The sequence below is a fragment of the Aptenodytes patagonicus genome, chromosome 1 (assembly GCF_965638725.1).
Source record: "Aptenodytes patagonicus chromosome 1, bAptPat1.pri.cur, whole genome shotgun sequence".
Classification (NCBI taxonomy): domain Eukaryota; kingdom Metazoa; phylum Chordata; class Aves; order Sphenisciformes; family Spheniscidae; genus Aptenodytes; species Aptenodytes patagonicus.
Window position 1 is genome coordinate 128,967,232 of NC_134949.1, and position 144,179 is coordinate 129,111,410.

The 144,179-nt window shown below is 43.3% G+C and overlaps 2 protein-coding genes across 2 annotated transcripts; one reads left to right on the forward strand and one right to left on the reverse strand.

The window, feature by feature from the left end:
- The first annotated feature begins 1,192 nt into the window (after window positions 1-1,192).
- Window positions 1,193-56,685, forward strand: MAOB (monoamine oxidase B). Its single transcript, XM_076355143.1, has 16 exons — window positions 1,193-1,295; window positions 19,823-19,917; window positions 20,892-21,029; window positions 32,642-32,746; window positions 33,508-33,599; window positions 36,487-36,628; window positions 37,950-38,099; window positions 38,762-38,921; window positions 40,344-40,440; window positions 41,196-41,249; window positions 46,060-46,117; window positions 47,109-47,206; window positions 48,339-48,450; window positions 50,094-50,156; window positions 50,573-50,733; window positions 55,191-56,685. Exons 1-15 carry the CDS (start codon window positions 1,250-1,252, stop codon window positions 50,726-50,728), a joined length of 1,566 nt encoding a protein of 521 aa, XP_076211258.1. The 5' UTR covers window positions 1,193-1,249; the 3' UTR covers window positions 50,729-50,733; window positions 55,191-56,685.
- A 7,373-nt stretch (window positions 56,686-64,058) lies between these two features.
- Window positions 64,059-103,493, reverse strand: LOC143168586 (amine oxidase [flavin-containing] A-like). Its single transcript, XM_076355158.1, has 15 exons — window positions 103,390-103,493; window positions 91,791-91,885; window positions 89,117-89,254; window positions 81,528-81,632; window positions 80,175-80,266; window positions 76,999-77,140; window positions 74,995-75,144; window positions 73,523-73,682; window positions 72,131-72,227; window positions 70,516-70,569; window positions 69,550-69,607; window positions 69,021-69,118; window positions 67,460-67,571; window positions 65,925-65,987; window positions 64,059-65,424 (listed from the first exon to the last, which is right to left on the reverse strand). The coding sequence occupies exons 1-15, from the start codon at window positions 103,466-103,468 to the stop codon at window positions 65,269-65,271; spliced, it is 1,599 nt and encodes a 532-aa protein (XP_076211273.1). The 5' UTR covers window positions 103,469-103,493; the 3' UTR covers window positions 64,059-65,268.
- Between the last annotated feature and the right edge of the window lie 40,686 nt (window positions 103,494-144,179).

Consider the following 144,179-nt stretch of genomic DNA (forward strand, 5'->3'; position numbering starts at 1 on the left):
TTCCTGACCCCTACATTTTCTTCCCTCCCATTCTCCCTAAAAAGGCAGGGCTGCACCTGCTGTAGTCAATACCTGCGATTCCCGTCACAGGTGCCCCTGTCTCTGTACGCCACAAACTATCACTTGAGCTATTATGGAAGAGGGAGAGGGAATCCTGTCCAGACTCCTGTCATGGCCTGTTTCTTCCGATGTACGGCTCCGGGAAATGGAGAATGACACAGACTGAACAAGTGCCTTTGGCTCAGAGGAGTCTTGGAGCTGGGTACCTTCTGCCACGAGCCCACTGAGTGTGGAAGGTCAGGTATGACTGACATGACTGCTGGATGTAATCTGTACAGATATGCCTGACGAAACATGTTTGCACGCTTGGACCATCCCCAAACCCAGTTCTCCTGGAGCCTCATTCATGCTAGAGTAGAAACCTGAGTGATGGAAAACCTTATTGGGTCTGTAGGGGACCAGCCTAAAGGCTCCAGGTGAATTTGATGACACTTGTTTCTGGATGAGCCAGTCCTTTTCTCTGTGGGCAAGTCTCCTGGGGGTCTCGGCTGACCACTCTCACTGTGGAGGCCGATCCGGAGGAGCAGCGACTCACGTGGCTCTCTGTCGCACAGCACAAACTGGCGGGCACAAGGTGCTGCTCATTTTGAGGCGCTCTCAAGGAAAGCCCTGACTCGGCTTCCAGAGTTGATACCGCCAGCCTTGGCAGCCACAGGTCCCCTCTGGCAGCCCCGCGGCAGCCGCAGACGGGGCAGAAGCAGACTCCAACACTTCAGTGGCCTTCAGAGAGTGGGGGGCAGCGAGCCCGTGGCTGGTACTCCTTGGGGACTGCGCTCCTCAACCAGGGCACGCTCTCTCCCCAAACCCTCCGACAGGTAGGAGAGAGAAAGGTTATTTTTTCTTAACGGCGTGGCTCTCGCTGTGGGTGAGTGGGGCCGACGCGAGGGGTCAGCCATCATCTGGAGGGTCAGCGGCCCCTCAGCAGAAGCCCTGCTCGCCCGCCCCGGGGCGGGCCTACCACCCGGCGGGGCGGTCACCCTCACCCGGCGGGCCCCTCCCGAGCCCTCGCAGCCCCGGGAGCGCGGCGGAGCGCGGCGCCGCCAGCCCTCGGCCTCGCTCGGGGCGGCGGGAGGCGGCGCCCATCGGCGGGGCGGGGCGAGGCGGGGTGAGGCCGGGACCGCCGGGGGACGCCAGAGCCGGGCCGGAGCCGCCGCGGGAGGTAGCGAGCGGTCGGTGTGGGGACAGCGCCATGGCCGAGAGATACGACGTGGTCGTGGTCGGGGGCGGCATCTCAGGTGGGTCCGGCGGCCCGGGGCGCGGGGTCCTGTCAGCCCCTGAGGCGCCGAGCCTGGGCGGCCGGTCGCCGGGCAGAGTGGCGGCCGCCGGGGCGCAGCCGGCTTGGGCACCGTCGCCCGCCACCCCGCACAGCCGCTGGCCCGGCCGGCCGGGGAGAGGCGGCGGTACGGGCGTGGCGGAGCATCGCGGCGGCGGGGGAGAAGCTGCGCTGGTGCTCGCCACCTCCTCGGCCTGCGCGGGTCTCCTCCGGGAAGCCCGAGGTGCGAGCACATCCCGACCAGCTCGGTAACGGTGGCTGAGTACAGTCCCCGTAATTCAGGCTGAATGCCGCCTGGTGCAGGCAGTATTTTATTAATTATTTTTTATTTTTTTATTTTATTATTTTATTTTCTCGTTCTTCCATTGTCCAGCCACAGCATCCCCTGAACCTGTGTAATTCTTACTGGAGCCCCTGAAGTTTTGGGCAGGCGAGGCTATACATGCTCTGCATCCTCTGCACTGAGTCCAGGTGTGTAATGCAGAGGCCCTCGGTCACACGTGACTAATTTAAATCTTGGGGTGCCTTCTGTTTAAAGCAGGTAGAAGCATAAAGGAAAAATGCCTGAAATCAGCTGGACCGTTCAGTAAGTTTCTAGTTCCTCTTTCAGCACAGTTATGAATTTGAGAGCGTGAGCGGTCTGGCAGAAATGGGCGGCAGGCCTGGAAGCCTTGTTGCACTGGGTAGCAATCTGCTATTTTTAACCTAATCCTGGCTAGAAGACCACTGTGCCTGCCCACAGTGAAAAGCACTCTCTCTCTCTCTCTCTCTTTCTCTCTCGTACGTTTTGTTCCAAGATGTACGTGCCCAAATAAATTGTGTAGGTGCAGTAGATTTTTTTTTCTGTGCCTTTGACATACCAAACAGTTGCTTTTTGGCCTGTTAGCGTTGGGAGGTATGCAGTGTGATAGCTCCTGTGCTGTATGTTCATCTCCTCAGTGCATAATGAGTATGCATACGTCCACAGATCCAAGAAGTATCTCTTGCCAAACTGCAAACACATTACTCAAGATGTGTTACAAAACATGATTTTATTCATCCTTTTTTTACACGGCTTTTAATTTCCACTATTTATTGATATTCCAGATGTCTATTTAACCATTATGTTAAGGTGTGCAGTGTGCAATTTGAATGATGCACAAAATGCAGTGAACAAAATCATTGGCCTTATTTCCTAAGTGTGATTCTCTGATAACAAATTGCTGAATAATTACTGAATGTTTCAAGTATGTCTATGTGATTAGCAAAAATTAACCATCGCTTTTCTATAAAGCACAGTTGATTCTGAACACAGTGTTATGTCTAATTTTTAACTTACACCATGTTTCACAGTGTAATTTGATGACACTTGTCATCAAAGTCAGTTACAGAAAATTAAACAGTGGTAACGATACAATCATGCCTTTTAAACGAAAACATTTCCAGCGCCGTGTTCATGTACAGGAGTAGTGCTACAGGTTCCCTCTGTTCAGTGAGTTGGAGTGAAGGAGTTAGTATAACAGCTTTTAATATACCCTTGTTTTTATGGTTGCCATGGGAATATTTTCATGGCAGGCCTGCACAACCCACGTATGTTCTTCTGAAAGAGCACTCGGAACAGAGAAGCAGTGCTATGCTGTATTAAATTGTGTGCTTTGCTCTTTGCTACCTGCAGCCAGCAGCAAGTGGCCGGGGGGTGTGTATGTGTGTGTAAGGAACCAGTTTTCTGTTTACTTCCTTTTACACCAAACCTTCACCAAAGCACAATGGTTTCATGCTGTAGCAACTTTTCTCCCGTCCTCACGCAGAGGCTGGAAAAAAAAAAAATTACTAATGACTAAGCACTTCTCTTCAGTCACTTTCCTTTAGCTACTATGTACCACTCCTGCTTCACCTCTGTCTTCTGCCCACACACTTCTCTCTAAATCATTGACCTTGCAGCCAGGTAATGGAACTATGGTTTTGTATCTCCCTGCTCTGATTGAAAACTCCTGCTGACGTGCCAAACTGCTGCAGAGATCTCTTCTTCTGTCCACTGGAGAATGAAGTATATGATTTTTAAAATGGGCCGCTCCTTCGAGGCCAGGTTTGTTATTGCTCCAGATTTGACATGCATTCCTTCAGAAAGTCACTGTTTTTGAGCTGCCTGAGGCGCAGCCGACTGAGATTTTACTGTTACTGCCTTCAGGTGAGGAAGGCATCAGTCGGTGCACGGCTGTAGAACAGCGGAAAGCTCTCATACCTTCAGAGTAGGTGTGCTTGAGTTAGCCGCTACGGCCATAGGCAAAGCAGGTAATCACAGAAGAAACAAAGAGTTGCTGTGCTGATGTGAGGATGCAGACAAACATGTTGTAGAGGTGCCATTCAGCTCTCTCTTTTCTATTTATTTATTTAGGTTAATAAAAGCTGTCCATTTGCAGTGCTCTGACCCTCTTTGGCAGCAGTTCTGCCTATCTTTTATCCAGATTTAATTAGTAGCGTTTAAAATTTAAAGAGTAAAAAACCTGATAATGTAACGGCAGTGCAGAAGCCTTCACAACCCTGACAGTCACTGTTGTCCTCCGAAGGGGCTGATGTTTTATCTGAAGATACCACTTCCTTTGCTGCATCATTTTCAGTGTCCTTTACTGCAGGTTTGTTGAAAAGCAAAGAATAAAACTAAAGAATTGGCTAATCTAAGTGTTATGTAATGAAAATCTATTAAAAATTAGTCTTCACTAATTTCTTTCAAGTCTGAAAAAAATGGTCTGTGGCTTCTCTGACGATTGCAGATCATCTTAATGCAGTTATTACGACAACGAAGACATTTGAGGAACAGGAGTATTTACTATGGAGTAGATCCTGTTTTATGAGTAAAACTTCTGCTGAAATCCTTGAAATTTTAGGGAGTGGTGAGGATTAAAAAGGAATATTTTAGAAGAAAATTTCCCAACTTAAAAATGCCTATATGAAAACGCTTTGCCACACACTGTATGTTTTATGCCTGGTATTAAAGAATATTTAGATTGGAAGCGTAAAAGGTCCTCATAGAGCTGGAACTTGGGTCGTGACAGGTACTTCTGTTTGCTCAGAGCTCTCTCTTTTTCCTGAAAGGACTGCTTAAGCATGAGGATGGAAACAACTATGAGAAAACTATGAGGTTGTGTCATCAAACTTGCTTATCTTCTTAATTAATTGAGACACTGATGACAGGAATTTTCTTAAAATCAAAACTTGGAATCTGTTCAGAGGTTTCATTTAAAAACTTCCTCCACATGTTTTCAGAACTGCCTTCCTGCCCCGGCTTTTGCCATGGGGACCTCTTTCTTTTTTTGTTTTAAAAGAAGTTAGCAGATTTTAACGTAATGTTATGCCAGTCCTGTTTAAGAAAATGCTTCTCTTAAATCATCGGTGCACAGATTTTACAATTAAAGTAAGGTTAATTGATCCCCCCCTGCCCCTGAAAGGTGAAGCCTTTTTTAATTATGGTGAATGTTGTTTGAGGTATGCTTACTGTTTTCCTGTTCACAAGCAACTTGTCATGTTTCTGTAAGTTTAGAACCAAAACCTACTGTAAGATAAAATATTTCTATTGAAATGGTAGGGTTTTAAAATACTTACATAGTTATTCTTGTGTTATTGAGATACTACTGGGCTCTATACTCTTCTTCTGAAGTCTTGCTTTGTATTTGTATGAAGATCTCATAGGCTGTACAATTACAGTAACTCTCACTGCCATCTGTGAGCCAGTTTCAAATTAGTTTAAAAAAAAAACAGGTCAGGTGTTTTGGGGGCTATCATCCGAAGATGTTCAATCTGTTTTAAAATAGACTGAAGCAGAGGGCAGAATTGTTTTTCAAAACAAATCTGGGACATGTTATAAGATGCATAACCTCCACTACTTACTTATCAATGTTTTCTTTTTTGCTCCCTGGTAGTAATTTACAGTGTCATAATACTCCTCCTTTGAAAAGGTAGTTTGCCAAATGAGACACTATTTTTTGGAGAACATTACCAATCTAGCAGTCCTATACTAGATGCCCATTTGGAGAGGAAAAACCCCCAAACCAAAACAAAATGTGGTCATGGATGAAATAGCTGTGCACGATGAAATGGAATGGACCCATCCGTGGGAGGATTGTGACCCTCTCCGAGGGATACCACCCTCTCCGGCATGTGCTCAGGCAAAGGGAATCCAGGGCATTTCCCTGTCAGTTGATGTGATGAAGGTCTTCATTCATATTTTCAATCGTCCGTCTCTGTATCTGCCATCAGGAGGTTCTTCCTTTTGTATTCAACTACTCTCATAGCTACTGCAAAGGAGTATGAGGCAATTAGATGGAGCCTGCCATTCTACTAGATTTTTCACAAAAACCTTGGCAATACACAGTAAACAGGACAGAAAGCAGCTGTATTATGTTGTGAGATAGTTTGGTAGCCTAGGCAGCAGGGACGGTATTGTAAGTCACTGGCTGATACGTCCTAATTAGTCTGAAAGTTGATTTGATAAGAAGCTTTCCCTTCTACCTGCAGGAGCCTTCTCATCTCCTAAGGCTCAAAGCAATGCATCATTAAGGAAAGCTTTTCCATTAGCTTATTTAACCATTATGAAAGGGTGGTATTAGGGAAAGTTCATTCTGTCTCTTCAGCAAAATGTGATAACCACCCTGGAAGGGGCAAAAAAGGTAAGTTAGGATGGCAAAACTTTGTGCAAGTGATTCCTGCGTAGCTATTATGGAAATAACTAGTGGAGAACCTAAGTTTATATGTAGCAGTTGATGTTAGGGTTACAAACTGCAAAGTCCACAGGATTTTCTTATCTGTACCGCTGAATTGCATAATTTTGACAAATAAGATTAGACACAGGAGAAGCTTCAAGTTCTTTGTAAGAAAGTTCCGTCCATTGTTTACTTGAGCAACCGCCTGCAGTGGTGCTTTTAGTTTGTTAGATTTGTCAGAGTCTAGTTTAGCACTCGACTAGAACCTAATCACACTACAGGTGGTGGTAGGTATTTATCTGCATTAGTGTATTCGTTCGGATCAAGCGTGTACCTTGAGCAAATCTCCTGATTGAGCCTACTTACTGCTGTACAGCCTGCACCGCAGAGCAGGCTCAGAGCATATGCATCGGATTCCTTTTGGCATGAGACCAAACGGGAAGACATGCTCTAGGAGCTCACCTTTTGAGCTCCAACCCCTAATGGGATGGATGTTCAGCCTGTAAGACCGTATGAGCTAGTCTGAAATAAAGCCCCTTTCATGCATATAGCATGGATACTGGGTATTCAGGATACAACTGTTTTACTCTGCAGATCTTCTGCTGTTCTGCACTATTTGCTAACAGACACTGCAAACTTGCTGTCTTGGGATACTTTCACTTTTGCAGATCAAAGGTAGTAACATGGAAAGAGTAAGCATTTCAATTTTGTGCTCTTCTTCCATGAAGACACAGTTAAAAATAATTTACTTGGTCACCTCGACCACAGATGTGCACCTGCATCCTCTGTCTTCATCCTCTATGTCTTCTCCTTGCCTACTTTTTTTCTTTCTTTAATTTTCTTGTAGCATCGAGAGGTTGCCAAAAGATCACGTTCTGTCTACTTGTGAATTTTGATTTGCTCATTTTATTCCTCGGCACCATCGAGGACAGGAGTAAAGACACACGACTTAGCATGCTTCCCCCCCTGTAGCGAGTGACCATAGTGTCAGTCTCCAGCAAATAGCAAGATGTTCATCACCACAGTGATACGAGTCCAGGTCAAACACTGTTGCCCACAGTCCCAGAGGCTGTGAGGAGCAGCCCACTGCTCTGGCACCATCCTGGGTGTGTTCAGGCTGTCTGACGTGCTCTCAGGAGTATGCAAGGACTGAAGGACAGCTAGTGAGTGAGTGGAGGTGGTCTTATCAAAAGGTGGAGAACTGTGGCAAAAGCTAAGTAGGCATGTTTGTACTGCCAAAGTAGGCAGCCTGAGCAGTTCAGGCTTATACAGCCCTGGTAGTCCCAGAGGTAAACTTCCAGCGCTGCTTGTAGCATCATAAACCAGCAGAGAATTTGCTCTATATTTACGTATCTTACACAGCAGCTAATGACAATGAATTAGGTCTCATGCATAATTTAGTCAATTGAGAAGGCTTTTCCTCTTCAGAAGTTACTATTCTGTATGTAAACAATCTGGGTGATTTTTGGCACACTTCCCACTGGCACAGTTTCCTTCTCCATAGCACAACGGACAGCTGTAGTTAAGTAGTTCTGTTACTTAAAGATAAAAAGCCATATTGTCTCACTGCCCCTTCCCAGAAAGGGAGCAGCTTGCCTTTGTGTTTTGTCTCGGTTCTGTAGCAGCTACTTCACAGAGTGCACTGATACAATGGTAAAGTTTACCATGTTATAAAAGTTTGCTGAGCAGTGCCATGGTGGATTGAAGACCTTCCTTTGGTTTTCCTTTACAGAGAATGTGTCTTGATTCACTTACAAAGCTCTCAGTTATGTTTCTGAAATCAGTCGTTAGTCAGCTGGGCTTCAATTTCTTGAGGAAATTGCATTCATCTCGTTACAGTTTCAATCGTTTAATTTTTTTATAGCCATTTTTGAACTTAACATGATTTTTGTTCTGGGCTGATAACCTATTTCATCCTTGTAAACTTATGTCAGATATTAAGGCTTTTGCTGCCTTGTGAGATGGTTTGTCAAAATGTGATTGTTCATCTAATTGACTACCTTTATTTCCTTACTGACTGATTGTGTCTAAGGTTTATAATTTTGTAATGTTGTATGATCCTTGTTTAAAGATATTTTTTGCTGATTTCAGTGGTCAATGAGAGTCCGCTGCAGTACATTGGTATTTAAACCATGAATGTCTAGCATTCTTTTAAATAACCCATCCATGCATTTGTATTTTGCTCAACCTTTTCTGTCCTGTCAGTTTTCTGTTCAAACAGCTTGCTTAAAAGTAACGTCAGTGTGAAGTCCCTTCAAAACTGTATTTGCTCCACAAACCGTTATTATGACCAGTATTTGGGGCAGGAGTGCTGTAAGGGAACAGAAAGAGGAATGGACATCAATATCTCAGTTGTGGAGATCCTGAGTTCTGGGTAAGTTAGCAAAAAAGGAGATGCTGGAAAGTGCCTGTCAAGCCACAGAGGAGTTGCGTTGACTTAGTCAAGAAACAACGATGATGTTATTCATGGGAAGAGCAAGCTTCCGAGGAGAAAGAGAGTGAAATATTTTCAGGGACAAAGCTGCCCACAGGAATTCAACCCATCTTTTTCTTCTCCCCCATCTCTCCTTCTCTCCCCTGTCCTTCTTTGTGCTGCCCCCACTACCAGAAAGATGTTCCCACATACCTAGCAAATATGTGGGGCTGCTGTCCCCACCCCACCCACAGCCCCACGGGACTCAGCCAAATGGACTTAGTGTTAGGAGGGAAGGGCTCTTGATGGCATCAGGAGCATTAGCAGCTATGGATGGAGAGCAGGGAACTGCTTAAGGAAATGATGGGCATCAGGAGTTTTGTAGGGGTCTGTGTGTGTTTGTGTAGAAGAAGGGAGGGCAGGGGACAGGGTGGGGGGAACACAAAGTGCAGACCATCCCCGGAAGAAAGGGTAGTCCTGTCTAGAAAGTTTGAGACCTCGTGAGCTACTACTGGTAACTGGTGTATATGGCAAAATACGTCATAGATGCGCTAATTTTTAACACTGGCTTAACACTGAAGAGTCTGGCTGTGGTTCACTAGAGCCTCTGGCATCTTGCAGTTACAAGGATTAGTTTATGGTGGTGACCACTGTTTGACACTTCATGTTTCAGGTGATTAAAGAGTTCCATGAAGTTTTTGTTAATTTAAAACCTGATCATCTTACAAATATTACTCTGTACTATTCAACTTCACGTTTTTCAGCTTCCACCATATAACTGAGCTGGGAGTGAGGGGGGTGGGGAGGGAGGGAAGATGCCTTTGTAGCCTCCTGCCTCCCGGCCAGCTGGTCTTTATCTTGATGGTATAATTCATATATAAAACATTGAATGCAGTCTATTTGGTTGACTGCACACGGCAACAGCCGATTAAACAGCCAGTTCATACTATGCATCATGATTACCTGGATAGCTTGTCTATAAACTTGCATCCTGTTTGCTTGAGTAATAGATCTGTGTTTGAAGGCATTAAATATTGGAGCAGGACACCTGTTCCAATATGTTCCAATATGAGTTAATTTTTTTATGAGGCTAGCTTGGCCAGAGGCTGGATCAGTGAGTTATGCTGAATAGTGAGCACAACTAAGGAAAGGAAAGAGTGTAAATTCTTCTGTTTTACACCTTAGACACTTCTCTCTTCCTCTATGCTTCCTTCACCTTTTTTTTTCCCCACAGATTATATCAGAATGGTACAAATCTAGTGGTAGCATTTTTTTCTTTCATAACACAGATGTTTTTATGAACTGTTTGGGTCATAAACTTTCTCCTGCCTGCACTTAGAGATGGAGGGAAGGCAGTCACTTGAAAATCTTCTTATTTAGTGGTTCCCTTTTGGGCTTCTCTGGATGACATCTATGTTCTCAGCCTTTGGTATCTCAGCTAGGGAATGGTTCATCCTGAGCTGGCCGTCAAGAAATGAAGTGGTCTTTTTGGGATATTAGCAAAGAGCTGGCTGGCACGTGAGGTGATTTATACAGGATGCTGGAAAGTGATGGGGTTCATCTTCATTTTTCACTTGTTCAAATAGATAAAATGTTCACAAATCCTTTTAAGCTTTACAAGCTAGCAGTATCTAGCCTGCACGTGCATGTGTGTGTACACTTGTATATGTGTGCTGTGATGATGATAGGAATTTCCATAGAGTCACTGGGGCAAGGCTTGGTGGATATTTGAAAGTGACACTGAGATATGCTCGATATAAATCCGTAATTATTAGGTGCAACTGGGTGAAAATAGTTAGCTGAAGATCAAGGAAAACATGAAACAAAATTGGTAGCCATGGAATGAGGGCATGGTGGCTCTGCTGGGGGCTTTGCTAGCTGCCAGGAGAAGTGGCCTTCTCTAGATGGGTGCCTGTGAGTCACCAGATACTGAGAAATCTGGGTAATTACATGTTACTTTTTAATGTCAAGATATGAGAATGGTAGTCTGTTTATTTTTTAAGTTCACATCTTCTATTTGATCATGTCTTTTGAGCATTTAACTTTATCAGGGGACTAAAAAAAAATCCTTTTCTTGAGAACATGCAAGACTTAGCAAAACAGATAAGCATTTCTCTTCTGAGGCAACTGCTGCATAATTTTGCAGAATTCCAGATGTAGCTTGGTCTTTTTTTTCCCACGCTGCTGTGTATGGAAGGCAAAACTCTTTTTCAGAGTAAATCTGGCTGGCATTTTATTTGCTTGTGTATCTCTTCATAACAGTAATGCCTAAAAGGATGCTTTTAGTAAACTACCCCTATAGTGCCTCAGCTAGTTCATTGTGCTAAGCTTTGTTTGTTCCAATGCTACGCTATGTTTGTTGTAGTGCTACCTTGTCTTTCAGTTGTCTTTATCTCCTTTGTTTCTTCCCTCTGTCTGTTGTGTTTTGAGGCAGCCTAGGTTGGTAAACTAGTGGAAACGGATGACCTAAGCCAAAGGAGGCCCTGGGATTGAAAGTGTGAGATAATATGGCAGTACAGATAATAATAGTAATAATGCAATTAACTTTAACTCATCAGTGTATCCTGGGGCCATAACAAAGGACATGCAGTATGTGTTTGGGTTTTTTTACCTGACTGGAGCCTAGAAGCAGACTTCTGACTCTTCCTTTCGAAGTGTGAGGTGGGCGTTGAATGGGTGTACAGCTCCATGTGTAAGACATGACAAGTCCATAAAATGAACAGAATACTGAGTAAATGATTGTTACGAGAAATACGCATCCTTTGAAATGCTGGAGTGCCCAGTTTCATCAATCTAAAGTTTCATTGGAAACTTCATATGTAAAAATACAGTGGACATTAAAGGGAAGCCCCGTGCAAGGGCAGAACAGCTGTGGCTTCAGCGCTCGAGCCTGGGCACCACCACACTGAAAGCGTTGGGTTTCGCAACGCAGCAAGCTGTCTTCATGCCATGCTTGGCGGGGCTTGAGCTTAAGGCACCACCGCTTTGCTCATCTCACTCATAACTGGCCAGGCTCTATGTCACTTAACAGGTGCGATGCCTGGGACAAATACAGACTGAATGTTCTTAATGTTGGTTTTAAGAACTCTGCTTAATAAATACTGCTCCCTGCACTGTGGATGAATCATCTAGGAGCACTGCCAGGGAGAAGTGATCACAGGAAGTTGGCACTAGAGTTTATGCTCACGTAAAGTTGCATTAACTCATGGGGACGCTCATACTGACCTCAGTGACAAGGTTACAGAACCAGTGCTCGGACAGAAAAACTCGTTGCCTCATCTAGACAATGAATTGCAAACACAAATAAATTGTATTTCCTCATAGAGTGCCGTATCCTAGGCAGAAATGTTATGTCCTTTGTACAGATATTTTAAGTAAATGTGCATTTTAAGCAGATAGGCAGATTGATAATGTCTTTTTTTTGCTCCTTGGGGTTTCTGAAACTGTAAATTTTTTTTTTTTTTTTGAGTGATACTCATTTTAATGGCATTCATTGCTGCACAGTGATACAGCTTAGGAAGGGAGAGTATCTCCCCCCACGGTCAAACACTTGTATCAAAAAAGAGTTACTTTGATACCTTTCACTGTACTGTTCAGCATGTGGAGGTAAGGCATTGAGAATAACCAAGAGTGACAATTTACAGAGACCCAGCTCTACCATGTTTTTAGGTTCTGAACTATAGTTTTTGTATGTATCTTGCATGAGATTGAGTCAAATATCTAAAGTACCTTTGTAAAGGTGGCCCAAATTAGAGAAGTTAAAAGGTTACCTTCACCCTGAAAGCATATGGAAGTAGGTGAGAGGCTAAGTTAATAAAAGGTATTGTCGGGTTGCCGTATCTTGTTGTCCTTGTAGCCCTTTGCTTTTCAGAAGTATTGTCACCTAGACAACTCTTGGAGCAATCTGGATGCTGTGTACCTTGTCTTGCAGAGGACTAAGAAAGCAATGAAGTGGGAAAACTGACTATTCTTCATGCTCACCACTTTTGATAGCGCTGTGCCAGCCTGATGTGAACTGAGTTTCAGGCAGTGTGCTCTTAGCTATGTCTGTTGTAGTGCTCCTGTTACAATTCTGAGCGTGTTCCTTGAATTTCTAAAGGGATAGTATTCTTCACAAGAGCAAAATCCCTTGACCTTTCCATAATGTGAGGAAAGTTACAAAAATGCCTGTATCCCCTTAACTCACGCAGACCCTGGCCCAATGTTGGTTTTGCTTTTTTGTTGTTGTTGTTTTGTTTTTTATTTTGCTTACAATCCTTACCTATAATGCCTTACAGGCATTATTGTCTCAAGCCATTATTTCAATTAAAACATCTTAGCTGGCTGATGATGAGTGACAGAGGTAAAGGTGACCAGCACCAGGTTCAATGTCTCGGTGGCAGAGCAGTAATCGGATTGTGTTCATTAGAGCAGTCAACACAAACGAAAACAATGCTATTAAATTGCAGTTTCTAACACGGTAATGCAATAAAGAAACTGTGGAAGATTTGAAGGAGAAAACCCACTGGTGCAAAACAGCTGCTTAGCTGCAGATAAGTACTTGCCTTTTCTCTGGTTCTGCCCTCCATCCCTTCAGTATTGCAGCGGTATGCGGACTGTATTGAGCTAACAGCACTGAACTTACAGGATGTTTTTGGGACATCTCTTAAAAGGAGGTCAGAGAACCCTGAGTATAAACAAGGAGGCTTTTTGTTTGAACTTTACAGTATTTAGGTCTAAGCAACAGCAAACAGGATTCTTCCATTAACTGATCTAATTTTTAGGTGCTAGGAACTTACCCAGAGGCTATTATGGGTCGAAGGAGTGTTCTTCTGCATCCCCCAAAATTTATGTCAACTGCTTGGGGCATATTCCTCTTTTTTTCTTCCTATCACCCTAGGTCAAACGCTGCAATTGTGTTGACCACTAACAAAGGGGTTCTCCTCAAAAGTTCTGTGGTGTTAAGACAGGTGGATTTTGTTTCACTGGGTACAGTGCAGCAGTTTTGGTCAAACTCATTTATTTACTGTGTGCGTTTTGCATCCATTTCTGAGAAATGGCGAGTCAGACATGGTAGGTAAGGGTTACTGTATGCAGACAACTAATAGCGAGGGAAGTTGTGTTGCCGATGTGATCCCGGCAGTGCCGGCTTCTATAACTTCGTGTAGGTTTTGACAGATTTGCTGGTTTTTCTTAACATTTCAGCGGTTTCAGGTTTTGTGATTTTTGTGAGACTCATCACTTTGTTAAGAAAAGAAATTAAATTCCTGGCCCCTCTGGTCAAAATGAGACTTAGACTCAAAATCAAGAAGACGAATACAAATCTTGAGACTTCTAAAATAACAGCTTCACGATGCTAAATGTCCAGGGACAAAGGTGGTCTGACTAATATTTTTGAATACTTATGTTAAGAAATACTTGAGTTCATTTACCTTAGTGGCCCTGAACTCAACTCTTATTTGTTTATATGTAATAAATTATGGTATGTTTCCTTTTCTTGCTGTCAGTCTTGTGAAACATTTTTACATCCCACAGTTTCTCCATTCACCCCAGGGCAGAAGCTTATGCTTGTTCAGCAGGCCGAGTCGTTATGCCATTTCCAAGGTGCATTTTGTGACAGATCCTCATGTCGAGCCTCGTGCTGTGTTTGTTTACTGCCCTGGACCTCATCAAGAGTGCTCAGGCTCAGACTCCGGTGCTGTGGGCTGCTCTGCCCGCTGGCTCTGGGTAAAGGAGCATCTGTTACCTGACGTCTCTGCAGACAGTGATTTAGATGTGGCCGAAGAGGTTGAAAGCAAGGCAAAAGTCCTCAAGAAACTCATCAGTTTTGGCTTTATTTACAAGGTACGTTGCGGCAGCTACTGCTCACGCAGACACGCTTGCGCGCTCAGCTGGCTGCCTGGAGGATGACCTGGCGTGCAGCTGCTGCACCTGCAAACACACTGGGAAAACCAGGTGCTAGCCCCTGCTCAGACACATGTTGTCAAGGGGGACCCTGTCAGCAATTAACCAAGCCAGTGTAGAGCTTGTTCACACATGTATATCCAAGTTGTGGGGGCCCAACAAAGGTAAAAAATCAGCTCCTTGCCTCTTTTAAAAGTGTTGGGTGTTTCTGACCTACATGTACAGCCAATGTTTGTATGCAAGTCTCGAGTGTCTGGCATCTGTTACAAATGTTAAAACTCCCCTGGGCAGTACTTTGTAAACATATCTTTGGTGTTAAATAAATAAAGAGGAGGAGAGAGAAATAGCAGTAAATTTCATGAATCTGAGGAAATCCAGGTGTGACACATGTAAGTTCTGCAGTAAGGCCTGCAAGTAAGTACAGTGCAAGTATGATGGCAGCCTTTCTGTCTGCTCAACTTACAGTTTTAGTTGGAGAGAGAAATTTTTAAGGTTATAAAGTAAACAAAATTTTGACAGCCATCTTAGAAGCTATTAAATGAATGCCAGTGGCTTAGAGGCTCTTTCTTTGCCCCCTACATGAATTTAAATTTATAATTTGTAGATGATTTTTATAATTGCATATATGAGAGAGTTTTTTTTTTTCTTCTTAGAAGGGAGATAATAAACATAGGGGAACATGATAAAGTAGTGAATAATACAGAGAAGGTACATCAGGAACTGTGGGAATGCCTTCAGAAAAAAACTTTATTTACAGCTGTATAATCTATCCCCCTCCAAGTTACCCGCCCTCTCCCTTGTACGCTGCAAGGGAATTGGGTGTAGCCCGAGGGAGAAAGAAAATCTTGCTGATGGGCTTGCTGATGTGTATTGGTTGTCTAGCTGTCCAGTGTATGACAGAGGTATCCTATGAAAAAAATGGAAAACGGCACAAGTATCATTTAGGGAAGTATCAGAGATGCAACTTCCAATCGTGTCCTTTCTAGTGAAATTTTTGTGGAAATGCTAAGGTAAAAGGGTATTTCAGTAAATTTGCTGATTCCAGGCAGAATCAGACTGGTGTTACAAAATTTCAATCAGTTTTTTAAAAATTTACTTTAAAATGTTTTTTTAAATAATCAGATGTGTTTGACTCATTGTAGCCCATAGTACATGGGGGTCAGATGAAAAATGTGACTCGTCACGTTTGTCAATCCAAATGCGAGATTGGATTCTGCCCTAGCACAGAAATTTAAGATTTTCACTTAAAAAAAAACCCAAAAAACCCCCCCCACACAAAACCCCCCAAACCAACAAAAAAAATCCAAATTAATTGTTCTCTTAGTATAAGAAAGCTGGTAATGCTAGGAAGTGAGGTTCTAATGAAGCTGTTTAATCGAATGGTTCAATTTAAGATGTTTAGCCAGTACAGAGATCTCAAACAGGAAAGAAGTAAGTTGGAACTGATGATGAGATAATTATTGTGATTATTACATTTGAGTAAGATCCTTGTGAATGCAGAGTGCTGCACGATGGAGAAACGATTTTCGTGGCTTGAACTTGCATTATAAATTTCTGGGGGAGGCAATCTCTCGCCAGTATCTCCAAGAGGCTGCGGTTGGGTACCGGGTTGCTATGGTAACGGATGAAGGCTTGCCTGGTTAAACATCATCTAAGCACAATGGTATTTTCAGTCTGGGGCTTCAAATAAGACCTATCATCTTGGCTTCTTTGTTGTCTGCATTAATTATCTGCCTATTGATTCTCTGAGCAGAACTGCAGGTGAGGCTGCTTAACCGTATGTTTTCCACCGTATATATGGCTCTCTGGTGCCCCTTGAAGAAAGCTGACCTGCAATGGAAACTGGACCCAATTAGCGTCCTCTGCTAAGCGGTGGCAAAAGTGGTTGAGCCCTTATGTTGCAATTCAGATCTGATTCTGTTGAAATGCTCCTGGGGAGGAGGAGGAGAAGGTGCCACTGGGTGACAAAACATTGTGCGTGAAATGGGAGTAGCAACAGCATCACTCACATTTTTGGATGAACTTTACATTTGAATGTGGTTGGCTGCCTCACTCGTGAGCAACAGGGACAGTATTAAAGATCTGCCTTTTGTTAGTGATGTGTGAGGGAGTGAGAGGTAAGCCAGAGGTAGTGCTGAAATGTGTGAAACTTGTGAAGGGTTAAACTTCTCAGGAGGAGATCTTATATCACGTATGACAGATTTTTCCAGGCTTTGCTTCACAGGCTTCATGCATGCTCTGCTTATGGCAATTGGTGTATTAAGCACGGAGAGGCCACTCTGACTCTTGCCCAGGAAACAGGTTGTGGTTTGTAGGAGTTTCCTGCAGCAATTCTTAGTTTCTGAAAGGCAAACCTCGACCTCGTGCCCCAATATTCATGTGCTAGTATTCATTTCCATTTTAATATGTTTTTATTGCTGTTCCTGGTGCCTTATCTGTCCTTGTATCACTTTGGCTCAGAGCTCTTCCTCTGCGGCATCCAGTCCTCTCACTGTTATTATAGTAACAGTCCAAGAGCCCATTTGGGATCTTGGGTCCAGCTCCAGGGAACAAGTACAGGTGATGTGGCAGTACTGTGATTCCAAATGTGTGAGATACCAAAAATAGCAGAATTCCTGCTTGTCAATATTGCACTGTAATGTGGTAACAGTGGCAGCAGTCTTGCCTTATCCTGTACTGTGCATGCTATGAGGCCCGATCTGGTCCTTCGCTGTGCCATCTGACCCTCCTGAGCCTCTGCCTTCACTTCTTCCGCCTTTTTCCCCCAGTTACATGTTTGGCATCTCTGTTAGTGATGAGGGAGAGGAGCTAGAGGTAGGCTGTGTTCCCTGCCTTTGTCAGCAATTACCTGCATAATTTCCCCAGCCAGACTTTGGGCCAGAAGAGAGCTGTCATGTAGGTGAGAGAAGGGGGTGGGCCACCAGCCCTTGAAAAGGGGTAAGTGGTCAGGTGGTGCTTAGTTTGGGAACCCTGTAGGCTGCAGCTTTCACTATAGAGTCAAACCCCAAGGACTCATCCCTGCCCCTATAGAGACCTGATCTGCTGGAGGGCGCGCATGGGGCAGTGAGGTATTAATAAGCCCGATCCTCCCCTCAACAGTGGTTTGTTTTTTTGTATTTGCATCAGGAAGGAGTAAACTGTTATCCATCTCTGACAGGTACATCTGTGGATGTATGGAGGAAGAAAGAAAAGGTGGCAACTGCCCCAAAATAAATAGTAGGGAGTAAATAGTAGGTAGGTGTAATAGGGAGGATGAAAGGTGCATAAGGAAACAAGGAGGTGGTATCTGGACTGACCACCGCAAATTGGCTGCGTTTCAGTTGAGTCTAGAGAGCTATCCTTTCACAAGCTTCTCTGTCTGTTCAGTTCTTGGGAATAAACTGCCTTTGTTCCCAGCTGTACTGAAATGTTTATTCATTAGATTTTAATAAAGAAAGTAAAATCTCATATTCCTTAATCAGTGTTGGTAACTGAATATCATTAATTGATTAGTCAATACCTGGTAGCATGATAAGCCAACAGAAACCTGCAGTGACAACAGCCTTCAGATTATGTATTTGTTCTGTAAATTAATAACTACTATTGATCCTCTCCCAACTGATGAAATATTTGTCTTTTTTGAAGAGCAACTTTTTTTTTTTCCTTTAACTGGTAAGCTATATTTATTTAGGAGGTTTTTTTGCCTTTTTTTCCTTCAGGAGTCAATCTTTTTTTGCAAGTTGTTTGAAGGGGTGGTCCGTGTTTGCATACCATGACTGTTTTCTGTATTTTGTTCTTCCTTGGTATCCTCAAATATTTCTGAGTGTAGTCAAGGCCACTGATCCAGCCAGATGTTTTTGCAATATCATTTCCTCAATAAGGAAGTATGGAAAGACCTTTATCAGTGTCATTACTGGTTTTCTCACTAACACTTACGTGAAAACCCAAGATAAATAAGCTCATGAAGCTAGAAATAAAAGCAGGACAGTATGATGTTTTAATGGAAACATCTGCTGCTTTTCTTCAGAAAATGTCAAATCCTTTAGATAGATAGGTCTACTCCATTGTCTTTTTTTTTACAGATGGGGAAACAAACAGCTTAAGTGATTTAACCAGCACAGTGCAGCAGGTTCACTGCAGTGCTGGGAACAGGATCTGGTTCTCCTACTCCCAAGCCACTAGCTGATGATCAGGATGTTCTGTAGCACCTTTAGTAGCTCTCATTAATATTCTTTCTCTGTCCAGGGCTGCTCTATTTTCTTCATTATTGTTTCATTCAGTCCTGCCATGCTAGCTCTGGCCGTCTCTTTTTCCTGCCAGCGCTTTTGCCATTTCTTCCGTGGCTGCCTTATGCTTGGAACAGTCTGCTTGGACAACTCCTTCTCAAAAACTACATGTACTAGGACACAGAGAGGAAACTGATTGCCTTCTGGTGGTGACAAGGCAGAGAGTCAGAAAGGGTAGCTAAATTATGATGTATGAGTGTGGCTTCTAGCCTGGTCTGTGCTGAACTTTACTCAACGCATCCTATCGGTTCAAGAGGATGACGCAACCCTCTAGAATGTAACTCTTGTCATCCCACTAGAAATTCACTCAGTAGTGGCCAAAGTAAGAACGTCAGTTTATACAAGTCTCAGTTTGTGTGCTGAAGTAAAAGGCAGAGATGATCTTAAGAAGTTGAGAGGTTGCAGGCTGTGTTTCCTCTGTGTTGTGCATTCTTTCTAGTTCCCTTCATTCCCATAGCGGCTTGACATACTTGCTGCAGGGCCTGGCGCTAATAATTTTCTCTGCAATTATGAGGATTTATGGCATCAGAACTAAAATTAGATGTTCCCTCCTGTATTCCCATTGTTCCCTCTCTTGGTGTCTCAGCTTCAAGAATTCGAAGATGGAAATACAAGTCTATGAAGAAAATGGATGAGGAATGAAACAATTTTTTTGGGTATACTTATCCATATTTTTTCTTCTTGATGCCACACACAAGCGCACGTTCTGTCTCTTCTGAGTCAGACCATGTGTTCTTCAGGAGAAGAAACCCGTGACCTGACTGTGTGGGAACTTTGCTAATGTACTTTAAAACATTCAGAGCTGGAAAGCAGACACTTACAACAAGCTTCAGGAAAACTTTTGAAATTTAGGACAGTCCTAATAAAACTTCACTTCTTCCTTTTTTTGTTGAGGTTATAAAAGATGACATGCTGATGTTAGAAAACAGAAAGCTGTCCTCCCCATGTTCTGTGCCTGGCTGGATGACTATCATGACAATTGCTGGCTTATGCATCAGAAGAGCTGAGCATGTGGTGCAAAAGGTGCTCAGCACATGTAAAATTTGGTCACAAACTGTTTTAATATGTGGCTTCAGTTCCATTTTATGATTACTGTGGTTTTTAATTCCACCTCACCCCCCTGGCGAAGTGTTTGAATGAAAAATTCAGGATTTGTATGGATAGCTATGTGAGCATTTACATGTCAAGTCACAAAACCCATGGGGTGCATATACAGAAGTATTCTTTAATTGTTTTTCTTTTTATGTTTTAGGTCTCTCAGCAGCGAAACTGCTGACTGAGTCAGGCTTGAATGTGGTGTTGCTGGAAGCCAATGACAGGGTTGGTGGAAGAACTTTCACCGTAAGGGTAATTATCTCCAAACCCATTTATACTCCATATACATACATATACTATACACTATACGTATGTATAATTATACACATGTATGTTGTATGTGTAGATATATGTATAGTATACATATGCTATATGAATAGTGTACATAAGTGTATTTATTTATCTTTCCTGCTAGAGGACCTACTTGAGCGAAAATTTCTAGAGCACTAGCAGGTGGGAAATTTCCTGATATTGTAGCAGCAACAGTAGGGAAAGACAGGCATGATGGTGGGGACAGAATATTTCTGTGTGATCTGCAGGCTCTGGATTCATCAGTCCTTTCCTCTGGGAAGGAGAACATGATTAGCTAAATTCCAAAATCATTTCCCGGGGAGAGACACTGGAGAAATCTCTCTGAAAAAACAGCTGTAAGGCCAACCATGCCGTGAAGAGCCTTGAGCTGAACCGTAATGAGCCCTGTGAGGGGTGACGTAGGCTAGAGGAATGGCAGGGGTGGCTGGGAACTAGAACCAGCATGTCTCCCTTCACTCCTTTACCTTCTGCCCTACCTTGACCTGGAAGACCCCCTCCCACTCTGCTCATTAGAAAATCTTACCTGTGCTCTTTCCTAGTACAGTCTGTTTTGAACTAGTCGTTGGTGAGATGCCTGACTGAGCAAGAACCGCACAGATGTCTCTGGCTCTGTCCTTCTCTCTCTCTGCCTGTCAGGCTCTTTCCTCTTGTGTTTGTTAAGGCTGTAATGTAACAACAGGTCAGCTAAGCTGGTTATGAACTCCTTATCTGAGATTCTCGGTAATCGCCACACCAGAACTCTACCAAAGAATTGAAGTTTTCCATGGCGAGAGGAATCTTGGCCACAATGCTCTGGGAGTGTTTCACTTAAAGAATTTCTCTGGATTGCTTTTTAACTTGTGTACTATTTACAAAGGGCTTATCTTTTTTTAATCTTTTTTTTCCCCTTTTGTGTGTTGTGTGTGATAAACTAGAATAAGCAAGTCAAGTATGTGGACCTTGGAGGAGCCTACGTGGGGCCAACACAAAATCGTCTCCTGCGGTTATCTAAAGAGTTAGGAATAGAGACGTATAAAGTGAATGAAGTTGAGCACCTGATACACCATGTCAAGGTAAGATGCTCTCAAACATGCTGCTGTAGACAGGCGAGTTGTAGTGATCTCCTTTCTTGTTGTCTTCCATCCATGCTACAGTGGAGTATACCTGTTTAAGTATGAATCATCTGAGTTTCTTGGAGAAAAATAAGTATGTTGGTAATGAAGAATTCATACAAATTACTATATGCATGCACAACTACATGTGTACCCTGTAGACGCATCCTGTTAGCTGGTGCCTTGGCTCAGGTCTGAGCTCTTAGTTAAAAGGTCTCAAAAAGCTTCATTGTTTATGAACAGTGCAACTGTGACTCTGTACGGGTAAGCTCTTGTATACACTGCCCAAGTCCCTTTCAGAACTCCTAGAAGTATCTTCAATCAGGCTGAAAGTTTCTCAGGATGGGCCTCGTAAACCAGTGACAATTATTATCCTGATGGGCCTCGTAAACCAGTGACATTTATTATCCTGACTGAAAGAAACGTGAGAGGCTAAGTCTGGTTTTGCTGATGGGGAAACTAACATGCAGAGTAGCAAAAGGCATTGTAATAGTAATTGCAAAAGGCTCTGGGAGTCAAACGTTCTTGTGGAGGCAGATCTAAATGATCTGTTCATGATCTGAAACAGGACAGCTATGGCAAAGCTGTTAAAAAGCCCATGTATTCTCAGTATTTGTACTATGCTTTCTCCAAGAGCATCCTTTCTCCTTTCCTGATATAGAGCAGTGTTGCATTCCCACAGAAGGGAAACTTTCTGCGTTAGTCCTGAAGAAATTAACATTGAGTTTCATTATATGCTTTTGCCAGTCATTGCACAATGGCTTTTCATAATATTTGTCAGATAGTAGTTGGTGTTTGATCAAAGGTTAAAGAAAACATTGACAGATTTAAAAACACCAATAGAGAAAAGGTGTTCTGACGTGTATTTTCCAATATTTTTTCCCACTCAATTGTTATAAAAAAAGAAGTGTGTTCTCAAAGTGATTTGCTATGGTGACTGTCCACAATTACTTCTGCTGTGGTAGAACTGATGGGTACATCCACACTGTTCTGTTTTGTGTGCCTGTGGCATCATCCTCAAAGCCAAATTTTCTGCTTGTTCACACTATTTAGCCTTCAGAGTCTCCTCAATAGCAATAGGAGGTCATGCCATGAGGGGAAACCTTAATGGTAGAATACAATTAACATGGCCAGTCAGGATGACCAGCTCTCAGGACAACCTTGCTGTCCTAGCATGGGGACATTCCAGAATGCTGCCAGAAGTCGCTGAAGCCAAAGCTGAAGCTGACATTTGGGCCTGATTTATTGTCAGCAGCCAGTCAAGCATGGCTGCTTGTTTGGTAAGCCAGACCCCATTTTCTTTTAGGATCTCTAGGAACCAGCTTGGGGGGGGATATTGGTATTACTATGCTGGTTGAAATAGCCTTTTGTTTTCAACAGGCTTTTAGAGTGAGGAAAACAGAGAATGGCAGAAAAGTAGAAGTTTGGGCTCTTGCCAAGGACAGTCTGTCTTTCCCCTGACCACAAGTGTTTTATTGCATGAGTTGCCAGAGGTTGCACATAGCCTTTTACCGTCATCTGTGGATACCTTTTAGCCCAGGGCGGTGAGTACTGGCTCTCAGCTTTCCTCCCTACCCAGCACTGACAGGACTGGCATTCAGGGACGTATCCCAGACTGGCAGAGAGGGGCATGCCTTGGCTCTGCCTGTATGTTGGGCTTAGAAAGGGCCTTGAAATGGGACACTAAGGCATTAGGACACAAGTCCAAGGAACCTATACAGTAGTATGACTTGTATCCAGAAATCCAGAGGTGGGGGAAGCCACTCTGCTCCTGGAGGCATTCAAGCCATCCAAGCCTGGAGATACGGGGTGCTTGCTACTTTGGTTAATGCCTGCATCTGTGGAAACAGATCCTGGGGGAGCTGTGAGGAAGGCTGAGGGCCTGGGCTTGCTCCAGCACTCATGTGCCTGTGCTAACACCTACTGAGAGATGCTCATAGATGACAGGTTATGCCCTTACATATGCCAGGGGGATGGAGCATCCATGGCAATTTGATGCAGGCAAGTGACTCAGTCTGAGTGCTGGCAGGCATGTGCGAGATTGCACTATGCCTTACGCAGAGCCATGGAAAAAGCTGCCCTGGAAGGGACCTTGGAGGTTCCTACTCCACCCTGGGCTTGGAGCAGTGTCTACCTCATAGTTACGTCAGGTTGCTTGGGGCCATTCCCAGTCAAGTGTTGAAAGTCTCCAAGGAGAGGGATCCCATCTGCTGACTGAGGTACTCCCAAGGCATGCTAAGAGCTTGCAGGTTGGATTCAGACAGATTTTGTAGGCCCAGGCTCCCAATGTGGCTGCCTGTAGGAGAGCTCCTGAAGAGAGAAGGGAGAAGTGTGTGCCAGGACTCCCTGGAAGCCAGGAGGAGGTAGAGAGAGGAGATATTCCACAGTCAGTAGCTCCTCCTTTGAATCTCCTAATTTCACTCATTTTAAGTCTTTTATTTCCTTTTTGCTTCTGTGTTTATACAACTGTGGAAAAGTATTATCATAGCGGAAGAATTACTTGCAGTTAAGGAATTGGAAGATGAACAGTATATAGTAGACATATGCATTGTTTTGTGGCCACATCAGTGTCATAATCTTCACCCTTTTGCATTTCATTTAACTGTAATACATTCCTTGGAGATCTCTTACTTTCAGCTGTGTGGCTTGCCCATGCATTCCCTGAAAATGGACAGTGTTCTTGTGTGCTCCCTGAAATTTAAGTAGTACTCTCAAGTCATAGCTTGTAAATAGGATTCCAAAATACGCAAACGTCTGTTGCCCCTGCATGAATTTGAATTCACATGCTGACCCAAGCTTTGTGACTGTGGCAAAATCTAATTAAATTCTGGACCACAAAATTCTCTCTGAACCCAGAGAGGCAATGAAACATAAAGGTTTTAATTCTTCTCTTGCTACACAATCAGGCATCACAGTGCATCTTGTAAAATCAGCTGCTGTTTTCACATATACCCAAAGGCAAAAATCCAGCCTTTCATAGTTAATTAAATTCATTTTAGAGGCTTTTTAGTACAAGTAATATATGCAGCTTCTTTGTACTACAAAATGAAAAGAATGCATTTTGTTGATCTCTGGGTGGGTCTCTGCTAATTAGGCTTTACCAACTTGATTGGGTTGTGTGGTTTTTTTCGCCTTTAATCTTTTTTAATGTCAGGTTCTATTGTGAGATTATTTTTTGGTCTCACTTATATTGTGTGTGATATCTTCACAGAAACTCAAAATTATATTTCTTGCCCTACATTTTTTTTTCTTTTCCTCCACTTGTTAAGCAGCCTTTTTTATGGTCTTTGAATGGAGATTAGTATGTTCTTTTCATTTGTGTAAATACTGGTTCATCAGCCTTAGTAAGAAAATTGGTATAGCTCTGCAAGTAGTATTTGGTAGGCAAATTGATGCCTGAAGACCATTGCTTTTCAATGGCGTAACTGAAGTTAGGTTCATAAATCCAGATTAAAGAAGAAAAAGCAGACCTATCTGAGAAGTCATCATCTCCTAACAGTGCTCCCATTGGACTGATAAGCAGATGTAAAACACTTCTTAAAATAAGGTAACTTCTCCTTAGCTGCCCAAGACAGGATTCAGGGCCCTACCTTAGATAGGTAGATTTGCAACTTTTGACTGGTGTTGTTTATTTTCCTCACCAAAATGACAGCTTTTGTCTTAGAAAAACAAACCAAAGTACATATAGTTCAGGTAATTTTTACCTTTGCCATGTAACAGTCCCTGGAAAGAAGTGTTGAAATAGGAAAACATGTCAATTATTGTGAGGGTTTAATTATCAACATATTTTCTTCGTTAATTCAAATTGTACTTCACTTTTGTGCAGCCCCAATAGCCATGCAAATTTCTTACATTTTAAAACGCAAATTTATCAAATGTTATGAAATACAACACAGGTTCTTGACAGGGAGTTGCTGATGACTTCATTACCTCAGTTAAGTTCCCTGTAGAAGAATGGGGTTTTCTCATACCCATTCATCTGCCAGCAGCACTGGCTAGAGGTGTCCAAATGCATGTCATGCCCTCTTCAAGTTTAGCACAACTTTCATATACAATCGGCCTCTCTGAGGAGAATGCTAATGTGAACCCAGTCTGCAGCACATACTGAAGGTGAATATTTAGTCTTATGCATGCAATCTGTTTAACTAGGACCACAAATCCACACTGATGTTAGCGGGTTACGTACTGATCTACAGTAGATCTGCAGAAAAAAATTTTACAGCCCTCTTGGGTGTCATTCATTTTTAGCTCTATTGTGCTTATTAAAATGCAGTTTGCTGTGGTCTTGTTCATGAATAAAAAATGTGATGGTCCTGTTGTATTGGGATTTAATTAGCAGCTGGATAAGTGACTGCTGTATCTAAAGTTATAGAATTTATTGGTGTTTCTTCTGTGATATCAGTGATATATGCACTGAAGCTAAGCAATATGATTTATTTAAGCTTTTGATCTCCTTCTCTGCAAATCTAAGGGCAGTATCTCCTGGCATAGTCTGTAGTATATAGTGTAACAGCATAAATGGTTTTTTTGAATGTCTAGATAAAAGTGCTTTCATTTTTCTTTGTATATCTTAGAGTGCAGTCAGAGAATGAAAAGTCTGTGAGACTCTCAGTTGCCATCAGTTTAAGTGAGGAGAAATGGCATCACATCTTTCCCCCCCCCCCTGCTTTTTGCTGACAATTTGTAAGCAAGAGCTTGGGGAACTGAGAAGAATACATCTGAATCTTTAAGAAGCTGGGCATCTGGTGTCTTGAAAAGGAAGCCAAGTAAATTCAAAGATGCTTAAATTACTACAGGGTCTTGGTAATTTCACATGTCATTACTGGAATGCAGATCTGTGTTATTTTAACTCTTCACTAGATACGAGGATGCAGGCATTTCTGTCACAAGACGCCATGTTATTAATCACACTCGCTGGTAGCCTCAAAAGTGAGTCTGAGGATTGAATAGGCTGAGGTTGGTGAAAGCATCTTCCAGACTCCCACGAGGGATATCCTCCGTGCTGTGAATGAAGAGCAGTCATTGGCAGGACTATAGGAAGGGCTGGTCTTGTTTCGGTCTCATTGGACCTGCCCTGTAAATAAAGGGGCATCTTCCCTTTTTTGTGCCAGCCACCTGGCAGTAATTGCCAGAAGGAAGCTCGTAATTAGGCCTTTTTAATTAAAAGATGGATAATATTTGTATTACAGCAGCCTAAAAGAAGCAAGATTATGTACAGCAAATCTGCAAAGTGATCTCTGTCAAAGGGGACTGTAAAGCAAGGTCTTGCAAGGGATGTTTATTGATCAAGATTGACTGGAAGACTGGCAGCTGTGACCTAATGGTAGCATAAGGATGAACATAGTAAGAAAAATGAACTGGAAATAAAGTATGCATTTCTTAATTAAATCCAAATGGAAAGAAACTTTCTCAGTCTTAGCCCTCCCAGACCCCAGGGTCTGTTCCCTAGGAGATAAGGAAAAGGAGCTGTGCTCCCACCTAGCTTATTTAATTCAGGCTGCTGGGGGAAAAGCTTCAGTTGCATCTGATTGTAAGAACTGATTTTTGTTTCCCTTGAGAAGTTGATTGAGGTCTATAGAAAAACAGAATTAGACAAATGTGTATTTTATACAGGAACAGCTGGCTGAGCATACTGGGTTTCACACATCTGTAAAATTTTATGTAAGGTTTCATTTTTTGGGGGTAAGAAATTTAATAACCTGGAGTGTCTCAGAAACAAAACTAGTGAGCCCAATGTTATCTTCTACTTTAAAGACAGTGTTTTAGTTGTGAGAGAGCATGGGTGCCCTGTGTGCTTGGTTATGTTATCTATGGGCAGAGCTCATTTGATGGCTTTCTCCCAAATGAAACTCCTTTTTTCTCCTGTTTTCATTTATTTTTGCCCATTTATCCGCTTTTGGGAGGGGAAGAAGTTTTTTTTTTTTAAGACTAATTCTAGAAATACTGAAGTTTTCTATTGATTTTATCCACTTAGTTGGCAGGTTTAATTCAGGTGTTGAAAGCCACACACAGGCCTGGTTTCTATGAGTATTTAGAACTACGGTCCCTATAAATCTGTGCTTCATAAGACATCTGAATACTTTTTGTAAAGGTGTTTTTTAGTGTCTGAACGCAAAAAATCCCATTCTTAGTTAACTCTTTTCTCAGCTGATTGGAACAAATAGTTATATTTGCTTTTGAATTCAGAGCAGAACCTCAATTTCCCTTTGTAAATCACTTCAGTGTTGTTTTTCTCATTCTGCCTTTTTGCAGATAAGGCAAGTATTCCAGCAGTTGCATGACTGATGTTGTGGCAAAGTGAAGGTGGACTTTATTTCTATAATATAGCAGAAACAAATTGTTCCCAATTAGCTCCTTTCCTTTTCAGGATGCATGTTTCAAGCCAATGTGACTGGCTATGCTACGCTTAAAATGGAATTACTTTTGCTGACCAAATTTCACAAAACACTGGCATCCACAGCTGATGATCTCAAATTAGATACTGAAAGATATTTGGAGGATATTTTGGCGTCTTAATATTGTAGCTTTGCACCATTAGTTATCCAGATTTTCTTGTGCTGCATTTATCTCTTCTAACCTGTATTATCTTTTTAGGATATCTGTCAGTATAGTAACCAGCTGAGCGTATGAGCTCCTGAACAGTTTCTCAAAGAAGGGAACTTCACTGAAGCTCAACACTGTTAGAGTTTTCTAAGTAGGCCTGTATTCCTCTCTCAGCTTGGTCTAGCTAGTTGCCATATTTTATTGAGAATTATGATTACACAAGAGGCTTAGTCCCAAAGATACATATTGTTAGATGCTATGGATTAAAAAAAAAACAAACCCAAAGAACACCCCCCGCAAACCAAACCAAAAGGATAGTTTCCCACAGGGCAGCAGATGAGAAACTGAGTATCTGAGACGGGTACAGAGTTACAGCCTGAGGTGATGCCTTGCTGTTTCTCATTTTCCTTCTCACAACTTTGCATCTTACCGTTTCTGTGCTTTATATGAATGACGTTACTGGGATTTTAAGTTGAGAGAACAAGGTGTGTGTGACGTACCAGTGCTGTGAATCAGCAGAGGGCACTGTGTGCCTATAAACCTATGTAACCGTGAATTAACATGCAGAGTGACATCTTGGTGAAGTTTTAGCATCAGTTACTCCAAGGTTTAGATGATTTAGCTAAGGGAATATCTGTGCTCATTCAGTGATGCAGAGAATGCACCACAGCATCTTGTTTCTTCTAACGAAAGCTGACTATATTTATAAGATGTTTATACTGTGCTATAAAAAAATGCATGGATCATTGGCACCAGGGCTTCAGTTCACAGTACTGCATCCCACTCAGGTGCTACCTGGGTACATAACATTTAGGGGAGCATGAAGTTGTCTTGTGCCTGCAAAAGCAGACTTTCTCCTGAGACCCCACTCTGCATTGAGATACTGATGGTATTTCCTGGCCGAGCATGTCCTTTCTCAGCCAACCATTCACTCGCTCTCACCCTCCCAGAAGAAAGTGTGTGGGATCCTGTCCCTATGCCCTCCCAACTGCTGGGGCTGATACTCAAGGGGCTGCTGATATTCAGTTGCCGTGCTGTGTTTTTTCCCTTGTAATCACGCACTTCTTGTGTCGGCTATTTGACCTGAAACAGAGCTGATGTATGCAGAAAGCTTATTTCTATACTACTTATATTATATGGGTCCAGTGTAACTAAGCCAAACGTTGGTTGACGTGAAACAGATGGATGAGAAAATCTGTTGGGAATTGTAATATTTGTAACAAACACTGGATTTCTCATTTCCCTGTTTGTTTATTCTTAAAACAGCTGGGTTGCATAAATTTTCTCCTTATAGTTTCAGCTTCTTATGCTTTAGCCCATACTGCAGCAACAGCCTTTGTAAACAGCAAGTGACCCATACAATAGCAGGAAGACCTCCAACTGCTGATGCTGATGTTCTGCTTTTGGAAGCATTGCAAGTGGCATCATGAAACAGTTTCTAAAAAATAATATATGCCTATATTAAAGCCCTAATAATAAAAAAAAAGTAAAAAATACTTCTGAGCATTATAGTACTAGAGTTTAAATATGTCAAATGATCAGAAGGGGTGGTTATTATTGCTGTTTTTATACTGCTCTGGTTTAGGTATAAAAAAATATTTGAAAAGGAGATGTTCTGTGCATCTTGGAGCATATTTTTCATCTGTGTCTTGTTTTTCTTTAGAGATTATACAGCACCAGGAAGTATGGAGAATGCTATTCCCAGCAATATGATAGAAATAGGCAAATTTTGCCTAAATATCAATAAGGTTGCTGTTTTTTCAAAAGTGCAGATTCCTCAGAAGTAGAGCTGAAATGTTTTGGTTTGTTGGAAACTACTCAGAGCTATGTGTAGTCTTTCTTTGGTGCTGCTATTTTTGTTTCTGTGTAGAGCCTAGTCTTGCAGTTTCTTCTCAAACAAAATTCTGATTGACAGCTCCTGGAGTTTTGTCTGTGTAGGAAATAAGGATCAGGCCTTAGATAATGTCTTAGGAGCTCTTGAAAGTAACTTTCACAGGAGACTCCCTCACTTTTATGGTTGTTTTTATTTTTCCAGGTTGAAGTTTGTTCTTGTGCTTTATGAGACTTGTCACCCCAGATTTCTGCACGAGACATACCCAAGATTTCCCTTTCAGCAGTTCAAATGCAGTGAAATAGAAGAATACTAAAACAAAGATATGTTCTATGTCTCTCTTAGCCGTGCGCTCATGAGGAAGCACCACAGGGAATTCATAAGACTTGAGTTAACACAGAGGGGATAACTCAGTTAGGATTGCCTCTGGCAGAGCAGGAAGCTCAGAACAAAATCAATAATTGGAATAACCCATTCTGATGCTGTCCTGGTTTTCTCGAGGACAGCAGTATACGTGTTTCATAAATCTAAATCTGGGAAATGCTAGGTACTTAAAACCAAACTGATACGCTCTGTCTTTGGAATACCTACACGGTGTTTACACTAGCGAAGGGTGGCTCCAGTGCTCGGAAGAAGGCATGGTAAAACTGACTTCTTGCTGCCATAGGAGTTAGTTATGGATTTTTAATGTGCCCAAAAAGGCTAAAAGGTAATTACCAACATGGTTCAGATGTTACTAGCTGGGACAGGAAGGTACTCAAGTCTGAGAGATTTTGCTGCTCTTTTATAGCCCTTTGGCAGCAGAGTATGAAGGTGTTCCCCAGTTCAAATTAATTTCATGTTAAGAGATTCCATAATAGTACCCAAATGTCTATGTCAGGACCAAATGCTTCTGATGGAACAAACTTACCGAGTTCATCTCCATCTACAGGGATATGTTTTCCTGATTCCAGTTTAATGTATTTTCATATGGTTGAGCACAAGAGCTCTAGAAATGTGCTTTTGTTCCATGCTGAATGGAAAAAAAAAAAAAAAAACCAAACCCCAGAAAACCAAAACCTCCATTTTCTGGAGGATTTGTGAACACGTGCTGTAATGTCCATTCTTAAATTGGAAATGCTAAGTTTTCAACCTTGGTAACTCTGGCTCATAAAGTGACTGGAGATCTACTCTTGGTATGACAAAACTTCTGATTGAAAACTTTTTAAAATTTGATGTTTTGGCATTTTACAAACCATCATCTCTCCTCAAAAGCATTGCAAAATGAAATTGTTGTTTTGCAGTTACTTCTTCATATGTCCATGTAGCAAAGAATTAATTCCTTTCCTCCCACACTGTTTTCTTCCTAACTTTCATTACCTTGGTGTTTCTGACAAGGATTCTGTTAGAGTCCTGCGTCTGTACAAAGACTAGGTGAAAAAACAGTTTCTTCTTCACATTCTCTAACCTGTTGGAATTTTTTTGTAAACTGATTTTCTCTTATCCTTAGGTTTGATTTTTGGCCTTACTGCTTTCTAAGTATATCTCTGTTTGAATTAAAGTCCTCAAAGTTATTAGCCAGCATTTTTCAAGGTTATATCTCACTTTGTTATTTCTGGACCAAGTTTTGAGTTTTTCAGGATCACTTTGTGCCCTTTTACTGTGCAGATTTGAATAATGCGCTCTCTGTCCCTTCTTTCACATTATTAATAAAGAGGCTAAATTAAATCAAGTCTGACACTTCTTCGAGTAAGTGGTCTTCCGATACTTCTCATCAACAAGACACAGTGGTGGTGTTGTTACCTGGTTCTAAATATTAAATCTTGATGCAGTATTTCTTTCAAAGTCAGTGTAAATTTTTTTTTTTTTTTGTGATGGGTTAGTGTGGCACTGCATCAAATATCTGTTAAAAGTTAGTACTTCTACCAATTGACATTCATGCTGGTGCAGTGCCCTCTTAAATATGTAATTTAATATAAGGTTTGAAAAATCAGCTGTGGCACACAATATGCCCTTTATTTTTATCTATTTTATGGAGTCCAGAATGCATTGTGAAAAAATGAGTAACCACATAATGCTAATGAGCACTTCTTTGTGAATTTTTAAAGCTGTTGTGCTGCCATCCATATAATATGTCAGCCAGGGAAATCCCATGTAAATAAAATAACTCTACAAATTACCTGTCGTCTTCCACTCTTAATTCAGCTAGACTTTCTGAATATCTAGTAGTGGAGATACAGATATTTAAAATCTAACCATTAAATATATAATGATGTAGTTAAGACATTCGTATTGGCCACACTATCTCTCTCTGGAATTTATGGCCAGAGGTGTTGGATTGGAAGAATGAGTCATTATTAGTAAATGCTACATTTTCTGTAGGGCTGGGGATTTTTAGGTTAGCTGAAACCATTTTTTTCTGGGAAGGTCTCTGAGCTATGATTTTAGTGTATAATAAAGCTCATCACAGCTGCTTTTGTCTAGTTTTGAAAGAAAAAGAAAAACCCACTAAATACAATTAACAGTTCAGTCTTTTCATGAACATTTAGGAGAAAAAAATGTAAGATATGTTTCTCTTTTTCAGTAACAAATAGCCAATTTTTCATCTTAATTGAGCAGTGCTGTTCCATCTCTTTTTTTTGGTCTGATCTTAATGACTCTACTGCAGGGTATTAGTTTTGTTGCCAGGAAGTGCCCAAGGTAAAGCTTTGAAGACACAAGGCAATATCAGTTCTGCACACAACTGACTTAATTCAACTGTGTATCACACTTAAGTCGCACAGGTAGAATAACAGGATCACAGAACGGGTGAGGCTGGAAGGGACCTCTAGAGATCATCTGGTCCAACACGCCTGCTCAAGCAGGGCCGCCTAGAGCCAGTTGCCCAGGACCATGTCCAGGTGGCTTTTGAATATCTCTAAGGATGGAGACTCCACCACCTCTCCGGGCAACCTGTGCCAGCGCTCGGTCACCCTCACAGTAAAAAAAAGTGTTTCCTCATGTTCAGACAGAGCCTCCTCTGTTTCAGTTTGTGCCCATTACCTCTTGTTCTACGTGCACACACAGACATGATGGGTCGGAAGCTGTTACGTGTATTGATTAAATGTGTGCTTTCTTCCAGTGAACACTTAACCATTTGGTGCAGCTTCCCGCACATAGAAGTCATGATTATGGTTGTATTTAGTTTTTATGATGTTTTTGTTTGTTTTTCATCTTGTAGGGTAAGTCTTACCCCTTTAAAGGTCCATTCCCTCCTATGTGGAATCCATTGGCCTACCTGGACTACAACAACCTATGGAGGACGATGGATGAAATGGGAAAGGAGGTATGGCATGAGGAATTGCAGCTGACCGTCTCAGCTCAGCTTTGTCTCCATGAGGGGCAGAGTGGAGGCAGGACTAGGATGCAGATGGGCCAAGCTGCTCTAGCTTGAACAACCTGGTGCTGGCAAGAGCAGCATCGTGCCATGCATTTTGGTATGCACTGATGGTCAGAGCACAGGTTCTGAGTGGCATCCTGGTAAGCTTTTCTGAAGGCCGTGCTGCTGAGGCTGTCTGCAGTCATACCTTCGTTTTTCTGGATATATGAACATTAGGGTTTATGCGTGTGATTTTTAGCACTTTGCCTGCCGATTGGGTAAGTAATATTTTAAGAGGCTTGTAGACTTCAAATATACACCCTTCTCCACCCTCAAATTCAGCTCAACCATTTTAGTGTGTTATCAGTAGCGTATGTTTTCTATTGACTGAGCTACAAGACTTTGAGAAGAGGTTGCTGTTACTTGCATAGATGAATGGGAGAGATATGGAAGAACTCAGAGACATTCCCCAGTACTGTACTTTGCCTTTCTAGGCAAAGTTCTTAGCTCTAAAATTATTCTCTATTCTTACATTAAAAAAAAAAAAAAATCTTTAAACAAACAAACAACAAAAAACTAAAAGCATCCTCTGTTAAGTTCACTATTACCTGCCAGGAATTTGCAGGCTGAATTACCATGTAAAGATGAGATTGTGATTGTTTGTGTTTGTTGTCTCTTTCTTATGCCACTCGTTCATTTGCTGATGAATGCTCTTTTATGCTCCTTAGATTCCCAGTGAAGCCCCGTGGAAAGCTCCACATGCAGAAGAATGGGACAAAATGACTATGCAAGATTTCATAGATAAAATTTGCTGGACAAAGTAAGAAACTCTTTAATACAAAATATAATAGCTTATATTTACATGCCTTAGAGCTCCAAATAGGCATTACTGTTTTGCAAACAGATATAACTACCACTAGAATACAGCCTTCTTAAAGAAATGGGGTGAGAAAATCTTGTAATAATGGACCACGACACCTGTCAGCACACACAGTAGTTTCTGTTACATTTCCATAACTTTTTAGACTAAAATAAAGATAAAAGGAAAATGTATTTGGGGAGGGTTACTTCTGAAGACATAGGTAGTACCTTCATCTGTTATACGCACTTTCCCTCTCTTTACTGCGTGTTTAACTTTTACAAGAAAAATGCTCTGGCTACAGCAGGTTTTTGAATCAAACTTTTGATGGAACAACACACATTTATTCAGTGCTAGACCAGCTGATTTTACCAAAGTGCTATAAAAATAACATTTGTCTTGAAATAGCACTAAATCATTTTAACACCCATCATTCTGTTGTTTAACTGCTGCACTATATACCACCCAGGGAAACTGAAAATGCTCCCTGGTTTTATGTATAATCAAAGCAATTTTTCTTTACTTGCCATTCAACAACAGTTTGATTGGTTTTCTTCACACTGAAGCAAAAAAACGCCATTAATTCTGCCTCGCTGTAAAGCAGATTGATTTCTGCAGCAACCTCTTCAGAATTGCTAAGCACCCGACAGGCGGCTGCAGCGAGCCTGCACAAGCTTGGTGCAGAAGCCTGCTAGCACCCACTCAAGCTGACATTGTCATTGACAGGGGCATTTTTATGGCTAGCCAGCCTCCTGAGAGCAACATGATCATTGTTAATGGACAGTAGGCTGTTGTCCAAAATCTTTTAATCTTTCAGTTGTTTTGCTTTAACGAGTTACAATTGCACAAAAGCATATAGAAAGCCTTTCTTTTTTGTATCACCATCCATATTATGTAAAACCATATGGAAATGTATGCTGGTGGTTCTGCTGGCCATCTGAACCTCTGATTTGGTAAGGAACTATACCAGTTAGCAAAACGCCACACGCCGGTAGTCATTCAATATCCAAGAGCTCACGTGACTACAGTCATTTTTTTTTTTTTTTTCAAACTCTGATGGAATAAGACTTGACATTTTACCTCAATATTGGCATAACCGTCAGCCTCCCTTAATTCCAAGATGCTTTTTGGATTTTATATGTGCATCTCAGCTTGATTTGCCCAGTTTGTGCAAGATTTAGGTAACATGCTGTAGAAACTTTCCAACCTGGAAGGTAATGATCCAGAAGGGTAATCTTCTGCTGTTTCCTCTCATCTAACAGACTGTACAGATTTGCTTTTGGCTAAAATTGCGTGCTGGAAATACCCCGAGTGCTCTTAGTTGAAATCATACTGCCATTTCTAAATCACTGCCATCTCTAAAACACCAGGAGAAACCACAGAACTGAAATGCTGAAAAGCAATGGGAGAAGGCGGCAGAAACTACGAGAATTTAACCACCATCTAATACCTTCTGCTTATGAAATATTAATAAATACATATACTAATTCTCCCATTAGACAAAATATCTTTCAGAGTTGATCATATTTTACAGTATGTGTTTATACAGACAAAAATTGATAAATATTTTCTGTATTATTTTTGGCTGTCAAGAATGAAGCCAGGATGCACCCGTATTTCAGAAAATGGATCAGCTTTTTACTTCAGCCGGACTTTGCATTTTTAGAAAGGACAGAAGATACCTTTTTTTTCTATGTAGATCTACAGCTGTTTGAAATAGTATGTTTGAGTTATGCTTTTCACTTTTTTTTTTTGAAGTTCGAAGACTGAAAAAAGAAAGAAGCAACTAAAAGTGGATTCTGTACTGGTTTTGGAGGTTATTGATTGCCTGGTGCCTGGCATATGAAATACCTATAGAATCTCAGTCCCTGTCAATCACAATGTAGTTAAGCTGAGCATCTCCTGGTCCTGTCCATGTCCCTTTAAACTCCTCCTTAGAGTGAGGGCAGAGGAAGTGTTTACTTCTAATAGGAGGAATGTTTCCCTGAGCCTTAATTAACTCTGTCTTAGTGCACCCCAAAATCTTGTACAGGTTTATACAGTAATTTTCAGTAGAGCTGTTATGAAAGCGCCAACTGGAGGACATAAAGCAGTGATCCTTTTTCAGACACAGGCCACTTTCCACTTCTGTGTTCATCACCACTGGCTACCAGACCACTGTTTAAAATACCGAGTTGAGCAATCAAAAGTTTCCTTTCCCTTTTCTTGCCAGACTTTTGCATGAATGTGTATATGCTGTCTCTTCACTTACAGCTTCCTACTTCCATTTCTTTCCTTGTTGTGTTCCAGCCGCAGCACTCTCCCTGAGCACAGCAGAGGAGTAGGCAGTGAGGGGATGCTGACTAATCCAGAGAGTTTAGATAAGTTTAGACAAGATCCCTAACTTTTTTATGACAAATGTTGAATAATCCCTATGTTGTGTGCTTGAGGGACAGGCATTCAGCAGGTGCAAACAGAGCTGCAGATCTTGGATGTAACCTGGGAACCATGGGAGGACATGGTTGTTTTGGAGTCCAGTGAAGACAGGAGGGCTTGCTTCCCTTAATCCTGAATCTAGGGTGACAAGCTAGCTTTGTATTAGTAGCATAAAGTGACATAAGCTTTCATTGGCTCTTGTGTCTCCTGGAGCCCTAATTTTGCTGGAATACAGCAGTGCTTGATTAACATTTTTTTTAAAAATGTTGCATAAAAGGAATTGATATTGTTTCCTACTTTAACTGAAATCAAGGAATCCTTTGCTTTCAGTGAAAGAAGAGGTTGCCAAAGATAGTCTCTCCCTTACTAAAGAACAAGATTGTCACCCTCCTTCAGTTTTTAAATTAACTCGCTTTCTTTGTCTTTGTTGCAGTGCTGCCAAGAGTTTTGCAACTCTGTTTGTGAATGTGGATGTCACTTCTGAACCCCACGAGGTCTCTGCCCTTTGGTTTCTGTGGTACGTGAAGCAGTGTGGGGGGACAACAAGGATATTCTCAACAACCAACGGAGGGCAGGTACTGTCAGCCATCACCTTCTATGGCTTGTGACAGGCCCTGTTTTAACTTCCTTCTTTTGCTTGTTAATTTTGGTTCAGAGGGCCAACTGAGGCGTCCATGATTTTGAGCCGGTAGCACATTAATAACTAGTTCTGTTCATTTACACATTAATCTGGATCTTGCAAAACTAATGTTGAAGGCTATTCCTGTGCTGAAGGCATTGGCCCAGGGATCAGTAGATTTGTATCAGTTCCTGACTCTGGCTTCTTTTTGAACTCTGGTTAGAACACTTACTTTGCTTTTCCACTTTAAAAAAAGAAAGTATTACTTATGCTTATTTCTGTCATGAGGCTGAAGCAAGCCTTACCACTTCAGAAGCACTTACTGGGGATGGCAATGCTAGCTGCACGAGTGTGTAGAGTGCTCCGAATTAATACTGAAAATGTAGCCCAGAACTGGGTTCCTAAAGACACTAGCTCCCAGGATTAAAACTGTTAAGATTTTAAAATCAGTCTGAATAAAATGAACACCCCTGCTTAACTATGGTATTGCTCTGAAATGTTTGAAATCTGCTATATTAGTGCTGCTTCTGCATTTCAAGAAAGTAAAGACTCTGTTAATGGTCTTACACTTGAGAAATGCAAATTTTACTCAATATATTAGAAATAATTCTATTTTAGAAATGCAAATTATTTAATCATAAATAAATAACCAAAAATACAAAGAATACAACAAAACATGTTTAAATTCATAAATATGCATAGACAAGCAATAATTATAGATAATTTAACTGTATATACATTGCATAAAATATTATTTGAATTCTGCATTATGTTAGAGGTGATTTGAGTTTAAATTAAGTTAGATAACATAACTGCAGGATACATTTTTGGTGTAAGCTACGTCACTTCCTTATACCTCATTATTTATTACGAGGACTAGGGTTTCTACTTCTGACGCACAGACCTCTGCAGGGATAAAAGTGAACTCAGAGAAAGGTTTAAAAGTTTAAGCGCTTTTCAGAAGTCTTGCTGATTCACACAGGTCTGTGGAATCCATTTGGAGACCCCATGAGAAGGGATTTTCTCATGAGGTTACTGATACTTCTAGTTTTGGCTGGTGGTCAAATACGGGAAGTGTTTGAGGAGTTCACTGAAAGAGAAAGGGACGTGAATAGGTTTTCCAAGTGAAACTGCTGAACTTTCCTAAAAAGGTTTGATAACAACAGAAGAACGGGATTTGTTTTGAATCCCAAGCAAAATGTTCGTCATGACAACGTGCTTCACATGCATCACTCTGCTGATTCTGCTTTGCCGAGTTGTCGTTTTCTGTGTTTCAGGAGAGGAAGTTTGTTGGGGGCTCTGGCCAGATCAGTGAGAAAATAATGGAGCACCTGGGAGGCCGCGTGAAGCTGAGGAAGCCAGTCATCCGCATTGACCAGTCGGGTGAAAGTGTCATAGTGGAAACCTTAGATCATGAATTATATGAGGTAATGAAACCTCTAACATTCAAGCAACTGTTTGTGCTGGGATGGCTAGAAAACCTTTAGCTCTTCCTTTTTGACTTCTCCAAAATCCTGTACAAAAATGAGGCAGAGATTAAAGTGACTATGACAGAAAATCACACTTTCTCGTTGTCCCTGAGTAATAGCAATGATAGAGCTTTAAAGTGATGCCTGAAAAGCAAAGTGTATATTCGAACTCTTCCTTCACTAGCATCTCTTCTAGTATTTGGTTGCCTTCCAGATTAAAGGATAGTTGTAAGGTGAACACAAAAATGTAGCTTAGTAATAAACTTTCTGTGAAAAACATTTCAGGCTTTGCTTCCAAGTTGTAACAGAGGAGTCCAGATGGAAGGGAGACCGATGGACTCTTGTAACACAGAAAATCTTTCCACTGGCTTTTTTCAAGTGCTGGGGAAAGAGCAGCTGCCCATCATTGGAACAGATGGCTGTTTATATAATGCTTGTTTGTTGTTTAACAACCAGGATTTTGTGAGGGTTCCGTTTTGCAATTCTTATGCTAAATGCCAAAATTGCTTCAGAAGATACACCCTGCAGCCTCCCCAGATGTCTGCCAAGATCATTAGAGCAATATACTTAGGATGCAGTAGTGGAGAATGTATTTGGCTTATGTATAATTTCTTTTCCAGAGCAAATATGTGATCAGTGCCATTCCACCAGCTCTTGGTTTGAAGATTCATTTCAACCCACCTTTGCCGCCAATGAGAAACCAGCTCATCAACCGAATCCCCATGGGCTCAGTCATCAAGTGCATTGTGTACTATAAGGAAACTTTCTGGAGAAAGAAGGGTATTATGTTTTAATTGAAGGGGATAGTAGTGACGGAGAGAGGGAAGAGGGTACATGGTAATGGAGTAGACTTTGTGTTTAGAGGATGCTGGACTTTTAGAAGGAGACTTCATACACTTCTGTGCCATTTTTGCCTTTCCCTGTTTGAGAAACTTGAGAGATTGGTTGGGAAGAGAGAGTGGATGGGAGAATAAAAAGGAGGAGGTAGGCGTGAAGGGAGAACTCATGTCTGTTACTTATTGCCTTGGTTGTTCTTTGTTGTCCTCTCCTTTTCCTTCAGTGGCACCTGGGTATGAGATGACTCTCTCCCACTTGTACAGTAATCTAAAGGTACAAGTGATATGTGATGGAGAGAGGTTTTATCCCATCAGTTATCAGCCTGTGAAAACTTTGCCTTCTGGATGGGCAGGATTAATTTAAGGTGTCTTCACATAGACATCCCCAACTGGGCTAGCCATCCTGCACTCCCTTTACATGCTGAATACTTCCATCATGATTCCTCAGATCTCTTTTAGAACTCACTGAATCTAAGACAATCTGCAACGTAATAACACCCATTTCTCTTCACTGGTTATAAAGAATCCACATCTGTGTTTGTCTACAGATGTAGACACCCTTCATCTCTGTGAATGATTTTTAAGAGTTCTGGATCCTGGCATATTCTGGCTATTAGGTTTGGGATGGATTGGCAAGAGGTGACTCCTATTTCCTGGTAGAACCCATAGTTTGCGTACTGTGCTTTGCTGACACTGTTGTTCTTTTAAGAACAATTTATTTTCTTCAACTCTTCTTTTAAGAACAATTGTGTTTTCAAAACAATGTACAAATATCTCCTCCTATGTCTAATGTAAATGTCATATACGGAAACAATTGTGCTTGAGGCACTTGAACATCTTCAGTACCTGAGAGCAGTCTGTTTCTGTGCAATTAATAATTACCTTGCTAACTGGGTTGCAGAATAATTTATTTTTCTATCATGAATTCAACAATAGGAGGTTCCTTTATTGACTTCTGTTTTAAAGATGCTTAAAAAGGATTGTTAATTGTCAGCACATCTCAGATCTGAGTTTTCTCTTCTAGAGATGATCTAGTGCTTCTCTGAGCCAAAGGAATACTGCTGCAAGGGAGCTGTGTGCTAATGTTTGTCAATTGATGGGGATTGCTTTACTTGGTTTTTTGGTTGTTCTTTCCTTTGTTTTCATATCTCCCTACGCTAGAATCATAGAATCAGAGAATGATAGAGATTGGGAGGGACCTCTGGATGTCATCTAGTCCAATGCCTTGCTCAAAGCAGGGTGAATTTAGATCAGGTTGTTTAGGGCTTTTTCCGGTCAAGTTCTGAATATTTCACAACTTCTTGGAAGCTCGTTCCTGCGTTTGGATACATGGATCCTAACTTCTTTTCCACTTTGTGCTTACCAGGGTATTGTGGTACCATGATCATTGAAGATGAGGATGCTGCAATTGGTTTAACACTTGATGATACTAAGCCTGATGGCAGCTTTCCTGCCATAATAGGGTAAGAGGCAAAGAAGGTGTCTAGTTAATGCCTTTTTATTTTGCCTTAGAGGTAACAGTTGAAACAGAAAACCTGCTACTTTTGAAGGGAAATACTTTAAAATAGTTAAAGGATTGACTTTCTCGGTGTGTGGTGAATATGTTCTATGAACTTTTCTTTCAAAAAACTTCCCCCCAAAAAAAAAAGAAATTCTATTTTTCTTCTCTTTTTCTCACTGTCACCTTTTGCCTTTTTGTGTGGCAAAATACAAAATTGGAGAAGAGGAAAGGAAGGAGAAGAAAAAAGGGAGTGATTGCAGAAATGTAAAGTTTTCTCCAAATATTTTGCCTCCCCCAAACCTTCTAGTTCTTTAAATGAAAATTTGTTTTCTAGAATTATATTTTGTTTTGTTCTGTTTTTTCAAACAGCCAGAGAGTATGATCAGTCTTAAAGTTTATTTAACAATAATTTCCAGTTCGATCCCAGGCTTCACCTCCTGTTGTTAATGCCTGCATGCACTGCTGTATAAAGTTAAGGTCATTGGGAAACAGCTCATACACATATTCTAACCCGAATCTCAGAGTGGTTCCTTCCACAGTGAGTCCAGCAGGCGTAGCATATAACATTATGCACAAGTGAAATGGATATTTTGGGTAGAGACCCAAAAGCTAATACTATGAATCACAAGCATCTCATCATAAGGTATTGGCATTTTAAATAATGCAGGAAATGTAGTAACATGATGGGAGTTGTTTGTGGTCTTCCTTTTTTTACAGCTTCATTCTTGCTCGGAAGTGTAGAAGACTGACAGGTCTCACAAAAGAAGAAAGGTAAGTACAAACACTGGAGATCTGCATGGAATCTGAGTCAAACTTTTGTTATAAATGACCAGAGCAGGAAAAAAAAGTCCTAATTCGAAGGAAGTTTTCTGTAACTTTGCAACAGTAGGAAGACATGTCACTTTAAGGAGAAGATCTCTTATTTGTTTTTGGATGAAGACCCCACAGAATTCCCACAAACAGGCAGCAGATGTGGTAGCTAGCCCCTGCCCTTTGGACACTCTCTTGTCCTGGTTCTCATTTTCCAGCAGGACTGCTCTGCTTATTGTGACTTTGGCAAAAGAACTGCTCTAAGGTGCTGACTACGAAAGTAGTGTAGATATTCTGCTGCCCTCACTGGAAAGCATCCAGGGCCAGCCTCCTCCCTCCCCACTGCTACCCCTCTGGCTTCTTGCAAGTGTGCTGAGCTCTTTGAAAGCTTGTCAGAAGGGACAGATTTGGCCCCTGTGCTTGATTTTTTTTTCTAATCACCCTGGAGAGTCCTTTCAGTAACTTAGTGCAACCTTGGGACTGCTGTAGCTGCCACGATGAGACCTCCGCATCATGAAGGGGTCAAAAAGCTGCCTCCAGCTCTCCACCCTCAGTTATGGGAAAAAATGCCCTTTAGGCTCAGATGAAGGTCTTTTTTACTGTCTTGTTGAAACAAATCTCTGCATACAGTAGTGCTCTTTTTTTTATTACTAAAATAGAATTTACAAAGTAATGAGTTTTTTCCATCACATTGATTCACAGTTTCTGATCAAATTAAAGCTACAAGTAGAGAGTATGGATATGAGGAGAGCCTTATTTTGACATGGAGAAAATACATTTGTTTTTAAAGCATGCCACAAGGAATACTGTGTCCAAGTAAACATTCTTACAGTAATAGCTAGTCTAACTAGAGAAGATGGAGTCTTCTCAGATTAGCTTTGCAGGTAGTCTAGCAAAAGTCTATCTAGTCTGTGGATAATGGGTCTAAATGGGGCTGTTAATGTCCCGGTCTTTTCAAATGACAGCCTGGTACCACAAAGCACTTTTAATTTTGGCAGGAATGGACAAGGCAGCCTTTTCCTCAGCACTCAGGCTTTGAGATAGACCCCCAGCAGGTGACTGACGATAAAAGTAGTGTAGGTATTCTGAAATCCAGTGTGCCCAGCATTTTAAGCCATCATAAACACCAAATGGTGTCTTATGCTGTGTGACAATACACTAGATACAACTGAGCATTTGCAGTATTTGAGAACAGCTTCCCTTTCTGTGAAACGAAGGGCTGTCCTGGCTGTTTGCAAGGCACCATGAAGGAAAGGTTGCTTTCCCCTGGGCCTTAAAAGCATTAGCACAATTAACTGACCCTGCTGCTGCCTACGACCAAGTTTTAAACAAAAGGATTTTGAATTCCTGTCTTTTGAGGAATAAACCTTTGTTGTGGCTTAACCTCAGTCAGCAACTGAGCACCACGCAGCCACTCGCTCACTCCTCCCCCCCCCCCCCAGGTGGGATGGGGGAGAGAATTGGAAGAGCACAAGTTAGAAAAACTCGTGGGTTGAGATAAAAACAGTTTAATAATTGAAATAAAATGATAATAATAATAATAATAATACAGAAAGCAAGTGATGCACAGTACAGTTGCTCACCACCCACCGACCGATGCCCAGCCAGTCCCCGAGCAGCGGCCCCCCCGGCCAGCTTTCCCCAGTTTATGTACTGAGCATGACGTCACATGGTATGGAATGTTTCTTTGGCCAGTTTGGCTGTGCCCCCTCCCAGCTTCTTATGCACCTCCGGCCTTCTCAGTCGGTAGAGCATGGGAAACTGAAAAGTCCTTGGCCATTACCTGGCAACAACTAAAACATTGGTGCGTTATCAACTTTGTTCTCATCCTAAATCCAAAACACAGCACTGTACCAGCTACTAGGAAGGGAATTAACTCTATCCCTGCCGAAACCAGGACAACCTTAGACTAGGAAGGACTTTGCTTTGGTAGAGAATGCTTATGAAATATGCTTGGGTTGGTACCCGATAGAGGTACCCTGGTGCGGGGGGCTGGGGTGCCTCTGGCTCCTAAAGTCCTGGTCACAGTGTCGAGGTTTAACCCCAGCTGGCAACTAAGCACCACACAGCTGCTCACTCACTCCCCCTGGGGAGTTCCAAGGCAGGAACCCACTGGGCTGCATTGCAGCTCCTCTCCTGCACATGAGCACAAGTCTCCTTCCAGTGGAAACCAGGGTCCAGGAGAAGGTAGAACGCAAACCCAGATCTTCTCCCAGTGTACGCTCAGGGTGCAACCAGCTTGTGTTGTTTAGATGGGGGCTCTGGTGTTCGCAGGGAGGGATCTCTTCTGAGGACAGGCTTCTTGTGGCACCCTACAGAGGATGCATCTCGCTGAGATGCTGTGCTCACCTATCAACACAAGCTGGGCTCTCCCTTTATCATGTTGATGACAGGGTAAGTTTTTTGGTAATCCTTGGATATTAAGAGTAGGATGTAGAGTCTGTGGCAGCTATCCTAAGTCATGGCTGGGAACAGCGGTTGTGCGAGGGGATGGAAACCATTTTACAGCCTAAACCAGACTGAAGAGAGTAAAACTCACTGCTGCCTTCCAGCTGGTCTTTCCAGGCCAGGTGCCAATGAGTAATTACAGTGGTTAGATTGTGCCCTACCTTTCACAGCTGTGCAATGAAGGTGATGGCATCACACACAGCTGTGGAATAAGAGACCAGGGAGAAGAGCTGTGTGTCTGCAGCTTCTTCCACACTGGGCACAGTGTAACTCCTAACAGGATCCTACCTAGGTAGCTCCAGGCATAACATTCCTCTTACTTAGTGATGGTGGCAATTTCACAGCTGAGTCCAAAGCCAAGAAATAAGGATTTTACTCACTGCATATTCCACGTGTTCCATGCTAGCGTTAGCCATAAATCCATAAATAAGTACCTATTTAAACTGTTCTAGGACAAAAAGTGCAGATGTTGCAGAGAAACTAGTGCATCTACAAGGATTGCTCTTATTAGGGGGAATATCCTCGGTGATAGATTACTGTTGGTACGATTCAATCCTTTAGAAACTGCATTTCTGTGTGTTTTTTTTTCTTCCTGTCAAATAATACCTTATTATTGATGAGTAATTCCTTCCAAGGTCGAAATTTCTTAAGAGTCTGAAGATGCCCTTCACCTGAAGCTTAATATTTTCTTTTGCACAGCTATCTTAAACTAACTTTATCTGTATTTGCAATGTGGTTAGCCAACAGCAGTGACCTTGCACGTTCTTGGAGCCCTGAAGTTGGCTGTACATGAGAATCCCTACCAGCCTCCGGTATACCATTTCCAGGCTCCCTGAAGGGTCTGGAAGTCACGTGTGGAAAAGGGTAGGGCACAGGCAGACCTCGAGGGGTCCTTCTCATCCCTGTCATGGTGCTGAGAGGAGCAGAAGCAGATGTGTCCCAAGGTGATAACTCACTTTGCTCTGGAGCCCCGTGGTGTTACTGACCTGCCCTGAAAGCAGGAGCTGGTGGGCATTTGTGAGAGGTGGTGGGCAGACCTCAGCAGAGGCTTTGCTTGATCATGCTGTTAAAATAGCTTTATTCTGTTCAGACACTGGGTAGGTGCTGGTGGTCTGCAGGGCACGGTAGTCACCTCACTTAGGGAGAGACGGAGAGAGAGATGGAGGAAATGATCCCTTTTGTTATGGCTGTTGCTGGATTCATGTCACCCCCTGACTGCAGAGTGATGTTCATATATAGACCCTGCAGCTCTCCGAGCCCTCCTGGCCAGTCACTGCATCACCATGCATTTCTGCTTCTGGAGTGGGCTAACCCTTGTCCTCCGCCCCAGGGCACAAGAAAGGGGCCACTTCCTTCCCCTCTGCTGCTGGGCTTGACACCTGCCAGCAGCAAAATCACCCCAGGGCCACAGCTCTTCCTGAACTGTAGCAGCCTTCACTTTCCTGCTCAAGCCCCAACCTGCACAGGAGGACACCTTCTTCAAGGCCTTTCAGGTCTTCCTGTTTTGTTTTTTCTCCTCATCCCCTTTCTGTAGCATTCTTTGAGTTCAGCTGCTCATGGGTATAGCTGGGCTCCTGTATAGCTGGGTTGCTTCATACAGCAGTATAGATACAGTTTCCTCATATGCTTATATAGCTGCAAGTGTAGCCCATGCAGTTACAGAGCTGGGACTGCTGTATTTCTGTGCCCAGCGTGGCTTTCTGCGGAGCGTGTTTGGTTTTCGTAATTGTTAACTACTATTTCATCTTGATCTTCTTGTGTTTGGGAATTGGTGCGGTGTGGCTAACAGTAAACAGTAGTACCCAAAAGCTTGTAGGAGCAAACTTAATTGCACTTGGGGTTTGCTACAGAATGAAGTATATTCATGGATTTATAGACTCATAAACTAAAATAGGAGGAAATTTTATAGATACAGAAATAAAGTACTGATTCCCTGAGAGCCTCAGGCTATCAATACCTGCATCTTTGTAGGAACAAACCGTAAGTTAGACTATGTGCCAAGACAAAAAAGCGCAATGCCTTACTACTTTATTTTCCTGACAGCCTAGAGAACCTTTGGATAATATATGAATTTGGGCTGCTAGAGGTATCTTAAGGGAACAGCTTGCATAACTGCTGGTAAAACCGGCATTTATGCAGCACAGGAGTTTGAGTGAGTTATTTCTAGTGATCCAGAGGCTGAGCAATTAGGATAGATCCCCCAAAAGCTGGAACCTCAAGTTCAAGAGATATTAATACTGGTTCTCTTGAAACTAGGACATATTAGAGGTGGTTTGTTTTTTCTTTCCTTACACAGAAGTCTTCTGTTGCTTTTCTCTTGCAGGAAGACGAGGCTGTGTGAGCTCTATGCAAGGGTTCTGGGATCAGAGGAAGCTTTACATGTAAGCATAAAATCTAAACCACGGTGTCTCTTGTCAGACTTGTTGAGCTGGGGAAGGGCAGAATGAAACCGGAATGCAGCAGTGCTCCAGCACAGTGCTGCGTAGCATTTTGGAAAAGGTACCGGCTACAGGAGGGCTTGCTGCCCTCTGTAGAGGAGTGGAGAGGTGGTTATGACAAGTTTTGGGTTGTGGATGACAGTGAGGATAAGAATGAGCTTATGAAACAGTTAAAAGGCAGATATGTTCTTGTCCAGCTTCATGGGTGGCATTCCCAGTGCTTACCACTATACATCTCAACTGTTTTCAGATGTGACAGGCTTGCCTTTCCCTCTCAGTCTATGTTGAGCAAAATGTTTCTTCTCTCTTACTAGTTGCTAAGATTCATTGCTGCATGTGTTTTTCTTTTTGCCTTTCCCTTGCCTTCTCTTCCCTGTAATGGTAAATAACTGATAGGATTTGTGTGATCTCACATTTAGTTTGTGATCAACATCCTTTATCCTTTAAGGGCAATTTTATGAGGGTTAGCAGTTGTAAACACCGATCTTGAGATTACATCATTTTAAACACAACGATATTGTACACAGAACCATGCAAGTGCCGTACTTCACATTTTTTAACAGTATATATATATCTCCAATGTACATATTACAAGCATTATACCTGTGTACACCAGAGGTTAATTTTGCTTTACATGGCTCAAAGCATAAATTTGTGCTAAAAGCATAAATTTACATTGACATATTAAGAGGATTATGTTCTACAGTGGCCAGATTAGCTAGGTTTTTTTTTTTAAATAGCTAGCAGTGTCTAAAATTAAGGCTTATTGTGTCGGATCCATGCTGCATTAAGAGACTTGTTAAATGTGCTCATCTTGTCAGATGTTGACATGCAACAAATCATAAGCTATTCTTCTCTGCTGTCTCCTCTGTTCTTTTATCAGCTTTCTCGGGACTTTGTCCTTTCCTTGAGTGAATTAATCTTTGTTTTACAGCCCGTGCATTATGAAGAGAAGAACTGGTGTGAAGAGCAATATTCTGGCGGCTGCTACACAGCCTACTTCCCACCAGGCATAATGACGCAGTATGGAAGGTACGGTGTCTATTTATAGTGGGCTTTGGAGTAGTAAGATAAGAGCAAGTTAATAAATATCCTCAGAAAGGGTCGTAAATCCTCTGTCACTGTTCACTTTATACCTTTAAGATCACTGGGGAATATTTTAAACAGATATTATAACCTTCCACTTGTCTCAGTTGGGCTTTATGATGGATAAGTACAGTATCATTAGGGGTTTTTATTCACTTCCGTTATTTGGTGAATACAGCTGACTAGGTTCTTAAAAAGGAGTTGGGAAGTTTTCACAATCTGGTTACAAAACTGGCATTGGGTATTTGAGATCGGCGTTACCATTTCCAGCACATCTTTAGCTGGTTTTCTATAAATACTGGCAGAGTGTTAATTCCTGCCAACATTGACAGTAATGAGTGATTTCTTTGGACTGTTCCTTTCCTTTTAGCAGTCAAGACTTAATATAGCAATCAGTGTGCCATTGTATACAGTCCTTTCCGACATAAGATTTTGCATGAAAATAAGATGTACCAAAAAGAAAAAGGCTTGCTGATCAGACTGGTGATTGGATTCAGATACATAGTTTTTAATGTGGTGGCATAGCCCTACTTTTGAAGTATAAGTTTTCACAATTTAAAAGGAACATAGAGCAGTAAAGCAGTTGTAATGAAGAGCATATGGAGGCCTTAGTTTTTAAAGTAATTTTAAAGATAATTATTGGAAATTCTGGCAAAAATAGGATAAAAAAAATATTTTTTTTTTTTGCTTGTTACTTTAGATATCATGGGGCTGTACTTCAGAATGCTACATTGTGCCAGTAATGTCTAGCATTGGTATTTATGACACTGTCTAAAATCGTGAGATAGAATAAGCCTCATCTCAAGCTAATTGTCCTTCACACGTATGAGCACTAGATTCACAACCAGAAATAACATTGCAAGAATTGCAGTGTAAATATTTAGAAAATATGAACACTGGTGTGTTTACTGTAAGAAATGAAGTGCAATACAGACTCCCCATCCAGCTCAACTCACCCAAAGTTACTATCTTTAAGTGCTCGCTGTTATTTAAAACACTTTTATTCTAATACTAACCCAAGGATTTCAGTTATCTTTCCCGATATGGCTGATATGACTTACTGCTTGTCCCCCTCCAGGATTATTCGGCAGCCTGTTGGCAAGATCTATTTTGCTGGCACAGAGACAGCCACAGAGTGGAGCGGGTACATGGAGGGGGCTGTACAGGCTGGAGAAAGAGCAGCCAGAGAGGTACAGATGCAAACCCAAAACAGGGGGCACTGTCAAATATCCTGTGGAAAATGAAAGATCTTCTGGTTGGAGGTGAAATGGGAACTGAGTGTTGACAGCTTCAGGTGTTCTGAAATCTTGATGCAAATCCCTGCAAAGGGGATAGACTTCAAAAAGGATGAAGGTTTTGCACTTAGATTTGGAATGCTTAGGAAGGGTTCTGGCTATTTCATCTGCTTCTCTGTTTCCAGGAATGAAATCCTTTCTTCTCTAACAGAAATCCCAAATTCTCACCTAGACATTTTTTCCCCGAAGTGGGCGTTTTGTTAGTCATTGTACTGAGAGATTGTGGCCGTTAGCCTCGCTAGGAACAGCTCAGTTCTGCAGCTCTGCACACCAAGCCAGTCCCTTCCTCAACTGTTTCCAACAATACCATTGATGCAGTGATATACCATTGAGACAGCTTTACATAAAGTTCTTAAACAAAGACTTAGATATTTTGCTTCTGAGAAAATTCCAATTCCTCAAGTATTTTCAGGAATAATACAGTTTATAGAGCAGCAAAAGAAATTTCATCTTTGTTTTATGAGGTGAAGGGAACCTTGTGGCTAAAAACTACAGTCGTGGAACAGAAGTTGGCCTGGAAGGGATCTGGAGAGTTTGTCTAGCCCATACCCCTGCTCCAAAAGACAGGGGTCAACTGTCCCATTTGTGAAGGTTATACCTAACCTATTCCTGAAAACCTCCAGAGATAGTGCTTCATGACCTCTGTAATGTAAGGATTTACAGCAGAACCTCCATAGGTCTCAGCAGAGAAGTTGGCAAGTGAGCTTGACTGGTAGAAAATTTTTATGTTTTCCTTTCCTTATTTACTTGTGAAAGGAAAATATGTTTAAAATCTCGTGCAAGGGTGTTTCTCACTCTCCTGTATTGAAAAGTTGACAGGGTCCATAAATCTTGTCTAGAACAAAAGCCCATCGTAAAAGACGGCAAATCTTAAATCTCCAAGTGCCTGGAATAGGAAAAACATTAATATCACCACTTGCATTTTATTTTACTGTAGAAGAAGTTAATCTTGCTGTCTTTCGTGACTATCATTTCAGATAATCTTTACTATCCTACTGATCTCTGGTATCTTTGATACTTTGGTTACTTTTCCACGGTGAAGGTTTTCTTTTTAGTCTTGCTTTTCTCTGGCTGAAAGTGGTGGTCTGTCACCACTCACAGGATTCTGTTCCTCCTCCTACATCATGATAAAATTTGCAAAACAAGCTACTCCTGGCTATACAGTTTGCCCATGCAGTAGCTGGTTTATGCACGCCTCACTTTGCCATGAGCATGTACTTAACTCTTAGTCATACTCATATTACTTTGTTCCTATGGGACTAGTCAAGTCCCGATATCTCGCGTGGACTAACTGAGCATAGAGAGGTTTTTCTGTTACTGTTTCTATTTTCCACTAGGAGGAGTATCTTATTAAATATCAGGCCTCCCCAGAAATGAGTTGTACAAAGGTCGAGTTTTCTTTTAAAACTTGAATACACAGCAATTTATGTGCTCAATTGTTATCTTCATCATGCCATTTTAAAACAAAAATTGAAACCAGCTCTTTTTCCCTTTCAAAGAATGAACGGTACTTACTAGAGAATGTTATTTATTTTCAGATACTGTTTGCTATGAGGAAAATCCCAGACAGTGAAATTTGGAAGCCAGAACCTGAATCAATTGTAAGTCTTTCTGTAGATTAAATGGATTACTTTTTTTCTGAGGTTTTGCTGATGAGATAAATAAAAACAGCCAACAAAATTTTAAGTTCACTAAATCAAAGCCAAAATAAACTTTCCCTTACTCACCATAACTGCCCTTCCCTAAACAGGAACGTGATAGAAGCTCAGAGAGGGCACCCGGCTGACAACTCTGTAATGCAGGATCAGAAAGAGCTGCGCTTTTTAACTGGGCTATGAATCCTTTCCATGTGTCTCCTCTTCTTCTCTTTAACTGAGCAGAAAAGTTTGATACGCTGTACTTCTTGATAACATGAACTGCCTCAACCTGGTTCTGTTTCTGCCGCAAGAATCTCTCGATTTACAGCCTGCCTCTCACAGTGGCGATGTTATGTTGATAATGGATGCTCTCCCCGCAGGATGTTCCAGCTTTGCCCATCACTACAACCTTCTGGGAGAGGAACTTGCCGTCTGTGCCGGGACTGCTAAAGCTGATTGGATTTTCTACTTTCTTCACCTCTGTGGCTGCGGCTGGGTTATTTGCCTACAGAAAGGGACTCCTAGTTCGAAACTGAAAAAGGTGCCAACGCAAAGCCTCACACTTGAGTGATTTTTCTTTTTTTTGGAGTTTTTTTTGGCATGTACTTCCCTGTCTCCAAAATCAGATCAGGACTGGGGAGGACAAGAAAAGAGTAGAGAGAAGAGGCTGGAGGGGAGGGATAAAGGAAGGGGATCCGTATTGAAAAAGAACCCCTTGAATCCCAGGCTTGCTTCTAGCAGTAACTTTTCGGTTGTTGAATTTCTAGGATACCCTGCCAAGCGTTATCACCTTGAGGTTTTTATCCAGATTTCAGAACAGAAATGAAAAAAATACCTCTGTAAAGCCTGTTCTGATGAGATTTCCAGTTGTTTTTACACTTCTATCTGAACCAGACCCTGAACTCCAAGTCTTCACAGGCACTTCCATCTCTAGTTGTAAACAAACGATTTCTCCCTTCCTGTGTGGTAGACTGAGAAAAGAAATCCATAGCTTAAAGAAAAATTAACTAGTTCATGCAAATTGCTGGTAAGGATCTTTTTAATGGTTTTATTTTTCACCCAAATGTCCAGAGCCCAGGCAGCACCTAAGGGACAAGTCAGGCTAAATTTATCCGTCCGAACTATGCAAGTGTGGCCACAGGTTGTTGGCATTTCCAGTGGCATACTTGTCTTACAGTGAGTTGAAGGACAGTGTTTGTACTGCCTTTGGCAATGTGGTTGAATTTCAGGCTCCCCAGCTGCGTTCACACTGCCTGGAACGGCAGAGCTCGTGTGTCCCAGTCGAGTCTGTCCCTGTGCGGGATCAGATCTCCTCTGCCTAGAAAACTGGCAGGCTCCAGGCTATAACTGATGTGTACAGCAGTATGGCAGATCAGGCTGTTGGACCTGAGTGTGAATGGGGAACCTTGTGCTAATGTACAGACACAGCCTTTCAAACCTTTCTCACCCTGTCTGACATCTCTTTGCCTCCGAGGTCCTCTTTTAGCTCCCTAAGTTAGCGGCTCGCCAAGCCGCTCTCCATCATTTATCAGCAGTCCTGGTTAACGGGGGAGGTCCCGGATGACTGGAGGTTTGCCAATGTGACGCCCATCCACAAGAAGGGCCGGAAGGAGCATCCGGGGAACTACAGGCCTGTCAGCCTGACCTCGGTGCCAGGGAAGATTATGGAGCGGTTCATCTTGAGGGCGCTCACAAGGCATGAGCGGGACAACCAGGGGATCCGGCCTAGCCAGCACAGATTCATGAGAGGCAGGTCCTGCTTGACCAACCTAATCTCCTTCTATGACCAGGTGACCCGCCTAGTGGATGAGGGAAAGGCTGTGGATGTGGTCTACCTGGACTTCAGCAAGGCCTTTGACACTGTCTCCCACAGCATTCTCCTAGAGAAGCTGGTGGCTCACGGCTTAGACAGGTGGACTCTGTGCTGGGTCAAAAACTGGCTGGATGGCCGGGCCCAGAGAGTTGTGGTGAATGGAGTTACATCCAGTTGGCGGCTGGTCACGAGCGGTGTTCCCCAGGGCTCAGTTTTGGGGCCGGTCTTGTTTAATATCTTTATTGATGATCTGGATGAGGGGATTGAGTGCACCCTCAGTAAGTTTGCAGACGACACCAAGCTGGGCGGGAGTGTTGATCTGCTCGAGGGTAGGAAGGCTCTGCAGAGGGACCTGGACAGGCTGGATTGATGGGCCCAGGCCAACTGTATGAGGTTCAACAAGGACAAGTGCCGGGTCCTGCATTTCGGCCACAACAACCCCATGCAGCGCTACAGGCTTGGGGAAGAGTGGCTGGAAAGCTGCCCAGCAGAGAAGGACCTGGGGGTGTTGGTCGACAGCCGGCTGAACATGAGCCGGCAGTGTGCCCAGGCGGCCAAGAAGGCCAATGGCATCCTGGCCTGTATCAGAAATAGTGTGGCCAGCAGGAGTAGGGAAGTGATCGTGCCCCTGTACTCGGCCCTGGTGAGGCCGCACCTCGAATACTGTGTTCAGTTTTGGGCCCCTCACTACAAGAAGGACGTCGAGGTGCTGGAGCGTGTCCAGAGAAGGGCAACAAGGCTGGTGAGGGGTCTGGAGAACAAGTCTTATGAGGAGCAGCTGAGGGAACTGGGACTGTTTAGCCTGGAGAAAAGGAGGCTGAGGGGAGACCTCATCGCTCTCTACAACTACCTGAAAGGAGGTTGTAGCGAGGTGGGTGTTGGTCTTTTCTCCGAAGTAACAAGTGATAGGACAAGAGGAAATGGCCTCAAGTTGCGGCAGGGGAGGTTTGGATTGGATGTAAGGAAAAATTTCTTTACTGAAAGAGTGGTGAAACATTGGAACAGGCTGCCCAGGGAAGTGGTTGAGTCCCCATCCCTGGAGGTATTTAAAAGACGTGTAGATGAGGCGCTTAGGGACATGGTTTAGTGGGCATGGTGGTGTTGGGTTGACGGTTGGACTCGATGATCTTAGAGGTCTTTTCCAACCTCAGTGATTCTAAGTTGCTGCAAGATAGCAAGAGAACAAATTAACCTCTGCCTACCCCAGGAAGTTGTAAAGCTGTCCATAAAAAACTTTTACATATTTTTTTCTTATCTCTTTCCTTTCTTTCATCTACTTAAATTTATACTTTGAACACCTTGAGACTGTCTCTTGCCTGGTAGGGCACAATCAGCTTGAAAATGTAGTGTAAGCATTAGGAAAAAAAAAAAAACAAACAACAAAAAACCCAACTTAACTGCCCCCCAGCACTTGCTTCATGCTGAACACAGCCTAGCTGATTCAGAGCTTCGGTCTCTCCTAACAACCGTATTGATGGGATTAGCACTTCCACTTCTGCCTGCTGTGCTGTGTTCTACTGACTCTGCACTTCTGGTAACTAATCAAGGATCTAAATGATAGAGAGATCAAAGAGAACCATGGATAGGATAGTCACATGCAAGTGCTTCTGCCCTCCCTAGCTTGGTACCTTTCAAACAATGTAAAAAAAAGAAAAGAAAAAAAAGAAGGAAGAAAAAAAAAAAGGAAACGAAAAAACCCCAACCACCAAAACCTTAGGTGCCTACCTGTCAACATGATGGTACCTTGTTCTAGGTATTTCTGCTGTTTCACATCTGCACAACACAAAACAGGAAGACACGGGTATAACTGAGAACAGGGTTTGGTGCACACGAAGTTTGAGATGTCTGGAATTTTTCTGAGCCTGTTTGCTGCACTTCTCCCTTCAACCAGTGCCAATCTGTATGTAAAAAATCCCATTGCAGTAAAAAGCCATGGAGGGAAGTAGAATAATATATTCAGCAACTAGCGTGAGCAGACGGTAGAGGAACTGTATCAACATTCTCAGGCAGACTTTTTGGGCTAGCATCTGATCTTGCTTGTGCAGAGTAGTACTTCATTCTCCAAATAGTCCCATGGAAATCCACTGAACTACTTATAAAGCTGCAATATTTGTGAGCAGCGCATCAGTTTCTGGCCCTTAGGTTTCATTCTTTTTAACTTGATGTGCCAGTTAAAAATCTTCTCGTAGCGGCAGCTTGGATTTTGTCATAAATTAATATCCTCATAACAGCCTTTTAAAATGCCTAGGGGAACTTTTCAGACATAAAGATCTTTAAGTCAGAAGAACAGTGCAGCAGCATACGTATGGCCTTTCTCGTTGTATCACATAGAGCGCTAATTGGCTGGAACATTTGCCTACCACAGAGTGCTTCTACATGGCTTTCTCTCTGTGTGATTTATTTACTAAATGAATTAGGAACCGAAAGCTGAATGGGAACTGTGTAAGTTCAGAGCTTTTGCAACTCAGGCAATTCTCAGGCCAGAAATAAACATAGGAACCTAAATGTGGGAAGACATTTTTAAAGTCTTGACCCAATTTTTGTAAGTGCTAGATGGTGAATACATACTTAACATATAAAGAACTGCTGCATTTGCAGATGATTTCTCTGCCAAAACTGTTTGGAATTCAAGTCCTGCTTCTGCCCTAGAAATACTCTGCAGGTCTCTAAAGGGGAGCAGATCCGTATGAGACTAATGAGAATAAATTGGTTTTATTCACATCCAAAATGTATCTCTCTCTTCTTTGCTCCTGAATATGGCAGAGGTTTTTCCCAGTCTAACAAGGACATGTTGTGTGCCACAGGGGCAGAAAATCCAAGGAAAAACAGAAGTTAGGTATAGTTAGAACTGAACTGAATCATAACCAAAGCTTTTCATGAGATTGGTCAATTTTAAAAAAAAAAAAAGTGTATATAGTTATAAACCTTTCTTATTCTTAGTTTCAAAGTGAAACAAAAATGGAAAAAAAAACCCCTACCACAAAGCATTTCTCATGTTATTCTGCCACAACTAAAAGTAGGTGCGACTTGAAATCTCAAATTAAATTTGGATCCCCTGAGATTTCTAGCCAATTCTGATGGAGCTGGGAGGCCTGAATTGCAACATCTGTATTAGCACTTGAAGGTCACTGTCTTCTTCCTTCCAGACTGCCAAAGCATTAGGAATGCTCTCTTTGTCTTTACAGCTGTGTCTTGCTATGATTATGCTGTGGAGCTTATCACCACTATGGGATTAAAAAGAAGGATTTGCTGCTGTCTTCTTGACATCTTCCACATAAAAGGAATATGTGGCACTTTGTGTATGTGGATGCCAGTGTAATGAGAAAATTGACAATTGTGTGTAGAGAATCAAGACGCTTCCCCATGGGTAGAGGGAACTGTTAGCACTGGCTTACATTTTTAAAATTCCTTCATGTCAACCCTTCAAAGAGAGGAATGAAGTCTGGTTTAACGGGTAGCCAGTCGTGCTATGTTCTTAGTTTATTAACATGTTTGATGAGAAATCTGCTATCGTGAAAGTTCCAGCAGTTTACCAGCTTCATAAAATGTATTATAGGAACAACCATGGAAATAATTCTGTTTGTCTCTTATGAACCAATTTGTGTTATCATGCATATTTTGTAAGGCTCTTAAGAGTTTGCAAAAAAAAGAGGTTCACTTGCCTGTACACTGTTCTGATAGCAACTGTATATTGCAAAGGATATCGGTTCATGGCATGAAAATCTGTGTTAACCAAAGTACTTGAAAGCTAATTGTATAAACTACTCAACAATAACAAGGAAGTGAGCAATCTGAGGCAGCCCCTTGTCTTTCCTTTAACTAGTGCATTTTTTTTCTCAGTGCAGATCTTGATTCCAAATAGCACATCTGCTGTCAATACAACGAAGACATTAATCACAATTAAGTATATGTCTGAGCATTGTCCATCACTGGAACCCAAGGCCTGGAGGAGAAGCTAGGGACTTCTAGTAAAATAATATTCCTGTGTCCTCAGTGGGACTATTGTTTCACTGAGGTAGACTTTACAGAAGTGCAGAAATTTTAAGATTTTTCTTTTTTTGAGACATGAAAGAAAAATATTTTTGAGGAAGAAGGAATTGTATGTCCTCCAAAAGTACTTAGATGCAAAAGGGAGCCAGGATTAAATGACGACGGATCTGCCACTGCTCTCAGGCAAGAAGCAAACCCACTTAAATCACAGATTACAAATGCTCACAAATAAACCTGACCTGTGTTTAAATGGACTAACATTCCCTCTCCCATCTCCACCACCTTAAGATCACCTTGATCTTACAATCTGTTCTTCAATAGAGATAAAAACGAGATGGCCAAAGCAGTATTGCTTTCAAAGTATCTCTACAGTCACATCGTTTAGGCATTGTCATAGACTGCCGCTTATAGCGTGTCTCCTGTGGTCATGTACAGGTCAGTGTTCAGTGATGCCTGCCTCTGTGTTTTGGAAAAAAAGAGTGACTTCTCTTTGCAGGAATATATATGCTCTGTGTGTGATGAATTTGTGCCTTTTATAACTGTAGCATTTTCTCAAGTGCCTCTGTAGTGACTGTCTCCCTTGGTTTCCTTCTTAAGTTCCCTTTTCAATATGCTCTGCAGGTATTTTTATCTGACAGCTGTGAACTTTTTTTAACCTTAATTAGAATCAATAAATATTGTCATGTCACATTTACCGCTTGAGGCTTTTCTGTTCTGGAAGCCCCTTTTGACTTGGTTGTGATGGTGAGTATTACTTAGTAACACAACATTCTGCGTTTCATACTGAAGCCAGTGAGGTATCTTCAGCTTTTCTCAGTAAAGAAGGTTCTGTAAAGAAGGAGAGAAGGATAAAAAAAACCCAACCCACCCCCCCAAAAAAAAAAAAAACCCAACCCCCAAAAAAAACCAAACACCAAAAAAATCAAACCACATTTGGCAATAATTCTTCCTAACATACAGATGGCCAACTGTCTTACGCTTCAGAATTAATTTTTATTGCTGTAGGTGGAATTGGAGCGTCCCCATCGCGAACCTACCTCTCTCACAGCACCTTGTTTACCAGAACACTTAGGAAAAAAGCATCTAAGAATAAAAGGCAAAACTGGCCTCAGATTGTACAGAACCGAGATACAGTTTGGTATCTACTGGAAACAAGGGGAGGCTTTCTGTCTAATTTAGCCTAATGCATTAAGGCCCAAGTTTTTGCCACCTCGTTTGAGGTGCTTCCGTCAACGGGGCTGCTGAGACACAGTTCTTGTCTGGCTGGTCCTCCCCCGTGCGGTGAGCGGGGAGAGAGGGGCTCCTCGCCTGGTGGTTCAGCCCGTGCAGCACTGGAGGAGTCCTGCAGACACATCCTTCTCTCTCAGTGTAGGAGGGTACCTAAATCGATTGGATTTCTAATTTCGGTATCTCAGTTATGTGCTTCAAATACATGGGATGAACTCAGGTTAGGAGAAGAGATTTTCTATCTATCTAACGCGTGTGTTTCACTTGCTCTGCAAAGACATTAATTACACGGTTAGAGTAATTAATAACTCTAATTAATTACTTTGAAAACATGAGCACATGTTTTTTTCATGTTTTCAAAGACCACGTGGTATTTACCCACCTAGAGAGCAATTCAGGAGCCGAAACACAGGTGCCTTGTGCCTTTCAGATGTCTGAGGGCACCTTGTTCAGCCTCCAGCTGCTGCTCCGGAAGGCGGCAGCTCTTCCAGAGGCCACGTGTCCTAAACCAGCCCTGTGCAGGTGGCACAGGCGCGCTTTGGGTACCGGACTACGCAGCTTCTACCTCCCACCAACTGCTGATGGCAATTAGGTACTTAAATGCTTCCTTGGGGTATTTAGCTTTGGAGAAATGCAAACAGGGGTAATGCAGGCCCCTGCACATGACACAAGTTAATAAATTGTATGTTAATAGGTAGCTGCACATGTAATATGTTAATACACAGCTGTCCTTTATGCAGGCAGGCTATACAATGATTTTGTTGGTCATTAGAATGAAAAACAAAGGCATGATACTCTAGCCAGTTAGAATATTAGCAGTGTTTGCTAGAAAAGTCTTCAGTTAGCAGCTGAGTGCCAAGTTAAGCTGTAAAAAACATACACCTGAGTAAGAGGGTTTGTAAGTTGATTTTAGTTTGCATGATTTGTACAGTCAGTAGCAATAAGCTATTCTGAAGCCAGGCTAGAAAAAGCTCAAAAATGAATTTTAAATAGCTGTGATAAGCTGCGAAACACCCACTGAGGGTCTTGTCCACTAGGTCTTTACCCAGTGCCATGCTGGCTCATCCCAGCTTTCCATTCTTCCTGGCCTTGCTGAAAGAGGCAAACAAAGTTGTTTTGAGTTTTTATGTCCATTGTAGGTCAAAGACAGTCTCACTCTGTGTTTTGACAAAATGTGAGAGATACCTTTTCTAATGTAGAAGTAAAGGGTTATTAGCCTTCACCCAGGGTTGGTTTTTGCTACATGCACAGGGGATTTTCTGTTAGCAATTTTTACAATCCCTCCTTAGCGGAACGGCCCTAACAAAATAATCAATATCCATCCAGCTCCGTTTACTCTGGCATCTACGGGCTCTGTCGACTCCCTCCCCCCATCCCCGCAACTTCGAGGGGGGAAAAAAGCCTCATGCAAATCTAAGCGGTCCGTTCATCTGAGCTACAGCAGAAAGGGTCTGAGCAAATACAGACCAGCCTCACCTGCCCAAGGGCATCATGTCATTGAACGCCAGTAGTAAATGGATGTGTGTGTGGGTGTCTCGAGTGCCATGTCCCTGCCGCAGCAGAGACTTGTTGAAGAAGCGCTCGAGGAAGCGGTACCCAGCAGAAACACCAGCCTTTGGCTGACTGGGTTTGTCAAATAGCTCGGTTCGCTCCTGCACTGCCGTCTAATGGGATTCAGCACTGCACTCGAATATGCTCTGATGCTTGGGTGGGAAGGATGGGAGAAAAGGAAGCGTATTAATAATGCAGCAAGGCATCCTTGTCAGCTCTCAGGCTGTTCACTCCCAATTTGCATATGCTCCAAGTTGTAAGAAAACACTTTGCACAGCAGTGTTGCATTTAGCAGAAATTACATTATAATTTCAGATGTGGAAACTTCTATTCCAGATCTGAGAGAGTGAGATGTCCCATTGGGCTGTGCAGTCATTATCTTAAACAATTGAAATGCATGCTTGCACTTAATCAAAATCAAGGGGAGATGTTAATCCAGCCTCCACTTGCCAATTCAGCCCAAAGTGGAATGAGAATATTAAACTAAATTAGAAACTACGTTATTTCCCAATAATTTCTTTATGAGCTGGAGTTTGGCCAGAGTGCTTTTTCAGAGGTTGCGTATTTCAGCTAACATTTCTGTCTATCCCTGTAAAGCAAACTGCCCCCAAAGAAACCTCCTTCTCAGAGGAGGGGAGCGTTCAGGTGCATTTAGGATCTGCGCTCACACTTTTCTTCCAGTTCCTTCATGCTGCCAAGCAGCAGAAAAGACTTCAGCTGTCCCTTAGAGGATGTCTTGCGGTGCCCGCAGAGGGGTGGTGCAGCAGCCATTTCATTGCCCTGATTTCTGCCAGGGACTGGCTAGTGCCGGGAAGCAGAGGCCGCAGGGATGGAGCCTGCCTTTCTCCGCTTCCTCCAGTGTGGCATGTCGGAGCTTGGAGATGGGTGAGAACTGGGGCTCGAAGCTGGGGATTTGCATCCCTTTCCTTTAGCGTGTTTCCATTCCAGAATTCGATATTTTGGGTACCCGACAGGAATGGTAAGCACCAGTGCAGAAATACCCACTGAGACCTTTCTGCAAATTGAAGTGTTAAGCTTCTGCCACACTTTTCTTTGTGAGGTGATAAAACACTGCTGTTATGTAGCCAGAAGATGGCAGCCTTTATTTCAGCCTTGAGCCCCGCTGTGCCATGCTGCTGTGCAGCAGATAGGCGGCCGGCCACGCTTCAGCACAGCTGTCTGCAGCTGGTGTCTGCTAACAGTAGCCCCCCCCAAATGCTAGGCTCTGCCTTTTGTAATTCGGCCGGACATCCTGGATTTAACCAACGTTTTGATGAAAATGACGGTGCTCAGGCTATAAACCAAGGAGTTTTCAAGTGAATGGTGTGGTCATGAAAGTCCAAATGCCAACACAAGCAGTAGTGACGTCCTTTGCTTCATTTTCAGCCCCATCTCGAACGGAAGCTGTCTTCTTGTACCGTGAGTGGCAGTGGAGCTCACAGTTACATTTCATAGAGAAAGAGTAACAGTGGGAAGATAGGGGTGGGCAAAGGACGTCTGTCTTACACTGCCTTGTGCTTGGTAAGGTCATAGGCAGTGCAAACTCACACCCCCGTCTGACCCGTTCATGGTCACGGGCTGGGGCACATCACATCTCCTGTGACCCCTGGAAGAGGAGACGGGCAGCTCGGAGGCACCGCTGACCTCCTCTGGCACCCAGCAAGCTGCTAGCACCGCTCTGCTAAAGCTTCCCTTTCCTCTCGTAAGCCAAGCACTCTCACTTGGGAAACTTTTTTCCCTGCTCCTTCTGTGTGTCCTGGGTTATTCTGTCTCTGCTACGTAAGATGAGGCCAAAAAAAAACCTGAAGGGAGCAAGAAAGAGGGAACAGAAACTGGGAAGCCAAGCGCTACAAACAAAGAGCAGAACAGGAATTGCAATTGGTGCCCGAAGCATATGCCAAGTGCAGGAGCTGAGTGGGAAAAGAAAAAGTTACAGTTCACTAACAAAAAGCACTTTTAATTTCCCCTTCTGGATTTTCACCAAGATGAAATTTGCTTTCTCTGTGTGTGTGTGGAAAGCAACTGTTGCAGGGAACATTACAAAGCAAAATTATTTGTTTCCAACTGCTCCGTGGAAGAGAGCCCAAAAGGAAAAGAAGAGAACCGACTAAAATCATGCTTCTGCAGAAGAGGTCTCTCTGGATTTGTCCATTTTTCTGTTTCTTGATGCTGCTGTCAGGATCTGGGAGCTGGCCTCTGTGCAGAGAACGTAAGACCGGTCCCCAGCTTGTTCCCGGCATGGTTTCTGGCTGGGGAAAGCCCTTGCTGTCAGGCGGCAGAACCTGGTCAATGGGACGTGGGAACCGGCTGGTGGGAAATCTGCACGTTACGGCCCGTCAGACTGCGCAACGTTGGCACATCCCCCTGGGTGGTATTTTTATTCAAATATGTAATGCTAATTTGTGCTGGTGGTGGGGGGTGTGTTTGCTCCTGGGAAAAGAGATCAAGTGTGAAACCGGAGGCTGGATCAAATGTGGACTGGAAAGTATTGCTGGTGAACGACTATCGAAGAGACCAAGCGTAGGCTGCAACCACTTGCTTGCCCAGAGTGGATTTTGAGGTGGGATGTACCTTTAGCACCCTGGGTCAATCTGGTCAGACCTCCCCCTTGTCTCGTGCGAGGAGCAGGGCTGGAGGGATGCTGCCTGACCGGGGGGAGGTTCACGTCCACTGTGCCAAAGCATGCAGTCCCTGCAACCCGGCGCTTCATCCTCGTTGATGGTGGCCCCTTCCCAGACCTCTCACATGGTGGGTTTCCAACCAGAGGGGTTTGGGTTGTCAGCTCCCATGCCGGGCATTTGGGAGGTTGTGTGACGGGCAGGTGATGAGGGAAGGAAAGCCTCACTGGGCCAATGGTGCAAAAAAGCCAGCCGGCGGCTCTCCTCCCACACCTCCTGCCCGTCCAGCTCCTGGTGGCCCAGCAGCCCATCCTGTTTCAAGGTCCTTGTCCCATTGGGCTGGGTTGACGGCAGCCAGGGAGGGGGCAGCCGTGCCACGCTGCACAGGCAGGAGCTGCAGCTGAGGGGAGCGGGGCAGAAAGGAGTTGGGAAGCATGAGAGTCTCACAGGAGTGTTTTTCCATCCCCGGTGCCAATTTCTGTGGCTCTCAAAGGTGTTGAAAGGCTTATTATGTGACATGCTGTGAGGGGCCTGGGCACAGCTGCTGTGGTATCTGTAAGCAAAACCACCGATTTAATTAAAAAGGAGGCAGGTTCTCTCACATGCATCATCTCCACTTGCTTATTTCAGACCGCCTGATCTATCTGCTCTGTGGTGCTTCTTATTTCACTGCTAGTATGGAGGATCAGTCTATTTTTTTTTCTCTCTTTCCCCTCTGCTGCTCCTTCTGACAGTGCTTGCTCTGGTCTTTGCTTTATTTCCAAGCACCAAACAGCAGCCTTTTCACCTGAGGCTTTCCCATTTCCCAGGCGTGTCAATGCAATTCAGTTCCCACCCTGGTGCTGATGGACTCAGTGTGGGCCTTGGCCTCTCCCGTCTCACCTCTTACTTGGAGAGGACAGAGCATCTCCCACCTCTGCCAAGGGAGTGCAGGGCTCTTCCTCCAAAAACTGGGACACTGAGCACCCCTGGTTAGGGAAGGTCACCAAAGACTTTCCCACGCCACATCCAGGGTGAGAACTCCGCTCGGTCCCCAGCAGAGAGAGGTGTTTCCATGGTGCTTCAGCCTCACGGTTTTAATAACAGCAGCAGCCAGCTTGGAGAGTTGTCAGCGGTGATAAACTCAGTCCCAGTCTGTTTCAAAATTGGTTTAAGAAAGATGCCTGGCTGTTTAATATTTAAGCTAAACGTTTAATGTTTAAACAGAGAAATTGTTCTGATTATCAGAAAGGGCATTAAAGCAGGAGGGAAACTGGTCTACAATCTCTGACAAACACTGCCCTTTCTCTGCAGCAGCGTGGTGCCTGGGAGCTGCAGGAGTTTCAGAAATGCCAATTTTAATCAACCTTTTTCATTTCATTTGCCGCTTACCACTCCCACAGCAGTGAGACGTGCTTTTTCCCTGCAAAGTGGGGAAGATTGTACCTGGCCCTGTTTAACAGTTTGAGACTAGTTCAGCTGAATTGAACTTGCACTTCAAAACCCAAACAAATTGCAATAGAAATGTGCGTGGATAAGGTGAAAAGCGAAGCTGGATGGTGTCGGCCCATGGGTGTATGCCAGATGATTGGGGGTCCATTTTGCATATGCACACAAAAGCTGTGAAATTCAGATGTCAACTTTAAAGTCAGCACAAAAATGAACGGCTCTAACTGCCACAAATACACGTATGGATGAATATTTTTGAACAGATATGGACAGTGTTTTTCAGGCAGTGGAAATATCCCCCGGGGGAAGTGTGTAAGGGTGCAGAACTGTTTCACGCCACAAAAGGCTTGTCAGGAGCGAGCCTGTGCTCCCTCCCCGAGCCCTCCGGCGGGCACTGTGGCTGTGCCAGGCTGCATGCACGGGGTAGTCCTAGCGCGCAGGAATCCCTGTTTGGTAATGGCTGGAGCTGGGGAGAAAATCTGCAGGGAGCCCTCGACTCAAACAGCAATTCACGTTAGTCACTTTTCCCTCCATTAAAATGTTCCTAAGGTGGATGGTAAACCGACCTGTCAAAAATCCTTTAAATAAGCACTTAATACTACAGTTTAGTGTGTTCAAAATCCAACATTGCTGCTTCCTACTGAGACTATTCTCTCCTTTCCAGTGCGGATAATTTGAAGTGCATGTGTGAGTTCAAGGTAGATGGGAAAGCTGAAGCTGAAAATATAGATAGTCTTCTTATAAATAATCTGTTCAGGCTTTTTTCCCCCCAGAGAAATTGGTAGTGGCTGGCTGATCCTCACACAGAATGGATGCAAACAATGAACAAAGTAGCTCAGGAGACATGTACTGTCCGTACCACCTTTTCTGTGCGGTGCTTAACACTGGCACCGTGAGCACCTGCTCACGTCTGACGCAAGGGGCCGCTTGAAGCACCCCTTCCCTCTGGAAAGGGCTTCTGGTTTGGAGCCCGCCAGCACCTAGGCTGAGAATGGTCTGCACTTATGGTGTCTACAAGGCTTTTGTGCAAAAAAGTCAGAGGACATACGAATGTGGTTGAAGCAGAGGCCAGGAGTGAAGTCATCTTGGGTAGGCAGGTATTTCTGTTGGTGTATACATATGGATCATATCGAGCGGAGCAAGGGTTTGGTGGCTGCTGCATGTGATGTGCCTAGTGATTTAACACAGGTGCAGAGAAACACCACCTTCCGCAAACTCACAAAAAAACAACGCGAGAAAGAATCTGAAGAACAGTTTATAGAAGAACCCCTCTTACCAAGGTTTCAGGACTATTGAAAGGCACATTTCACCCATGTTGAATGACAGTTGAGTTCATGGACACATACAATGCTCACATTTCATGGCAAAAAGACCGCATAATGATGGTACGTTGCGAAACATATATTCCAGACTTCAGTTAAACACTAAAGTGATTATTTTAAGTGTGTCATGTACATAATAAGAGCGGAACAGGCAGATGCATCCAATTACTGTAATTTACAAGGCAGTAATTCAAGCCCCAAATATATTTCTCCTTATTGGAGGAAGGCGGTACGGATTACGAGCAAAACGAGGGGCAGCAAATTGACAAGGAGCCAGGAAGCTGCTGCCATTCGGGAAATAACAGCTAGCATCTGCTACAAGTTGGAGGGGCTTTAACTCTGCTCACTCATTTCTCTCTGCTTCAACAGCGAACGGCTGGGCTGGATCAGATGCTCTTGGGCCAGGAAGCGACCGAGAGCCGCACCGTGGCCGTGCCGCACCGACGCAGGCGCCCTGCAGAACAGATAAGTGTGGATGTTTGCTCAGTAGCGGGCAGAATAAAGTCCACTCGCGCTTCCTCTGTCGCCGTTTAGCGAGCTGCTTCATGCTAATTACCTCTTTTCAACCAGCTCGTGGTTAAGTTTCACGTTGTGATGATTAATAATTAATCAAATGCATTTGAAAATTAATTTGGCAATTCTACGTCTGATTGGCATGCTAATCTCTTCCGTGCAGCAGGGATGTTATAGGAATAACCTTGGATATTCTGAACCTCTAACCAACGTGAATACATAAGGGTATTTATTATCTTGTGTGGTAAAAAATAAAGCAGTGAGTGGAAACGAATGCATTCTCCAAGGCCTCTTTGCCATTCGGGAAAGGTGTGATCTGCATTTTGCCTTCCCTGTGTTAGGAATGTACTATCGATATTATCATGTCCAGTCAAAACAAATGGACAAGAAAAAGGCAAATTTGAAAAACACCCCCACAGTTGATTTATTTCTGTTTCACTGGTAGCAACTGCAGTAGATTTGATGCATTAATTATGGTACTAAAAAGAAAAATCACAAGGAGAATAACTTTTGCCCTTTCCAGCTGTCCGTGCCACTTCTCTCCAAAAATAACACTCATCTGGTAAAAGGGAAGAAGAGGGAGTATGCAGCTTCCACTGGACGTGTGGTCCCCGCTAGTTTCGAATTAGTAGTCCCTTTTTATAGGCAAACAGCCCCGCAGCAGCCACAGAGGTGAAGCACATGGTAGAGCTAAGCAGGCACAGCAGTCCCGGCACGGACGGCAGGTTCCTCTCCCAGAAGCTGGTGGTGAACGGTTGGGCTGGGACATCCTGGGGAAGAGAGGAGATGGTACCACCGCGGGGTCTCCCTCAGCGCGTGAGTGGGGAGGCGGCAAACGTCCCCCACTAGGCTGGGGAGGTGACAGGTTTTCCCGAGGACCAGACTGGGGGTGGGAAGGAGGGTCAGGGCTGTAAAACGCGTATTTTCTGTCATCCCGAACAGCCACGGGACAGTGAAGGTGGAGTTATTGTGACTGGAAGGAGGTTGTATTTGGCTTAAAACCATGGCCTGGGACTGGGCAAGCACTAGGCCGATTTCCTGCGTTTTGCAGTCCCCCAGGTTCCGAGATCTTTGTCCCTGGCTCTTGGCCATCCACCCCTCAGACAGGGGTAACGATATTCCTCGGACGAGTCAAAAAAAGTAATACCATCAGCACGTGAGGTAAACAAAACCTTGCCCGGGGGCAGGCCCCATAGGAATCGCCGAAACAGGGACCGCAGCCTGACCTAGGGGTGTGCGCCTGACCGGATGACGAGAAAGTCCGGCTTACCTTCGACTCTGGCTCTGGCATCCAAATTTCATTCTCTGAGATCTTCCCCATATTGTGCAATATCTAGAAGAAAAAATTATTTGTACCACGTGAGAAAAATTAAAACCCACAGCTACTTTTAGTTTTGGAAAAGCAGAGCAAGTCAGAGCAAGGTGACATTGATAAAAGGCATAACTATGACGAGCTGAAAGTGCTTTGAACCAGAAAATGTACAGTGATTTCTCCGTTTATATCAGTAAAGAGAGAAGAAGGAGGCAGTTTTGGTAGTTTGTGTAAATACATGACAGCTGGTCATCAAACGGTCCTGTGCCTAACCAGTGTTTTAAGGATAAAAGGACAGTTTCACGGAGTCATTTGTAAAAAGTAGGACTTCACTCAGAAATCCACACAGACTACAGCTTCTCTAGATGTTTATTTTAAATTTTTTTTCTAAGTACAGTAAAAGTGCTTTTTGACATGACAGTTTGAGAAATAGCAAGGTGAGGTTACCACCACACACTCGGGACGCAAAGCCTGTTAGGAGTCATGCTGCTTGGATCACAAACTAGAAAGAGGAGAGATACAACTCTGGGGCTTTCAAAGCATACAATTACGAAGTTATCTCTTGGCTTTTCAGGCAGTACAAAGCTCATCAAGGATTTTTCTTGAGAATAAACTGATTGTAACAATCATGGAGGTTCTTGGGGGCAAATGAATGTCTCCAGAAGAGACAGCTAACCATCTCTGTAACTACTGCTCACAGGCACGGAGAAAAGAGAAATAAGGTGACTTGAAACAGAGCAAGTAATGAGGATTATAAGGTGAATATGACGTTCTGTCAAACAGAAGCAAAGGGCTGATTTTCCCTTAAATAACAGCTCCGTGGCTCTGCCATACAGCAGTTGTAACTGTAATGTACACCCTTTAATGGCTTTTTTTCCTCCCTCCAGACTGTTGCAAAGGGATTTCACTGTGACTGGGAACTCAGCCCAATGTGTGTCATTCTGAGGAGATTTAGACATTATCAGAGCTGCCCATTACGAATTCATAAAGCCGAGCTAACGGTACTCGTAAAAGGAGAAGCAGAAAGGATAGATCAAAAATGAGAACAATGCTCAGATTTCCAGATTGCTGCATAGGAAATAGCTGCAAGCATTTGTAATGACTTAAATTACCTTTAAAACATACAGTGATTAATTTGTTAGAAATTGTGGTAGTATATCTAAGGGCAGCATCAGGTTGGAAGGTTTTTTCCTCTAGACATGAGGTATACAGCATGAGCGTCGTTTTAAGTCTCCAGTGCAGCAACACACTGCATAATGTTCTGATTTGGGTGAGATTCTTGGTTTCACTTTATTCAATAGCAAACTAAGTAAAGTTTAAAAAAAAAAAAAAAAAGGCTTTGGTTCACATCCTTTTCTGGGATTCTTCCCCATCAATTCCAGGAGCCCTTGCACAATTACAGGGTGCGATGCACAAAATCAGACCCTCCAAGCGGTACTTGATCCTTTTTAACCTTGTAATAGAGATGTTGAAAGCAACCCAATGGTCTGTACCTCTCTGGCTGCTCTCTCTCCTGCCTGTACGGCCCCCTCCATGTATCCACTCCATTGGGTAGCTGTCTCCGTGCCAGCAAAGTAGATTCTGTCAATGGGCTGGCGAATGATCCTTCAAAACAAATGGAGAATGTCAGATGACAAGTAACAGGAAGCCGATGATCCTTCTAAAAGCAATTTATGGGCTTTGATGGAGTGCTCGACTTCAGTTCTCCAAAAGTCCTGCAGACCTGGGCTGGGGAGCACAGTGCAATGAGCTGTCCCTGCAGGACCGCCTACCTGCTTCTGTACGCAAATCTGAGAGAGAGAGAATCTAAGACATAAATCAGTGTGCCCAGCTTCCGTGCAAAATAATATGAACCTTATTAGTGCTGGGATAAGGGATAATCCTAAGAGCCTCCAGAAATGCAGTGCAGCTGATAGATTTATGTCTTCTGCATGGCAGCTTTGTTATTATCCTGCCGTTACAATGGGATGTGAACGATGCTTTTGCAGTGACGGGTCACTAATACCAGCTTCTATTTGGAGGTTGGACTTGCCCGGCTGCAAGTTCTGCCAAAAGGGGATGGCAGCTGAAGGCCTCTACATTCAGGGAGTTGCATTCGCCCCACAGGGTCGTATAAGCCAGCCCCTCAGCTATGCAAAGCTGCACAAGCACCTTGGTCAACCCAGCGACAGGTAATGAGCTCCCCCTTTCCCACAGAGAGATGTGCTTGCTCTAAGGCTCCCATCTAACCCCCGATCAGATTTTGCCTGTCTGCCTGACACCAGCTTCCCCAGGTCAGAGGCCTCACCCATCGCTACCCAAGTGTTCAGATAAATTACAGCAGAAGAGTCTGTGCACGGGGTGACTTCTTCCCACAGGCACCTTGGCAGGGTGTAACTCCATGATGGACATGCTAAGGAGCTCATGCTGTGATGTGCTACATGGTTTGTCTGGTCTTTGGCTATGGATACAGGATTTGTCTCGTTGTTCCTATTACGTGCTGAACTGTGCCTTCCACACACTTTTCAGTGATATAGCTAGTATTAATCAGTATTATCTAACACGTTCCTTTAGGAATACAGCAATTCTTCATGGGGAAGGCACGGGAGGCTTTGCTGGGTGGGAGGAGCAAATGAGTTTTCATGTAAGGGTTTTGTGTCTTCCCCTTGTGATGTGACTCAGTGGGCTTCACCAGAACCTGATGCTCCACCTACGCAGTCAGTGGACACTCTTCATCTGTCTAAGATGTGTGCCCTCAGGGTCTTAGAAAGCATTAAAGGGATCTATTACAAATATTGCGTAGCGGCAAATATTGTAAGTAACCTAGCGGGGAAAGGTTTCCTGGCTCTAGCAGGTCCCTTTGTGACTGTGCTTTGTTTCCTTGAAAGTCACAAGAGAAACTCTGCTCTTACTAAAGTCAATAGGAAGATCCTTGTTAGCTGGGGAGTAGGGGAGTGGAAAGAGGGTTGGGGTTCCCCCAATATGCTACATATGCCATAAGTTTGTTGCATAAGGTATATCATTGTACATGAGCTAAGAAATGTAAATTAGAAAGCAAAGCGTTCTCCGGTTTACCTTCCATAAGAATACATTATGCCTGGTGGGAAGTAGGCTGTGTAACAACCCCCTGAATATTGCTCCATGCTCCAGTTCTTTTCTTCGTAATACACAGGCTGTAAGTATTAGCAAACATTAGAGAGTGAAACAGTGGCAGAGAAATTGGAAATAAAAAGCAAATTTCCTTTGAAGAGGGAAAAAACAGGCTAAGGATGCCTGTCAAAGGAGTGGCATGTCATCTGGCTAATGCTATCCATCTGCACAAAACAAATCTTTGCACTTTTACAGAAGCACTAGCCTCCCATGGGCAAATGACAGGACAAATTAAACCATGCACTGCCTTCTCTTTTCTTGTAAAGAGTGAGACTGGCAGCTCTTTTCTTGCTGTACTAGATGCTGCTGCCCTCCCCTTGGGAGTACATATTGTATGGCACAACATGCAATTTTAGGTACACATTTTAGGTACCAGGAATTTTGGCTTCATCCTCCAGAACAAAGGAGCAACATTACTGTACAACAGAGGTGAAAACAGGCATTCATTTCTTACATGTAAAGCCTCTTCCATCCCCATTGCCTTAGCATATGCCTCACAGATCTTCTTCTTCCTATATGAAAATAAAATCAGAGTCAGAAAAAAAAAGGTGGGAAAAAAGCTCTCAGCTATTGCTCTTAGAAAAAAAATCACATTCATTGCAATACATTGGAAAGAAAGTTGGGTTTGGCTTTGTTTTTCAGTCTGATTTCAAGTTCTTATCTTAACATACCTATTTCAAATGCTGATGCCTAAATGTGACATCCAAAATGGACCCAGGGAATGGGAAATGAAGGTTGATTTTGGCAATGAGCTCTGAAAAAATAAATCTTTGTACAGTTATTTTAGGATGCAGAGCCAATTCATTCTCATGTTCACTGGTGTAAGACCAGAAGAGAAGCAATATAAATCAATGAAATCCCTACAGGTTTACTATAGCTGAGAACAAAATATGAGCTGGAGAATACTACTCACACTCCTAAGCAGAAGTCCTCTTTCACTTGCATGTGTACCAAAAATCACATTTAGAAAGTACTGTTTGTTCATTTCACACACTAATGGAGAAGTGTTTACTGTTGTAAACACGGAGGTTTAAAATTTTTATCACCCAGTCTGAATGTGAAGGACACCCAAAACTACGCATGTCAGTGCTCCCTATATCCCTGGGGTGAAGCATCATTCAGTGGGGATGCAGTCTGGGAATATCTTCGGAAAAATCTCAGTTCATGTAGAGACAGAGAGCTTCCACATGGAAGAGTGGGCAGGACTTGGAAACTCAGAAATATCCATAACTGGGTGGATATTAGCATTAGTGTCTTGGCCTGTTTATGCTAAAAGCTCAATTTTTGCCCCAATTTCCAGTATTGGTAGTTGCACTGAGCATTTGTATACATGCATATGCACACACATACCCACACACATGGGGAAGCATCCCGGAGAACTGACTTATTTCTGAAATATTTACAGTTTCTGAACTCTTACCTCTCTTCCTTACTGAGATGGGCCAGTTTAACAGCCTTTCTGGTAAGGATGAAACTGAAAAGAAAAATACGGCATATAAATATTATGCAGTGTCAGCACCCCAGCTGATTCACAAGCTCTTGTTTGAAATGACTCTAAAAAAAGACGGGCAAAGCACTTTACCGCTACATAAAGGGCTTGACATTTTTTTATCATACCTCATCACTTAATAATTACAGGTCACACAGGTGAAAAGGCCTGTGTGGGGTACCCTGGGGAGTTAATTGAAAGGGAGAGCATGCATTCCCAGGGGGCAGGCGCAGAGGACTGCCTGGCAGCTACCAGATGAGAAAGCTGCAGATTGCAAGTGTGTTTTCAAAGCTGCCAGCACTGGCCTCATTTTGCTCCGTGGGAATGAGCTCTCCATCCCCACCGACTCAGGGGAACAAAGTTATATCCAAAATGGGCAGAGAGACGACAGCGTCCAGCAAACTAGCCTGCACTGCCTACCATCTTATACCTAGGTCTTATCCAAAAGGACCGAGACCCTGAGTCTTCTTGAGCTTTTGAAGTCTTGCAGGCCATATCACTGCCCATGTCATTTGGTGTTAACAAGTGATGGGAGCTTGCTGCTCTGACAAGCACTGCACAGTGTCATGGACCAGTTTAAGAACTGGGATTAATATTTATTCAGCTTATTATTTATGAAGGAAACAGATTTGGTGATTAGTTCATCTGACCTTAGTGGAGATACCCAGGGAACAAAGTATGTTCCTGCACTCTTTTAGAAAGTTGCATAAATCCACAAGGAGAAAGCAGGAAACTGTTTGCCATATGGGGTTTGGAGAAGGCTTACTGCTCTCAGGTCATGGACGTTTTTAAGCCTTGAACATGCCCATAAACATGTACGGTTCAGTAGAAGTGGCACGCTTTCCTTGCCAGATACTTAAGGAGTAGTTGCCTGACATTTTTATTGGCCTTTTTTTGGGAGTATCACCTCAGATTACAGTGGAAACATTTGTAAAGATTTTTTGTTTATATTGGCTTAACCTATTTTAAAAGCCAGTCAATGCTGTTACGTATTTTCCCATCTGTTTGTCCAAACTACTTTTTTACTTGGTGGTTTCTTCAGAATCCCGATTTCTTCACTGCACAGCGGCTGCCCCGCTCAACCACCAGCTGATGTTCGTTGTCCTGCCTCAGCTCAATGGGGAGAGGAGGCAAATGAGGGTTTCTTGGACAACCGCATTTTCATTTTGGCCCAGGTGCTAAAAACCAGGCCCAACATAAGCCAAATACAGGCTCACAAAGCTAGGAAAGAAAGGGATTTATTTCTAAATCTACTCCACAGCAAAAAACCATTAACTGAATACTTAAAATGAACTACAGCTGAATTCAGCAACTCCTTCCCAACCATCTCCTTTGTATTAGGCTATTTGTAGCAGAAGTATCACCTAGAAGCTTATACAGACTAGAGAGGCACAAGAGGCTTGTCAGAAGTGCTCTCCCCTGTCTATCAAAACTGTGGGAGTGGGCACCGCTGATGTAACCTGGCCATTTCCCCTCTTCCTCCTTCTTCCACTCCTTCATACAAAAAGAAATGCACATCTGTAAGTATGGGCTAGAAGCTCCTAACCCCATAATGGCAGGGAAGGATCCATCAGGTTTCGTGTCATCTATGGTTATTCCAATTGGAGACTCTTCATCCTCAATGATGAAGGAACCGCAATAACCTAAGGGGGGAAGAGAAAACAAAATGATTGTCAGAGAAACTTGTTGAAGATCATTGTTTCTGATAGTAATGAGCAAGGAAAATTATCCATAAAAGGAATGGTACAGTAATTCCTTCATCACCAATAATACCTACATGTCTGAGATGTTTTTGTAACAGCCTCTCTCCTCTCTTCCCTCTGACTCTGGGAAATTTTGTATACAGACTTATAAAAGTTTTATTTAAATTCCATTATTACTTAGCAAGGAATTTCTGTAGATTGTTGCAAGTCCCTTCGGCTTTCTATATTGGGGGCAATAAACACTAAAAATAGACAGATCTAGCAAGAACTGTGATGGTTCGTTCCATGAGTAACTTTAGCCAAAACAAGAGCAGCAGCAACAAAACCCAGTGTAATTACATCTGGTCCCTGCAGGCTCAAATTTAAGCCCTGTATTGATTTTGCTGACGATAAGACTGTCAGGAACGGTGTCCTGTAACAGTAATGCAGCAGAAACACGGGCTGTCTAATCTAGTATCACATCAGTACGTGTTTCAGATGAACACACAAAAAATCCCATATAGATAACAATGTATAAACCTGCCTACATTTCCTTCTAATCCCAATGGCCGGTTTGTGCCCTGAAACATGCAAAATTATATTCGTTTGATTAAGAAATGTTCTCGCCCAGTGCAACTCTCAGTATCATTACATAGGAATTGGAAACTAATCTGTTCATACAAATAGCTCTGGAAATGGTATCAGTTACAGCTGAGAAACACATGATGTTGCAGCACATGGAAAAAATATCTTGAGTTAAACAAAAAGCTAACCTACTTTTTCCAGTCCTCTGAGATATCAAGTCTGTTGAACAGAGGATTAAAAGCAGGGAAAGGTCTTGCTTACACCTTAAGCTCTCCTTGTCATCTGCTGTAAATTCTCTTTGGCTGCCCTAACTCTGTCCCCGGCAGGGAGAAGCAAGGACCTGCTGCTGCAGGGTCACTGCTTCTGCGCATTGCAGGTTTCAGCAATGCTTCCCAGGGAAACCTTGCTTGTTCTCTCAGTCGTCCCTCCTCAGCTAGCAACAACGAGATTCGGGATCCTACTTGGGTCTGGACTTATCTTTGGGACAAGGCGTGCACTCAAGCTTGGAGGAAGAGCTCTCCTTTCTAAGGAGCTTTACCTTTCACTTTTCTGTGTGTTTGGTTTGGGGGTTTTGCACGTTTAACCCCCTCTTGGATTTATTCCCTGATAGACAGCAGAGCTTCAAATTTGTGTAGCATGGGGCCCCCGAGTCCTTCACTTTCCCCACATACCCTTCCTCTCCCAGAAGGCTTCCCTGTAGTACACCATGCATTTTATGACACACCCCATAGGCAAACGTTGAATTAACTGGTTTCTCTTTGGCGGCAGTTCTGGTTTGTAATGAATCTTCGTTGTCAGGATTGGAGGGATAGCACTGATCACATACTTGCCCTGAAATGTAAAACACAGTCAGTACAGACAAGGCGCTGCCTCTCACTGAGGTCGCCCCTCAGGACACGTTTGAAAGATGCTCTTATTAGTTGTTAACAGCTTTCCCACACCTGACTTTGCTACTTGGCTTTCCCACACAGATATTTCCAGGTGACCAAAAGAATTCTGCCATTTCAGAAAAAGGAGCTGGGAAAAAACATGTTGTTTTGTGGTTAGGTGATTCTTGACGGCTTCCTGGACACTACAGGACCAGAGTTGAAACTTGGCTGGAGACAGGTGGGGAAATGGGAAAAGATGGATCTTATGGCATAGGTAAAACTGCCTTTTATCATCCCCAGGAAAATATGACCCACATTTGTCCAAATTAAAAGCTGTTAAAAAAAAGAATAATCACTTTTGTGCATGTTCACAGGATACTACTTCAGGACAAGCAACCCTGATGGTGATTTTAGCTTTCCTGAACACGCTCCATCCCTCTCGCAGGTCCTGTGTCTGACTGGAGTGATGAAGGACGCTCTGTTTCGGGGCTCAGGGTGACACTATCACAACAGACGCTGCTGCTCTCAGGCGCTCTCGTGCTGGTGGGGCCGCTGAGTGCAGGAAGGCCGTCTCCTCCGACTTGGCTGCTGCTCAGCCAGCATGGAGGGAGAAGCCAGCGGTATAACTCTGGGGTTTAAAAATCCCTGGGGGAGGGAGAGAGTCCCTCCTCCAGGACATCTTTAGACCAGCTTCTCTGCCAAACAGCCCCTTCCCTTTCTTTTAGCTTTCCCTGAACATCCTCCAAACACTGCCACCAGTGAGACGGGGGTCTTGCAGACCATGATGGTCCTGCACAAACCCCCGCGGCAGGCTGGGCTCTGTGTGCGGAAGGGAGCTGCCGCCCCGTGGGTGCCACTGCGGGTGGTCATGTACTGATGGAGCATTTCACAGCACCACTGCACAGAGGCAAAATCTTACTAAAGGCATTTGAAATGTCTTTTTTTTGTTCTGCAAACCACAAACTTAGATACGAACAGGAATGTTATTTTTCCTTTCTTTGAAATGGTCTCAATGCAGAACGAAAATGTAAAAATATATAATCACAGAAAAAGTTAAGGCAGAAAAGGCAGAGTAATGACAGAAACTGACTAGCAGAACACAAAGAAGAGACCCAGTCATAAATAAATCCATAAAGCAGGTTTCACAGAGTGTCAGCGTAGTCCGAGAAATAGACACACATAAATGGGTACTTTCTGATTACATCTGGCTAAGAGCTACAGCAGATGTATTCCCCCACTAAATGCATACTCTACTTTTATTCTGATCAAATTACCTCATATATCTCATGGTTTAGAGTCTCCACAATGACATTATCACCTGTCTGATCAATACGGACCACAGGTCTCTCCAGTTTAACTTTGCCTTTGAGGCGTTCCATTATTTTCTCCGATATCTGACCAGAACCCCCTTTAAACTTCCTCTCCTAAAAAACAAACAGAAAAGAAACACAAACAAAAAATCACCAGCATTAATCACGACGACGTTGAATATGACTTCTGCTCATAACCAAGAAACTCCAGGCCAAATCTGCAACTCCTAAGGGTGCATAAAGAGGCCCAGACTTTCAGAAGAGCGAAGGTGTAAACCTGAGCCTCAGTGGGGATTGCTGCCTAAACCAGTTTTGCAACGACTTCCTCAGTTAGCTGGCTTAAAGACCCTTGAAGCCTAGAGAACAAACAAATATAATGCAGGTATTCTAGCTAGTATAAACATATCACATCATTAAAAAGAGGTTTTGAGTATTTTACCCATCACTGTGCTACCAAAACCCTCATGCGTGACAAAGACACCAACTTGCACCTGTACAGTGAAAGCCTGCACCAGCCCAGAAGCAAGACAGATCTTTAACTGGGTCTGGCCTCGAGTGTGGCAGGCTATGAGCTTTATCTGTCCCTGGGAAGATGCAAAGACATTGCTGTCTGGAAAAAAGCACAGTCTGTGACACAAATTTCCTTGCGATGTCTGTGCAAAGGCTCAGAGGAAGCACTAACCCTCTTTCATCTACCAGCCACCAGCGTTGTATCAAGCAGCTCACTTTTACATATAAGATGCTGGTACTGGCAGGGAGGAAAGGGTCCACAAAGTCTTGTGCTGAAAGACTGAAATGGCTGCCTGAAGAAGTTTTACAAGACTCATCATGGCCGCTAAGTCAGAAACCCTTAGCATTTTTGCTCAACTGATTTTGATTGGGGTGAGGGGAGAGGGAAGGATGGTAGAAACCAAGACAGCTTGCCCCATCCAGGCACAAAGAAAAGGAAGTGCTCTTCCCAGGCTAGCTTTTCCCTCTCCACGTCTTGTTTAGCTATGAGTATCTTGGGATTAATTTTATTTTCAATTCTTGCTGCAACATCTAGCAGTTGCTGACATGGAACAGCAAATGTGGCTGAGGGGCTCCTGAGGAGGAAGGCTCTTGGGTCTTGCTCCTACCTCAGGGCAGCATTAGCTCTACTTATATCCTTCCTGACACATGGTTGTCTATTCTTACCCCAATGGACAGATGTTGATGGAGACTTCGTGTCTCTCCAGGTAACTTCTCTTAATGTCTCCCTATCCTGGCACACTTGGAGGGGTGTGGTACTATCTCCACTTTTGCTGTTGGCAGCTTAAGTCTGAAATGCTGCGTGTGCATTCTGAGGCTGCGTTAACTGAGGTAGGAGGCTAGTAAAGGGTGCTGACATACCGCATCCAAATTACTTTGACAGCCCCCTCTCCCCTTTTCTGAAACTTCATCCAGAACAATCACATGAAAACCATGATGTTCTGCAGGCAACCAGGCACCTGCCACGACCAAGGCGAGAAACAGTCTGAAGTAGCTCATAAAACATGCTGCCATGTGAGCTGTCCCAAGAAGGAAGGCCCTTTTGCTATCTACTTCAAACTCTTGTCATTAGAGGCTTCAACACCAAAAAAACATATTTCACTCTGAAGTACACTTGCTTTGAACTCCTGAAAACATTCAAATGTGCTAAGTAACCCATATAAAACAAATTGGCAAAAAAGCAACAAAACAGAAACAAAAGGACTGTGCTGAAGTGAATGCATGAAAACACAATTGATAAAATTGTCCCAATTTATCCCAAAGCCTAGCTAATAAAATTCCTCATTGTACAGTTAGCGAAGAGGGCTGTTCCACCCCATAAGAACACGATAGTCTCCGGTGCCACATGCACTTGGTGTTTCGTCCTCTTTTCATTAATTGCAGGGCTTTGATGGGTACAACACTCCACTTGCTCTTTATGGTTTCAAGAGAGGAGAAAGAATATGAGAAATTTTGTACCTGGCCCCCATTGGTGATAGAGAAAATCCTGGCTGTGCCCCCACACTGCCTCACGTACCACAGGAACCAGAGAGCGGAGACTTCATGAGGCTCAGACGTGACGTTGACATTCACAAAGAAGGTGGCAAATTCTTTAGCAGCTCTGCGCGAGACACAAGAGCAGAAACAGGCAGTGAGCAAATGTGACTTCCTGACTGCTTTCAGGATTTTCTTTGTTATTCTCAATAAAGGCTGCTTTCCCAAAGTCAGAAAAGCCAAGATGATTTGTATCTGTCTCATTTTTTAGTCTGTAGCGAGACTGTTTCAATGGGTTTCTGTCAGCACCTCCCTCCCTCCCAAAGCATTTACCCATCTAGTTTGAAATCCCACTGATTTCACCTTAGTTATTTCTTCAGATAGTTTCCCAGCTGCTATTCCTTTCATCAGAACAAATATTTTTCTCAACAGGAGAATGCATTTGGTAACCAGTTAGTGAAACTCTTCTGCATTTCTCCTCCATGGGGAGCTGATCGGGCACATCATTTCCAAGGTCTGATGGGTCCCCAGGGACTCAACTAGCCACACGGCCAAGACATCCCCCATCAACCACGTAACACTGCTGCACAGACCTTTTGTGAAACCAAGAATCAGACATGGTAAATAACCCAGAGAAACCAAATTGGTAATCATTGCTGTAAATTTAAGGAGAGGGTCAGCTGTCTACCACAATAAGTCCTCTGAACGTAAACAGTTACAGCAGCAGGAAGCGAGAGCCTGGCTATTCACATTTCTTTCATTTGTGGCTACAGATTGCTAAGAGAATTGAGATCATTTTGCAAAGAAGGTGAAAGGTCTTTGACTTGGATGAAGTTTCATAAAACAACATGAATTTATAATCATCTGCTAAAGGAAGGAACTTTGCAAGTTATCTGGGCTAAAATATGTAACTTATAAACTTTTATAACCTAATTTCCCTGGGTATGAAGTCCAGACACCTCTATTTCATTAGCCAGGATATGAAAACATCCTGCACGCAAGAACCCTCTGCAACAATCCTGAAAGCACCAAGACACTAAACAGTCATAGCAGGTTCAGGCCTGAGAAACGTGAAGAGTCTCTCCAGGATCAGTAGATGCTGATCTGTGGCACATGACAAACAAATCTTCTTTTATAATCTTGACCCAAGTCATATAGAAAATGCTGCAGAAGAACTTTTCTGTTTAGGGCATTACGGTTTTTAACTATGTGTAGAAAAATCTGGCTTGGCTTGAAGATCTAAAATGGCTTTTTACTGTGGTTTTGAACGTGTTTCAGCTGAGCACATCCATTAAAATTGGAGTGCCACAAAACCATTGGCAGTAGAAGCAGTCTTGCAGAGAAGCGTGTTACAGGAGAGATCACTATAAACCCAGTTCTGCTTATACTCCACTGGCTCCCTGACTAAGGGGAACAGTAAAAACCAGAAGAGGAAGAGCCAGTGCACTTGCAACAGAAAGGGTAGTTCAAAGTGACCGAGTTCGCAGGCAAATGGCTCATAAAACTAATTGTAATGAAAACTACAATGCCACAGTGAGCAAGAGAAAGTCCAAATGGCTGTACCTTGTATCACATGGAGCTGGAGCAAGATTTAAACAAGCCAAATAATTTCAAGCGGAAAGTTTTGGTCAGGAAGCTGCAGGCACAGTGCTAAACCACAGTCAGACTGAAAGTGCAAACAGAGCACAGCCACACAAAAGATGCTGAGTGCAAGGGAGGACAGCCTTACAGAATAGCATAGGGCTCGGCACAGCAAGCAGAGATACAAGTGCTCGTATGAGCACACTTCTCTTTGCCTTATAAAGAGAATTAATTGAAAAAGGAAAGGAAGAAAAGAGTATTTCCAGTTGTCGTCACCCCATATTGAACATGGTGCCTTTTTTAATCGTACAGTGTGGTCTCTCATAGACATATAAAACACACTGCTCATTTTCTAGGCAATATATTACCTTGGGCCCTCTTCCTACCAACTAGGGTTGATGCTCTGTTGGACTTGCTACTCACAAACAAGGAAGACCTGTTGGATGATGCAAAGGTGAAGGGCAGCCTTGGCTGCAGTGGCCATGAGACTGTGGAGTTTAAGATCCTGAGAGGAGTAAGACAGACAGCAGACTGCAACCCTGGATTTCGGAAGAGCATATTTTATCCTCCTCAAGGACCTGCTTGGCAGCATCTCATGGGAAACTACCCTGTAGGGCAAAGAGGCCCAGGAGAGTTGGCTGGCATTCAAGGACAGCTTCCCAGGAGCAGAGAGAGGGTGCACTGCAACGGGCAGAGCTGAGCAAGCGCAGCAACAGGCTTGCTGGGATGAACACAGAGCTCCCGCCTGGGCTCAGGCACAAACCAGCCAGGGAGGTGAAAGGCAACAAGAAAGGTTATCTCGGCTGCCTTGTTTGCCTCCAAGGGTTTCGGAGGCCCAGCAGGCACTACTGCTGAAACAAGGAGCAGCATTTGAACTTCTCCGGAGTTTCCAGAGCCAACAGCTGCTCACCTCCCCCTCCTTGGGTCTTGTGCTGCCCCATCCATTGAGCGACCACTTGAAAGCAGCTGCCCTCTGGCATGGCGTGCTGCTCTCCGATGTGCCAACGGCACCTGCCTGCTCCGTGGTACACGTGATGCAGTTCACGCAGTAAAAGGAGACACATACGATAACTGCGCAGGAGAGGACATAGCTGAGTCAGAAGACATCGGTTCTCAGCTCCTAGCCTACCATGGGGCTGGGGAAGCCCCCTCACCTCCTTCTGCCTTCATTTCTGTGCCTGCAAGTGACCTTTATTCATACCTACAAAGCAGAGTTTTATTTACATGTTGCTTTTCCTAAAGACAAAGGCACATGTTCTCCAACTGAATGAAGTGAAAGCATGGTGAGAAGAGACCACGCTGTCACTCTCGTGTGCATGGGCCCACTGAAGCAAACCCCAGGTTTCCCCAGCACCTTTAATCCCATCTGCCAGCCAATCCAAGCTCTGCGTACCACTTTATCCTCCACAGGCCCTCACCCACTGCCTGACAACAGCCCATCACAAAGACCAGCCTCATCTCAAACACCTCCTGCTCTCTCACCGCCTGTACCCCAGCTGTACTCAGCTGTACCCCAGAATTTGCCAGGAAGCCACTATCATTCTGCAGCTGGATTTCAAAGTGAATAAAGAGTTATGTACTTGGTCCAGCAAATCTTATTTATCAGCTCTTTCATGGTCATTTTGTCCCATTCTTCAGCATGCGGAGCGTCCCATGGTGCTTCCAGAGGAATCTGGAGACAGAGGCAAAATATTCAAGAAATTATTCAGTACTTTATCATTGCCTGGTCATGGCTAGTTTTTAGCACAGAGTTCATTGATATGTTGGCCAGGAGTTGCTTTTGTCCCCTGCACATGGTTGTAAATCTGGAATAAATTCACTAAATGGAACAGTTTCCATTCGCACCTTTGGGCATGAATTGTACCATGGCCACCAAACCTGGCTTTGTCTGACCAATGAACTATATCCATATGTTGGGACTCATCTGGCCTTTAGTCGTCCAGAAGTGAGGTGTCTATTCTAATTTAGTTGTCTTGGTGTTCTCTAACAGCTGAGGGAAAAATTCTTTCTCTAGTCAGAGATTCAGTCAGTTACAAGATGGGTACCCAAAGGCCCCTATGTCTCTCCGTTAACTACAGAGGGAGCAAAAATGTCTAGATACTATTCAATTATTTTTAGACAGATAAATTCTTGATAATCCATTGCATGTAAGTTACCATGACATGTGAGGACACTATCATATATTTGAATCTTTAAAAAATATATATTATTTGACAAAAAAATGTGTAGTGTCATGCACAAATTTGATTCTGTGAAACCACATAAACCTGATGAACTTTGCAGGAATACAGTTAATTATGCTTGAAGGTTATTGTAAGGTAGGGCCCCTGGTTTGTAGCCAGATTATAAGGCAACTGATATTTGAAGGACAGCATGATGCTCCAGGGGCTACTTTTTGCACACAGGAAGATCTGCAGTTGTACTGCTTGAATTTTGAAGGCATTTACTGTTTAAGAATTTTAGAAATAAAATTACTATCAAGGCAAACTGGAGCCCAGCTTAGGCAGCTACAAAAAAGAATAATCTTTACTCAAAAAGGCTGTCACAGGGGAAGGGGAAAAACCCTTCTCTTCTCCCAGCTCGTGGAATGGTTTTCCCTGGCATGAGAAAGTACATACACTGAGGTTCAACCTCATTTTTTTCAGATATCTTATACACCTCCAGATCTTTTTGTATCCTCTCACAGAATCATAGAATGGTTTGGGTTGGAAGGGACCTTTAGAGATCATCTAGTCCAACCCCCTCTCAGTGAGGAAGCCCTGTTATTCCTGATAGTTCCTGGGCAACACAGATATCTTTCCTGATGGATGTTTCTTGGTTTTCTGTATTAAAGAAGCAATAAGAAAGCCTGCCAGAAACAAAACCAAACCAAACCAGATTTACTCATGGTGACATGAGCATTGTAGGAAACAGATGCAATTTACAGAGCCTACCTCTTTTCCCAGCTTGTCCATGGTCCTCCAGAAGTTATTGTAATCCAGATAAACTAAGGGATTCCATGTAGAAGGGGAAATACCCAGGAAACAGCGTGACTTTCCCTAAAATACACATAAGAACATAAGCAACTGAAACACAACAGAGCATATCTTCATTATTCGAGAATACAAAATTCTCAAAGAAGTCATCACATGGTTGACCTTTTGCCCCAAAAGACCTAGCTTTCTTTTTCTTTTTCCCTTTTTTTTTTCCTGCATATGCACGTAAGCAATGGAATGCATGAAGCTAAGTATGAGGGGAAAAAACAGTTGGGCTGACATTAAAAAAGACACTAACACTTTCATTTTATTTGGAGGGGATGGAGAGGGGTACATTTGTTCTGAGCAGGCTGTAAAATTCTGGGCTAAGGAGACTCAAGTAATAGCCAAGGAGGTAATATTCCTTGTTCCTAAGCATTCTTCATTATTACATATGAATGAATCTAATGTTTGCCTGCCTGCTGAAATGTGCATCCTAAAATTTGCATGGGTCTAAAATTGCATGCATGTTACACTATTAAACTATCTAAGCACCTTTATGGTAAACCTCATCTATAAAAAGCAAACATACCTCTTTCTTTATTATACCAAGTACCTTGGGAGAAACCTAGCCTAAAAAAAAAAAAATTGCCAAAAGAAAGTTTTTGGCTGCAGGAAGAAAAATTTCGTACACTTGCAAAAATGGTATCAGTACTTACAATGTGTATGACACATAGCTGCAACAGGAATACAGACTGTTTCAGATAATCCTGTGATATAATGATAAGCAAAACAACCTAACAGCAGCTGATTTTTTGTGATAACTTTAATCTGAAAGAGGACTGGATGAGCAGTCAACATCTTCTCATATTAAATTTCTTTGAACCTTCCCCCATGTAAGTCAACAGCAAATTTCTCATCAGACCTCTTAAATGTTTGCTCTTCCAGGTGTGTCAAAAGTTTGCATGAGGTCACGTGGCAGGATGCAGTGAACACGCTGGACCATGACAGGTAGGAGCTGTGGTGCTAAGCTGTGTGCAATGTGCTTTTCAGTGCAATGTATATCATGCCAGCCCATCGCACCTGGCAGGTGGGAGTCACAGACCAAGATGAAACTCGGAGACCATAGTGAGCTTTCAGACTTGGCGAAAGCAGTAAAAAAGCCAAACTCCCACATTTTGGTCAACTTTTGTCGTCCCCAGCGCAGGTACAATGGAGGAGACAAGAGTACACGGGTAGGGGACAGAAGTCTTGCTATGGCCAGCACTGCTTGGTCCCTCTCTCTCCAGAGGATGGCTGCAGTGATGCCCCAGCTCCGGCAGCCAGCCGGGCCCGCAGCCCACTGTGCTGTACCTCCTCCCAACTTCAGTGAGGGCAGCAGCAAAACCGCTCTCCTGTTTAGTCTAGACAGAGTAATCTCTGCTCTGGGCCAAGAAAAGCACAAGGTTATGATCTCAGCACTTAGTTCAGCTTGAGAACCCAGTGCTTAAAGGTGAGGGTTTTTTTAAATTTCCAACAAATGAGTTTTCTTTTCAAGCCACCAGGATGCCTCTGGTGGTGGTTGGTTACTTCTGGATTTCTGGGTATGTAATCTTAATCTTGTGTACTTTTTTCCTCTCTTTTATCCCTGTTTCTTTCAGTTTTAGAGAGTTACATTGGAGGAAGGTGGGTGGGGGATGCTGCTCCAGCCTTCTCCAGGTGCACATGTGTATGCAAAACACACTTCTGCCATGGCAAAAACAGAGAAAATGCTCCTACGAACTACCAGCAAAGGAATCCTCTGCACAACACTGCCTCCTCCTTTTCCTTGAGCATGATTTCTCACTGCCAGCTTGGAGCACTATGTGTTCAGCCACAGAAAAGAGGACCAAAAAACGCATGCAAAGTGATATACTGCATGCTACAGCTTTTTCTGTCAGAAACCAATGCTGTATCAAACAAGGAAATCCTGATACAAAGCAGTAGTAAATTGCTAATAATTTTCTTCTTATTGCACAACATCTTGTTCTTCAAAAAGATCATCAAATACGGCTCCTTCAGAGTTCATTTATCGCTAGACTTTTTATTCTGATCAGGAATGCAGGTGCCATCAATGTGTCTTCCTTGACGTGCTTTAACACCAATAATCCTGCCCTTAAGCAGAGATGAGGTGCAATGCTGTCAGGCCACCCAACAACAGGTGAAGATAAGTTATTACTGAAGTTCTGTCATGTCAATATTGCAAGGGGACAAAGGGAAATGATAAGCCCGCTGTTCAGGAGTAGCAGGGAAAACTTCCCAAAGTTTTTCACCGTTCAGTAAGACCTCTTTTCACACAGCTTTTTGGTAAGTGACTGTGCTTGTACTGAGTGCTGTAACTTGCAAATACCTATCCTTGGCTTACTTAACTCAAAAAAAGAAGCACTTATTTAAAAAGAAAGCCAAAAAAGTAACTTCTACAGCTCCTCTCCTCCTCTTGTTTTCAGCCAAATCTATGCCTTATATTGCTGGAAACAACAGCCCAAGAAAAGTCTCTCTCAGTAACTCTATGATGAGGGTTGTGCCAAAACAGCTTCTCCAACTCCCAGTATTAACTCGACCGTGTTCAACAGCTACAGGTTCAGGAACTCCCAAACTACCCTGTTTGCTGCAGATGGGGCAATTGGTGACACAACTTGCCCACTGCCTGGCTACCTAATATTTTCCTCCAAATTCTCCACCTCTATACTAGCTTTAGACCACCATAACCACAAACTGCTGAGGACTGATCAAGAAGTCTTATGACCTCAGCCACTGGTATGACACGTATCATATTAGTATTCATTTATCTGCTATTGGAAAAAAGAACTATCCTTTTATTACTGATCTGAAAATATTATTATCCCCACATCTTTGGTCAATGGCATAGCCCAGGAAGATCAATGGGAAAACATATTTTATCCCCTGAGAACTACGAAATGCCAACCGATAATTAACAGTCTAAAGTTGTATTACTTGCTGCTCTCTTCTGCATGCAAAAAGCCGTAATTTCACTAAGACTGGAGACCAAGGGCAGGAAAAGCTGGAAAAATACACCAGTGCTAACAGACCAGAAAGAAGCCGAGACCAAATTCAAAGAGGCTGAAATAGTTCACAGACACACTAATGCCTTGTGCAGGGAGGCTGGACCTATAAGAGGTGGGAGCTGATCGGAGGAAAGCCCAATTCTAACAAATTCCAGGAGAGAAATTCCCATTGCCCATCAGAGATCATGAGCCAAACAGCCTCAGCCACATCAGTTTTTCAACTCTCTCTCTTGCACATCTCCATAGCAGGGAATAAATCTAGCCCAAATGACCTGGGGCTGGTAAGTTACTCATTTGTTTTTAATATTGTCTCCCTACTAGGCAGAGGAGCTCTGGCTGCACGTTTCACAGAGGAGCTCACTGCGAGCAGGCAAGGTCTTGCAATATTCCATTTTTAAACAAGTTTATAGTGTTCTGGGTATATTATTTTGAGAACTACTGTTTTCTTAACTGAAAGGCAAATAACCTACTGGCTTTATTCCCATGCTAACACAAGGCTGCTTGACTGACCCACAGAGTTTATCTAACGTTTTTTTTCCATTTCCTGGTGTGTCAAACGCTTTACTGCAGACCTCAGATTTGAGTCCTGCTGCCTGCCTGGATTAGTTACCCCACACCAATCCAAAGGAAACAATATCCCCAAGCACTGTAGTTCAGTGGTTAGAAAGAAGGCAGCAGAGAGATGTGTTCTGCAAGGTCTGTCTTTTCCCTGCCCAGGGCTACGCTGTGGCTTGTAGCCGAAACTACAGGAATTAAGCCCAAGCTGCCCCAGCTGTGACACCGCTCCAAGTTTCAATTCATGCAAGAGGAGCAGACAATTTTGCCAGTCTTGAGGAAGGCAAGTCTGGCTCCTGCCCTCTGTGCTGAGGATGCGCTACGCGTCAGGAAGCACAGGAGGAGCATCCCCTGCGCCCCAGAGCAGGGGTTGCTATCGCCCTTGGGCCATGCACAGCACACACAGCTAGAGCAGCGGCTCCGTATGGTGTGAGCCCTCACGTGGGCATCCTTCCCTGCTCAATACCTCCGGCAGGTCTAGCCTTGCAAGTGTTACAGTGCCTTGGACTGTCTGTGATTCCCGTGTCCAAACTGCAGATTTATGGCAATCTGCACAGACTTAGTCACAGACTTACCTGCTGCACCCTGATCTCTTAATCTTAAGGCTATATGAAGGAAAGGAAAGACTAGACGGCCAATGTAAAGCATTGCATGCAAATGCTTATCTTTTGTCAAGTGTTACCTTGCTCTGAAAATCATAAGCAAACAAAAAAGCAAAACCAGTCCTTATTTACTAATGCTACGTATACCAGAGCCAAGTGCTGCAGCTAGATATTAGAGGACTGCAGTTATATGAGAAGGTTAATACCACACCAAGGCCCTAATGCCTTTACTTTCTAGGGTCTTCTACTAAAGAGAAGGTGAAAACAAAGCACAGCATGACGTTCAAGGGCCTCTGTAAAAATAAAAAGCTATCTGCCTCTTCTGGGAAGGGACAACTCCAGCACAACTGCCTTTTCTCAGTCCTAAAGCATTCTTGATGAATTACGGGACAGTGGCCACAGAGCAATTTGGCTGGAAAGAAAGTCTGGGGCTTGTAACAAAATCTACAGTTTGAAGTTACAGATTTACGACGACAAGATACAAACAAAATCCTGATTGATATCAAAGCGGTCCACGTTACCATGCTAACTGATGGGAAAGAATGAACAAACAAAAAAGAAGATAAACAATAGTTACATATTTGGATTTTTTCAAATAAACTGTAACTACAAAGGAAACCTGCCCACATGAAGCAACGTGGTTCTTAAAGCTTGCAGTACATGGAATTTTTCCACATACATATGGGAAAAATTCCTTTCAGAGCAAAGCAGCTCATGAAATCCCTCCGGGGATTTCCACTTTCCCTTGGCTGCTTCCGCTGCTAGGATAAACGATTTCCCCACTTTCCCCCAACTCAGTCCAAGCAGTATCCTGGAAATCTTCAGAAAGAGCCAAACTGAACCTATTAGTATGGTAAACAAAAGACCAAAAATGTCTTAATCTGAGGATGCTGGGGATTATATACAGTTGAAGGACTGTCACAACAAAATCTAAAGCCATGTTTAGTCATTCCTCAAAACTCTCCCTCTCACCTCTGACAAAACTGCACAGCATGGCAGACTTGCCAGAGAAATGCCCTTGGGAAGAGACCTTCCTGTCTGGCCCCGGCTATACGCTCCCCAACAGCCATCAGCTGACAGAAATAGCAGATGAGAAGCAAGGAGGAAAGTTTTAGTCATACTTTTCAAACCTGAAAGGCAGCAGCTGGCCCACGGCTGACAGTGTATTAGCCCAAGAAGCTGAAGACATCCATCTTTCAGATTAATATTTAATTTCTGGGGCAATGATCCTTTAATATCAAATCATCTCTTTGCTAACACATTTTCTATCATCTAGGAAATACCACAGGTGCTCGGGTTCCTGGAGCTGCTTTAATGAACATGAGGGGCGCACCTATAGCCAGGAGAGCACAAATCCCTACCTGGACAACTCACCATCACAGCATGATAACAGTGTGTAGCAGGTAGGTAAAAACGTACAAGCCCTAAGGGCCGTGAGCACTCACCAACCCAGCCAATAGCCAAGACTGCACAGTTCGTTTTCAACAGGCTTCTTGTAGAATTGGGATGTAAGAGAGGGTTCAACAACAGATCCCTAAAGAAAAGGGCATGGTGACTACACGAGGTCTCAAGGAAAGAGTAAGGAGAAAAAGCAGTGGAAAACCTTAGGGAAAGAAAAGAAAACAAAAGGGCTGCAATTCGTGGGAAGAGGACGTGGGAGGAATGAGACCTACTGGAGGCAGAGCATCATTATTATTTATCCAGTGCTTAAGTCTGTCCACGCTGGGAGACCTTAAAGCCCCTTTGCTGTCACTGTGTTCCAACAACTACGCCTCCCTTGGGGACCCTGGTTAGCTCAGCAGGACCACGATGCCAAAACTAGAATTGATCCACAGCCTGTGATCCAGCTAAATAGCTCGTAATGCTGCCTCTTGCTTAGGAACATGCTTCCACTTCAAAGAAAACTTACGAAATTACACGGTCATTAGTGAGGACATGCATAATGTAATGCGGGACAGAAAAAAGCTGCAGCTTCAGTGTCAAAATGGATTAACGGCTCAAATTCATGTAACCCATTAGAGCCTTTTATTTAACATACAGAAAATAAGTGCCTTTTAAGATGCTAAGAGATCCATGTCTGAGCTTAAATTAAATAGAGCCGGCCAAACATTCAGCTGGTACAAATCAGCTCAGCCCACTTGCTGTAGAATTACACCAATTTTACACCAGGTGGTGCAATTAATTTTTTTTTAGTATTATGGAGTGTCTATGCAAATATTTAAGATGTGACTATTTTATGGGCATGGCATGAATCTGCCCAATAAGGAGAGGCTACAGAACCAGATGATAAAACTTTGCAGCATGAACACATTGCTCTAATTCTCGGAAGAAAAAGTGAGAAGATAAGATAATAAAAATGAAACCAGTTAAGGATCCATCATATAGCCATGCCTCTATCAAGTATGTCAACTCTGACTCATATAGGCTTCAAGCGTTGTTCTGCCAGAGTCTGGGAAGTACCAAAACTAAAGGATATTAAAAAAATTAAGAAGTGATGGTCTTTGGAAAGTAAAGTAGTTTGTGAGTTATGGAAATAGTTACTTGCACCTCATACCTACAGATCTTAGGCCTCTCTTCATCCCTCTCCCTTCCGCTCTCCCTCTGCACCAGTTTTGGCAGTAGGTCCTGACTAGGACCTAAGCAAAAATTCGGTGGGCTAAAGATCTAAGACAAACGCTGCTCTGAAGACAGGTTTCATTCCAGTTCACTTTAGCCACACCACTGACTACTCAAGAGTGGCCATCTGGACTCCTGCTGCCCCGTGTCTCAGGCATGAAGCTTATAGCGAGCCTTGGGAGGTGCCTGTTTCTCACCATTAGCTAGAGAGGGAATCTTGATGAGTCTCAAATTAGATGCCCAGATTCCAGACATCCATTTGTAAGTAAGATGAATCCCACACTACGGGAGTGGGAAGGATCTCATGTGAATCTAGTTATGTAAGTGGGACAAACACGTTGTACTACTCCCAGACTAGTCCCATAATACTGTTGTCTAGTATCGTCATTCAATAGTATCCCACAGCATTATATTTTTTTTTCTTATTTAAATTTGGCTTTTATTTCAGAACAAGTATTTTCTGAATTTCAGGCAAAAATTCTTTAGAGGATATGTTCAAAGATAATCAGGTGCCGAATGCATCCCAAATTTTTTAACTGCTGTCAGTCCCATTTTCTGAAAACTTTTCAAAAGAAAACAAGAACCATTGATCCCACTCCCTATAAGTTAAAATAGAATAACAACACTTCAAACAGGTGCTTACTGGATTACTACAAGTGAGCTTTAAATGAAACCTCTTTAATGGCTGTCAGTAATTTCCAAAGCTCAGTGATATCTTTAGGTATCTCAACATGAAAGACATAATACTTACCCCCTTATAATGGATCGTATGGCCCTCGACATTCACTTTATAGGTCTCAATACCCAGCTCTTTTGCCAGTCGGAGAATTCGGTTTTGGGTAGGTCCCACATACGATCCACCAACATCTACGTAATTAACTTGATTGTTCTGTCAAAAGAAAGAATACAGGAATCAGAAGCTGTGCAAGAAGCTCCTTGATACAAACATCTAGAAGTAGAAAGAATTATTCCATACTGACTAGCACTGCAACTATATGTACAGGAGAAAATGTGTACTGACTGACTTAAAAGTAGGCAGTATTGAGCTCTGTAATGACAGACACACAGACATCACAGTGTCTTCACTCCATCACACACATGTGTGCAATTGAGTTTAACTCTTGGTTAAATTTCACTATAGTTTTCAGTATTGGCTTTTTAGTCTCACAAAAGACATGAGAACATGAAGAAATATTCAACCAAATCAATACTTTGGTTAAGTCTAACCCCACTTTTTCAGAATTCATGTTACTTTTCTTGTCATTGCAAAACATTTCTCAAGTTGAAACCGTCTCCAGCACCAAGGCTTGTTTCTCCCTGTAGATATCTGCTTAGACTTAATGCTGTAGATGCTGAGCACTGCACTCCAGTACTCAAGGAGAGTGATCTCCTTTCCAGCATGGCATACCTTGGCCCTAGCCCGGTGCTCTCTGGCTAGCAGCCCCCAGCCATGCCTGCCACCAAAGGTGCTTCACACACCTCTCAGACCAGCATCGCAGTCACTTGGGAAGCAGGAAGAAAGCAAAAAGTTTCAAGGACGCACACTATTACAAGCAGGCTGATTTCCCAAGCTCATAACTCTTTTTAACACTGTTTATAGTGAGCATTTTAAGCTAGGCATTCTCAGTGTCACAGAAGGATGGTGTTTATGCTTCATGTTTCACGTACAATGATTTCTGCTGAAACACCACTGTTTATCTCTGGTTCGCCAGCAATGGCATCTGACATAATTTAAACCTCCCTTACTTCCAGGGTGGGAAGCAGAGGTAATGTGTGTATTACATTACCCTGTGCCACAGGTGACTTGTCATTTCTTTCATTTTCTTTTTAATGGCAATCAAGATGCGGTCCATTTTTAGAAGCAGGAGTGTTATTTCAGATAATTTTAAGCTGCGTTAAAATGTATGTCTGAGCTGTAATGATGTCTGGCCCTGCTCAGGCTACTTCTTATAGGCCTCTTAGTTATCACCCCTGTTACAATATGCAAAGTGAGATGGGAATGAGAGGAGAAATGCTTTGACGCTCATGGTCTCAGACGATAGTTTGTAATATTAAAGGCAGAGCAGATCCTGCCATGGACAAAGGGTATGGGCTATGTGGGTGGAATTCAATTACCTTAATACAGACGTTTAACACCATTTTAGACAGCCCAAGGTATCCAAGACTTCTGTGCAAGGCTGACAAATGGAAGCTGGAGGCCAGGCAAGGTATCCTAGGGCAGCTAAAATGGCACTACACACTTCTGGTTAGGCACCCAAATCCCATTTGATGGCTCTCAGAGTTGTTTCCAGACCAATTGTAAACCACCTCCTGTCAAGAGAAGCCCACTGGCATGTATTGCAAGGCAACCTGTCCAAACAGAGCTCTATTACTTGACTAAAGTGATGGCAACTTGAGACACCTGTCTTCTTTGGGAACTCTACTCCCCCTCTTCCCCCTGGCTAATGATGTCAAACCCAACAGAATCATAGAATGTTTGAGGTTGGAAGGGACCTCTGGAGGTCATCTGGTCCAACCCCTCCTGCTCTAGTAAGGTCACCTAGAGCCAGTGGCCCAGGACCGTGTCCAGACAGCTTTTGAATATCTCTGAAGAGGGAGCCATCACAACCTCCCTGGGCAACCTGTGACAGTGCTTGGTCACCCGCACAGTAAAAAAGAGTTTCCTAATGTTCAGATGGTTTGAACCTCCTGTGTTTCAGTTTTTGCCCACTGCATCTTGTCCTGCCACTGGGCACCACTGAAAAAAGCCTGCCTCCATCCTCTTTGCACCCTTTCCTTCCCTCCCTTCTAAACACTGATGAGATCCCCCCTCAGCCTTCTCTTTTCCAGGCTAAACAGTCCCAGCTCTCTCAGCCTTTCCTCATAGGAGAGATGCTCCAGTCCCTTCATCATCCAGATCATTAATGAAGATGTTGAACAGGACTGGACCCAGTATTGACCCCTGGGGTACACCACAAGTTACTGGCCTCCAACTAGACTTCATACCACTGATCACCATCCTCTGGACCAGGCTGTTCAGCCAGTTTTCAGTCCATCTCACTGTCTGCTCAACCAGCCCATACTTCATCAGCTTGTCTATGAGGATCTTATGGGAGACAGTGTTGAATTACTGAAGTCTAAGTAGACAATATCCACTGTTCTTCCCTCATCTACCAAGCCAGTCATTTCATCATAGAAGGTTATCAGGTTGGTCAAGCATGACTTCCTCTTGGTGAATTCATGCTGACTGATGACTTTCTTGTCCTTCATGTGCCTGGAAATGGTGTCCAGATTAGTTGCTCTATCACCTTCCCAGGGACTGAGTTGAGGTTGACCGGCCTGTAGTTCCCCAGGTCCTCTTTCTTGCCCTTCTTGGACATAGGAGTGACATTTGCCATGTTGTAGACCATCACAAGTGAGAGTCCAACTTCTCATGAAGCACTTACCCTGATAGTGAATGTCCTTCCTCCAACTCTGTTCCGGGCCTCAAGAACCACCACGCTGACCCCAGACTCAGACAGCAATTTGGCAGCCGACAAACCTACCAGAAAAAGAGAAAGTGCTTTAAAGCAAGTGGCAGCAATCAGCCACATTAATGGTCAAAAACTGAACCAATGCTTCAAGGTCAGAGATTTCAATACTGTTTTCAAAAATTCCTGAGAGAAGTCAGAAACTTTTCATGGTGTCTTACCACAGAAATCATGTGGCTGCTGCCTAGCTGCATGTTATGACCATCTCCATAAGTAGCATTCACAGACTGAAGTTTCCTCCTTCAGGTTAGCATTTTGGCATTTTAAAAACAGTAAAATCTCAATTATTAAGGGACATACATCTTACTCTTCATTTGTGCAGTGCATAGAAAGGCAGAACCCAGCTTGTGGGGCTTGCAGCGCTAAAGTGGTAGAAATAATAATATACTAAATAGGCATGTTCCAGAAAGGTAGGCTTCCAACTTCTCTCACTCATCAACCCTCCACTCTATTGCTATCCGTTGTCCTCATTCACATGCAGAAAGAAAGTCTGCTTCACTGTCAAGATTAATTTTAAGCAATGGAGTTTGACCATGGCAATCAAACAGGCTGTATGTAGATACTTTATAACAGGAATTATGGTCTCAGCAAAAATCATCTAATTATGGGACTTTGTGATGGAGGCACTAGAGACAACTGAAAATTCAATAGGACAGGAGTCCTCTTTGCTTTTGACAAATGCGAGCTGAAATTGTAAAAAGCAATCATGAGTTTGTGAAATAAGATTATCCCATTGCCCTGCAGGCCAATTTGGCACTGAAGCATTGTTTCTTTGGAGTTGTTTCCCCTCCTTAAGTATACGAAAGCCAGCCTTATTGATCAGAACTTCCAAGATACCCTGCGGTAAGGGTAATAATATTATATTCATGTTTATTACACTACCTCGAAATGTGATTAAAAGCAACTGTTCGTGAGCCTACAAAGAATGCATGTCTGAAAAGACCAGAGGAGAGGAATCGTTCTGGGCAGCGTTAAGTGTACTCATTTATTCTGAGGACAATACAGAATAGCCCATAAGCTTCTGTGCACATAATCTTTTAATGGGGAAGTAGAACACCATTCACCAGAAACCAGAACTGAGGAAGTTCAAATGTCTTACATTACAAAAATTATACATACAATTTCCATACTCATCTAAAAATAACTTTACATCCTTGCACCATATTCTTTAGATTGCTGCTGGAGCAGAAGTATACTTAATTCTTCCATCTATTTAATATTCTAATTTTTAAAAATGCAAGCCATTTGTCAGTGAACATCTTATAAATTGATCTAATTTCTTTCAGTAGTTTCTGATTATTTTTTTCCTGCATGAAAGTCTATAGAGAACATTTTACAATTTTTTATAGTTAATTCGTTAATCCTTTCAGTGATGGTGTCCTCTTCTTCCTCAACATAAACATAGAAGACACAAGTCTATAACGTTGGAAACACAAACTGCAGTATTTTCTTACAAATATTTATATTTTTATATGAGAAAAAATGATTTTTCAAAATATACAGCGGTTTTTGTCACAAAAATGTGGATATCCTACATACATAAAATAAAAGGTCTAATTTCTCTATTCTGCTTAAATACCACTGGACACTCAGGCATGAGTAAGTTTACTGTAGATATACAAGTCTTGAAAAAATGCACAGCGCATTCATGTGTTACCCTATGGAACACAAAGCAGCAAAAAACCTGACCTAGGTATGAAAAAAAAAATTGTATGCAGATCCTCAGTGCCTATGACCATCATTTCATGCTGTATACGATAGCTATATTCACGCCACAGCTGTTTAGGAAGAATAACTGTTGCACTGGACTGGACTGGACTGGTTGGAAGTAAAGCTTACTACGGTTTTATAGCTTAATTATATGATATATCCAAATCAAGAAGTACTGCTAAAGGATGAAGAACATGTGGTAATGTGACTGAGGCTCTCTAACCTGTTTGCTTGTTAAACTGTACTTCTTGCACTCCAGCCTTACAGGTTTTTAGTTTCATTATTGTTAACCCAAGTGCCACCATAGACACTTATCCAAAAAAAAAAAAAAAAGGCTTCAGAGCTACACAGACTGGAAAGGGCAAGAGATACATTGAGGACAGCGATGGCTTACTGGCCGCTGGGAGAGGGCCCGACTCAGAAATAAAAACAATGCAAAATATGTTGATTAAAGATTGTTACTACACATTTATTTGTTTAAAGCATGGAAACAATTTTCTTTTGAAATGGAGGACTAGCAACAACACCAACACATGGGGTATCTCTATGTAGCTGTCTATTGAACCCAACTCTCTAGCTCCATTCTGGTGTGACCGAAGTGCACCAGATACAGGTGCTTCCACAGGCATGTCTTAAGCATCCCACAGGTCATGAAGCCTACATGCTTTTGATATACACAATTAACCTCTAAATAGATTGCATATTTTCCCTTTATCTTCTCCATAACTTGACTTTTCAAGACTTTTGTCACTGTTCCACTACCCTCTACAGGACTGGACACCAGAGAGTGTCCATTTATTTCTGCTTGATCGATGGGGTGAGAATGAGAGAGAGGAAGGAATGAGACCTTCTCCTTTCCAGTTCTTTGCCCCGTCTCTGCCTGTTCAGCACCCCTCAGGCTGCATGGAACTAGACTCTCACCTCCTCTCCAACATCTCCGCTACCTCCCCAGAGGACATCGTGCACCTTCCAGGAGCTGCCAAGGGGGAGGGCAGGACCTTCATACCACAAGGGCCTCCTGCAATGCAAGCACTGCTCTAGAGCCACGGCCCTCCGCCACACGTGGGCTCTGACACCAGCCATCATGTCTTGTGATTTTATGGATATCCAGCGTCCTGCGAGCACGCCGTACCAGGCCAAACCGAGCACTGGGCTGTGACCTCTCAGGCCGCAGTCAAGACTCACGCGAGGTATTTTAAACCACACCTGCATATGCCTGTATGACTGCAGCACAGACATGCCTGTCGCAGCCGAGGCCGCTGTTGTGCCCCATTGCTTCCTCCACCTCCTCCAAGTGCAGCCTAGAGATAAAGCTGCAAACCACCCCAAATCACTGGCCATGCTCCTTCCAGATATCACTCTAATTCTATGAATTAGAAACATACTACCTGCCTCAGAAAGATGAAAAAAGCCTGCCAAAACCACGCCTCATTTGAAGTATCTGGCTGTAGAAATTCACTTGTTATTAGATGAGAATAAATAAGGCGAGATGACTTACACATCCTCCACAAGGGTTTCTATGGCAATCTCACACCAAGCTCCCCCCCATCTGAAGACGCCATGCAGGAAAGCTCTATTCCTATTGATTTTGCAGCGCTATTAAGGACTCAGAATTGCTGCTGCTACAGATCATACTGCCGCTGCTTTCATTTCAGAAAATTGTCATAATCCTATCAAGCAAAGTAGTTTCAAGTGCATCAAAACACTGGATATACAGCTTTAAAAAAAAAAAGAAACTAAGATGAATTTATGCCAATCTGCAGACTACCAGACATACACCATGGCTGAAACATATTGATGCTGAACAATACTGAATTTTGTATGTAGCCTGACAGAAAATACAACAATGCATGTCTCTACCTCATAGGAGAGAAAGGTTCAACTCTACAGGTAGTGCACAAGACTGGCACTTAAGAGACCTGAGCTTGACTCCCAACCAAGGCCCATAATGTGGGAAATGTTTCCCTATTTCATAGGGAAGCATTTATAAGACTAGCATTTATGAGAGTAATTCCAAGTTGCTTCAATACTGGGGTCGATACAGGGCGTACAAGCAGATACGAGTTCTGTAGCACAAAAAAGTTTTTTAAAAAGTTACTTTATTGGAAATGTGATAGTAATTCTATAGTAATAGTATAGTGATTCTACTTTTCAAAATCTAGGCTCTGTAAATCCAGTACATCAAACAGATTCACTGATACACCATGATTGGAAGCAAAAATCACCAGCATCTTTCCCAGAGACAGCACTTCTTACGTGATGTATGCTGAGCATCTCCAAAACCTGCAAGGGCAGTACCCATACAGGGTAACGAAGGGCAGTGAAGGGGAGTGATGACAGTTTGATACCATTAACCTTTTAACCCTTCAAACTGAGGCCACTAGGTATGTGCCATATTAGGAACACCAAAACAAAGGCAGAGAAAATCACCTGTTACTACTGAAAAGGTAACCGTCTGCTGGTTTTCTAGATGCGTTGTTTGCTTCCTTGCTAGCTTCTTTGACAGAGTGCATTTGCCTTTTATGCATCCACTATCGGGCTGAAAGTTTACCAAAACCAACCTAATACAACATTCCTCTGTAAAATCCTTGTTAATCCACCCTACTGTACATGGAGTGGGATAATTACATTGTGTGAAAGACTACTAACCCCGTATTCTAGCAGGCTTTAACTGAATAACATAAAGAAAAAAAAATCTTCCTGGAAAATCTCTACATTTTTCTGATCTTAGCAGGGGAATAATTTTTAAACTTTTTTTTCCTCATAATACATCAGTAAAGTGAGACAATTCTTGATATACCCTCATTAAAGTTCCACTGTAACAGCATGCTAACACTGTGATTATTTTTACCGTTTCCCTGAAGGAAAACCTAACTTTTTCCAAACACAATTGAGTAATTAAATCTGGCAGTGGTCACCTTAGAATCAGCTCTCGTTATTCAACCAGAAGTCTCTTTGCCAAGTAAACATGAACGTGTCAATAAGAGACACAAAACATTTCTACCATGACTGTAGGGTAAAATCTCCCTTCCTCACCTCTTTCTTCTCCTTCTCCACCCTCCCCTATTTTCTTTTCATTGGAATTTTTGTGCACACCATGGTATTTTAATACATTTTAAAATATAGTTAAAATGTACTCAGTTACACCAGACGGACCAGAGAAATCACTAATGGGCAACAACATATAGAAGGCTCAGAATGAAAGAACTGTTTTCCTTCACAGACTAAGGATTTGAAGTTTTAATATTACCATGGAAAATGAAAAAAAAACCCCAACTTATTAATTAAATTACAGGCCCTTAAATTTGCACAAAAGAGCAAGAATACACAGTGCGGATCACAAGTCTACACTCATTTCTTCTTCAATGTTGCCTAATGCTATAACATCACTAACTTTCTGTTTGTCAGAAACTGTATTTTATCTTTCCATATGTTCTTTCACAATCCTTATTGTAGAATACTTGATACTGGGGATGAGGCTGCATTTATTTATTTTGTCATTTTCAGGTAAATGTTTTTCATTTCTTTTTCATCAATTCTTTTTTTCCCCTCTAGCAAAAATAATCCAGTTGACTCAGCAAAGATTTCAAGCAAAAGAGAATAAATATTTTCTATTACAAAGTACATTGTCCAACCGAGAGCAGGCCACTCTCACTGGTTTCAATGGTGCTACTGTCTAAACACTTTCAACAGATGCAAGCCTTGTTCTGAAGGGTACAAAGACAGTTTCTCATGGACAATGTTAACACAAACACAGTGGGCAGGAAGAGGGAATTGTGTCCCGAGGATGAATCCACTCCTCCGTACACACCCACTGTGATTTTCAAGTCCAAAGCCTATTGCAGTAAACAACTCTTCCCCAGAATAACTCTCTCCTCCCCCCCCAAACAAAGGCAGAAAAAAGTTAACTAATATAAGCATGAGGTTAGAAATGGAGCAGCCTCCTTCCCCTTACATATTAAGATGAGTACCACCAGTTAAAATGATGATGGTTTGATTCCATCTAGTTTATGGAAACATTTAAGGTAATTATGCACATTTTCTAACTATTGGTAATTGTTTTGGTCAGTATGCAGAATAAATTCCTGTCAGTTAATCGGTGATCTTCAGCTAAATACGTATGTGAAAATACGTTGCTGCAAAACTATGATCAACATCATTACCACAAATATCAAGAACATCAGCGTTGGTGTTCCCGGGAAAGACATAATGCCTGTCCCATGCCTGTTTTTGTTATGCTAGGATATTTAGAGATCTGTCCTAACTACTTGGCTATTTCTTTTGTTCGCTGGAGTAAATAACAACCTTAAGACTTCAGACCTACCTAGCTAACAGGAATACTCTTTCGTACCTTTTAACACCTTTCACCTAAGCCTGAGGCATGGTGCAAAATCTGCTCCTCAAGGACAAACCATAGGTTTACAGCGCTCTCTTAGGAGCTCTGAATTTGCTAACCTATGAATCACGCTGGGGTACATTTTGGTTTGGCCGGAAACAAACCTGACACATTCTTCATTCAGGAGCAGAACCAGCTGTGACTATTCAGGTTACCCCCCGACAATGTTTATAAACGATGCATTTACCACAGAAAACCACATGAAGAATATGATGAAAGATGAAGAAAATGATAATATTTCTACATGTGGTTATATAATGAACACATCACAACCATATTTTGGCCAAGACTAAACATCTAGCACTGAGCATAACACAAAGGAGTGTCTTAACCAAAACCCATGCCCCACGTCATAAGGTTTTGCATCTTCAGTAGCAAAACATTAGAACACATTATGTAGAAGGCGGCAAATGGAAACTGGCATCTCTGCTTATTTGTGAGTATTGTACATAACATCCATTACACTTTACACTGATTGTTTTGTTCCCGCTGCAAATTATTCTCATAACGGCAGTCGGCTTGCTAGCAGTACATGGGGAATTGAGAGCTCTGTGAAACATTGCTGTTTATTTCTACATCCCAAAAAATGGCTTATAGGAATTTCTGGTACCAAGTGACAATATTAACACCGATGATCAGCTTTCCTGTTGGATCCAGAAAGAAAGCAGGAAGGAACCGGGTAGCCAGAGCCCAGCACTGGGCAGATGCAAAAGAGAGAAACACAGGATACATTTTTAGGAACCAGCTATTGCATTCCTACAGGTCAAATTCTGGGTAAATTTAGAAGTAACAGTAGGAAAAGAACTACTGAAAACTACTCCAGATTTACACAGGTGGGACTGATTAGATCTTCTACCAGTAACTGTGTATTTGACAGTTTATCTGACACTACCACCCACCAGCAGCTTGGCATGCTGTCAAAACAAACAGAGCAGTATACAACATAAGTTGTGCCGCCGTTATAGCAAGCAAGGAAAATCTGCATTTTCTCATTATTCAGTATTTCACTCAGAGACCACTGCCAATGCGTAGGTAGCTCACGTTGTAAGGCTGCCGATCACACACCATGGAGCAGGAGAAGCCAACGCATAGCGCTCTTCCATGGAGAGGGGGAAAAAAAAAGCCTTAATAGTATATCATATGTTTTATTTCAATACAAAGACTAATTACTACTATTTTTACAACCCAGCTTCTCCTACAATTTGTGGCCCTTGGACCCCTCCATAAGTGCAATGGAAAACAGTGCTGTTTCCTGCATGTGGCTGGCAAATCTAAGCATCCGTTTTGTTGAGCCATGAGATCTCCTTGTTTCGAGCTAAGACCAAATGTGGTTTTATTTGGAAATAAGAAGTATCCATGTCAAAGAATGGTAATCTTCAGTGCAAGTTTCAATTACAGCTGTGTTTCCCTTGTGCTTTGTGCTTGTAACATGATGTGCTGAAATTTCTTCCAAAAGGTATTTGCATGCCAAGTCTCTTGGATTTGCCTGCTTCTGGACATACCTCTCCATATCTGACGTGTCTCTGGTTTGCATTATGTGGCCAAACATTCTAAATTCTCCATGCCTTCTTTTGATAAACTGGGCTTCCAGTGTCCAAAACTCACATGTAAGGTGAGGCTGGCGTACAAATCTACCCCAAGCTTCCCGCTGAAAAAGCTGGGGTGTTACATTGGTTTTTTGCCAAATTTTGAACTATTTAAGCTTGAATTTTCAGGGTGTGTTTTTCAGGCTGATTCTTTTTTGCTGGAAAATCTTGGCCAAAATTGGCTGGCTATTTCTAAACCTCCAGGAAACAAACATTCTTCTTTGATTTTGAAAACTGACAGCTTTTTTTTCTTCCTATTTTAGAAGTTCTAGGAGCAACTTGAAATTTGGCAAGGAAGTAGCCTTTGAATCAACATAGCGCATTTTGTTATCCATGTGAAAATAAGCCCCAATGAGGTCAGTCAGAAAGTTTTGAGGAATTACAGGTCACACGTAGGCAGTGGCCATTTCCTAGATCTCAAAAGCCGAAATATCTGAGGTTTCTGTCAAAACTCTCCAAGCACTTAATGCTGTTTAGTTGTTAATGAGCAGTTCCCAAGGAGTGACTGAGCATCCCAGACCTCCTTACAACCCATCTCGTATCTCAGAGCAAGCGGGTATGCTCCATCCTAGGGCTATGGAGCCAAAATCTGAACTGCCCTGTAATTATGGCCTTAGCTGGGGAAGCGGGTAATGGAGCTGGGATGGGGATGATGTGTCAGGAGAAGTATGGCAGTGACTTGCTGCATAAAAGGGACAACTTCTGGGAGCCGTCAATACAGTAGTTCGTCCACACAGAGGATGACAATCTCCTAGTCCTCAACTAGTGTAGCCCCTTAACCCAAGCGTCAGAGGACTGTCTGACGGGATGTCAGGGTTATGATCCTGCCAATTAATCAGACATGCACCCATGGCACGTCATGTGCTGTCAGCTTGCTGTGTTTAACAAATGGGGGAATTACACAGCCTAAACCAAAATGCACAAGAAAAAGGTCAAAATTAATCCAAACCAGAACACCCTCTTCAGTTCAGTAGAATACCCCTATAAATAGAAAATGGGAGCACTATTCAAGGCATCTAAATAAGAACTCCCTGTGTGTGGGGGGAAGTCTTTAACTTCAGGCAACAGTTTATTTAATATGCTTAAGTATAAAATGTTGTAATTAATATTAACTGTATTATGGGGGACACTATCCATTAAGAATGACACAAACGTGTGCCTGGGGCCTTTCCTGGCCACGATCCACATTTTTAACATGCACGCCCATGTAAAAAGAGGAATCTAGCCCAAGCTCTGCAGCTCCCTCTCTGTAGGGGTCCAAACGTACTTGCTGATGCAGTCTGGACTGTTCGAATATGATTCCATGGGGTACAGCTGAGAAATCTCAACGTTAGAGGCCGCCAGAGCCAAGTTCGTCTTCCAAGGGCTTCCCCCGCTGTGAAGCACTCTTTGCAGAAGCTCCCTCCATCCCTAGATTGCAGCTTCCTACATGCAGAGTGGATTCTGTGTCCCTGTGAATGACCACGTACAGATGCGTGCATACAGACGCCAGGAGCACGGACGAGAAGCGTGCCTTAGGTTGTACAGAAATTGGCTCTCAAGACCATGCTTCACTTTGAAGAACAGATATCTCCAGAGGTGCCAGTCAGGATTTGAGCTTCCTTTTCCAAATATCGTACAAATATTTTAAAAAGCTGCAATCTCACCGCTGGGACGCTCACACTCAATATAACAAGCACCTTGCTTATACCCGATACACATTTCATGTATTTCTAGTAAAGAACTAGTTTACCCCAAAGTTTCCTATCCTTTCTTGCAAGCGTCAGGTAATGAGTATTTAAAATATAGAAGGAGAGAAGACAGTAATCTTATCAGATGAGGCAATTGCAAATGTATCTTCAGAGAAATAAGCAGGAGCAAGTCAAGACTGGAGGCAGAGATGTAGAGGGCGAAACCCTGTCCACGCTGGAGCATGTTTTACTATTTGTCTCACCAGAACCAACACACTAGATACAGATTACTTTTTTTAAGACCAGAAAGCAGCACTGTCTAACCTCTTACAGAACTGAGGTGTAGGTATATTGGTACAGGAACGGTAGCGACAGAGAAGCTGTGCCGAAAGCAAAACAAACCAAGAGCTGATAGGAATTACAAAAATGGATTAATTATGAAATAAAGCATTTATTGTTCATTTTTCTAAGGCTGCTTTCTTAAAATGATGCCTGTTCTAATTCATAACAGGCAAACACCAATTTCTATGCCACTGGCATGACATAAGGGTTTCCACTGGCAAGAAAAATGTTCCTGTACCCCAAGAGTGCTGTGACATGTTTATTTGTCTTCCTAATGCCACTGACAAATTTTCAGGGACTGTAACGCCTTGAAATTTCCTGCTTGGCTCCATTTCAGACTCCGCACCAGGCTTTAGTTCAAGGCGTAAGTGTTCTGAAGTAACTTACTGATTCTTGTACTAGTGAGGCAAGATACCACTTAGAAATGCTCGATGCATTTTCCAAAACACTGCTACAGGTTGGAAAGCCGGAGGAGCAAGCTACCCTCAAGGGAAGAAGAGCTTCTCAGAGCCCTAAAAACCACATTAAGATCACACTCGCCATCAGCTGCACGCAGTACGGGTGGTAATTCCCTAGGGGCACTCTGTGCATTACAGGAACCTTAAGGACGAAGACCAAATGACTCGTGCTAGCAGGAAAATACCCAGGCATCTGGTAAACCTAAAAAGCAAGCAAAACTAGGTCCAAACTCTTTCTTTCTGTTCAGCGATACTACAGATTATTTACAAAATTACATTGTCAGAAATAATTATTTAAACAATTACTGTTGTTTTAGCAAATGAATTAATGTAATTAAGTAAACAATTCGCTGTTTCGTGCATTAATTCACTGCAGATTAAAGAAAGGAAAGCCTCCGACTCCTTCTCAATTCTAACAAAAACTAATTTTACCTATAGCAATAACGGTTGTAGTGTCACTGAAGTCACTCAGTCACGTAACTCTCCTTTTCTGAATCATTAGTGAAGTAAAGACTCCCTGAAAACTGAAACCTGGCCAAAGCTGCTAACACAGTATTTACCTGACGGACAAACCAAATACAGATTTTCCCCAACATAGCAACATTCTCATCTTAGGTACCATCAGGTGCCATAAGAATAATTACTTCTTTTTTTTAAGCATGAGGATCAGGGGCCACGATGCACCTCCTAGTGTTAAAGTAGATCTGAAGAGTATTTTGGGAAGTATTGCCTAGTAAAGTGTGAGGAGTCCATGGCACTGGGGAATTTGGCTGGCTGTAGTACAGCTCTTCTCATAGTCACAAAACCTAACCTGTTTCTACAGATATTCCCAGACGTCTTTCTGCAGTATTTATCAAAAGAACACAATTGCCAGCACTGCAAGAGCCACCTAAAAAACCACAGCTTCAAAATACCGTCTTTCTCGGGATGCAAAAATCCCAGCCTGTATCCCTGCATTCTCCTGCACCTGTGGACATTACGAAGTCAGTTTTCCTACAGACTCTCTTCTGATGAGCACGAAGTACAAACCAACGCAAGAAGCAGCAAATACGTCCTACAACAGCGACCTGGATAATTTTTCCCTTTTGTTTTCCCAAGCGGATCTGAAGCCCCTGGAGACCTGACACACTCGTTAACCATCGCCCAAGCCTTAAGGCCAGCCGCGGGGACGAGCCGCCCCCGGCCCCGCCGCTCCCGGGCCCCGCGCTGCCCAGCCGGGAGCACCCCGGCCCCGAGCGCCGGTGCCCGCCGCCGCCCGCGGGGCAGGACGGGCTCTGGGACCGCTCCCGCAGCGATGCCCCGGGGAAGGCCGGCGGATGCGCGGTGGCCGCGCCGCCCCCCCCCCCGACCCACCTGAGATGCCGCCACCGACCACGACCACGTCGTATTTCTCGGCCATGTCGCTGCCCCCCGTCCCGGCCGCTGCCTCCATCCCGCCCTCCCGCGGCGGCGGCGGCAGCGGCAGCGGCTCCTCCGACCCGGCTCTGGCGGGCGGACAGCGACGCGCCGTCCCGCCCGCCCCGGACCCGCCCCTGGGCGGGCCCCGCGCCGCCGCCGCCAATGGGCGCCGTCCGGGGGGCGGGGTCTATGATAGCCACGCCCCTCCGGTGCTCGCCCCTCCGCCCCGGCGCGGCGCGGCCCGGCCCGGCCCGACGGGGCGGTGGGAGGCCCCGGCGGAGCTGGAGCGGGGCGGGGACCGCTGGGGCAAAACCGCTGCCAAACGCTGCCTCCGGTAAACGTTTTGCCTGGGCCCGGCTCGGTACCGGCTCGGTTTCGCACCAGCCCGTCCCGGTTGCACCGGAAGGGCTGGAGGCGGGTAGGCGACAGCGTGCCTGTTGCGGGATGCAGCAGCTCTAGCCGCCTGCGCTCACTAACCCCTTTTTATTTACTAAAATTTAGAAAGCGTGCTAGCAGAGAGTGTGGGAGAGGAGGAGACCCACGGAGCTAGAGTGCCGCAGGTTAAAGCGGGATACAAGCCTCACCTCGTACTAGAATCAAATAGCACTCGGCCCGTGAGCCAGGGAATGAAGGGTTAACCTTTGCACGAAAGTAGCTTCCCAAAGACAATGCCCAAAATAATAACTGGTTGCCAAAATACCAATTTTGTTTGTACTTTTACTATTACAGCTCTGAAATACATGATGGTTGTGCTTTTTTTCGTGCATTTTACAGCTCGTACAATTTTTATTGCCGAAGTGTAAATGTCATCTCTGTGAAGCTAAGTCGAAAAAATAGAGAGCCTGTCCATCCCCTTCCAAGTAAGCACAGAAGACCTTTACAATTCACACAATTACAGAAAATCCTAATGCCACTTTATGTTAAACATTGATATAAGTTCTGAGAGTTGCCTAATTCTGCAATGGTGTTCCATACCTGGGTATGACCAAATAATTGAATGAGAGTGCAATACTACACAGTCGGTGTCCTCAGAAATGACTTGGCTTTCTTACAGTGGTAAAAATCGGGACTTTTGGGTTGTGCTAATTGGGCCAAATGAGCAAGACATGGACCTGTTGGAGCGGGTCCACAGGAGGGCCACAAAAATGGTCAGAGGGCTGGAACACCTCTCCTATGAGGACAGGCTGAGAGAGCTGGGGTTGTTCAGCCTGGAGAAGAGAAGGCTCCGGGGAGACCTTATAGTGGCCTTGCAGTACTTAAAAAGGGCTTATAAGAAAGATGGGGACAGACTTTTTAATAGGGCCTGTAGCGATAGGACAAGGGGGAATGGTTTTAAACTAAAAGAGGGTAGATTCAGACTAGATATGAGGAAGAAATTTGTTATGCTGAGGGTGGTGAATCACTGGCACAGGTTGCCCAGGGAGGTGGTGGATGCCCCATCCCTGGAAACTCCAGGTCAGGCTGGACGGGGCTCTGAGCAACCTGATCGAGTTGAAGATGTCCCTGCCCACGGCAGGGGGGTTGGACTAGATGACCTGTAGAGGTCCCTTCCAACCCGAACTATTCTATGGTTCTATGATTCTATGACAACAGTGACTGAAGACAGAAACATCTACGAAATCATCAGGCTCTGTGTGGATCAACAATACGAGAGACAGAATAATGGATCTTCTTCCAAAATAAAAACAGGTACTTTAAAAAGTAAAGTAGATGTGCAGTGCTAATTAAGTGTGTTGCAGTAGCTGCAGACACACAAGTGCCAGGTGCTATAGCAAACGGGAAGAACAAGAAGATCCCTACTGCTCTGAGAGATCGTCTACTGACACAGAAGCTCATTATCACTGAGATTACTGCTGCCTGCATGCCAGAGTAAAGTGAGCAAAAAGGGGATAGTCCAAGACTGTGGGAGTGATATGTACTCTGAAACAGAAAATGTAATGTACCAACAGCCATCTGCGCTTATTCAGGAAAAAAGTCTTTGCTTCTTGAGGGTGATAAGGATACCCGCTCCCACAGCTCTGCTGGCCCCATTGAGCAGGCCACAGGGAATCTGACAAATAAAAAGCTTTACCAAGCGGCACCTCCCTCATAATCTAGAAGCCAAGTTTGGAGGAAAACAACAAAAACATCCTCTGTGATATGAACAGGAAACTTCTGTGTATCTAGATAATTTGCTGATAGATAAGCTTGCCAAAAATTCTCTAGTGCTAAAAGGAGCTGCAACGGGCTTGTTAAAGAGCAATAGAGATTCAAGTGGTTTTACCTAGAGCAGCTCTAACGATGAGAGATGACATCAAAGTGTGACTTGTACACATTGTGGTTGCCTCAGCCCTTGGAGTAAAGACTGAAAAAATATCTAAGGGGCCACCAGGGATTAACTCAGGCATTAGCAGCCTCCAGGGGTAGCAATGGCTGTCAGAACTGCATAACTGCTAAGCCCTTAGCATCTGTATGATACAAATAAGAGACCTCGGAATAATTCTACCTCAACTCACACTGATCTGCAGACATCTAGGCTTTGGAAAAAAAAAACAAGCAGATACTGAAGCCTTGCTTGAGAACAACGGGATGAACCCAATGGGAGATGATCAAGGAGATCTTGTCAACCTCTCAGCTGGATCCATCAGGGTTTGATGAGGACTTGCTGAAAATGCAAGAAGCAGGGAAGGAAGCAGGTGATGTATCATATTGAGAGTGATCCTCCTTTCCTAAATGTTTTGACCACGTTGTCAAATAGAAATTTGAAATGTGTTCAGAAATCAACAGAAAATAAAGGGATGGCAGACTTTAGAGTAAAGGAAATTTTATTCCAAGGAGGTAAAATTTTATTTGGAAAGAAGTTAATTGTTGCTCAGAACAGAGAGTTGAATAATAAAGAAATGCTCGCCAATGAGCCCTGTTACTTATGCACTATAAAAAAACAGGGGACAACTCTGAAGGGTGAGCATAGGAAGCTACTGTTGCTGAAACCATTTCCTAGCAATCTGTCTGGTTGATTTATGTCTGCTTCAGTGAATGGGTTGTAGTAATAATCTGCTGAGCTTGCAGAATGTGCACAGTCATTAACGTGAAGGTATAGAAAGTCACAGGACTGACATAGACTTTTGCTTTTACCAGGAAAAAAACACTGAAAGTTGCTGAGAAATGCAGTGGAACAACCAGAGCAAGGCTTCCACTTGAGATCACTGCTGTGTCAGCAACAACAACAATTGTCATGTAGCCCCAAGAATGGGCAAAAATGCATCGATTTCTTGATCAAAGAACATGAAGAAAAATATCCAAAGATAAGTGTCATCACCAAGTTCTTTATTGTACTACACGTGTTTTGCTTTCAGTTTTACCAACTACTGATGTGAGGAGGTCAAACTTCTCAGGTCACGTCATCAGTAGTCACAGTTACATGTTATTTTGCACCTGCTCAGTACCCCAAATGATGAGTAAAATCAGTCATAATCGTTGTGGAAGTCACAGATGTTTTGCATTCCTTCCTGATTTCACTGTTACTTTATTTTGCCAATGCATCCGAAAATTGGAACGCAAACATAGGGAAAAACCCTGGCATTAGAATAAAATGGTTTTGTCTAAATAAAAAACATTATCTATTGTACATTCATGTATACAGTATAATTTTTTAGTTCTTTATTTGTTTTATGAATGTCTTTTGACAGGTAAATAGAGAGAACCTAAGTGCTGTAAGGCAAGAATGCATTATCACTAGAAGACTGATTGTCATTATTAAGATCATAATTACCACCACTTAGCCACCTCTAAAGTCACATAATTTTTGTATCTTAACGATATCAACAGAGCTTATCTGAAATATCCTAGAACATACCATCTTAAGTGTTACCGCCAGCTGAAATTTTTGCCATTAACTCATCATCTGTGTTGATTAGCACTCTACTCTGCAGGCACAAAGATGAGCTTTCCAGAGAGTATCGGAGCCTTTTGCAAAGCTTGATTCACATAAATTTACATTCACACACATTTTAATTCTGGTAATTATATGATTAGTACTCTGGGTTACATCAAGCTGAAATATGAAAGACTGCGAAAAACAACCCAAACTCTTCCAAACATCAGACTCAGTAGTTCTGTTGGGAGTCCATTTGTTGGGCAACAGCGTGCGTGGTATGGAGTAACTTCAAGCCTCAGCTGTAGGTGATACTGTATTTTCTAAGGACAGTTTTCTATTTTTGGAACAGTATCTTAGACTACCTTATGCTAAATTTGGGTTCATCAATTAATTTACAGTGCTAATGATGTTTACAGAGTTGATTTTTTTTTTTCCAAGGACTTTATCAGTAAGGGAAATGGTAAAAGGCAGTGTAGCACATGCAAATACACAATGTTGTACACTATGAGTAGAAAAAAAAATATTGTTCTATAAAATGTTTCAAGCTTTAAAGCGCTTTTCTCTGAAACAGAATCCAAACAACTGACCCCAGATCAAAGTCTCTCCAAGGGTTTTATGAAAGTGGAAAGAGAGAAAACATGTACTCCCAAATCGCAAGGAAGGGGCAGTCCAGCCTCCTGCCCAAAGCAGATGCAGCAGATCCATCCTAGGGGATGTTCGTACAATCTCTCTGCCTCTCTCTGGTCCATCGAATAGGTAGTTATTTAGACCAGCTGGAATGGCCCCAGTAAGGGATTCGTAAAGAGGTTGTGCAACAGGTTGCTAAAAATTAGTAAGAATCAAATTGGTAAGCTGCGAATGGTACTGCACAGTATTAATGGACATTTTTATTGACTAGGATGTATATTCTTAGCTTTTCAAGTCCACTTTTTTACTTAGGTGTTTATTCCAAACCATCAGAAAACAATCACCAGTCTGATATTGTAAAACAGTCTTCACTGGTATGAAAAATGCTTTTATACACAAAGATGGCTGTGACATGTTTATTCATCACTGTTCATTTTTACTGGCATGTTTTCAACAACTATAGCGACTTCACGCTTCCTGGCTAGCTCTATTTCAGGCACCGCACTAAACTCTAATCAATGAATAAGCACCTTGAAGCAAATCATCATTGCTCGTGGCTATTAACATTTGATTAGTTCATTTTACCTTACTAATCACAACCAAGAATCTTCTGAAATATAAACACAGGCAATACAAATTCAGTGCTCACCCTCTCCTTGACCCCTGTTTCCCACTCCCTCAGCTACCAAGCATCCAACAGACATTCTGGTGCGGTGTCCGTCCCGAGCGCAAGACGGTGGCAGTGGGACACAGAGGGGCACGCGGGGAGCGGGGCGCTCCGAGCCAGCCCCCGTCACTGGCAGAGTTTCTGTTCTTCAGCGCCTGATCGGCGCTAGACCTGCTTATTTGCTTTCTACCCCCTGCACCACTCCAGAGACGTTGGTCCCCTCCGCAGTGCCGGATGCAAAAGGCATCATTCCTGTGACTGCGCCGCATTTGGGGGCCTGGAAACATTCGGTTGTGATGGGGAAAATAGGCAACTGCATGTAAGGAGTTTTCTTAAAGCCCTGAGGAAAAGGTCAACTACTATGACTTTAATGTCCCTAGGTAAATCTACTAGAATATATTTAAAACGTTCATGCAAATTTCAAAGTGTTCCTCTACACCTGGGAACAGAAAAACAAAATACAGGCTGAGACTTATGCCCTAAAGGGGAATGCCCTCAGCTACGCACAATGAAGTTTTCTGTTCCCTCAGAGAAACCTGTTACATACACTGGATAAAGTCTCACTACCTCAGGCCACCAAAAGATATTCTGACTTCATAGAAATGTGGAATAAAATTTTAAGTATTTTTAGCCACCAAAGAAGTAGGTAAATATTTTCTTTCTGTGCTAGGATACATTTCAAATTTCATTTTGTAAAATATTTCCAACTCTTTATTTCATTTTATAATACAACATACCTAGGCATGTGGGGTACAAAAATTCAGAAGACAGTTTGGGAAGGAAACTGAAATGTCTCATTAAAAATTTTTACAGTAACTTCCCTGCATGATTGTGCAGGCCGACTAAAATTGTTATTGATCTTTTAACAGCATCAAACTCTTCTCTTTGTATAAGTCTGAGAGCTGTCAAATATTTTTACATGAAGTAGATCCTGAAAATTTGATCATCATATTAATGAGCATTGGGCAGGCTTCATCAGTGGGTGAAATAAGGCCCAAATTTCCACGTACCAGAAGTCAGATAGGCCCAGGCAGCTCTCGCACAAAGGAGCGGTTGTTCGGTGCAGCCATAGGCAGAGTGAGGAGAGTTTGCTTCCTGGTATTAAAAGACACGAACACAGTGCTTCAGGAAGAAGTAGGTGAAGTGCGATGAGCCCTTTTTTTCTCAGGACTCAGCCTTCTCCCGTACACAGCTTTTCTGAAAGAAAGCAACGATTTTTAGATATCTTCATAATTTCATAGCTAGTTAAGTTCCACTACAGTGGCACCAGCAGATTCCAGACAACCTCTTGATAAACATCTTCTGGGGGCTGTACTAAGCGATCACAAAATATTATTGTCGCCTTTAAAAATTTACAATCCCCATGTGTACGGGAGTTGGTTTTTTTACGTAAGATGTGAAAGCAACATAGTTTCAGATATATGACTCATGCTAACAAAATAAATAGAGGCAATTCAAGTTAAAGCTAGCATGTGTGACAAAAAAGATTATGCTGGTAACTCATTTTTAATCTCTTTAGCTCACTAGCCTTTGTCTTTAATTATGTGCGTTAGTTCAACCGTCACTGTTCAGACAGACATGAATTCTTTCCCTTTTTCCCTAATTTATCTTCATGACTCATTTGCTTGCAAAAGGAGTTTATTTTAATAACTATGAGGTAAAATATATTCACTGACTGTAGTAATAAGGATTTAAAAAAATATGTATATGTCTTTGTTTGCTTTCAAATAAAAGAAGCCCTGGAATGATTTCAACAAGCTTAAACTAAATAAATCCTTCTGGATGCTTAGTTCTACTAACATTTTCAGCTCCAGTATAAGCTCCAATATGAAGTCAGTAGGTGGGAGAGGCTGCAAGGAAGGTCTAGAAGAAGGGCTCCCGGTACTGCTCAAACCTCTGGAGCTCCTTCCTCCCGTCTTCATGGGGGAAGACCTTGCTAGGCAGCACAGGTGGTGCTTTCATTGCACAACAGAAGGAGGAGGCTGGAGGCAAAGTGGCCATGCAAGCAGTTCAGAGCATGGGGTCACGTTCGAAAGGAGCTGCCCAAATAGCTGTCAGCGGGAGATTTCTGCAAGAGTTTTGGCCAAAAGGCACGCAAAGACCCCAAGCAGGCGTGCAGATGACAGCAAGGAGCAGCCGTGGCAGAGCAGCCTTTGCCTCCAGACACGAGGAGAGTTTTCTGAGTCTTCCCTCCCAGACTCAGCTCCTCAGCAGGCGTGGGTTTAACATTCAGCCTGTACATTTCAGGTCTCTGACTCCATCACTGTGTACCAGACTTACACCACTACATTTCTGAGGGTGTATTACATTGACTTAATTCCATTCGTAGTTTAGCAGCTCCTAATTTGCCCAGGCTCGCTTTTCAGGCTTTAGATACCATATGAGTGCAAGTGCCTTCTGACCTTTGGAGGTGAGAGTGTTGGTATTGCACAACGTATGCTCCAGCTAGTGTATAGGATTTTATGTGGAGAACTGAACTTTGCTCAGTTCTTTAAAGCACGTGAAACAGATTTCTACCGTGCAGTGTCATTGCCGCTATCAAGTTTTCTATGTGTCCTTCACCACCATCAGACTATCAGATAATTTTTATGCATCAGGCTTTACAATACACTTTCAGTGATATTAACAAAATGTTCCTTTAATTACCAGCTCCATAGAAGAGTGGTTTGTATCTAGCTCATGGGTTGCTGGCATAATTTGAGATTAGATCAAAGCTTGTATAAGAGATTACAACAATGTGAACATGATAATACATTTGGAGAACAAGAATTGGTTATAGATCACAAACCCTGGCTGCAGTTTGAACAGGAGTTTAGAAGTAGAGCAGCCATTGTAGGAATACGGCGAGCTAAGTGGAGATCATTAGTGGATGCAGTTAAATACCAAAGGAGTACAATAAGATTTGATCTGAGAGTAAGAAACAGTCTGGTGGAAACGCCAGCTGGAATAAAGAATACAGTTAGAGCCATTGAACTCCAGCCTTTGCTACAACAACAAAAAACATCAAAACCCTTTGCTAAAAGTAGGTCAGAGAAATTTGTCATGCCCTCTCACTGTCTATCAGGTAAAACAGTGTTGGAAACTTACAGAAAGCATCCAAAAAGAAATAAAGGCTGTTCTCCTCTGCAAATCCTGTATGGGATGTAGTCAGCTGAAGCCATGTGGACAGCTTCATCTCCCTTCTAGATTAATGACTACTTCACTGAATACCTAAAACCCTCATTACCCCTCCCGAGAAGCAAATTTACTGCAGGGGTTTGGGAGCTTAACAACCCTTTCTGCCAGCACTCCTCTCCCTGTGCAGTGACCCCAGGCACTTTGCAATTGGACCCAGCCCTAAGTACCACCAGGTAGAAATCAGTCACACAGACACATTTCCCCATCTCTGTCAGGTAGCTGAACTGAGAAAGACAGAAAGGCTCATTGCCAAGATGCCATTTCTTCTTTTCTTGGAAGTCCTTGACTGGAAGTTACCCTGTAGATTCAGCACTCTTTCTAGTGTGACCCAAGGAATCACAGTTTTGTGTTGAGTAAATAACGTTAGTGGCGTGTTTTCCTTTTTGCAAACCAAAACAGAGAATCTCAGATCCTAAAACGGTTTTAAGCTTCTAAGCAATGATTTTGGGTGTTAAAACAAACCCTGGAAATAACATCATGCTTGTTCCTAAGACTGACTTAGAGAGAAGCGCATCCTTTTCCCTTGCACAATTGCTCAAATTCAGGTAATAAATTATTAGAAATTGGCCAAAGCAACGAATTAGCAGATTTTGTAGTTAAGAACTGTGAATAAATTGGTTAAAGTTAAAATCATGAGAATTGTTAGCAATTTTTGTTGACCTCTGGTGTAACTATATGATCTCAGCAGTATTTATGATAGTCACTATTGCTTATCTGGTGACACCAAAACATGCTCTAGAATACTATCAATTTCTTCCGCTTCATGCAACTTAGAAACATATTAAACTTTTTGACTGCTTCAGAGAAAAAATGTCTTAATCTGGTCCTAGATTTAAAAAAAAACCCTGAAATTAATCTCTGATCAAGGTAAGTCTGGCAACGTGCTTCCAGTAAAAGAAAAAAAAACTGACCGTACCCTGTGATGATATCCATCAACACTACCTTGTGTAGTTTCTCAGAGCTCTGTTTAGCAGTAGCCACTGCCAGCTTCAAAAAGATAGTCCCAGAAGGCAAATGGAAGTGCCTGGCTATGCATACATAGAACCATAGGATCATAGAATAGTTTGGGTTGGAAGGGACCTCTAAAGCTCACCTAGTCCAACCCCCCTGCCTTCGGCAGGGACATCTTCAACTCGATCAGGTTGCTCAGAGCCCCGTCCAACCTGACCTTGAATGTTTCCAGGGATGGGGCATCCACCACCTCTCTGGGCAACCTGTGCCAGTGCTTCACCACCCTCATTGTGAAAAATTTCTTCCTTATATCTAGTCTGAATCTACCCCCCTTTAGTTTAAAGCCATTCCACCTTGTCCTGTCACAACAGGCCCTGCTAAAAAGTTTGTCCCCAGTACCTTCTTGATTAACAAAAAGGTATGCAGCTCTGCTGCATTCAACTGTACACAGCAAGCAATGTGAGTGCAGGGCCTCTCAGGGTTATATATGATACAGGCAGAGCAAAGCAATCAAAGTTCAATTTGTAGTTGCAGGGCAACAGAGAGGAAGGACAGGAAAACTTCTCAAATGTGAGCTGCTTGCTGCTTGCCTCAGTGGCACTGAGTTGCCTAGAGCCAAAATGCCGAGCACAGATGTAACTATAATTTACAGCAGCAGGAGGTAGCTGTATTTATATTCTGCTTACGCCTTTGGCACACGCTACAAGTACAGTGCAGTACTTCCAGTGCCAGCGCAGGTGCCTGGTCTGGGTGGCAAAGTCCTTGCTGTCACCGTATGACCAGACCACGAAGCTGCACATCCGTCCATAGAGTTGGAAATGAGGGGTGCAGCAGCAGGTAGCTTTGCAGGTACCTTGTGCTCCTGAGTCATTAGAAAAATGCATTGCCTGTTGTCTCTTTTCTTAATGAGTTGCTTAAAAGATAGGGCAATCGGTGCAATTTTCTAAATATTTTGGGGTATTTCTTAAGGAACCGTAAAAGTGATTTTCATTCTTGTGAGCAGTGTTACGAGATACAGGCAACTTTTTGAGTTCAATCTTCATCTTACACCTGTGAAAAGAGGACTGAGGGAAACCCACACATGGGAGTGTACGTTTACTTTTTGCTCACAGCAGGAGAGAAAAAAATCACCCGATGCTAGTCTGGACAGGCATGGGCACGGCTCCATCAGCAGTGTCCACTGGCGCTACCTCTCACGGCGAAACCCTCCGCCCGCCAGTTTGGGTAGCCAGTGCCAGGGGAGACAGAAGGGACAGGGGACTGCACCATCAGTCCGGGGTGACATGACACCTACGCCAGGGTTTGGAAGCGGAGGCATCTGGCCGGGAGGAGTGATTCACAGCGCCTTTGCTTGTGTATTTGCAAAGCATTAAAAAGGCACTGGAAGAAAGACGGTGCCTCCAAAGACTGATTTCTGCCCCTTCTGGGGAAGCTTGTCACTTCTCCACGGGTTGCAGAGTCTGTCTGAGGGCGACAGCACAGGCTGAAGTGCCCTGCCAAGCCAGAAGGTGCAAGCACCATTAGCAAGCAGTCTGACTGTGGATCTCACTTCATATTTTTCTGTACCCTAATTTCCCTTTCTGGACTTTTGCCTACATGACAGAGCCACCTGGGACCTGTTCCTGCAGCCTCGCCAGCCTCTAGTAATTTGGGGTGCACACACTGGAGCTGCTTGCCTTACCTAATGCGATGCCTCAGCATAAAGACTATTTCTGTGTGTTGACTGTACAGTGCTTAAGTAAGCATATATCTTATTTGGTGCCCTTTGGATTTTGACTTCTGTCTGTTTGAACTTTTACTATCTTGAATGTCATAGAGCTATTAAAAGGACCCTACAGCAATAAACAATTCAGTGTGTTTGCTCTTTAGTGTGAAAGTACGCTTTCCGAACTCTGGGAACCTCCTGTATATGAGGTTTTATATCTGCCTGAACTTTTTACCTGTAGGACGTTTTGTGTTTGCAGGTGTTGAAGATTACGCAGTAGTGAATCACTGAGCCTTTTGAAAGGAGAATTTTAGCTCCTCTGCAATTTGACTGGTTTTCAAATATATTTCTAAGGAGATAAAACCCAGTTATAATTTTTTTCCAGAGAAAACATTTATGTGATGAGGGAATGACTATCGACAAGAGATTCCCGGATAAAGAAGAAATAAACAAAATTACAATGAAGTATTAGGTCTACAGTTCCTGTGTATTTGTGGGCTAGGACATGGGTATTAGCGTGAGCCACTCCTAGAACACTTTGTTATATGTTTTTCTGTGCCTATTTGAACCACAGCCTTGTGAAAGGGCTATGCTTGTTTTCATTTCAATAGCTACTCTTTTCTAGTTCATGCTTGCCATCTTCTTAGACTCCTTGTTTGTCTGAGGTGTGCTGATCACATTCAGATCCCTTGGTGACTAATCTGATTGGAAATAATCTCATTTATTAAATAGTCTTCTTTCAGGACTATGCTAGATCTTTTCATCTTATTTTCCACAGAAGAAAAATATCTGTTCATGTATTATGCCATGTAATTCGGATACTTATGGAGTAAAACATATTGATTATCTGCATGTGAGGGGTTTTTTGTATATATTGTTCATTGGTATGCAATAAAATAGAAAATCCTTCTTGATACAAAAGCTTTGGTTATCCTGCCTGCTGCAGTCAGCAGTCAGTGCAGATGCGGAGCTAACAGGCTAATATTGTCCGAGAACAAATGGCCGTTTGGGTGAAGCAGCTCTGACCTGGTGATTTGGGAAACACGTTGCAGTGATCATCCACAGCCAGGGAACAGGAGGGGGCATTCTGGCCGTCCAGAACGGCTGCACAGGGACAGGCTGCACTGGGGCAGGCTGCACTGGGAGACTCGAGCAGAGGAGCAACTTCCAGGTGCAAGGATTGATGCAGTCTTCCCTGTCACTTTGCCCCCCATCCATCACCCCGGGCAGGGTATGGTGTTTCTGGTCCTCCTGGCTGCGCAGCTGGGCAGCTGAACCACGTGCTCCCAGTCAACTTGCTGCAGACTTGGACCCATTTAGTGACAAACCCCGTGGACCTGCCGCGGCGTGGGGGTGACAGTCTGGTTGCCCGTGTCTCTAGTACCTCACAGCGGCTGTGTCCCCTGCCAGCACCTCATTAACCCCCCACAGGGAGGTTCCAGGCCTTCAGCCCATGCTTAGCATGGGGCTTTCCCTCCGACTGGGAAAAAAGCCACAGTCTAGTAGCCAAGGGCAAGCAAAACAGGTTTGCAGGCAAGTGCGATGGAGCCGTTGCCAACCAACAGACCAGCTGCTGACCTGCAGGGCATACTGGCTGCCGGGCTCCTCCTCCCCAAGCCTGGAGAAGAAATTGGATCTCCTGCTTGCATGGCTTCTGCTTAAGCACCCAGGTGGACTAAACAGTTTCAAGCCTCCTGTATGTAAAAAGACATTACCAATTTATTTCTAGGACACCCACAACCAAAAGCATCCCTTATTGTCAGGCCAAATAAGGAGAGAGTGACTCTGAGTACAATTCATCTCTCCTGATTTCATCTAACAAGAAGACATCTAGGTTGTCTGTACAGTTCACAGACAGAAGGGTGTGTTTTGCACAGGCACAATTTATCCTGCCTAAATTGTATTTACAGGTGAATGTGTGACAGTGGTAGGCAATATAAATACATTCTTGCAAAGAAAATAAAGATCCTTCAGAAAAATAAAACTTTCCTTCCGGCATCAACGAGAACTGGAAAGGAAATGACATAGACCAGACAAGTCCCTGCACAGCGCATAGGGATGCTGCCTCCAGGTTCATTGTCACTTTGGGCATGTAGAGTGATGAGGTGCACGAGCTCAGGAGACAGGATCAGGGCTCCTACTTACATTTTTGCACACTTCAGTGCTTCTTTGGCATGGCTGAGACTGGAAAGGGAAGTGCTGAGATCCCAAGAGAAAAATTTCCCGTTCTATCATCCCCAAGGCAGACGTACTGACTTTATTCCACTCCCTCTGGGAAATTTCTTATTGAGCCCATCACCAAGTTTGTCTGAATAAATAAGGACAGGCTGGTTTTTAGTTTGAGATATTTGGACTGCTCAGGTAACTATCCAGCTTTCATGCTTCTAGTTTTACCTGCATTTTGATGGTTGCCAGCCATCGACCTGCTAATATTGCAGCACAAAATGTCAGACAAGAGTATGTCTAGCAAATACTTGGCAGTGATGACTGTAGCCAAAATCTCATTCTTTTTCCCAGATCCTTGTAACAGAGGAACTATGTGTGTATAATATTTTTTATTTATACACATGTGTGTGCACACATAAGTACACAAAATTCTTAAGGTTCAAGCACACATTAGCTTCTGCTTGGCACTAGTCTGAAGGAATTTAGAATAACAAAGTCCACGTGCTAAGATTATTTCCACAATCCATTACACCAGAAGCTGACAAAGCCTTTAAAAATGAAAATGCTAATTCAGAAAAGGAAACACCTATTATAAATAAACCAATGCATTAACAAACAGAATATTTAGGTAGTTAACAAATCTATTTTCTGGCTATCCAGCAGAAATCCCTTCCAGAAGGCAGCAGGTATTTTTAAGTACCTGTAAAAGAAAAGAAAAAAAAGGAGCGTGGATGTTTTTCTCTTGTCTAGGATTGCAGCTGTGGTGGCATGAATGTAGAAAACATCAAAAACCTGGAGTACGTGTTAAACATTTTATTAACTGATAATTTCATTTCCTAAAAGTAATTGATTTCTGAATTTTTGTTAGCAGCTGCTGAACTTTTTTTAGTACAGATAATGTAGTAGTTAGCTGACCTTTTCTCTCATTTCCATGAATGGCTGGTAGGTGCCCGTAACGCTTACTGTAAAAGTAGGCAAGCAAGAAAAATGTATTTTTCCTAACCCTTCCTGCTTTCTGAAGCAAGCACAAAGTCTTGGAGATTGCATAGGCAGGGCTAAAATCTCATCATTAGATTGGTGATGCAAAGCTGAAATTCAAATGATGCAGTGCCATAAGGAGCGCTTTTTCTTGCGCAATTTGGCTTACACAGTTCATGGCATCGGCTTTTATTTACTGTCAGAAGAACAAGCCTGTCTCGGAGGCAGCCTGTGGCTGCTGCTGGGACTGCATGCTGCCGCGCTCGCAGTGCCTGTTGCAGAAACAGATGTGCAGCTCCGATGTGTGTGGGTGAAACACTGCTGACGAATCTGTTCAAACTTCCACAAAGCCAGACTTCATGGTAATTTCAACCTTTGAGGCTGATGAAGGCCATAGTTCTCCCCGATTAGTTTGCATTTTCATGCATCTCTGGCCACGCTCTGTCTGATTAAGATGGGATGTAAAAGCTGAGATACTACAAAGATGGCTCTTCTCACAGGAGCCGGCATCCACTTTTCCTTCCAGAGGCTTAGCAGCTCCAAGCAATGGGTTTGGTCCCACTGCGTGCTGGGGAGGAGGAGGGGGGTGACCGTCAGAGAGACCTCATGCGTCGGAGAGACTCTGCATCCTCTCATACCTGTTTCTCGTCATGCTCTGGAAGTGGTGTTGGGAGCATTTTTGAAGCCCAACAGTCCGTGGACGTGACATTCTCCTTGCCCAACTATTCCAGCCCGTCTGACAAGTTGTAAGCTGTGAGAGATGACGTCTCCATGGCTAAGCAGTCCCTCTCCAGCTACCCATGGAAGGCAAGACTGAAGCCATCTGTTGATGCGTAAAGCCTGATGACCAGAGATGTAGGCAGGTGACAGAAGGGAATCACATGAGCAGTGGTTGCCCCCAAATCATGGTCTTACTCTCACAAAGTTTCCAGGATTGTGGGTGGCATATGTCCAAGCACCATCAGACAGGTCCTGCTAAATCAAAAAATGGGCTTAAAACTGTTGAGATTTAGAAAAAAAGGAAAAATCCAGAAAGAAAAGGGGTATTTCTACTATTTCTTTTGCATTGTTAGCTTATACCAAAGTTATAGCTTCAGCTTCTTCTCTGCAGCTATGGACAGCAGAAGTTCGCTTCTTTAAAAACAGCGCAGTCCAAGATTTTCATATAATCATAAGAACCTGGAATCCAAAGCTTTAAAGACAAAATCTCATAACCGTGAGATTTTTGGTGTAGTCAGAAGAATTGGCAGTACTTGCTTTACATCTCAGTTGTATGGAGAATCCAACAGTTGTAGTAACTTTGAGAAAACACCCCAAATTTTTGGCATGGCTCTTGGAAGAGAAATCCTGAGCTTTCAAGGGTTGTTTTCTTTATTCCTCTTTCTCTACAGTCAGGCCCGAGGCAGCTGGTACAAAACCACAGAATTTCCAGTAGTGCAATTATGATTTCTGTCCAAGCATAATGATTTATACAAAAACATATGGCACCCTCAGGAGCAAGCTTCTGGAGACAAGGTGTTTTATGACAATTAGAAATATGGATCTCCTTCCACACTTATCTACCGTGCTTGTACTAATACTCAGCTGTAATAAATGCTTTCCTTCTTTCTTTCCAGACCAAAACACAGGCTGGACGACATATGAAATATTTATACAATATTTGCAAATACGTTATGCAAAATCCACTTAATGCACGGTGTTGGCACTGTAAGACAGGTAGTACAAACCAGGTATTGCTTTCCAGGCAGGGATAGACACAGCTGGCACAACAAATGGCAGGTTATCTCCCAGGGACTGCAGCAAGAGCAGGCTCCCAGGCTGCCTGGATGCTGAATACGTCGCTGTGTTCACTTATCTCCTTGTCCCTTATCTGCTCCTCACACAGCGCTGGGGGACAGGAGCCTGCCCGTGCCACCCCTGCCAGGTTCCACACTCCTCTCCCAGGGCACCGTGATGGAGGCCAAGACATGATGTGTTCCTGTTCAGAGAGCATGGGGCCAGGATAGAGGACATGCTCACCTACACTGATACTACCCCCTGAAGTGCTGTTGCCATGGGTTGGACCCCACTCTGCCGCAGGACTCCCGTTCCCAAGCCTCGTGAGCTCTGCATAGACTCGAGGAGGAAAGTCCCATAGCCACCAGGGTCCCTTCCTCAGGGAGCTCCAGCGTTCAGGACAGGGGCCGTGGCCCAGGTGTAGGAGAAGTGCTGCTGGGGAAAGGGAGCCAGAGGTGGAGTTTCACATCTGTTTCTGTTTAAATTCATCGAACGCTAAGAGCCACAGAAGTGGAACAGGCTGCTGATCTCACCGGCGGCAGAGCATATTGCTAGTCTTTCGCATAACTTGTTAATTGAAATAACGATGTTCACCTTCTTCGCTTCGGTGGCATTTAACTGAGACATTTTAACATGAGATGTGGCAACGAGCAGGAATGTGACAGACTTCATATTCTTAAACATACCAGAAAGGGTTGTCTTTACAAAGGTTTAGCCTGTATCATGACATTTCCCAAGGGAGTTTACAACCTCAGTTGTATCTGGAGAGAGAAAGACAACAGGGTATGTGCTTATGTGACGGCCACCATTGCAGCTGAGACACCAGTGGCTTATATGTAGATATTCAGAGATAAAACCATAAGCTGGCTAAGCTTAACCTAAAGAATTAATATTAGGGGTATAGGTGCTTCTTGTAACACGCCTTGAATAGTGGATTACAGATATCTCACAGGCTAAGAAAAATAACATTCCTGTGGTCCAACATAGCTGGCTTGAACCTGTTCTCCTGTTTCCAGAATATGAATAAAAATCTTGGTGGTAAACCCTAGCCCCTAATTAACAGTAAGGAAGAAATCTAAGCCAAAACATTGACAATAAAGAGTTACACAGTCATAGGCTGTCACTCCATTGCCTCTTTCTCTCCAGCTCCTGGTACTTGACCCCCACATTTGGGGACAGACTTCTTAGCAGGGCCTGTTGCGATAGGACAAGGGGGAATGGTTTTAAACTAAAAAAGGGTAGATTCAGACTAGATATAGGGAAGAAATTTGTTACGCTGAGGGTGGTGAAGCACTGGCACAGGTTGCCCAGAGAGGTGGTGGATGCCCCATCCCTGGAAACATTCAAGGTCAGGTTGGACGGGGCTCTGAGCAACCTGATCAAGTTGAAAATGTCCCTGCTCGTTGCAGGGGGGTTGGACTAGATGACCTTTAGAGGTCCCTTCCAACCCAAACTATTCTATGATTCTATGATCAGCCTGGACTGGGCAACTTGCCAGCTTGGTGGGTAATCAGTCACGTCCTGGGATTGCCCCGCTTGCCTGGTGGTAGACATGCAAAGTAGATGCCAGCTCTGTTAACGCTGGATACCTCTGGAGAAGTGAAAGACACCCCCTATTTTTCAGAGTCAGGTGAGTTCTTTTTAAAAGTGGTAAAGTGAAAAGAAAATACGCACTCTGTGAAAGCAAAGGATCAAGTTTTTTGGTTGCAACTTAATTTTGGTTGAGTATTTCACTCTCTGGGAGAGGCTCTGAGGTACAAAACGGAAAGGCAACATTTTAGGTGATTTTCCCAGTGTCGGAGCTTCTCTGACCCTTCCTTCCCATTTACCAGAGCTTCCTTCTAGCTTACGTAGCCTGTCTGCCATTTGTAATGAACTTACACCCCTTCAGCAGAGGTAACCACTGTACCTGCACCTCAGCAGCCTCCCCTTCCTGCCCTGGCACTTGCTCTTCCCAGAGATACCTGCAACATGCTCACAGTGACTCCTCTGGTATCGGTGCCTTTGGATATCTCCCCTTCCCTCTTCCCCTCCCCTCTCACACACCTTTTGTCAGACTGATTTGGGGGGCTTTTTCTGATCAGTGGTTTTTGGCAGTGCGTGTCTTCACAAACTGGATCAAGGATGGATTAGACCATCCCCACTCCTGCTGAGTAGACTCCTTGAATGGCCTTAGGCATGCAGTTTGGCGAGGGGTGAGTAAGCTGTGAGCAAGGAGAGCACTGTCCCAAATGGGAGGGCAGCCCATGGGCCTGCCTGAGTGCTCTGCCTCCAAACTATGTGGGAAAGCCTCTCCAAGGAAAGCAGCCGAGTCGGGTTTGGGGGAGCCACCTCCTTGCCGTACCCAGCTGCTGAGCAGGCTGCCGCCGGGCCCCATGCTGCCTCTGATGGGCTGGCTAGAAAAGCCGAGGCATTTGCTTTTCTGATGGGTCACTTCTCAGCTGTGAAAGATGTGCTCTAGCATAGGAGCATGCAGCTCCTTGGCTGACGGATAAGGAATGGGGCTTTATAATGAGGCTTTTAAAAAGCCTGCCACACTCTGCTGCTGCAATACCCTTTGCTACCTGACGTCTTGTATTTCAGGTTTTGAGGAGAGAAACTGTGATTCTCTGAAAGCTTCAGAAATAGTTTGGTAACGGCATCGGCACCTTCCTTCACACTTGGCTGCCTGCCAGAAAAGCAAAACTCCAGAGCTGTACTGGATCTTTAGCAACACTCCTGGTCTTTAAACTCAAATTAAGATTTTAGACACTAACAGACATGGTGTTTTTTCTTTGCTTCTTTTTTTTTCCCCAATTATACTGTTAACATATTCAAACTCCCTTCCCAAGTGAGCTCTTGCATAGAACCAAATCAGATAAACAATAATAAAACACAATATGTCATCATCTCTTTCAAAAGTTATCGTAACTTCTGATGCCACAAGAACTTTGGAAATTTTTATATCTTTTGAAAGATTTGATGATCTTTTCTCTCTTGGACAGTCTCTGGGAACCTGTGTTTTTGAGGCTCCTACTGGGCAACTCTAGAGACAGCAGAAGCCACTCTGGTGGCGTTTCTTAGTCCTGCGTTCCATCTAGACTGTGGCCTGCACCACCCCGAAGCAGAATATTCTCTCAAAGGTTGGCCCTGACCAGCCTCCAATATCATTGACTCAGCTCCGCTCTATCTTAATTGAATATTTAATTCCTGCAGATAAAAAAATGTTGTTTCTGCATTGGACATTATTTTACCACTTTGATGTGCTCTAAGAAAAATCCCGTGCAGTGTGCTTAATATTGATAGAGATTGTCTGGGGATATTTTAGGCCAATGCCGTGAGATTTATACACTCCCACTAATTGATACTCCAGGACCGCGAATGCTGCAGACAAGAAGCAATTAACTGGGTTTGGCTGGAGCTGGGCTCTGGCCCTGAGCCGCAGCATTCCCGCTTGCCCGGGCAAACGTGTGGGTCCGGGCAGGGGACCAGGCATGGCCAAGCTCCAGCTGCTGCCGTGCTGCATAGCCCGGGGCAGGGTGCGAGAAGCGAGTGGAGGGAGGCAAGGGGAAGGAGAGGGGTCTGGAGAAATAGTTGTGGGCAGGCACTGGAAGCTGCTTGGTCATTTCTGCCTGTTTAGCTTTAGCTTTCAGCACTGAGAGAGATTAGTGGCTCCCCTGGAGAGGGAACAAAGAACTACTTTTTTCCCCCAGATTTCTGTATTTCATGCATAGTATTATCTTACGCAGTCTAATCTCATATTTTAAGGTTCTTGGTAATATTTGCTTTGTGTGGAGAGCTCTATTTGGGGTTATTAGGTGTAAGCATTAAAAATGGGCATTTTTCTAACATACACTTCATGATCTGACCTGCATACTGCTACAGGGTGCCCAGCCAAGTATGCTAGGCTATGCTAAATCAAGCTACTAGCTAACAGAGTAAGTATGCTATGAAACAAAATTCAGTTCTACGTTTCCAACAGAGCAAGTTGTTCATGCAAGAGGACAGCAAGATGCATAGAGCTTGTTTACTGCGGAAGAGTTTAGGAAAAGCACTGGCACATTAGCTGGTGTGCACATCTCAAATGCTTCAGCACTGTTGAAACGGTTCTGCAAATAGCTGCTCTTATATCTGTTGAACTGAAGAAAAGCTGAGTCCTCTCATCTACGTAGCTTCAGCATTGGGCATGAAAATTGTCCTGTGCCGACCTGTGAGCCTGGGGGACTCCCCTGGTGAAGGTCAAGGCACAGCCCAGCATCTCCATTGAGTCCCCACACAGTAAGGCTCAGGACATCTCTCGGGTTACTTACTGGCTCACGAGAGCCCAAGGTAAAGAAGAACAGGACAGGGAAAGATGTGCCCAGGATGACCTGGATTAGATGTAGTCCTCATCAATGAGTAACTTGATGGTTGCATAGCAATGCTCTCATTAATGTGGGATCAGGTTCTTGTGCATGCCCTCTCCTCCTCAGCTCTTCTGGTTTGTGCTCGCGCATGGACCAGTCCCCGCCTGTGCTGTCAGGGCTACACCCTGAGATGACTTGTTTGGCAGGCTGCACAGAAAGTTAACTGATTGCTGTAGCGAAGAACGCCTGATGTCCCACATGCTGTATGCTAATTGTTGCTAATGAATTGCTGAACTAAAAAGGCTTAAACTCCGTGATTTGGATCAATGTCTACTATTAATTCATCAGTGGACACCACCAATAATTTCAAGCTTCATTAGTCATGAAATTGCACTGCTAACCCCTATTTCTCATGCATGGCTTGGATTACCAAGAAAAGGGAGTAATGTAGAAAAAACCAAAACCTCTGACTGACTTTGCCCAAAGCCCAAATGTCTATGTGGTAAATGAATGCAAGGATCAATAAAATATTCCACTTCTGATAATAGCTTTTGCTTTGGTGCATCTTATTTAAGTCTACCTGACAGAACTGTCTGGAAGAAATATCCAATGGATACTGAAAAAAGTCTGAAGAACACCTGAGATGAGGAACCCACACGGTCCCTTCTCAAATACTGATAAGAAGAAAGCTGTATTGGCTTTTAGAGGGATAGGGAATTAGTGGAAAAAAATTAAACACCTGTCTGAGAAGTGCCACTGGACCAGATCTAGGTGACATTGCCTGGGCCTGGCTGTAGAGAAGTGATGCTCCCCGGTACCAGCTGACAATACGGCCCCAAACCTGCGAGCTCCTGACAGAGCAAGAATGTGAGTAACTTCCATTGCAGTCTGCTCCCAGAGTTGGAAACTATGCCTCTGAAGAAGTCAGTTTAGGATTACATCCTTACAAAGAAGAGCCAGGCTTATCACTCAGGCTTTGGTTTCTTTCAGACTGATAAATATGCTATGGGCTTTCTATTATTTTATGGCTTTGTTCTTCTCATTTACAACAAATGCTCTGTTTCAGTGGAGTACGTCTCACGTGGATGGTTCCAGTCAGAGACCGTAACCAAGCTGGGGCTCAAGGTAGCAGCAAAAGGACTAACAATCGAGATTCCTTGTTTAATCGATTGAGTGCAATGTAATGACCAGAAACCCCAACAAAAATTACATCAGCATCAATAAGTGTAGAGGTGCTTTGTGTTGGCCAGATGAATCCCAGTACGTTTATGGCAGATGGTCTGCTCCTGTAGGACGCGGACTGAAGGTTAGTCAGTCTTGTTTGATTATCGGCTCCTATTGGAAGCAGTTGTGAGGGGAGAAATTAAGACAGATGAGAGTTAAAGGGTGGCAGGAGCACTAGAGACATGGCTAGCTTATGTAAAATTTGTTTGGCATTACTTTCTGAATTTTTATGTTGGAATTAGTAAGCTGGACTCTGACAGAAAGGCTTAGTCTCCCTTAAACCAGCAGCAGACTGCATCTCGTGGGTACGTGGGTGGAAATAGAGGAAAAATAAGCCAGGTCAAGAGAAGTCATGGGCTGACAGGGTTGCTAGTGGAGTTCTTTTCTAAACTAAGAAGAAACAGGGTGAGACATTTTATCTGTGTTAGTAGAAGACATACTAAACAGTTAAAACAAGACCTCTCCAGAGCCATACGGTGCGCTGGCAAAGAGGCCTAAAGCAATCTGCAAAGCAAATGGCTGGCCATCAGGAAAGCGTGATGTGATGAAGCTGAGAAGCTGACCTGAGGCCTTCTTTTGGCTTTTGCCGGTAATTGGCCAAATGATTGTTTTGGTATTTTAGCTACTGCAACCTCTGCAGAGGCCTGATGTGTGCTATTAATGTCCCCTGTGTTGGGGAGGGTAGGAGGATAGGAGCTCACACCTCTGTTAGAGGAGGCAGACGACCATTGCTGTCTTCTGGTATTTTGCTACGGATGTCACACAGGTCCAAGGCAGCACCTACCCAGAGCTGTTTAGAAAAATTTGCTCAAGGTAAATTATTTAGGGAATCTTAGAGATAACAACTTGTCAGTAAATATCTCTTATGAGGTCTTCAGCTGGATAAAAGAATGAAGTTTCCTTCAATACATCTGAGGCTCAGCACACAAACATGTTTTTAACATGGGCCAGGCAATACCACGATCCCCCTCACTCGCTTGCCTTAACGTTGGACTTGATGCTCTGCAGGGCTTTTGTGGCTGGTGGCTCTCAGGGCTCCTGGGCACTGGAGCAGCTGGAACAACAGGCACAGATCAGAGGACTGGATGATTTGAAAAGCCCATTTCTAAACTGGTGAGGTATGTTGAGCCTTTTGTTGGACCATACTGCGTCCACAGAAACAGAATAACTTAAAATTAGATGTCTTTAATGCCAAATTTCATTATTTCAGATGGGTGTTTAATAATTTACGTTTAATGTTGTTAACAATATGAAAAAATAAATCACCTGTGCAGTATGCACGCAAATACCTAAACAGAGCCATGATGATCAGATTTAAAAAAAAAAAAAAAGGATTCAGATATGCCAAGTCTTTCATCCCTTTGTCATATTATCTTTCTCATGGTGACCTCCCAAGCCTCCCTTTCTCTCCTGCTATTTTGTGTTTTCACTTAAAGCGCAGATCCTGGCACAGAGTGTATGAAAGAAGGTGGGGAAAACAGCCATGTGCTTCACTCCTTGTAGATTCAAATTGTGGCAAAGGGCCATTTTTAAGGTGAGGAGATGGTTACAGGCTTACATTAAATGCAAGTAAATGAACTCTTGCAAGGATTTGGAGCAAAATTGGATGAACTGAGTCAGCAAACAGTCGCTAGTGTAGATGCCCTTAACTTTGCTTTTCCTTCCCTGAAATCAACAGAAGCATGTGTGAGCTGAAAGCACTTTGCTGTACTGAGCCTATTAAAGGAACCGCAAAGTGTCAAAGTCTACTTCACTGTATCAAGCAGAGAAAGGGAAAGCAATAACGAACACCACAGAGACTCAGATGGAGCAAACATAATGTAAAGGTTCATATAGATGTGATTAGTAGCCCGCTGCTCCCTCCATTCATCCAGAAAATATGAAATCTATGGATAATCATCATATTCTGTATGCATTTGCTGTCTTTTGTTTCCCAAAGACACCAAAGTGTGCTACAAATCAGAATACATAGCAATAATTACGACCACAGTGGGCTGAAAAGCAGGAGCTTTTTAACCACGCACAACAGTAAAGCTGCAGGGGAGATACCGGTTCAGAAGTGGGATTGGGCAGCACCCAGAAGAGTGTGGTGAGTCCCCCTACCTTTGTAAAGGAGAGTAACCGATTATTACATGACCACAGATGCCCAGGACATCTCTTCTATTCTTCGTCCAAAATCTTGCCTCTTCTGTATAGTTTGGATCCCTTTCTATAAAATGGATGCAGCCCTAATGCACCCAAATGTTGTCTGGACTCAGCAAAACAAAATGTTGGGACTTTTCAGCTTGATGAAAAACTGACAATCCTGATGTCGTTGAAGATTTGAGAGCTTGAGAAGCAATACTCAGAAGCCCCCAAAAGTGCCTTAGAGAAACCACATGATGCAATGGGAAAGCTGAATGCACAAGACTGCCTGCTTATTTATTTATGCAAATACACAATTTATAGCCACAGTGGTAATTTGTTGTTTAGCCGTGACTGGTTATACAATGATTAGGCAGAGCAATAGATTTCAACCAGAGTGCCAGCTTGGGTCTTTCATACCTCTGTTTGGCTATTATACCTAACAGTGAAGATACTGAAATAAATCGTTATTGCCTATGATAAGCAATGAAGTCCCTGGGAGGAGCCTCCACACTTGTGGAGGGTTTTCAGTACTGGCCAGTGGAGTTGTTTATGTGGTGCCTTCTCACCCTTTACATTTGGGCTACATTTACTCCTGGGGAAAAATAACTCAGTGTAAAATGCTTACAGGTCCCTCTAGTGCCACGGCTATATTCTCCAGACCTTTTGTACTAACACTTATTTGTTTGCTATCATCCTTCCATGTTGTACCGTCCAAAACCAGCAACTCTGCAGTGCTATTTCCTCACGGTGCCCAAACTGTTGTCAAGCTCCGAGGTGCAGCTGCACAGATGTGCTGGGAGCTGGAAAGCTGGGCACTACTGATCCAAAGGGATCAGTATGTCAATAACATAGCAAATAAATAGGTTTTGCTCTTGAGATGAAGTCTTGAGAGCTCCTGCGCTCCATTTCCATGGAAAGATTAATTTAGTGGAAAAAATGTTGTCCACTCCTCTAGCCACTCCATGCTCCTTGGTCCCCTGCAGCCTGGGGCCAGGTGGGGTGCAAGCGTGGACTTCCTTGTTGCTGCTGGTTTGCAGCCTTTCTTGTTGCTGTAGCCCTGAAGCCTGCTGCCAACCAAGAAATGCCTACAGAGCACAACAGCCTGAAAACATCTCAGACCATCCAGTGCTACAGCTGTTGGAATATGCACATCCAACTTACAAATAATCGTTGAGTGGGGTTTGCGTTTAACCTAGATTCTTGGATAATGGGAATGGCTCATCTTTGCCCAGGTGAGTCAAGAAGATGTAAACTCTTCTTTCTAGTGCAAACTCACCTGTTGTGGTTCCTGAGAGGGCAACACAGTGCAGCCAGGGCTCGGGTAGGCAGCACGTTTGCTTCTGGAGACGCTTCAGTCTGTGATGCTTAAAGTTTCGCCACGGTAGTTTTCATAGCTCCTGTCTCACACTAGCTGAGTCCTTTCACTCTTTCCTGTACATGCAAGCAGAGCAGAGAGGCCCCTGTTTTCCAGGTGAGAACCTGAGACCCCCAGCTCAGCATCTCAGAGGTGTCCAGGTGTCCCAGGTCAAGTCCCAGCAACACGGATGTTGCCTAAGACAACACAAAAAGTCTTTGGCAGGGCGGGGACACCATCGGCCTTTGTAGCTTTGTCCAGATGAGGTCACATGATTTAAACCAGTGTCCAAAATCTCTGACTGGCTCCAGGTTGCCTTCCTTCTTGGAGTCTTGCTACCAAAGGGAGAATTTCTTCATCATAAGAACCGCTAAACAACACATGCAAGTTGGGTCTGCAGGGCAGCTTCTGCGGGGCGTTCTGGTGTCTGAAACCAGTGACAATGTACTGTCATGGGCAAGCTCTCACAGGCGGCTCTTTCTCCAGCAAGCTGCCTCGGAGAGCCAGTGCCTGGTGAGTGTCAGGTTTAAAGGGAGAGCTTCAAAGGGTTTGAAGGGTCTGCTTTGGCAGACCTGTAATTAAACACTACAGCAGACCCACAATTGGTTCGCCTGTGCTGGTTGCCTCTGACAGGAGCTTTCTGTCTGTGCTAGCAGTTGTTATGACACCCACGTATCTCAGCGGTGGGAGGCGCATACAAATAGATCCGTAAATACATAAATGCATGTATAACGGAGGAAAAAAGAGAGGAAAAAAAAAAAAAGTGCTGCTTCTGCTAAGTCTACATGTGTGCGCCCTGCGTTTGGAAAGGTCGGTGTTTGCCCGGAGAACAGGGGGTAGCCTGGATTTATTTTGATTTTTTTTTTTCCTTCCTCTACAGGAATAAGGTTGCCTGGAGCTCCCCAGCACCGGCTGTCGGCCCCGCAGCCCGCGAGAGGGCGGCATCGGCTCGGGAAAGCCGCCGGCAGCTCCGCACAGCGCCCCACCGCGCTCCCCGCACCCGGGACCGGGACAGGGGCCGGGACCGGGGCCGGGCTGACCGCGGCAGCTCCGCGCCTCAGCCGCCCACCCCCTGCATCTCCGTGCACCCCTGCCTGGCACCGAGCGCCGGCTGTTTACAGAGCCCTTCGCATGCAGCATACGCTCAAATGATAAAGAGGACACTGCATCCCTCCCCCCACTCCCCCCCCCCCAAAAAAAAAAAAAAAATCCAGCGGGGCAGAAAATAATTTCAGGGCTGAATCGTCCACCTTCCTCTCAACAAACATGGAGAACTCCCGAAGTCTGTGAATTCACCCGCATTGGCAGAGAAAAGGTCCACACGGTTGTAAGGGCAGAGCACCGGCGCGCAGATTTCATGCCGGTGCAACGGGAAGCATCCGTGCTCCCGTGGCGACCTCAGCTCCTGCTGACGGAGAGCGACGGGAGGATGCTCCACTCCGCCGCCGCGGCGCGGAGGGCCCCTGGCATCCTCTGTTTTGCACATCCTTTGGCTTCTTGGGTTTACAGCAGGGTTCGCTTAGAGCTGGCCGCCCCCAGCAGGCGTGTTACGTTAGTTTCATCCAGCGGCACCGTGAACTAATTGCAAATTCCAACATGCAAAATTTGCCGTAAAATGGAAGAAAGGCAAACGATGCTTTCTCTGTACCTTTTTCACTTAGGAATCCCTACTGTTGGGTTTCTTTTTTTTTTTTTTTTTGCCCCTCTCCTGTGGCAAGGAAATAGAAACGGAACTATTCCCATTTTGTTATTCCTTCAGGAAAGACAATGGGAACCATTTCCTTTTCCACAGACATCTGCCTCTTGATGGTTCTGTCTTTATAAGGAAAGAGCTCCAGTCTCGGTTAATTCCATCTAAAAACCCACTGAAGAAAAGACAATTCACATTTTTCTCCTGATTTAGAAGGGCAAGCTAAAGACAAAATCCCACAGGTCTTTTTCATCGCTTCTGATTGTTCTGTGTACTAGGACAATAGCTTGGTCTGGCTGACTCTGGGACCACACTGCTTCGGGGTTTGATTTTTTAGATGACTGTAGAATCCCTTCCTCTCTCTTGCAAAGGGGTTGCCTGAATCTATATGCTGTGGGCCTGACACAGGGACCCAAGTCTTTTTCTTTTCTCCCCGTGGCTGTGCCAGCTCTCCTATTTCCATAAGCTTATAGCATTTCCAGGACACCCCTCGGAAGTGCAGCCCTTCTGCATCAATTCAGAGGTATGTAATTTTATTTTCGTTACCTGACTTTCTAGATTTCTAAAATTTATATATTCTAAAACTCTTACATTGTTTCCTTACTTTTTCTTCTGGCCTCGTTCCTGCCCAAATCAGGCATAAAAACCCCTTGACCTTCTAGTTTAGGTAGTGAACTGTGTGTTCCTACTGCAAAGAATCACTTGGCAATCTGTAGTGCACCTCTGTGTACACCCCCCTCCCACCCCCCCTCCCCATGCACACACCCCCGGTCATTTTTACATGCTCTACTTTGCATGTTTGGGAGGTAAATGGTGCGCTGACCTAAGAACTAAGCTTTATAGTCTATCTATTGAAAATCAGGGATATGCTCATCAAAAATCTAGATAGGCCAATGCCAGGGACAACTCGGAATGGGAAACAATGTCCAAAGGGTAGAAAAATATCCACAGATTTTTACTACACTTTCCATTTTTGTTGTCAACTACATGAGTTTTATTACGCATCATCTGATATTCTCACATGATCCCTCTGTCCAGCATTGGCACACATGGCTAGAGGGAGTTTTCTTTGGTTTAGTATGACACCATTATACTTAGATAAATGGCTTACAAGATCTTGTTTGCTGCACCCAGCTGCGTTACACCAGAGGACTACATGAATCTCCTTCGAGGACAAAAGAAGGTTGTATGTTCCTTTAATTGCAATTGCTCTTTTGAAATGGCACAAACACCCAGGGAATGAAGACTGAAATGTTCAATTTCTGATACATAGAAGAGAAAAATGCACCGCTTTTCCCAAATATCATAACTAATATTTTTAAATGCTATATCCCTCTCTTGTCCAGTTTACAGGAGAGTGTTCTAGCACAGCAGCTCTGTGATCTAAGGTCAATCAGTTTTTTGACAGAGATTTATGACTTTGGTATGTTTTAATTTATAATGTTAATATCTGTTCTCTTGGAAGAAATTTCACTTTCCATGGAAAGGCTCCGACATTAGGGTTTGATAACATTAAAGTCTGTGATTGTTTTAAAGGAACTGTGGCTATTTTTATGCTTCGTTAATTTAGATGTTCATTGGAGATACATACATGGTAGTAGCACCTGCCTGCCTCATTGTAGGCATTCATGAGGAGGCATTTGTGGTGCTGTTGAGGCATCCTTGATGAAAAGCATCCAACAAGTGGACAGCGAGGCCCATCAGGGTTCAGTATGAAGGAATGTCCTGTAAGGGTACAAAAACTGCTCTTCCATTAATACAATCTCCTAATGCCCAGCCATTTCTTATGCATGACATAAATAGTTGAAAACCGAAAAGAAGGTAAAAAGCTAGACCAGTTCTTGGGCAGATCAGATCTGTGGAGTAGAGGACTGGCCATCTTCAGTCTTGACATTGTGAGGCTGAGAAAAGTAAGCAATTGACGCAGCTGATAAAAACATGTAGGCAACACAATTTTTCTCACAGACACAGTAGCTCACTTCAGTTGCACCATGCAACTGAAACTTCTCTTAACGGAGATGGCAAACCACAGAGCTTGGGACTTTAGGATCCAGTCATGTAACTTGCGTCAGTCCTGTGCGTTCAGACCCCGGGCTCTTGGGCTCACCGCAATATTCAGGCAAAGCCTCATTGCAAAATGCATGGAGGAAGAAAGGCTCCTACCAAACAACTACTGAAAAACAATGCTTGTTTTGGGCACTGTCTAGACAGTCCTACTGTCTATTAGAGATCTACAAAATTGGGAAGTCCTTTCCCACCCTGGCAAAGCACGTAAGCACATGGTTAATAACACACAATGTAATAGTCCCAGGGACTCCAATCAAATTAAGCTATGTGCTTACAAGCTCTGCTGAACTGGAACCAGATTGCATTAGCTTGCTTTAACCTCTCCACAGATCACAAACGCTAAGCTGGAAACACCTGCCTTAGAGAGCTGAAGGTAATAGGGAGACACAGGAGGAAGCGATGCTCCGACAGGCGCCTGCTGGGATGGTGCGGGCTGATACCAAGCCCGGTGTGTGACTCCGGGTTTCAGCAGACCAAAGGGCTAATTATGGTGCTATATTGTGATTCAGGGAAATGAAGTCAAACTAACCAGAGATCTTGGCCAGTCTCTGTTGTCTTTGATAAGGACGTTCCTGCATATGGAAAGAGGGGATCTTCTGCGTGTAGAAAGAGAGGGGCATAAAAGGATCTGTCAGCAATACCCAGTCTTCTAATGAGAGATGAGCTGAGCCAAATGGAGGCTAGCTCACAGCCTGCAGTCAATGGAGTGGCACCTGCTTCTGATGTGGGTGAATTCAGTCCTGTTTTGTCACTTGGGGTTTGCTGACACTAGCAAGGAGCATTACTGATACTGCCCAAGCTACCTTCCCAGACTAAAATACCCTGCCATTGCCGCCGCTGCGGTTCCCCCCATGGACACGTACAAGGATTTTACTGCTTAATCTCATTCTTTTTAATTGCAATAGGATTTTTGGGTGGTGTTGCTGGAACTCTGATTTCTCAACACCATGGCAGAGCTCACGTGAAACACGCTGGTTTTGTCCTATATGGATGTCCATCAGAAAATGGCATGAGCTCCTTGCATGGTATACTTTTATGTGAGTAAAATTAAACATACTCAGTACTAGAAACCTGTCAGGGATTGTTGATGGCATCCATTTTGGAAGTCATTATAGCTGTATCTAGGGACTTCACTTTCTGGCAAATTGCAGGTATCTGTGGACCATGTCAAAACAGTCAGGTTCAGTTTTTCATGCTTAAAGCCTTTAGCTGTGTAAGGACCTGATTACTCTTTAGATCATCTTCATCAGACCACATCCCAACAGGTGTGTGTGCGCTAAAGATAAAGAGTGATATCTGTATCCTCTTTGTTTGAGAGACCCTTAATCATGTACTGCCTTCACTAGGAGACTGAGCATTTGCTTTGGGAAACCTTGGGATGTGAAATGAATGTCTCATGGGCACCTAGTTCAAACCAAAGCTCTCCATGTAATGAATAAATATCTCTGAACATTTACTTTTCCACATTGAAACACGGTCAGTCTCAACACGAGCTGCTAGCATTTCTGTAGTGTTACTCACTATTCTGTATTTATGAAGGCTTGTAAGAGGGTTCCCAGTGTGTGACCAATGGACACTCACAGCCGATAAAACCCATCTCCATGGCCTACAGAGGGACTTTTTAATAGTGACCAGAGCCGGCCAACTGCTGACACTTAGCTTTTCTTCCATGGTGTCTGAGCGCTGGGGAGGTTGTGGCTGCCGGAGCCGTGCAGAGCCCAGGGAGACTCTCTGTTGAAGCACTGTCAGGCAGACAGCGCCTGTGGGAGCCCAAGGCTGACGCCCTGCTCACTCCTCCAGCCCTTCCCATACTCAGTGCCGTAGCAAGGACCTATTGCAAGGTCTGGTCTATGACACTGTGTCACCATGACAAGCCTCCTTTTATGCACGGCAGGAGCCCTTGAAATGTAATTTAGTGCAAAGCAGAGATTTGTGGTTTTAATAATTGTCACAAACACTGGCAGCAGTAAAGAGGTGCTTGTTTAGTTTACCCGTAACACTCTAATAGATACAGCACCAGAACTTAATATAATATGATATGATATGATATAATATACTATAATATCTAATATAATATAATATAGTATAATATAATACAGACCTTAGTGATAGAAAGGAATAAACAAATGATTTCTGAAGACAAAGCAATACCCTGGCTCATTTGCACAGTCCAGTGAATGGCTTCTCAGTCCATCTCCCCAGAAATTGGCAGAACAGCATCAGAAGACAACAGGGGACAGCACTATAAACAACCTATAATTACTATTATATACTATATATATATTACTATAGTTACTATTCATCTACATTAAAAGATGAATATTTTCTCTTTAAAATTTGCATATCACATCAAAGTGCCAACTGAAAACTACATTCTGACCAGGAAAGTATAAAACTCTCAGTGCTATTTATTGCTTTTTCTTGGGTAGGGAAGGAGGGAGGGATGAGGTTGGTCAGACCTTTTGTATTTCCACAGTTTTCAGGGAATGCTTCACCAGTTTGCCTCCCATATTCTAAAAGTGTCTAGTGTGTTTTCAGCACAAATAACCTCTTATTCAATAAAAATTAATGTATTTTTAAAGGTTAGTTCTGCTTGCTACTTGTTGCTACTGTTGCCTACTACCTGCAGGCTGCTCTTCAGAGCCTTCAATTTTATACAGTCCACATCATCTAAGTCTATATCAGCACTGGCTCATTTGATTTCTGTTAGCATATTAGAAGAATAAAATGTAATATCAAAAGTACTTTAAACTTTGTTTCATATGAACATTTTCTAAGATAAAAGCATCAGATACCCTGACAAATCAGCAGTAAAATTCACATCAACTTTCCTGGTGCAGAATCAGGCCCATAGGAAATCATGAATGATTTGGTCTGCAGACTTCAGCCTATGAACATCTCACAAAAGTCATCTCACAGATAATAAGGATGAAGTGCTATTTCACCAAAGTATGAAAGCTAGCGGTGAAAGAAAGCCATTATGCAGTGAAAGTGCTCAGAACGTGAATACTCCGTCCAAAACATTTTGGCATAGCTCCTCACTCCTTTTATTGTCCTTGGGCATGTATGTCATTTTTGTGACACTTCTTATGAAACAGTAGCTCTGCTGCCATCATTAACACACAGTTGGTGTGAACGGTCAGTTATTCTTGCTTACGTTGATGTGGAGACCGCAGTCCCCCAAGAAAAGTCCATGGAATTAGGTCAGTTTTGGCTTGACTTCTGGAGAGCAGGATTTAACAGAAAGCAAAACTGTGTAAGTAAAGCTTAAAACGTCTCAAAAGTTTCCTGGTGAAATTACACTGATACATATTGCGTTCACGATGGTAGCATCCCTGTGATAAACTACAGACAAATTTCATAATTTGAAATACCTTTGATACCTCCCATTTTAATCTGCTGTAGGTTTATACCTTGCATTTTAACTCCCTAAGAAAAAATCTTCTCTTAATTTCCCATCTATGTGGATATATTCTACTAAAATTACACAGCCATTAGGCCTGATACTGCTAGCACTCTTCAAAAGTTAGGTTTAAAGTCCAATATCTTCCCAGTCATCCAGACTAACCTACCATTAAAAATCTAATGCATTTGTGTGGAAAAAAAAAAATTGATGGTAATTACAGGGGTTTCTAAAATGAAATAGTTATTATTTTTCTTTCTGTCTAAGGTCATACTCCAAAGAAAGGTGAGCTATAGAATTGATGAGATAGAAAGGCAGTATACACGTCATTTAATTGCTTTTTACAATTACTTTTAAAATGAAATGTGATAGACGACTTTTAGTGCTGACATGGGACAACCTATATGATCCACCTAGGTGGGTTCACCTACTTTTCCAGCCCGTGCAGCCATTTTGAGCCCGTGCTGGTAAAACCTTGCCTTCCCTGTCTGAGACTGATATGTTTCTTCAGTCTCCACTTTTTATGTCTAATAAAATGCCAAGGAACTGACAGAGAATATTGACTGTGTCATGGAAAAGTATTATAATGAATCAGCCCCTGTAGCAGGATTTTAAAAATTTTATTTGATTTCAATAACATGAATCCAGCCTGTTGCTTTGAACTCTGCTGTTGTGCCTGGCAGCCCCTGGCCAGAAGCTAGGCTGATTGACTAACCTGAATTACAGAAACATCTGACAGGAGCCCCAGCTTGAAATAACCTGCTTTGTTTGCAATACTGAGCTGAACCAGTTCAGTGTTGTGCTGAGAGCGTCCTGCTCTTCATTTGCCAACACTTTTTCCTTTGACCTGCACTCCGTCTTGTCTTTCTCTTGGTTACCATCCATTTCTTCTCCAACCGCTCAGCCTGATTTCTCTTGCTTTATTGCCTGACAATCCCTCTTCTCTCCCCAGCAGTCTCTGCATCCTCGCTCCGTGCCTCTCTGGCTCTTTCGGTGTTGATGCAAAGCGCTGGATCTCTTCCTTTGACCAACGCCTTGAGCCCCCTCAAGTGTTTCATTGTCACCTGCTGCTCCACTTCTGATTTCTTCTTCTGACAGCCATTTGGTCTCCTTTGGCAGCACTGACAGCCTCCCTGCTCTGCAGCCTACAACTTCTCTGACGGTGGTTTTTGTTGGACACCTGGGCCTCTGCTTCCACGCTCACTCTTCTTTCTCGTGTGCATTGCTTTGCTGCTTTCTCCCCCGTTGGATGTGTCTGCCTTTCCCGCTGATGAGTTCACCCTCAACCTCTTTCATTCCCTAGAAATGTAGACAAGTAAGTCCTAAGGAAGAAGAACTCCACTGCAGGCTGTTTCTCTGTGTTTACCTTTTCTGCTGAAAAGAAGAATAAAAATCATTCTAGGTATTAAAGAACCGCATTTTTTACAGATTGAAACCAAAGGCATCTTGTCTTTGCAGTCCTGATACAGGTCCTGTGGGACTTCCCTTGCCTTTCAGCATGGGCTGGAGTGGCTTCAGTGACCTTATGGATGCAGACTCCTCCTCTGACACATTGCAAGAAGCAGTTTAGCACAGAAGCCTTGCTTTCCATGGGGAGAACCAGCCAACGGGCAGCTGCGCACGCATAGTTGCATTTTAAATGTAGACTAGAGCTAGCTGTAACACTTTCAGCAACAGAAAACTTTTCAGAATTACATTTCTATAATTTCTGTCAGACAGCACGATTCTGTCCTCTGCAGTGAGATAATACTCGTCTCGGTTGAGTGCTAAAGTTTTACTTTGCATGACTTGGATCACCCAGCAATGAAAAGCTCTCCTTTGAATCTGGCAGAGCTTGGACTTAACCTACACCTCCGTTATCGTAAGCTGGAACCTAAACATTGTCCTGCACTTTTTTTTTTTGTGGAATTCAACTTACAGCACACTTTATCCCTGTGCATCTGCAGGACACCCACACACATGTAGCCCCCGTTTTGCCAGGAATGTCAATCCATTTAGTTGCCGCTTATTAAAAAATAACGTACTGCTGCAGACAAATGTTTGTGTGAATGCTCTCAGAAAGAGTTTCTCCAACTCTCTTCAGACCTGAGAGTTTTAAAGGGCAAGTTACACACAGGAGTGGAAAAATCTTGCTATAAAAATCAGAGGCAGCCCATGTTATTACTATACAGACACAAGCAGACACATTTTCCACGATTCCATTATTCTTAAACCAAACACTCCAATGGTATAAGTATCCTGGTAATTATTTGCAAATTAATGCGTGCTAGACTTGGTCTCCAAATTCAGTTCATGCTAGGGAGTCTTCCTTATAGTAGGGCTTCCCTTAAAGCTGCAGAAGAAGATAATGAGTTCCCTTTCTTGCTTTTCACTTGCTCAGGAGTGAAGTTACGTTGACTGCCCACAGAGTACCCTTTGCTTTCCACCTCATGACTGTATGGATCTGTATGCAGTATTTACAACCATGTCTCTCTTCTCTCCTGAACAAGGCAGTTATAGGTGCAATATAAGCCTTCTCCCATTGAATTTTAGCAACATTTAATTATATGTGAAGAGCAGAGTGAAAATCTGCTTCCTTTTCAGCCCTGCAAGCTGTACTCTCACCAGCAAGCACCTGGCCTTCTTAAAATGACAGAAATCACTTACAGCTGGCCATGGTCACACCTTACCTGGAACTGGCCCAGATCTCCTTTAAATTTGAATACGCACTAGGGAAAGGTACTGCCTTGCATACATTAAACCCCAAATTATTTTGTTTAGTCAGATCATAATCAGTGCAAACTTTCTCACGCGGCTGCCAAGTAGGCTCTTGGCTTATCCATAGGGAGCAGTGTTTTGAAAGCAATCATGCTTTGCCAGGCTGCTCTTGGCATATCCACCATAACTCTCCCATTATTCACAGAGTGGGACCTGGGGTAGAGAAGTGAGGCCATTTGTTAAAGTACAGCCCCTACTCATGGGACTCATTTTACTTAAGTGTAACTGGTGCTGAGGAGTGTATGCACGTATATCTTTAGGTCCTCCAGCTTCCTACTGCAGAACCAGATTCTTGCTGACAAATCTCTTTACCCCTAGCAATCCATTTACATAACTGCACAGTCAGGGCTATTTTTGCAGTGTAGAAAGGGCTGGAAAATTACAGCAGTTGTTTACTTAGAGCAATTACCTTTCTCCCCAAGTAGTCCCACTCCTTTCAGCAAGGGGTCACTCAGTGTGAATGAAGAAGAGTTTGTCAGTTAATTACTTTGCATAACTGAGCTTGTCCTTTACAATTTTAGCTTCTCTTCTAATCTGAAGGTGCACAACCATGGGCTCCGTGGTGTTCAAGGCTGAAGCTGGGAGGGGTGGACTTGCTGGCTGGAGCCAGCTTGATCCTGCCCATTCAGTGACTTTTTTTTCACAGGCTGTTCCATCTTCAGAAAGTCACCCTGCTCAGATCAGGAATTGTGAAGAATCCTCTTTCCTCCCTGCTTGCAAGTTTGCTTCTCTGGACTCCAAAAATCAATGCTACCCAAATATATAAACAGAAATATGGAAATATGATGGGAAGTTCTAATGCCAGCGTTAAGATGGAATGGCAATGATGTCTATGTTTATGAACGATGGCAAATTCTGATTTCATTACTTTGAACTCACTAACCTGAAGAGAAAAAGTATGTATTTACTTATGGATTTCAGAAAGATGAACATCTACAAGACAGTGGATGATTAGTGGAAGCATGTTGTTTTGTAAGCCTTTTCCCAAGCCTTAGAAGTCTTTCACATCTTTAAGTCCACCAGAGAAATGCATCTAAAAATATGTCTCCTTTTTATACAGTTTTCTTCTTTAGGAAAGAAGGAAGTTTGGGCCCACAACTGCTTTAAGATTCAACTTTTCTTAACTACCAACAGATAGTTAGTGAAACAGATGTTAGCATTAAAGATACAGAATTAGAAACATAAAAGGATAAGAAATGCTCCCAGCATCCAGACACTGATGGTAATCAAGAGGTCTCATAGTCATTGTGCATACATTACTCTGCAAGTAAATGTACACACAGTCACAGCATACAAGAGCTGTATCAACTCAGGCACTTACCTTTACCAAGGCATGATACCTCTACAAAGTATAACGTACATACACAGAGAACAAAATAAGAATTGATCTGTGAGCTGTAGAGCAGCCTCTGAACAAACAGTGGTTCTAGCAAAAATACTCATTTCTTGACCCAATCCAACCTTGGTCACTCCCTGAAAACTTTGCAGTGGAGTCTGCTGAGTGCTGTTGTCACTATATAAAACTGAACACAGTAAAATTAAATACATACATATATAAATAAGCATGCATAAGGTCAAATAAACTGCATATAAAATTACAAAATTTCATTGTACAAAACCCACAGTGTTGGGATAAACAATTTATGTTATCATTTGTTTGTGTACTTTTACAGGGAGGTAGAGGTGTTGAACTAAGAAATCAGGCAACCTAGGTACTGGTCATTGCTCTTTCACATCCTTCACATATTCCCACAGCCAAGGCATCTCCAGAGGGCAAACTGTGCCACTCTTAAGAAAAATGCCTTAGAGAGGCAGGATTAATCACCTTCTAAAGGGATCTCTCTCCATGAGGGCTATAGAAGGAGCCTACATAAAACAAGCTTAGACCAGATCCTTAACTTTTGCATGGCTGAAGTTAAGTGAGATGAATTCCTTTTCTGTATTCATCTGAGTATGCTTGGAAAGCTGGAGATAATGACACTTCACTCTCTCAGAGTGCTCAAGTGTAGGTATTACAGTTAAAATACTGTTGAGAAGTAGAAAGGTTTCTAGAGGAAATGAGTTTGAGATAAATCAGCCCACAGTTTCACAAGGTTTAGGGAATACATTGGAGGAGAAACTGCAGGAATTATCCAAAAAGCTTATTTTGAACATCACAGAGGTATAAGGAAATTCGTCTCTCTTAGCAAACATCTTAATGTTCAACTCTATGAAAACAAAAAGGCTTGGCTGTAAATGCAGCCAGAAGCAGACCGCTCATGCCAAGGTATCCAGTGTAATAAAAATGTATCAAGTATTCCAGGATAACAGAAAGCACGGACTGTCATCAGTTTGTAGAGAAGTTACCACAGTGGAGCCTTGTAGGGATTCTCATCAGGTTGAAATGACTGGGCATTGCATCAACATAAATGTTTATTAGTGATAGCAGTTATGGGAATATAACACTTAAAAAACCACATTGCTAGCCTCATTCACAGAAACTGTTCATCTGCTTCTCTGTGGGTACTATGGCCTGGACCTTCTTCCTCAGTGCAGTCCAGCTTGCTTTCTTTTGCCTCCTAGCCAAAAAGGCACAGTCTGCTGCATGTGAGGTTTAACTTTCAGCAGCCATTTATCAAACTATTTATCACATCTATTTGACAAATCAAATGAAATGAGAAAAAGGGGCTTTGAGTCTCAAGGATCATTTCAGCCCGTGGTGTTGTTGAGGCATCCCTAGTCAGTAACAGCTTTTGAAGGCACTAGTGATTTTGCACTAACAGGAGTATTGTCCTTGGAACATGATTCTAGGGCATTTCCGGCACTTCAACAATTTAACTTTTAATTTCAAGTTGTTTTCTTTAAAGGTATGCCTTTCTGTAGTGACAGGGGTAGAATGGGCAAAATCCTGCAGAAAAAGGCTGCCAGATCTTTCCAATAGAAATATCTTCTCTCACAAATGCTGCTTTAATATAACAACCTAAACTAAACCTTTCATTAAGAAAAACAAACCTCTGAAACTGTCCACCAATTCAGCAAATAACCTTCATCCCAAAGAGAGATGGGCCCCACGCCGGGGAGGGGATAAGGTTGGCTCCACACCAGGGTGCTCTGCTGGAGACGGCTCTGCTGGACATGGGGCATGAGACGAGAAGAATATTCTTGACCAAATGCAGGCACGTGACTGTGCTCCCTGAGTCAGCTTCCTTCAGCTCAGTCCCTCTAAATATCCCTGTGCAGGTCCTTATCTTCTCCCTGCTGTGAAATAGCATCCCTCTGCTTAAACCTCACTAAGCAGAATTCAAGCCAAGACACATTGCCTTAATTTGGGCACACGAAGAGCAAGCTCCAATCAGTTGCTGAGAGCAAAGTGGGTCACCTCACTTCTTTTAAAACTTATGAACTATGGGATTTTCTATTAAGTAACTTTTGCAAGGAAATGAAATGAAAGCCTGAATCCGAGGGGCATTTGGCTGTCCTTGCACTCTGAAAGCAAAGACACGCTAGGGTACTTGACCTCTTTGGGAATATTTGTCATTTCATCCAATTGCATCTTTTATTTTCCATTTTCTAAATGAAGCTTTATAAAACCAATGTCCCTTTCCCCCCTTCTCCGCCCCACTCCCAAATACCTACTGTTACAGGCCACGAAGGGCACTTCCTGTTGGGGACTGCTGATGGATGGGCAGAAAGGATGCTGTGGTAGGTGTTAGAACAGCTGGGTCTCAGGGTACCAGTGTTTCAATCTTCAGCTATTGTGGGTTGACCCTGGCCAGCAGCCAAGCACCCACACAGCCACTCACTCACTCCCACGCTCCCAGTGGGATGGAGGAGAGAATAGGAAGAGCAAAAGCAAGAAACTTGTGGGTCGAGATGAAGACAGTTTGATAGGTGAAGGAAAGGGGGGAAAAATTTAGTGATGCAAAAGCGATAATCACTCACCAGCTCCCATAAGCAGATCGATGCCCAGCCAGTCTCCAAGTAATGGCCACCTTGGAAGCCAAAATCCATCCCTCTTTTTCCCTTACCCCAGTTTTCTTGCCAAGCGTGACAGTATAAGGTATAGAATATCTCTTTGGTCAGTCCAGGTCAGCTGTCCCGGCTGTGTCCCCTCCCAGCCTCCTGCCCATCCCAACCTACTCCCTGGCAGGAGGGGCAGAGTGAGAAACAGAGAAAGCCTTGACACTGTGCAAGCACTGTTTGGCAATAACCAAAACATTGGTGTGTTATCAACACTGTTTTGGTCACAAACACAAAACACAGCACCATAAGGGGTGCTATGAAGAAAGTTAACACCATCCCAACCAGACCCAGTATACCTATTGAACCGGTTTCATACTGCAGTCTCACTATGGGATGCCCTGAAAACAAGCCCTGTTTCACTTGTGAACCAACGGTCCTTCCTGTCTGCCAAATTTACAGGGGACATCTTTAGGTTGTCCAAAATATGGGACCTTTCCATGGGCCGTGGCTGCTGCTGGCCTTAGCTCTGCCTTCTTCGCCTGCCCTAAGCCCAAGGGATGTTGCAAGGGAGCGCCGGCGTGTGAGACAGAGCATGCATGGAGGGATGAAGATGACCTCTAGCTGTTCCTCTTCTCATCTAAGGTCTCATCACCTAGAGGTGATTGAAATGGGAATTTTATTTTTGATATCATGGCTAGGGGTCTCGTGGCTAACACCGCTGCTGTTAGAGAGGCAGCTGGGGATCTGAAATGCCAGAGCATGTCACCATGGTGGAGAGCTTGACAAGGGGAAGATGAAGGGTGAGAAGCTCTGGAGTTCTCTTTGGAAAAAACATGTATAGGACAAGCTGTGTGGCCAACTGCCTTCTCACAGCTCAAGACCTAAAGCTCTTTCATCACCTCTTAGTTCATTCCACTAAGAAATTGGCTTCAAACTACTCAGTAAGTCCTGCCAAATCATATCAAGCCCACTAGAGAAGCAAGATGGACTGTATCTTTCACATTTGCGTAGGGGTTTTCAAATGGGAAGGTTGTTAGGTCGATCGAGAAGTATTTGTGGTCAACTTTTTTGTGAAAAATAGTCTGTCAAACACATCAGACTAATTATAGGGGTCCCATTTTTGCCAAGATATAATTAACAGTCTCACAGTGATATTAAGTGCTGTGAAAGTTCATTTTGAGATGAAACTTGGGCTGAAAGACCCATGTCCAGGACTGTTATTTTTGCAAATATGCTTTATAATAGGACAATTAGAATCGCTCTGAACTAATATTTTAAATACATTTAAAATGGCTTGTCTATTCCTAGCCTAGCAGGACTGTGCATTTCAAAGTACAGGTTTCTGTCACTTCCAGCACAGTAATTTGGGGTGGTCACTGTTGTTCAGACCCTTATGCAAGGATCAAGGGACAGGATCAAGTGGCAAAGTGTAACTACAGGAAATTAAGCTAAATGCCAGGTAGAATGCAAACAGGGGATGGGATGCCCTCTCCTCTCTTGCCCCTAACTCGATGTTGGCTGTAAGCAGTTAATTAAAGGCATATCTGCAAAACCCTGAGACAGCACTGGACGGGCACAGCATGGTCTCATGTGTACACCCCTGCATCGCTGCCTCACTGCGGGCCATGCTAGCAGAGGCTCGGTGCCCTGGGAGCACAGAAATGTAGCTTTGAGAGCAGAGCTGTGGGATCAGCCATGGGCTGAAGCGCTGACACCGGGGTGAACATGCCATCTCTGTGCATGGGTGTGTTTGTGCCGGGGAAGTGTATGGCTCTGCGGCTCAGATCTGGTTTGGTGCCTCTACGACTAATGGTATAGTTATTGTTGTGGTGACACTGTCTTGTTTGTTCAGTGCCTTGCCATGATGTGATGGCACAAAACCATAACTCCCCCACACTCTGACCTGCTCCATTGCAGTGGTACCCAGTGAGATGGGTATCTTCCCAAATGACT

What these genes read in the sequence shown, in the direction of transcription:
- MAOB (XM_076355143.1), top strand. Translation starts at nt 1,250, where the DNA reads ATGGCCGAGAGATACGACGTGGTCGTGGTCGGGGGCGGCATCTCAG. An exon ending in GATAAAATTTGCTGGACAAA is followed by an intron (nt 33,600 to 36,486) that starts GTAAGAAACTCT and finishes TCTTTGTTGCAG; the next exon opens with TGCTGCCAAGAGTTTTGCAA. An exon ending in AGCTTTCCTGCCATAATAGG is followed by an intron (nt 40,441 to 41,195) that starts GTAAGAGGCAAA and finishes CTTTTTTTACAG; the next exon opens with CTTCATTCTTGCTCGGAAGT.
- LOC143168586 (XM_076355158.1), bottom strand. Translation starts at nt 103,468, where the DNA reads ATGGAGGCAGCGGCCGGGACGGGGGGCAGCGACATGGCCGAGAAATAC. An exon ending in CTATCACCAATGGGGGCCAG is followed by an intron (nt 75,145 to 76,998) that starts GTACAAAATTTC and finishes TTTGTTTTTTAG; the next exon opens with GAGAGGAAGTTTAAAGGGGG. An exon ending in TCCTTCCCTGCCATTATGGG is followed by an intron (nt 70,570 to 72,130) that starts GTTAGGAGCTTC and finishes TTTTCTTTTCAG; the next exon opens with TTTCATCCTTACCAGAAAGG.